Source organism: Lepus europaeus, chromosome 7 (assembly GCF_033115175.1).
Source record: "Lepus europaeus isolate LE1 chromosome 7, mLepTim1.pri, whole genome shotgun sequence".
Taxonomy (NCBI): domain Eukaryota; kingdom Metazoa; phylum Chordata; class Mammalia; order Lagomorpha; family Leporidae; genus Lepus; species Lepus europaeus.
This window is the reverse complement of record NC_084833.1, coordinates 105614515-105718746: the sequence shown is the minus strand read 5'-3', so window position 1 is coordinate 105718746 and position 104232 is coordinate 105614515. Positions and strand designations below refer to the sequence as shown.

Genomic DNA, 104232 nt, shown 5'->3' with positions numbered 1-104232 from the left:
AATACCGGCCCCTCCCGCTGCGTCGCCCCAGACCTAATCGTCCCCCAGAGGGCTTCTCCCTCAAGCACACCCTTTTGTGTGGAACCCCACTCCACAGCACTCCCTCAACCCTGCCGGGGGAGCCACTTCTGCTGCGTGGTGCCAGGGCCGGGCAGTGGGTCTGGTACACAGCAGGTGCCCATCAGTGCCGAGGGATGGGAGGTGTGCCGGAGGCCCCACGCTGGCCGCACGGCCTCCCCGCCCCGCCACGACTGGGCACATCTTTCCCGCCAGGGCCCTGCAGGGTGGACTCCGCCTCGGCAGAGGGCATCGCAGACCCCTCTGCAGCCCCGGAAGCTGGGCTGTCTGCCATGGGAAGACTACACTTCCCAGCGATCCCAGGGAACAGCGAAAACCCTCTGGCTTTGACAGCCGCCGCCACAAGTCTTTCCGCCTCCCCAGCCTGCCTGGGAGCTGGGAGCTGGATTAAGGTGGCCTGAGCAGCCGACGCAGCCGCAGGAGCCCGGAGCCCCTGCCCCTTGCCACGCTGCCCACCCCGCCAGAAGGACCAGGAGCGCAGCGGCCACCAAGCTGCCATGCCCACCCCTCCCAGCACCCGGAGAGGCCCGAGCCCGCTGCCGGGGCTGGCCGCCGCCATCCAGATGTAGCCTGGCTCTGGATCCCCTTCTCTCGTGCTCTGCGGATTTCTCCTGCCTGCTCTCGGTGCCTGGACCCGAGGACTGGCTGAGGGGCCTACAGGCTCTGGAGTCCTGATGCCTCCAAGCCCCCTCTCCTGAGAAGCCACCAACACCACCCAGGCTTGGGGACAAGCAACAGGGACGGACGTGGGCCCACCATGGCCCCAGCCCTGCCCTGGCTCCTGCTGTGGATGGGCTCGGGCATGCTGCCTGCCCACGGCACCCAGCACGGCATCCGGCTGCCCCTGCGCAGCGGCCTGGGGGGCGCCCCGCTGGGGCTGCGGCTGCCCCGGGAGACCGAGGAGGACCCAGAGGAACCGGGCCGCAGGGGTAACTTTGTGGAGATGGTGGACAACCTGAGGGGCAAGTCGGGCCAGGGCTACTATGTGGAGATGACTGTGGGCAGCCCCCCGCAGACGGTAAGGAGACCGGGGAGGGGAGGCAGGATGGGAAGACAGCAGCCTGTCCCCCTTTGCAAACGGGATCCTGTCGCCGGAAGTCGCCCCCAAAGCTCCCCTTTCCTGCCCTCCTTCCCCTGCCAGGCTCCCCAGCCGCCCTTCAGTGCTCTCCCCTAACCCCTGGGCAGGGATCTGGGGAGCCTGACCCGCGTGGCGGGAGGGTCCAGGTCGCGGGGGTGCTGTGGCAGGTGTCAGCCCCTCCTGGCGCTGTCCCAGCCTGAGTTTCCCTAATTCCACCTCTCGGGATGTTTGCCACCCAGCCCTCTGCCTTCCTCTGGGGTTCATCGTTCCTTGAGCACCAAGCAATCTGGGCACCATTTGGATCAGTCCCTTCCTTTCACTGAGCTGCCACAGGGGCAGCACAGCTCGGTCCCCTGACCATGCAACCCAGTGGCCCCCAGACAGGCTCTTGCCTTGCTTTGGTCCCTCTCCCCACTTCTTTCTGCTCCTCCCCTCCCCCTTGTTTTCTGCACTTCAGCCCTTCCCCCACCCAACACCTCCCAGCACCGCTGGAGGACGAAGTGTAGGAAGGGAGCCGGAGCCCCCTTCTAGGAGTGGGAGCCCCTCCCGGGGGAGGGGCTCGGCAGCAGCGGGGAGCTCACTGCCCGCTCTCCTGGCCTTCCTGGCCGTCTCCAAGGTACCTCCAAGGTGGCTGGTGGAGGGTGTGCCCTCTGCGCCCTGCGGGTGGCCGTGGGCATGAGGGCTGGAGCTGCTCTCTGTGTGGGGTGCTTGGCTGCCCTCTGCGTGCGTCTGTCTGCTCTGTGGGTGAACGTGGGCAAAGGCGGCTGTGTGGCTCTGTCCATGCTGCTGTGTGTCACCTTGAATCTGATCCTGCACATCTCTGTGAGTCACCCGGGATCTGTGTCCCTGTCCCAGAAGCCTGTCCACGGGTCAGTCTGGAAAGGTGGGGGAGCATTTGGAGGAGAGAGCCCCTCTCCCCCAAACTCGGATGACTGGATTTGGGGGAACCATAACCCTCACCTCCCAATCACCTGACAGAAACCCACCTTCCCAGGGCCGAGTCACTCAGGCTGACCTCCTGGGGTCTCCCCCATTCTCCCGTCCTCTTTCCTGTGCACCACAGCTTCTCCAGGAGTGGTCTCGGATGTGTGTGTGGAGCTCAGGACCAAGCCTGAATCAGGCGCTGAGCAGCCTGAGCTGAGGGCTGGGCAGGTACCGTCAGGGAGTGGGGACCAGCAGAGGCCTGAGGGCTGCTCTTGCTTGTGCTTCACAAACTGCACAGACCTGTGGCAGGGCCCCGGGGCAAGGCTGTGCCACCAACTAGGGCTGCAGGGTCTGGTGGACCAGGAATCCCAGCCCTGCCACCCACAGTGTTCCCTTTGTCCAGCTTGTGGCCCTGGGGCAAATTACATAAAGGGGGGGGGGGCTACTGCCTTGTCTCCAGCAGGAGTGAAATGAGATCTCCTTTCAAGGGAACTGTGAGAGTTAAAAGAGTTGTGAAAGCACCCACTTAACTGGCCTACAAATCTGAAGTCACTCTCCTTATCTTGCAATGAGGCCTATACACTGGGTGTCCTGCCTCCCTCACCCCCACCCCCCACCCCAGACCCGTGGTTTGCAGGATAGACTGCACTTCCTGACCCCTGGGGTCACTTGGGAGAGGAATTACTCCCGCACTTGTCAGCTCCTTTCTAGAAGGTTCACATAGCCCATGGAGCTCCTCTGTGGAGTGCCCAGTGGCCCCAGCCCCAGCCCCTGCCAGCGTCCACTCTGCGGTGACTTGGATTCTGGCCCCAGCAGTCTGTGAGAAGGGCACCCTTTCTCCCTGCCTGGCGGCTGAGTACCCAGTGAAAACATGGTGGCAGAAGGCTTGGAGCAAGTAAAAGTGGAATTTAGGGAGCGCTTTCTATGCTTGGGATCTGATCCACAAAGAGACAGAAGACACATTTCCTGTCCACTCAGACCTAGTGCAAGTCATCCGCAGGATGACAGCCAGTGATAGCCCCAGACCTGTGCGGAAGAAGCCTGTTCAAAGTGTAATTTCTCCGCTCCTAACCTAGACCTGGGGGGGCCACAGTGAGTGTGGGAATGAGTTGTTTGTGTCGGGGCTTCTGCGTGTCTGTCCGGGAGAAGAAAGCCAGTGCAGTCAGCACTACAGGTCTGTGCTGACACCAGGGAAGTTTGGGTAAAGAAGAGCCAAATTGCCAAGGGCCTTAAATGTCAAGCTATAAGGTTTGGACTCTGGTCTGCAGCTAAGAGGGGAAACTGAGTCCCTTTGTACAGGGTGGTGACATAGATAGTGATCTTCCAGGAAGAGACATCTGAATTTAAGAAAGAATGAGGCTGAGAGCTGTTTGCAGCAGGAGGCTCTGGCACAATGGTCCAGTTGTGAGGCGCAATGACAAGAATGGCAGGAGGCTGAGATGAGATGGAGGGAGGCGGCCAGGCAGAGGAGCAGGGCTTGGGACCCTGGTGTGAAGGCTGGAACAGAAGCATCCAAGGCGGCCTTGAGATTCTGATCTACGGTGGATCGGAGGACAAGACCGTTGCTGGGAAGAGGAAAGTTGGTGGAGGGGTGGGCTAACGGGCCTGCATACAGATATATACTTGTATGTATTATTGCAGCATAAAGTTTCTTCTTATGCATCCTACAGGCATTGTTTTGTTCTTTACAGAATTTCTGCCATATCAGGTCTTTATTACTCACAATTTTGAGCAGAAGAAACAAGGTCAAAAGGTTAAGCAGTTGGCCAGGAGGCAGGCCAGCAAGCTGAGACCTTGTCTCGCCCTGGGTCTTCCCACTATGCTGTTGTCTTGGGGAAGAAGGGGGTAGACTATCAGGAGCATCTCTTCCATTCCCCGTAGCGTCTCCCTTACTGCCCCCTTACTATATCTTATATTGTTTTTGTGTTGGCTGCCGACATAACATTCCCAGCTTAAGGATAATGCCTTCTTAAATTAATTTAGAAGTGTCTTGTTTCTCTTTGTAATCTACTGTGTGACAATGCGAGGCTGAAGATACGCCCCTGAAGCATGTTGAGTGAGTGAGTGAAAAAGTGGCCAGACGTCTAAACAGAACTGGTGATGGCCCAGTGTAAATGTGGACCTGGAGCTCTGGGAGAAAGTCTTCGTTTCTTTCTTTCCACTTAAATGAGAGGATGCCATCTCATTATGATGGTGTGAGCACCACCGAGCAAACACAGGGGAGTAATTGGTTCAGAGGGAAATGTGATGAAGTTAAGTCAGTTTAGGAAACACTATGTTGAGCACCTGTGTGCAGGAGAGGACACAACAATGGCATGGGCGAAGCCCTTGGAGAGCTTACAGTTTGGTGTGAGACCAGAGCTATAAACACCTAAATATCATGCAAGGCCAAATGCATGTTGTTCAAGTTCAAACAGAAGAACAGGGGTCTTGGAAGCACACAGAGAAAGGCAGAGGATGACAGAAGGTTTGCTAGGCAAGTAGTTAACGTGGCCTTGAAAGACGAGAAAGCTTCGCACTACGAACAGGAGCAGGAGAAGCTGGAAGTCCTGGTAAGGCCGCTGTGGGGCCGAGTGGAGTCTGGGTTCTATGCTCGATGGGCAGCGAGATGATGTGGTTCAGCGTGCAGGAGGACTTGGACAGACTAGCACATGAGACGAGGATCTGCCAGGGTACAAGGGCCTGAAGCAGGGTGGTGGCCATGAGGGTGGGAAATGGAAAACATCCTCTGAGCACGGGCATTCACATCTGGTCCAACCATCTGTCCTCTGCGCCCAGCGAGGTATGGGGGCTGAGAGAGGAGGAGGTAGAGAAGTAGCTTCCTTTTCCTTAACCTCTCTGACTTTGGTTTGTGTCAGGAATTAGAACAAAAGGAGCCAGCTTTGAAAGCACAGTGTAGCTGACTGAATGCCACTTTTGTTTTTCTGCTTTAGTGATGCAGGATAGGTATTAGCATAGCTATTTGGGAAGTTAAGAAACTGAGGCTCAGAGATATTCAGTGGTTTTCCCACAGCTACTCAGCGAGGAAGAGCACAGCTGGGGTCCAAATCCAGGTCCTTGGAGTCTTGAGTCCAGATCATGGACGCGGGGCTGCCGGTACACCATCCCCGCGGCATATCCAGCAGCCAGCTGATGAGGGGATCTGCGAACCAGCAGAGGAGTTGAGACTGCACAGGTGGACTTAGGAGTCACCTGCAGGGAAGCAACTGCAGAAGCCAAGTTAGCATGCAGACTTGCTCTTTGAGAGGATGGAGAGAGAAAGAGCAAAGACTTAGGGAAAGGATATTGGGTGTAGACAAAGGAGCCAGAGAAAATGACCAGAGAAGTTATAAGCTCCAAGGGTTCAGGGACTCAGAACCAAAAACAGCCCAGTGTTTCTGTTTCTCTCTCTCTCTTCCTCCCTCTCTTTCCCCCAGAATGGTCTCCAACTGTGCTTTTCGGGGTGCTATAAAGGGACCTCAAGGGAAGGGAGACAGTTAGGAGGAGGACAGGCGGGCAAGACTCCAGAGCTCCCTATCACCAAGGCACCCCTCCTCACCTGCCAAAATATCCCAACCCCGCCCTGCAGAGTAACTCTATTTTACTTTTTTTTTTTTTTTAAGAATTTATTTATTTATTTGAGAGGTAGAGTTACAAAGAGAGGGAGAAACAGAGAGAAAGGTCTTCCATCAGCTGGTTCACTCCCCAAATAGCCACAACGGCCAGAGCTGGGCCTATCCAAAGCTAAGAGCTTCTTCTGGGTTTCCCACATGGGTAGAGGGGCCCAAGCACTTGGGCCATCTTCCACTGCTTGCCCAGGCTGTGGCAGAGAGCTGGATTGGAGGTGGAACAGCCAGGACATGAACCGGCGCGCATATGGGATGCTGGCACTGCAGGCGGAGGCTTAGCCTACGATGCCTCAGTGCCAATCCCATCTGCTTTTATTACTATACATTGGACTTCTGGGCTATATTTTATTTTTCATAAAGAGCTTTTGTACTTAAAAAGGGGGGGGGTGTAAAAACTGCTGAACTTAAAAAAAAAAAAAAAGCTACCCTCCAAATTAGACAAAGAAGGCAAGACTCCAACTCCCATACTGCACACCCCGTCCCTGCCATCACAGCTGGGTTTCCTGGGCTGGGCTTCAGGCTGCCCATGGGCCTTTGCAAAAAGTCCTCAGGTTGTCATGCACGTTTGTGTCTCCATAAAGGACAGTGTAGCTGGGAGTGGGGCGCGTTGAGAAAGACAGTTGCCCTCTCACAGTAGAAGGTCTGGAGCCCGTTTTGGGCATCTCCAATAAAGAGCTAAGCAGACAATTCTGGCTGGAAGTCCAGGAAGAGAAGCCTCTCCTAGGGAAGCCTCCATCCCTGAGAACTAACTTCTGTCTCGGCTGGGAGCCATCTCTCCTGGGCACCCGGGCAGTGCAGAGTTCTGGGAAGGAGCCAGGCTGCTTTCCTGGTTCTAGAGCTGCCCTGGGATTCTGGGACTGGCGAGCGCTCATGGGGACTCGGCTGCTGGGGCAGGCTGGCTCCTAAGAGAGCATGATGAGTGGGCGGTCCTGGGGAGACCACAGTCAGCTCCTAGGGGGAAGCTGTAACTCCTAGGTCCTTTCTCTCCCGGACTCTGAAAATGTGAGCTCCAAGCCAGCCCGTCCTCTTTCACCAGATCCCTGAGCTAGCTACTGTCACCTGGGCCTCTCTGCTGTCCAGCATAATCCCACTGTAGCAGGCTGGATGTCTTGCTTAGCTTCTCAGGGCCACGAACACCACACTTCTTCCTTCCCAGTGCCGGGGGAGATTTTGCTAAGTAGCACAAGCAGCAAGCTCGCCAATGGCTGGATGACCTGAGCACAGCCTACGCACCATGGGGGGAAAGTGGGCTTAGGGCAGAGATCAGACCAGGAGAAGCCACCAGCACCGTCACCTGGGGTGGGACAAGGTTAGGCGCCAGGGGGATTTGCAGGTAGCTCATAGCTGCTGGTAGAGAAGAGGGTGCTGCTGAGATGAGAGCCAGCACGGGGCGGGGGACGGGGGGCGGGGGGGAGCAAAACCTCTCCCTCAAATGGGACAGCTCTGCCCTTTCTCTTGTTGTACGCTGGGATCCCACACAAGACAGGGAATTTGTTTGCTGCTTAAAGAAAGCTTGACAATAGAGTTGGCTCCATTCTGTAGGAACACACACGCCCGCTTTCCACTATTCCCGACTATTTGAAGGGGAGGCAACGGTAAATGTTAGCTGGGCTGGCTTCGAGGCTGGGGAGCGCAGCAGCCGCCTGTCCCCAGAGGGAAGAGTGTACTAGACAGGGCTGCTTCAGGGTGACCCAGCCAGCTTAGGATGCCTTTAGGAAAAACAGCTGGGGGTGTGGTGAGTGGCGCCAGGGAGCCTGCTGGTCCCAGGTACCAACTGCCAGCTCTAGCCGATTTGTTTCAGGTGGAGGAACCTGGCCAGGACCCAGTCACTGGACTCAGTCCGAGGCAGGAGCTGTGTGCTTTCTTGGCCGTCAGCCACTCCCGGTTGCTGACTTCAGGCTGCTCGTGTCCTTCCTTGCCCCTTCTCTGGGCTCCAGGCAGGTTCAGCCTGGGAATCTCCTCTTAGGAGAGCAGAGGAAGCTGACTCACAGAGGCTATGGGGCCAAGGAGCCCTGGGGTCACCACCGTGGTGCTAAGAACCCACGGACACTGGTTCAGCCAGTGTGTGTGGGTATGGCGAGCACCTGTTGTCATGGACACTGTGCTCAGTGGCTGTGCACAGGGCCAGCCTGAAAAATCACCCCCTCAAGGACCCTGGGGCTGAGAAGTAATAGCTGACATCTATAGGATTGGAGAGAGCGACTGCAGAACTGACGCAATTACTGTCAGTTAAAAAAAAATAGTAGTTGTTACCAAGCACCTACTCAAGGCTAGATAATAATTAGGTAATAAGGACACAAAGGTGCTTCCTAGCCTGTGGTGCTCATGCTCCATGGACAAACAGACATTAAGGAAATAATTAGAAGTGTGGTGGGTAGGAGACAAAGAAGCACAGGTGCAATTAAGGACCTATGAAAGGAGGAACCTAGGCTTGGCTGGGGCATTAGGGCTAGAGTTGGAGAGGAAGGATGTTCCAGCTGTGACCGGCAAGTGACACAGAAGGCACACGGGGACTGTTTCAGGCATAGGTGCACAGGGGAGGCCAGCATGCTACTGGGAAACTTCTGCATAAAAGTATAGGCATAGAGAGCTTTTCCCTCATTAACTCTGAGGCCCACACAGTAGAAGTAGAAAGAACTGGAGTTAATGTCCCTGCCCCAAAGGCTTGCAAAAGTGCTAAGACCCTGGGGCAGGCTAGAGATCATTTAGAATTGGAGACAGCATCCGTCTTTCCCAGCCAATGGACAGATGGCTTATAAATGTTCTTTTCATCCAGAAAAATCTGAGCTATCCCTGACTGTTGGTGAGAGCTGAGGTTAAGACAGGTAGCATTTGGGGAACAAACTGCTCTCCCTAAACCTGTCACCCAGACCAGTTGCTGAGCATGGAGTGACCCAGGTTTCCCTGAGGGGCTTGTTAGCCCGTACAAAGCTGCCTTACCTCAGAGGGCCCCAAGGGTACATGTGTTTGTTAAGTGATTGGAGATGACCTATCCCTGACCCAGGCTGTAGCCCCATGAGCGTCTTACCCCTGGGTCTACCTGGACTCAAGGAAGTCAGATGGCTCCAGGATCTCGGGCGGCCAGAATATACGCCTCTTGCATCAAGCTGGGAGGCCAGGGGCCTGAGCCTGAGCCTGAGCCAAACACCTGCCGTTTGGGACTCACGAAGGCGTCCTCCCTCACCTCTACCTAAGGAACAGAGTAGATTCGCTCCTTCACCTTCTGTCCTTTAACCATCCATTCATTCAAGAAATACTTATTGCTAGGCACCATGATACTCACTGGGGGACATACTGGAATTTTTAAAAATCGGATACCAGGGGAGGCGAGGGTCAGGGTGAAGTCAGGGTGGCAAGTTCTACAGAAACATTTGAATAGGAAGAGAATATGGCCTGTGCTTTCCCCCTAGGAGGCCCTTGTGGGCTCAGCCTGAAGGTTGAGCAGAGAATGAGCAAAGCATCCGGTGAGCAGAAGGCAGTCCAGGCAGAGTGAGCGACTGCTGGCCCAGCCTTGGAAGGGCCTATGGCTGGTGCACAGAGGGCTTAGGGGACTCGAAGACAAATGTAGGTTGCATATGTAGGCTGAATTGGACCCTGACCATCCACACAGGAGGTGTGGAGGTAATATGGCCAAATTTCTAATTTGGAAAAGATCGCTCCAGACCCAGTGTGGAAAACAGCTGGGAGAGGCCCACGGTGGGTGGTGGGCGTGCCAGTGGAGCAGCTACTGTGACATTCCAGATGGTGATAGCTCCGGCCAGGGGAAGTGAGGAAGATGGCAACAAATGAATGCATTCAAGAGCTTTGAAGGAGGTTTAGCTGGGCAGGACATGGTGATGTATTGGGGGAGAGGTGAAGGAAAGGAAGATGTAGGGACGTCTGTGAGGTTGCTGACTTACAGAACAGATGGATGGTGACGCCATCCATTGAGGAGGGAGCAGGACCAAGAAGCCCAGCTCTGGACCTCCTGGGTCTGTGGGTTCTGTACAGCAGCTCAGTACACGCATCTGGAGCTCAAAGCGGGACAGAAGGGGTAGCCCGAGTAGCTTGGGGGTCATGGGAAGCTAGGCAAGATGCCTGGGGAGAGAGGGCAGCGTGGGAGAAGAGGCCAAAGCCCACGCCTTGAGAAGCAAGCCTACAGAGGAGATGGGGACGACAGACCTGAGAGGTCAGGTCTGACGAGGGCTGATCTGAAAACTCGATAGGGTGACATGAAATCCTGGGTAGCTGTAGTAAGGGCTGTTTGATAGTGGAAGGATAGAGGCAAAACCCAGTTTCAGAATGGGTTGAGGCATGAGTGGGAGGTGACGAAAGGAAGACAGCTTGGCTGGGAACCTGGGTTGTGACGGGAGGAGTAGGGAGGGGAGCTGGAGGCGGGTGTGAGATTAAGGAAGCTTCTTGGTGTGTGTGTGTGTGCGTGTGTTTTCATGAAGAGATTCAAGCATCTGCAAATGCCTGTAGGAAGAATCCAGATTTAGTGGTGTTGGGGGCTGGGGACATGATGGTTGGCTCCACCAGAGGGAAAAGGGATCATTAATAGGGCTGGGGCCTGAGCCAGGAGGAGGGACAGCCTGGGGATGGGGTTAGCTGCAGGCAGGCCATCAGAACGATTGGTTGTGGGGGATGAAGAGCATCCCATCCCGTGGCCCCATTCTGTGAAGTGAGGGGTGCACTGTCCTCCCTTTGCCTTCTGCCTCATCTTTCCCTCTAACAGCTGTCCCCTTACAGGAGCGGCAGCCGAGTGGCGGTAGCTTTAGAAGGCCTCCTCCAAGCGAGAGGGAAGGACTGGCCCAGCGGTCACTTTTCTCAGACAGGGCCACACTGCTGAGGGCCAGCACACAGACATTTGCTTGGAGAGAATCCCAACTGTTTATTTTGGCTTTCTTTAGCTTCAGTAGTAGGGGCCTAACCTCCTAAAATGGGGACAGACCGGGTGTGATTCTTTCCTGGCCTTGGCCCTCTTTGGGAAGGAGAGATCTTCCTCAGCAGGAATAAGGCTGGCAATGGAAGGGCAGCAGGAGCACCGGGGGTCTCGTGGCTGGGGAGGCAGCAGTCTGCACCAGCCCTGCTGGAGAGGGGACAGGTGCAGAGGCTCCAGATAAAAGCTGCCTCCCAGTGCTGGCTGGGACACACAGATCAGATGGGCCTGCTCTTGCACAGCCTGTAGGAACCATTTGGGGAGGGGCCCTCTTTCTTCAGGGTCCAAGAGCAGCGAGCTGAGTTCTGTGAGGTGGGGAGAGGGGGCAGGAGGAGTGGGTGAAGAGCCTGTTTAATCATTAATCTGGCTGATTGAAATCTGAACTGCTGGGCCTCTGGCTCCATTGATTTTCTCTGAAAGCACAGCATCTGGGCTGGTGGCTGCCCAGAGACCGGGGAGAGGGAGAGAGAGAAAGGTAGGGGCAGAGGGGGCAGGGAGGGATATGAAAACTAGGCCAGAAGTGGGGGGCTGGGAAGGAGGAGGGGGTCTGCAGGCTGGGGAGACAGTGAAGTCAGGACAGGGAGGCCAGGAAGTTTAAGCACCCTTGGGGCAGGCGCAGTCAGCATAGCCACAGAGGACCAGGGAGAGCAGGAGGGAGCGGGGAGGGGGCAGCAGAGAGAAGGCAGGTGAAGCCCAGCTGCACAGTGACCTGCTCAAGGTGACAAGGTCAGAGCCTGCAGCAGAACAGGCCAGCTGACTTCTGTGCACCGAGAAGACAGGATGTGGAGAGGGAGGCCTCTGAGGTCGGTGATGGACAGGCGAGGAGGCACAATCCACAGACAGCCGCTTCCCTGAGGTCAGCGGCCTGCCTTCTTTCTGCTGGTGAGAACACAGCAGACACTCGAAGCAGGGACTGGTCTGCCCGGACAGGCCAGGCCATCGTCTGAGAAGGGAGGGTGGAGACGGGAGGAGGGAGGCAGAAAAGAGGCTGGAGAAGCAGCCTCCCAGCAAGACACCGAGGAGACACCTGTTCGTATTCACCGAGCCAAAACCAGAGCCATGACAAGACAGGTTTTCACCAGGACATCACAGGGCTCCTGGCTCCCCACTATTTGCAACAGAGGGACTCACGGGTCCCTGTAACTCTGAGACAGAAGGGGAGCCTGTCTGTGGAGTCACGTTCCGTCCTGGTGGGTAGGGTCGGAAACACACACGTGGGCACCAATGTGCCACTGTGGTACCCACGGCTCCCTTTGCCACTGCCAGCTCCTGGAATAGTTCTGCGCTGTGCTGGAAAGGCACGCGCCAGGCTGCTTCCTGGGAAGACCAGGAAAAAAAGGGAAGTGGCAAGAGCTCTGAAGATACAGGCAGTCAGGCCACGGAGGGAACAGACGGTATACACACACTTGTGTGTCCGATGACAAGGAAACGTGCTGCTACAGACAAAAGCAGATGCAAAGTCTGAGGCCATGTTGAAGGCGCCACTGGACCCTAGGTTCGGTCGGTGCTGGTGGAGCAAGTGGGTGCCAGCCTGGCCAGTCCTGCATCATGGAAGCTTCCCCCTGGACACTGTAATGGGGAAAGGCACCCTAACTAAGGGCGCTGAGTCTGGAGTCTCCTGTCTGTAATGGCTTTTCTCCCCCCTTTCTCTGACAGCTCAACATCCTGGTGGACACAGGCAGCAGCAACTTTGCAGTAGGGGCTGCCCCGCACCCTTTCCTGCATCGCTACTACCAGAGGCAGCTGTGAGTCCTGGGGGAGGGTCAGGGGAGGGCTGCAGGGACAAAGACAAGATCCCCAGTTCCTTTCTTCCTGCTGGACAGGAGAAGGGAAAGGAAGCCACTGAGAGCAGAGTGAAGGGTGAAGAGGGGGCGCTTCAGCAACTATAGCATGGGAGAGTGCAGTTGAGGGACAGCAGCCCACAGCTCCCAGAGCCATCGCAGGGGGCCCTCAGGTCTTGACCACACCAGCTAAGGCTAGGCTGAATGAGCCCCAGCGATGGCTCCCTTTGTGGTGTTCTCACGAGGGGCTGCTCCACTCTAATACAGCTCAAGGACTTGAAGCAAAGAGCTTCCCCAAACCCACTGGGACATTATCAGGGCCTGGGAGCTCAAAGATCTCTGCGTGCCTTGCAGGTGCCACCAGCTTACTGGTGGGAGGGTTGAAGTGGGGTTTTTGTGGGAAGAGAGGCATTGAGAGCTGATCTGGATGTCCCCAGGGCATAGAAGCAGGAAGAGGAAGTGGTGACAGCAAAGCTAACGCCTGACTCATCTGTGTGAAGATCCGTGTGTGCGTGAGGAGAGGCTCACCTCCCACCCTTGGATTCCTAAGCAGGGCAGCACCCACCTTCCCTATCTTCCCTTGAACATCTCTATCTAAAAGAGTCAAGGAGACAGGTTAGAGCAGGATCCACAAAGGCACTTCACGCCAACCCCATCCCTGCCGCCCACCACCCAGCAGCCCACAGTGAGGGTGTCACACATTGGCGAGCATGTTTCACACAAGCGGTGTGTGACACTTGCCTGCTCTGCTGAGACACCTGTGCAAATCCCATCTTCAGAGCTGCTTGTGGAGGTTCCACACTCACCCTGCCTGGCACTCCACCACTCAGATGGTACCACTGGAGCCCAAGGCAGCAGGAGAGTCCATGTCAATGGCTCCTTTTCTCTGGGAGCCTGATGGAGCTGGGGGGAGGGGAGGGTAGGGGCGGGGAGGACGAGATACCCACTAGCTATCCTTGCAGCAGCAGTGGGCACAATACACAAAGGCTAGGCTTGTTCTCCATAGGGCCTGAGCTCAAGATCTAGGAATATGAGCTATGGAGACAGGACAGCAAGCCCCAGCAATAGCTCCCCTCTTCTGTTTGTCACTCTCCAATCCGTTCTGGGTGACGGGCCTAGGGACGTTCTGTAGAGCAGCCTGACAGCAGATGGTAGGATGCCCCAGAAATGAAGTAGGAGTGACGATAAATTCATATACCAGTTGTTGGGGTTATGCACCCACAGATCTCTGCCTCCTTCCCGCAGGTCCAGCACATACCGGGACCTCCGGAAGGGCGTGTATGTGCCCTACACCCAGGGCAAGTGGGAGGGAGAACTGGGCACTGACCTGGTAAGCATCCCTCATGGCCCCAATGTCACCGTGCGTGCCAACATCGCTGCCATCACGGAATCAGACAAGTTCTTCATCAATGGCTCCAACTGGGAGGGTATCCTGGGGCTGGCCTACGCTGAGATTGCCAGGGTGAGAGAACAAGGCCTGGGCCTACACAGTCTGCACAGTGTTCACTGCATGCGGCAGAGTGGGGGGGGGGAGTTGACTAAAGGAGGGAAACAGATCAGTTTAAAGGATTATTTGATGGAGGAAATGGTAGCAGTCTGAATTTCAGCCCAGCAGAGGACAGAACTGTAGTGAGAGGAGTTGTGATATGCAGAGAATTAGGCTGTGGGTTTTATTTTTAATAAGATTTAATAAGATTTTTAATAAGAGCAGACCCTTGGGGTGGGCATTATGGTATAGAGTTGAGCCACCAGTTGGGACACTGATGTCCCATATTGGAGTGCCTGGGATCCTCTACTTCTTCGTCTTACTTTTTTTTTTTTTTTTAAGATTTATTTATTTATTTGAAAGTCTGCATTACATAGAGAGGAGAGGCAGAGAGAGAGAGAGAGGTCTTCCATCCACTGGTTTACTCCTCAATTGGCTGCAGCGGCCGGAGCTGTGCCAATCTGAAGCCAGGAGTCAGGAGCTTCCTCTGGGTCTTCCACGCAGGTGCAGGGGCTCAAGGACCTGGACCATCTTCTACTGCTTTCCCAGACCATAGCAGAGAGCTGGATCGGAAGTGGAGCGGCCAGAACTCAAACTGGCACCCATATGAGATGCCAGCACTGCAGGCGGTGGCTTTACCCACTACACCAGAGCGCTGGCCCCTCCTCTACTTCTGATCTAGCTTCCTATTAATGCACCTGGGAAGCAGCAGATGAAGGCCCATGTACTTGGGTCCCTGCCACCCATGTGGGAGACCTTGATTGAGTTCCAGGCTCCTAGCTTCAGCTTGGTTCAGCTCTAGCTGTTGCAGGCATTTTGGGAAGTAAACCAGTAGGCAGATGATATCTTTCTCTTTCAAATAATTATTTTTTTAAAAATTAATCTTATAAAAAGAGAGGACCCCATAAATCTGAAACAGGCTAGGCATACGGGGATCAAAGATGCTATGGTAGAGCACTGTGGGTCCTTCAGTGTTTTCCTGATTGCCTTGCCAGTATCTTTTGCTAACCCTCTCTCTGCCAATTCTCAGCACCTCAAGAGTCTTTCCCAGACAACATCCCCCAAGTTCTTGCTTTTGCCTTCCAGTGTAGGCAGGAAGCTGGCCTCTGTCCGGGGGGGCCTCCAAGTGAGAATTTACTCTGTCTCTTTCTGCCGCAGCCTGACGACTCCCTGGAGCCCTTCTTCGACTCCCTGGTAAAGCAGACCCATGTTCCCAACCTCTTCTCCTTGCAGCTCTGTGGCGCTGGCTTCCCCCTCAACCAGTCTGAGGTGCTGGCCTCGGTTGGAGGAAGCATGGTGAGTAGGTCCCCAGACAGGGGAAGTCCTGGCACTGGCAGACACAAATGTGCCGTCTGCCCCTCTCCCTCAAAGCCACATCACTGTCATGGTTCCATGACTTAGAACAGAAAAACTTTTTACTCTCCACCCGCCTCTCCTTCTCCATTCTTTTCTTCCTTGCATTATTCCAAATTTGAGGTGCCAATGGTAAACTTGGAAAGGATTGGAAATGTTTAGTACATTCCAAAGGAAACGAAAATAAGACCTATCAAAATCAGAGTTTTCAGTGTGATGGTCAGAATACAGATATAAGGAAGTCAATGGTGAATGACTCACCAACCAGCAGAGAAAATAAAACTTAACAGCAGCAGCAAGTAATCACTCATTCAACATTTATTTTGCCAATTTGGATTTAAATAACCTTATACCATGGGGTGCGTAATCTCAAACAACTGAAAATCCTAGAAAGTCTCTTCCTCTGAACACATTTAAAAAACTGCAAGCCAGGTCTGAGCGTGACTTGACTAAAGCAGGAAGACTGAAAAGGTGATCCAGTCTCCCAGCAACTTGCTCTCCTCCTGTGCTGGGATACGGGTACCTCTTTTTCTCCTAGATCATTGGGGGAATCGACCACTCGCTGTACACGGGCAGCCTCTGGTACACTCCCATCCGGCGGGAATGGTATTACGAGGTAATCATTGTGCGGGTGGAGATCAATGGACAAGATCTGAAAATGGACTGTAAGGAGGTAAGAAAAGCAAGGGGGCCAGGGGAGGTGAGGGGAGAGGGGCACAGTGGGAGGGAAGACCCTGTGAGGCTGGGAGGATGAGGCAGCAGCATAGGACCTGTGAGGAGTCAGGGGTTGTGTGGAGCCCAGGACAACTACATAACAGGACCTGGGGTTTGGGGCAAGGACTGGCAAAGCACTTGCACAGAGGCCACAGGACGTATGGTCTAGAAATGAAAAAACATGGAACTGGTTCTAACGTCCAGACCCTCGTCACTTCCTTGCTTCAAGACCTTGGTCCGGCTGTTTGCAACACTGTGCTATGATGATATGACGTAGAGATGGCGTTGCAGTCAGAAAGACCTGGAGCTGACTGTAGCCTGCCACTTAGTAGCTGTGTGCCCTAAGGCACCTTACTATTGTTTCAGTCTCATCTGCAAAGCAGAGTAACAAACACTTTCTCAAAGACTGACCAACATCAGACAAAAGGGATAGAGTTAAGTCTATGATTAACCATACCCAACCATTGGCGTCTTCCCTCCTTAGATTCTCATGTATGTTCAATTAAAACAGGCATAAAAGTATTACAAAAAGTTAAAAGCATTTTAAAAGGTTTTTTTTTTTTTTTTAGATTTTTTTTTTTTTTTTTTGGCCAGGCAGAGTTAGACAGTGAGAGAGAGAGAGAGAGAGACAATGAGAGACAGAGAGAAAGGTATTCCTTCTGTTTGTTCACCCCCCAAATGGCCGCTACAGCCGGCACACTGCGCCAATCCGAAGGCAGGAGCCAGGTGCTTCCTCCTGGTCTCCCATGCAGGTGCAGGGCCCAAGCACTTGGGCCATCCTACACTGCCTTCCTGGGCCACAGCAGAGAGCTGGACTGGAAGAGGAGCAACCGGAACAGAATCCGGTGCCCTGACTGGGACTAGAACCCGGGGTGCTGGCGCCGCAGGCAGAGGATTAGCCCAGTGAGCCACGGCGCCGGCCTACAAGTATTTTTACAAGTATTTTTACTTTCAAGATTTGGAGAGTGTCTGCCCAGCCAAGATATTAAGAATTCCCTTCTGAGTGCCTCCTATTTGCTGCTCACAATTCTAAGACCTTTAAACGTGGTATATTCTTTAATCCTTATGATAACCCTTTGAGGTAGGCATTAGCTTCATTTCAGAGGTGAGAAAACTGAGGCACAGGGTTAAGTAACTTGCCCAAGGAACCAAGCTTATCAAGTGGCAAAGCCAGGATGCCAAGCCAGGCACGACCCAGGCAGTCAGACCCAGGCCTCTAACCCAGGCCTCTGCCTCTGCCCAGAGCCTGCTGGTGGAAACTCATGACTCTCTTAACCCCTCCTCCCTCTTAGTACAACTACGACAAAAGCATCGTGGACAGTGGCACTACCAACCTTCGTTTGCCCAAGAAAGTGTTTGAAGCTGCAGTGAAGTCGATCAAGGCAGCCTCCTCGGTCAGTGGACCAGGGACGGGGTACAAGAGATGACGCAGTGCCAGAGGAAGTAGGAAGGGTCACAGCGCTCAGCAAGCCGCGATGTCTGCAGCTAGGTCCTTCCACTTAGCGCTCCGAAATGTGTTCTCCCTTGTGGGTCTGTTTCCTCATCACACAATTCCCCCCTGCTACAACTGAATTGGCCTCCATTTCCTGCTCTCTGCCTCTGTTCTCCTTGGGTCACAGTTCACCTTTCCCTACTTGGCTATAGCCCCGGAAAAGCAAGCGTGAGACCCAGTTAGTGTTACCTGGTGACGGGAGAGGTGAGATGGTGAAAGAGACTCACTTCTCATTATTCCCTACTTGGCAACACAGACGGAGAAGTTTCCGGACGGTTTCTGGCTAGGGGAGCAGCTGGTGTGCTGGCAAGCAGGCACTACCCCTTGGAACATTTTCCCAGTCATCTCACTCTACCTCATGGGTGAGGTCACCAATCAGTCCTTCCGCATCACCATCCTTCCACAGGTATGTTTCCCCTAGCCTGAGGCCGTGGGAACCAGGGACAAGACAAAGCACATGCTGGGATATAGTGAACAAACACAGTTTCCCAGGGCTTAGAAGACAAACAGATGAGCATCCAGTGGTAAAGGGGTCTTTGACAACCCAACTCTTTATAGAGTTCAGGGATGACGCGGGGAAGAGCTACCTAGGGGCAGAGATAGTTGGAAGGCAGAGATGGGGTACGGGATGGAGTGAGGAAGACACACTCTCACCCTTTCATCACTCACCCCAGCAATACCTGCGGCCAGTGGAAGATGTGGCCACGTCGCAAGATGACTGCTACAAGTTCGCCATCTCACAGTCATCGACCGGCACTGTCATGGGAGCTGTCATCATGGAGGGCTTCTACGTTGTCTTTGATCGGGCCCGAAAACGGATTGGCTTTGCTGTCAGTGCTTGCCATGGTGAGAATGCCAGGGATGGGGATGGGGTCAGTCTACCCGTGTTCTCCCTGTAAACCTGGGCCTGTTTACTTTAGGAGATATTAACAGTTACCTCAAGCCACAATTAACATATTGTGCAAGTGCTAGTGTCAGTGTCTGCCATGGTGGCCCTTGTCCGGATTGGTAACCTCTGCTGGAAACCCCGAGCAAACAGCTGCCCGGGCACCTTGGGAAGCCCTACTGGCTGCCATATGGTGAGGCTGAATGCTCCTCAAGAAAGGTGGCAGGGTTTGCAGTATTTACAGCAGCAAGTAAGTCTACCAGATGTATGGATCTGGCTTTTTGGTCAGCTCAGAACTATAGGGAAGGGGTGTTGCTCCCAGTGCCCTGGGGAGGGAAAAAGGCCTCCACCTAGCACAGGTTTCCAAACTGCCTGTAACTATCTCCAAGAAAGAGAGTCAACAGGGGCTGATGCTGGGATCTCGTGTAAGGAAGGGTTTTTGTTGTAAAACCCAAACTGCTCTATGACAATGAGCTGCCCGTTCACATCTGTCCTCTCCCCAGTGCACGACGAGTTCAGGACAGCAGCAGTAGAAGGCCCTTTTGTCACCCCGGACATGGAAGACTGTGGCTACAACATTCCACAGACAGATGAGTCCACTCTTATGACCATAGCCTATGTCATGGCTGCCATCTGCGCCCTCTTCATGCTGCCACTCTGCCTCATGGTGTGTCAGTGGCGCTGTCTCCGCTGCCTGCGCCATCAGCACGACGACTTTGCTGACGACATCTCCCTGCTGAAGTGACGAGCAGTATGGGCGGTAGAGAGATTCCCCTGGACCACATCTGGGTGGTTCACTTTGGTCACAAGGAGGAGACACAGATGGCATCTGTGGCCAGAGCACCTCAGGACCCTCATCTGCCCACCAAATGCCTCTGCCGTGACAGAAAAGAAGGAAAGCTGGCAAGGTGGGTTACAGGATTGCACCTGTGGGAGACAGGAAAGGGAAGAAAGAAGCATCCTGGTGGCGGGAATACTCTTGGTCACCCCACAGTTGAGTTGGAAAATTCTGCTGCTTGAAACTTCAGCCCTGAACCTTTGCCCACCACCTTTAGATTTTCCAACCCACAGTATTCTCCTTTGGCAGTTCCAGAAGTACTGGTATCACACCCAGGTCACACTAGTGTGTCCCTATGGTACCCTGGCAGAGAAAGAGCCACGTTGATTTTCCTGCTGGCAAAGTCAGCAGGACAGGATGCAAAGTTTGCGATTTGCTTTAGAGATAGGGACTGTATAAACAAGCCTAACATTGATGCAAAAACTGTCTCTTGAATTAAACAAAAAAATTATTAGATTGAAGATGTGTACACTTGAGGGTGATCTGAAAGAAGAGGAGAGGGAGTGCAGACATGGAACAGCTTGGATCAAAGCTAGAAAAGACAGAAACACAACCACATGTCAGTCCCAGTTTTAGACCTCATCTCCAAGATAGAATCCCATCTCGTAAGGTGGGTGTCGCTTTCCAGTGTTTTCTGTGGTTGCAGTCTGACTAAATGCAAGAAAGGAAGAAGGGCTTATCTGGCCAAAGAGCTCTTTTTGGCTCTCTTAAGAGAAAAGTGCCCACTAAGAAATTCTGCTTAACAAATGAATTTCTACCTTATTAATCTCACTTGTCTTTGCCTGAACGCTTCATTTCAGACGACAGGTAGTGCTGAAAAATCCCAATCCCCTAGGTCTCAGGTGCCCTACCGGAGAGAAGTTGGAATACAGCAGGGCTGGGCTCTGTCTTCCTGGTCACAAGTTCACTCCTTCCCCCAAAGCCCTATTCCTTGGGAGCTTTGCAGTTAAGGTGCTAAAAGGCAGAGATAGGAGACCTCTCCTACCTAACCCTTGAAAGCAAAATCCTGGAGATTCACCCAACAGGTATAGAGTTGATGCCCCATACCTCTGCCTGAATTTCTCCCTGTTCAGCTGTAAGTGTAAGGTCTTTACAGAATACAGAGTGGTTTTGTTACTTTCTTGCCCTCTCTAATGGTCCCTCCATTTATTTGGCTATGGCTTCATATACTGGCTAGTATTATCCCAAGAATGTCAGCAATGCAGGGTGTTCTGGCTCTAACATCCTTGCCAACAGTATCAAGGCTGCATGGAGAAAGGATGGCAGCCCCTGGGCTTCCCCATTTCCTTCACCAAAAGGGTTCCTTGATGGAGGCCACCCTTTCCCTCTACGTTCTCTCTGCTCCCCACTCCTAGTAATATGGGGGTACCCAGGCTGGTTCTTGGGCTAGGTAGTGGGGACCAAGTTCCTTTCCTCCCCATCAGTTCCAACAGACTATGACACCAATGTTCGTGGGAAGAACCAAATTTTGCTGGTATACCCACTGCATCCTATTCCTATTTGGTCATCACACTGCTGCCAGGTATGGGACCTACAAAGTGTGGAATCATCAGATGAGGGAGAGGGAAATACAAGGAGGGCCTCTGGGGTTCCTGGCCTCAGCCACAAGCCATAAACCAATAAAACAAGAATACTGAGTCACAGTTTCTTATCTGGGTTCTCTTCATTCCCACTGCACGTGGTGCTGCCTTGACTGACTGGAAACACTCTGTAACTACAAAGATTGACAGCAGCCTGGAGACTGTCCATTTCTAGCTCAGACTTTACTGTGTAAATAAACTTCCAGAATTGCTACCGTGAAAAGAAAATACCACATCCTGCTTTATAATATCTAACCTTGTTGGGGGAAAACTGGCTTTTTTCCAGCTCTTTTCAAGGCATAAAACTCAACCCCTTTGTTCCTTAAGTCCTACTGTCTATTTTTTTAAAAGAAAACTTGCACTTATTTTCTTCTTTACCCTGAAACTGAATTCTAAGTGTAACCACAACCAAAAAAATCTTAATAGCATCTTGCTCATAAAACATATGCACTACATATTTTTATTTTCTAATTCTTCTGTGAAATGACTGTCCCATCTCTACCCATTGGGTTTGGGGCCCTTCCCTTTGATATTCATGGCTTTTACCATCGCAGGCTAGTGAACACAGCAAGAGGGGAGAACAGGGGTGGCCAAAACTTAAGTGCTGCTTTTTGATTGATCCTGAACAAGAAAAAGAGCTACAAGGAGGCTCAAGCTCCCACACACTGCTCTCCAAAACACTTAGCCTCCTGCTAGAGTTGATTTTCCAGGGGTTTTTACTGGGAAGCAGTTAAGGCCCCTATTTATCCCCACCTTTTCACTCTACTCCTTTGACTTCAAAGATTTTTGGAAAAGAAGCAATATTCTTTACAACCACTTCCATTTTCTAAATTTTCAAAGGATATTAGAATATACTGCAGGAGTTCCACCACTACAAAGTTGAGAGAACAGAAAATCTTACAAGATAAAAAATGAGTCCCCTAAATGAAAAGAGCAAAGGAACTGGTCTTCTATTTTGCCCATTCCTGGTTATGACAGCTACCAACCTGGGAACAGTAATATTTCATTAACCAAAGAAAGCGGGTCACCTGACCTCTAAAGAATGGAATACTCAGGCCATTGCAATCACCTGACAAGATGGTAAACATGAGCAAGTAAGACAAAAGGAAGAATTCACCCCGGAGCTAAAAGGCAAGGATGGAAGACAAAGCAGGAAAACAGCAACAAAAATAGGAGATAATTCAGTTAGATCTGAAACTAGCTGCTCCTCCCCTGGTATGTACTGTTAGTAGTGGTAAGCACGTCCAGGTCCCCAAATGGAACAAATTCAGTTGCTGGTAATGTACTGATATCCTTCCCCTGAAGCCAACTGTTTGCTTGGTTTCTGTCTTTATTAGCATTTAGTTTTTACTTGTTTAATTCCAAAAGAGAAGGGAGCTAAAGCAACTTCCTGTAGAAGTGAAGATGGAAGGACAGAAGAAGATGCAAAGCTCTGACAGAGTCCTAGCTTTCCCAGTTAGAAAACCTAAACACAGAGTGCTCGATAGGCAGAGGTGGAAAAATGTTCTAGTCCCAGGTAACTGTCCCCAGAACAAATGAGTCACAAACTTGAAATTCAACCTCCCTCCTTCCTATCACTTTGGTCTCCATTTCCCCTAGGACAGCAAACACATCCCCTATAGCTTTCTTGCTTCAAAAATTAAACCCTAGCATCCCAATGTCATTCCACAAACAATTTCGCACAGACATCTCCTCACCCTAGTGCCTGTCTGGAGCTTACCCAAGGTCACCAAACCACGTGGTTATGAGCCAATTGCCTTACCCTTTGGGAGGGAGGGAGGTTAGGAGACCACAGGTGAATGTGAACAGATGGGGACTTCACAAAGTTGGCTGGTCAGAGCTTGATTAGATGCCCCGCCAGTGGCAGCAAGAGATGGCTAGGCCCAGGAAAAGCACGTAAGTTGTCTTAATTTCTATCCAGAAGGTCAGTGGACAAAAACATGTTGCTGGAGGCATGGGGGAAATGGGACCTGTTGTGTTGTTATTCTTGGACTGTGAATTTTGCTGATGTCAAACAGAATATTCTGTAAACCTAAGGTCTACATATAAATAATGAGTTAACACAGTAAAATATTCAATGAAAAGTCAAACTATTAGGGTTACATTTTTGCCCTCAATGAGTGCATCATTTTAACTATTGGGAGTAGAGTGGCTGGAACACTGAGGGTTCCAGGAGCTTTTAATAAGCAAGGCATCTGGTTGGACAGCAGGTGAGCACCAGGCTTCAAATCTGCATACATAAGCCTTAAGAAAATAGACTAGAGGCTGACACAAACCAAAGCAGGATGGCCTTAGAGCAACAGCAGCTTCCCAGATGGTTTTTATACTGTATTTGAAAACAGTCCTAGGTAGGGATATCGTAATTTCAAGGCCAAACTAAACATCTTCCCTACAATCTGCATCCTCTGAAAGAATTTCAAGATGAGGGGGAAGACCGTTTCTGCATAATATACATACTTTCATTTACGAACATTGGAATACAGACTTTCTATACACACATTACCTACATAATAAAAATGTACATGGCATGAGTATATGTCACTGTATAAATATAGAGTTTTAGAAATCTTGAACCCGCGCTTCCTGTTCACATCAATTTCTCCTCTTCTTTCTCCCCAGTCAGTTCCATCATTTCAGAGTTGGACAAAAGGGACAAGTGTCATTTGTGTTGGTCTGGGCCCAAAATTTGATACACTGGAAAGAAAGAAAGACACACCTCAGGTTTATCAGGGAAAACAAAGGGAAGGAAGGAAAGTGTGGTTAAGGTTCAACAAGGTCCAAATCAGAAACGTTCTTACTATGGGGGGCTGGGAGGGCTATTTCAATGGCTGTTACCCCGAAAAGAATCCTCAAAGTATGTGAATTTGTCCTTTTTACAAGGAACATTAACAATCAGCTAAGAAGAGTGTTCATGCAGCTGCTCTCTCATGTAACTAACATGACTTCTCCCCACTTATTATCCAGTTAGCCTGAGAGGTGCTTCCATCTCCTAATGCCTGTCACCCTCAAATATTATTCAGGACTTTTTCTTACCATGAATTCGGATGTAAATCCATGTCTACTTCTTGGAAAAACAAACTCAACAAAACAAAATAGTTAAGAAGGAATCATCAGTGCTGCTAAGAGATGTAACTCTCCCTGGCAACACAATCCAAGAAAAAGAATGACTTATCAGTCTGTGAAGATAATCTCAGAGAGGCAGGCCTTCCAGCTATCCTGTTAAGGGAGTTACTAACATATTCAGGTTCCCTATTCCATTCCTTTCATGTAAGCAAAGTCTCTTGGCAACACTATCTTTTTTAAAAAAAATGATTAGATATGTAGGATTACCTTTTATTGTCAATTTTTCAAGAAAGAGACTATTGGTGCTCTAGTATAATTGCTTATCCAGGAAGGGTATGGGGTAAAAAGAAGCTGGGAGATCCCAGCTGCAGTATTCTGAATTCTGCTGATGTTTAAGCCATAATTTGTAGAAACATCTGATGATCAGACATCATGATGAGCATGAACACAGCAAAATGTTCAAGAAAAATTCTCTCAGCTATTGGAAGAGACACAGTAGAAAATGAGGATGTATGTAGCACCCACCTCTTTGTGCAGCACATGAGTGCATGCCATTGGGTGCAGCTCACTGGGCTGGACAAGTTTCTGGCACATCAGACACAGCTTACAGGTGGCTGGTGCCTGCAGAACAGAGGCAGGATCACAAGGTAAGGAAACTCTGGGCCTCCTTGCCTTTCATGCCCACAATTCCATCTACTATTTCCAGGACAGGCCACGGGGCAGAAAAGATTTTACACCAAAAGAAATGAGTCCAAGTATAGATCCCTTCCTAAAGTACTGGCCTGTTGCCAGAATGGCTAAAAACAAGCAAGCTGACAAAATAACGCTTTCTTCCTGCACTCCACTGTAAACCCACTCCCTCCTCACCCCCAACTTTGGCATACTCCAGGTGTTCCAAGAAAAGGAGTCTTACATGTGAAGACCTTCCCGGATATGAAACTTGGGCAGAAGGCAAGAACATTGGGGTACTGATTTGGGCCAGTGGAGCAGGGTACAAGGCCCGGATCCGACCAAGTGGCTGTGGGTAGAAACATTGTCAGAGTAAAGGAAGAGTCTGTGTAACACAGCATACGACAAAAAGAAATCATTTACTTTCCACTCCAACAAAGGAAGAAAGCAGACTAAATAACCCTGCTGCAATGCTTCTTCCCACCCCAAATTTTTCTGAGACCTGCCTCTCCCCCCACACCTCAGTAGGCCGAAGTTCTTCCCTAAGAAACTTCCCTTACCTGAGTACTCGCTGCCACCCGCTCGTGTTCTGCCAGCCGTGCAGCCACCAGCTGGATCAGTTCCTCCATGGTCAGGCCTGCCATGGTGGTACGTGCCGTCTTGATCTGCTGGAGAATATTGGTCATCTGGGCCCTAAGAAAGAAAAATGTTGAGACAGAGTCTATTCTGTACCCATGAAACCTATCCTACTTTAACTCATAAACATTTTTCTAATAAAGATATTTTGATCAATCCTTAAAGACACTTACTTATTGCACTGTGGAAACCGAGTCAGCAGCTTTTCCAGGATCTTCTCCAGTTTGTCTACTGGTTGGGGCCGGGGAGATTCAGTAGAAGCCTTAACACCGCCCAAGCCTGGGGGAGGCGGGATGGAGGCGGCAGGGGGCATGTGTGGACCGTGGGGGCTGACAAGGGAACCCAATCCAGGGCTATTTCTCCCATGGGAGCCAGGAAGGGGTGGGGAAGGCTGGTTGGGCTGGGAAAGGGCAGGGTTCATGATTGGGAAAGACAAGGAACGGGGATCTGCACTGGGCATAACCATGGGCATTGTGACCTGCCCAAGGGAGAAGGGCATCCGAGGAGCCAGAGAGGGGTTGGGCTGAAACACCTGAAGCATGAAGTCTGTCTGCAGAAGGGAAGAGGCAGAGGACAAGAGAAAAAGAAAGTTTAGGAGGAGCAGGTGTGTGCTGCAGTGGTTAAGATGCTACTTGGAACGTGCAAATTCCATACTGGAGCGCCTGGATTTGAGATCTAACTTTGCTCCCAACTCCAATTTCTTGCTAACGTACACCGTGGGAGGCAGCAAGCAATAGCTCAAGTGATTGGCCATATACAAAAGGAATCCGTACTGAGTTCCCAGCTTCTGGCTTCTGCCTGTCCCTGCCCAGAATATTGTAGGCATTTGGGTAATGAACAAGCAGATGGGTGATCTCTGTCTAGCTTTCAAGTAAGCAAGTTTAAGAAACTAGAGTAGAAATCAATGAGCAACTCTAGTACGGGAAAGGGATTATTCCATTATCTTCATAAAAAGAACAAGTAGAAGACTCTGGCTCTACCACTAACATAGACCAGTGGAATTCCCCAAGCCAGTTCTCTTACCTCTGATGGGGGTGGAGGCAAAGTGGGAGTAGGGATTTGAGGAAGGCTGCTCAGTTTGGCTCCATTCCTCACTAGCTGAATATGACTATTAAACTGGTCCTGGGCAGAAAAGAAAAAAAGAAAAGAAAGGATTATCCTTTATTGCTGAGCTAGTGAGCCTCTCTAGAGAGTACCATCCATCATCAAGGAAAAAAGAGAAGGGGGCAGGGCAGGCCCAACAGCAATGCAAAAAATAAATAAATAAATAAATAAAAATAAAAAAGCTACCATCTCCCCTTCACCAGAAGTGTTTAAACGCAAACTAACACTGACCAAATGGTCACCCATTACTACACATACCCGAACATTCTTTTTCATTATCCTAACTCCATTCAGTCTTGTCTCCCACTCCTGTTTGGAACGAACTGTCTCCAGGGTTGGAGGAGTTGACCTTTCAAGAAACCAACAGAAATTTACAGAATTAAAAGAGGCCCAATTCCTACTTCTCTGAGATACCAAAACAGTAGTTAGCTTATGAACTTCTAAGAACAGGTAGAAGCAGGTGCAGAAGCCCAAGATTCTAAGTCATCCGCCTCCCTTTAACCATATCATATTTTTAAGATTTATTTATGTATTTGAAAGTCAGAGTTACAGAGAGAGAGAAGGAGAGGTAGAGAGAGAGAGGTCTTCCATCCGCTGTTTCACTCCCCAACTAGCCATTCTTCTGGTCTCCTACGTGGGTGCAGGGGTCCAAGGACTTGGGCCATCTTCTATTGTTTTCCCAGGCCATAGCAGAGAGCTGGATCAGAAGTGGAGCAGCCAGGACTCAAACTGGTGCCCATATGGGACGCCAGCACTGCAGGCAGCGGCTTTACTCACTATGCCACAATGCCGACCCTTTAATTACATCATCTTTAAAGGCAGTTATTCAAGAAAGAGGACCAACCACAGAGAGAGATTTTGTCTGCCTGAAAATGCCACAGAAGTCTTCCAAATTCTGACAGAAAAAAGAAAAATGACTACCTAAGAAACAAACCTCCATGACTGTGGCTATGCTTTGACAGCTCAACATGTTGTTTATTAATGGAAATAATAGAATAAAGGTGCAAACCTATAAAACTGTAGAAGGGAAGTTAAAGAGTGAGGAAAAGTTTCTAACATGGGGAGAGAAATCACTGAGCAATTACTACACACAAATATACCCTTAGAGTTCCTGAAGAAAGAATGACTATCATAGCCAGCACCGCAGCTCACTAGGCTAATCCTCTGCCTGTGGCGCCGGCACCCCGGGTTCTAGTCCCGATTGGGGCACCGTATTCTGTCCCAGTTGCTCCTCTTCCAGTCCAGCTCTCTGCTGTGGCCCGGGAAGGCAGTGGAGGATGGCCCAAGTGCTTGGGCTCCTGGCTTCGGATCGGCACAGTGCGCCGGCCGTAGCGTTTTGGGGGGTGAACCTTTCTCTGTCTCTCTAGCTCTGCCTGTCAAAAAAAAAAAAAAAAAAAAAAAAGATTTGGTGGTCTAAGGGTTCAAAAGCCTAAAACACATATGCAGACTTCAGGACCACTAACACCTTGGAATGGAAAGGTACGAGGGCCGGTGTTGTGGCAGTCATGCAGGGAGAGGCTTAGAATGGAAGCAGGGAGAGTCGTTAGGAAGCTAGCACAGGAATCCAGGTAAGAGATAACAGTAGCCCTGAGTGTGGTAGAAAGGTGATAAGAAGCAGACTTTGGGTGGATTTTGAAGAGACAGCAGGACCTGCTGATAAAGGATTGAGGGACAAAGACTGGGAAAATAATGAAATAAAAAACCCTCACAAATTCTTGGATGAGCAACTATTAAATGATGGAGAGATGGGGAAGGCTAGAAGAGGAACAAGTTTGGAAGGAAAATATTAAGAATTCTGTAGCGTGGGGCAAGCAACGTGGCATAGTGGGTAAAGCTGCCGCCTGAAGTGCTGGCATCCCATATGGACACCAATTTGAGTCCTGGCTGCTCCACTTCCGATCCAGCTCTCTGCTACTGTGCCTGGGAAAGCAGCAGAGGATGGCCTAAGCACTTGTGCCCAAGAATCCACATGGGAAACCTAGAAGAAGCCCCTGGCTCCTGGCTTCAGATTGGCCCAGCTCTGGCCATTGTGGCCATTTGGGGAATGAACCAGTGGACAGAAGATTTTCTCTCTCTGTCTCTCTCTCTCCCTCTGTATAACTCTGCCTTTCAAATAAACAAATAAATCTTAAAAAAAAAAAAAAAATTCTGTAGTATGTAGCTGGCCCTATGGTGCAGTGGGTTAAGCTGCCACTTGCATCCCCTATCAGAATGCCAGTCTGAGTACCAGCTCTTCCACTTCTGATCCAGCCTCCTACTAAGTCACCTGGGAAGGCAGAGAATGATGTCCCAAGTACTTGAGCCTTTGCCACCCATGTGGGAAACAAGGATGGAGTTTCTTGTTCCTGGCTTTGGTCTGGCCCAGACTCAGCTGTTGTGGCCATTTGTGGAGTGAACCAGTGGATGGAAGATCAATCTTTCTATTTCTGTCTCTCCCTGTCTCTATCACTTTGCCTTTCAAATAACTAAATAATCTTAAAAAAAAAAAAAAAAAGATGGGAAGGTACTCACTTGAGGTAAGTAAGATGCAGCTCTGCCTCCTTTTCTGCTTCTTCTAGTTTCAATACCAGCAATTCTTTCCGGCTCTCTAGTGATAAGATCTAAGGGAACCACACACACACACAAATACTTTATTAATTTCACATATACAAAGCTATCTCTACATAGTTAACACAAATGCTTACTGGCTTTTCTTTACACCTAAAGTATATACCATCTGGAAGCCCAAGATGAAAGCTTTCAAGACATCAGCTCTTCTTACCTCTGCCTTCCAGGCCCGCTCTGTCTCTTCCATAATGTTCCGATTTATTTCACCATCCTGATTCTTGAGTCTATCCAGTTCCATTTCCCACACCTCTCTGTAAAAAGAAACCAACTTGGTCTGCCAGGTCTGTTACAAGAAGTCTTTAAGTATTAACTATAAAGTGGTCTACAATTACACAAAGGCCCTACATATGGAAGCACAAACGTTCACATCTCCACTTGCTAAAACAAGGTTACCTACAGCAGGAAAAAAAGTGTATCTTAAAAAGAAATAAAACCCTCACTGAAGGCAGAACGCTCATCTTTGTTGCTCATTATGGCATTTCTCTGATTTCCCACCTGTCTTCTAGTATGTGCACTGAAGAAGGCAGAAACAAAGTCTATTTAATATTCATCTCTAATTCAGTATTTACCAATTCACTACCAAACAGGTACTGGCTTATGCGTTTCAGATTTTCTTAGCTATAGTAAACATTCTTCAAAAGGAAAAAATGCTTTCTCCATGCCCAGGACTTCTCATTTTCACTGATTTCCTCTCTTCTTACACACTCCCATCCCCTTCTCTGTAGTGCAGTATTCACACTTCACATTCAAGGTTGGAGTGATCAACTATCCCAGTATGCCTAGTACTAAGGGATTTTTCATAGGATGTGGGACTTTCTTTTTTTTTTTTTTTTCTTTTTTCTTTTTTTTGACAGGCAGAGTGGACAGTGAGAGAGAGAGACAGAGAGAAAGGTCTTCCTTTTGCCGTTGGTTCACCTCCCAATGGCCACTGCGGCCAGCGCGCTGCGGCCGGCACATCGTGCTGATCCGAAGCCAGGAGCCAGGTGCTTCTCCTGGTCTCCCATGCGGGTGCAGGGCCCAAGCACTTGGGCCACCCTCCACTGCCTTCCCGGGCCACAGCAGAGAGCTGGACTGGAAGAGGAGCAACCGGGACAGAATCTGGCACCCCGACTGGGACTAGAACCCAGTGTGCCAGCACCGCAGGTGGAAGATTAGCCTAGTGAGCCGTGGCGCCGGCCAGATGTGGGACTTTCTGTGACTGGGACAGGTGATTACCCTACTCAGAACTGAAGAGGCCATTAAGGAATACAGCCAGCCAACAAAAGTCCTTATATTAGTCTTGACTATAGTAAGTTTTATAGCTAAAAGCATAGGTTACCTAGATCAGTGGGCAGAAGGGCATAAAAATGTTTATTTTCACTGAATTTTTAAAAAGGTAAAAATAGGGGCTAGCACTGTAACAGTGGATTAAAGCCCTGGCCTGCAGTGCCGGCATTCCATATGAGCGCTGGTTCAAGTCCCAGCTGCTCTACTTCTGATATAGCCCTCTGCTACGGTCTGGGAAAGCAGCAGAAGATGGCCCAAGTCCTTGGGCCCCTGCACCTGCATGGGAGACCCAGAAAATGCTCCTGGCTCCTGGTTTTGGATCAGCACAGCTCTGGCCAATGCACCCATTGGGGAGTGAACCAGCGGATGGACGACCTCTCTCTCTCTGGCTCTACCTCTCTCTGTAACTCCTTCAGATAAATAAAATAAATCTTTTAAAAAAGGTAAAAATAGGAATAATAGCTTGAAAAGGAGTACATCCTAAGAAAAATGTTCTCTTCTTTCTTCAGTGAGAAAGTTTTATTCCCCTTCTGCTCGTTCAGTACCCTTACAAACATGAAAAAGCGTAATTCACCTACCAGAAGTTTCTGAGGCCCCTTCTACTCTCAAACTCTTGCTTTTGACCCAATTTCTGAACATCTCGCTCTCTATTTCATAGATACAGGGGTGTTTTGTGTTACACAAATATTCATTCATTCATTCAGACACATTCATTCATTCATTGTCATAAGTCTGCCCACAACTGACAAGATCTATTTAGCTAATAGAAATGAGTAGCTGGGCATTTTCTTTCGCTCTCCATATATTCTCCTCCCCAAATTAACTTCCTGTCAGAGGAAAAATTCTCTAACAGTTCTTTAGAAAAAGGTTTAAATGTGGGGTCAGCACTGTAGTGCAACAGGTTAAACCCCAGCCTGTAGCTCATCCCAGATGAGCACCTATTCGAGTCCCAGCTGCTCCACTTCTAATCCAGCTCCTTGCTAATGTACCTGGGAAAGCAACAGAGGATGGCTCAAGTGCTTGGGTCCCTGCACCCACATAGGAGACCTGAAGGAAGCTCCTGGCTCCTGGCTTTGGATTGGCTCAACTCTGGCTGTTGCAGCCATTTGGGGAGTAAACCAGCAGATGGAAGACTTCTATCTCTATCTCTACCAATCTATGTAACTCTTTCAAATAAATAAATCTTTTTTTTTTAAAGTGTCAATGTAGCTGTGTTTTCCTGCTATGACACATAATCCTGAGGTTTCAAAATACATCAGTCAGGATCCTCTTACCACAATATGTGAAACACGTTGGTGAGTCCATCAATGATCCATCTATTTACTCCTTGACAATGGGATAATTGTAGGAAAAAATGAGAGTTGTCTTCTGTGATTGAAGTTATGCTTGAAGATGATAAATGTCCACTAACACTCCTAACTTTCAGAAAACACATTGGTCAACTAGAAAGATGTACTTACATTAGAAAAACCCTACCTGTATCTATCCCTACCACTGAAACCTTTTCTCTAAAAATTTCCAACCAGGGGCCAGAGCTGTAGTGTAGAAGGTTAAGCCTCCGCCTGCAGTACTGGCATCCCATATGGGCACTGGTTCAAATCCCAGCTGCTCCACTTCCAATCTTTCTCCCTGCTAATGCATCTGGGAAAGCAGCAGAAGTCCTTGGACCACTGCACCCATGTGGGAGACCCGGAAGAAGCTCCTGCCTCCTGGCTTTGGATGGGCTCAGCTCTGGCTATTGAGGCCATTTGGGGAGTAAACCAGGTAATGGAAGACCTCTTTCTCTCTCTCTCTGCCTCTCTGTCACTCTGCCTTTCAAATAAATAAATAAATCTTAAAAAAAAAAAGAGAAAGATTTATTTATTTAAAAGTCAGAGTGACATAAGAAAAGGAAAGACAGACAGAGAGAGAGAGAGAGAGAGAGAGAATCTTCCATCTGCTGGTTCACTCCCCAAAGCCCTGCAAACAGCCATGGCTGGGCCAGACAGAAATCAGGAATTCTGTTCAAGTCTCCCTGGCGCGTGGTCAGAACTAAAGGACTTCATCTGCTGTCTCCCAGGTACATTAGCAGGAGGCTGATCAGAAGCAGAGGCAGAACTCTGTCCCAGGCGCTCTGATATACGATGTGAGCATCCCAAGCAGTGGTTTGACCTGCTGTGCCACAATACCAGCCTTAGCAATTACCACTTAAGAACAAATACATCTTTCCACATAATCAAACAACACCATAATAAACTCAAAACATTTAACAGATACAATATTATTACAACATATAATACATATTCAAATTTCCCCAATTATTCCAAAAATGTCCTGCGCTATTTTTCATTAATCCAAGATTAAACCAAAGATCATGCTTTGTACCTGATGGTCATGTTTCCTCCTTAACTTTTATAACTATCTGCCTTTCTAGATGCATTCATGCCACCACTATCATAGTATCAGTATGTACTTTGTCATTATCTTTCTCTCCTAATAAACAATCAGCTCCAGGGCCAGTGCTGTGGCGTAGTGGGTAAAGCCACTGCCTGTGGTGCCGGCATCCTATATGGATGCTGGTTCAAGTCCTGGCTGCTCCATTTCTGACCCAGCTCTCTGCTGTGGCCTGGCGGGACAGTGGAGGATGGGCCAAGTCCGTGGGCCCCTGTACCTGCGTAGGAGACCTGGAAGAAGCTCCTGGCTCCTGGCTTTGGATCAGCTCAGCTCCAGCTGTTGCAGCCACTTGGGGAGTGAACCAGAGGATAGAAGACCTCTCTTTCTCTCTGCCTCTCTGTAACTGTCTTGCAAATAAATAAATAAATCTTTAAATAAATAAATAAAATAATTAGCTCCTTGAGGACGTTTTATTCTCCAGGCCCACAACACCTGGCTCATAGGACTCAATAAATGTTGGCTGAGTGAATGAAACAAAGAGCTATGAACAAGAAATCTGACAGTTATGGACCAAATCGTGTACCCCTAAATTCACATGTGGAAGCTCTAACTTCCACTGTAGATGGGGATAGGGCCTTGAAGGAGGCAAATAAAGTTAAATGTGATCATAAGGATAGGGCCCTAATCCAACAGGACCAATGTCCTACAGGAAGAAGAGACATCAGTATTATATGGACACAGAGAAGGCCATTGTGAGAGCAGTCACGCGCAAGTCAGGAAGAAGGGCCTCACCAAAAAGAAAAGCTACATGCAGCTTCCAGAACTAGGAGAAAACAAATTTCTGTTGTTAGTCTGTGGTACTCTGTTGTGGCAGTCCCAGGTGTTTAATACAATGATCAAATCTCTGCCCACAGTTCCTGTGGATGATGGGACACTAAGGTAAACCTACATGACTGCTACAACAGACTCAAAGAACACCTATTCTTCCTGCTTCTTGAAAAATGAACCCTACATTTAACAGAAAAAATGACAAAACATTTCCAATGCTTATGATATACATTAAAAAAAAAAAAAAAACAGGGCAGGCATTTGGCCTAGCAGTTAAGACACCTGGCATTCCACATCGAAGGGCCTGGGATTGACACTGGCTCCAATTCCTGATTCTAGATTCCTGCTAATGCAAACTGGAAGGCAGAGGTGATGGTGACAGCTAAAGTGGTTTGATCCCTTCCATCCTCACTGGAGACCTTGATGAGCTCCTGGGTGCCAGCTCTGGCCAGACTCTGTTCTGGCTGCTGCAGGCATTTGGGGAGAGAACCAACAGGTAATTTCTCTCTCTCTCTCTGTTCCCCTGTGTGTGTGTGTGTGCATGTGTACACGCGTGCATGCCTGCCTGCCTGCCTTTCAAATGAATAAATTTTTAAAAACCAAACTGGATCGTCAAGACCTTGTGAAGCACAGCAAACCTGCTAGTGAAAATCAGTATTGGTAGCTATTTAATCAGACAGACAGGAACATTCAAAGAACATGTTTCACAGGGCCTTGAATAAAATTAGACTCATTTCCCTAACTGCTGCTCCTTAAGCTATCTGCTGCAGGGCTGGCACTGTGGCGCAGCAGGTTAACGTCCTGGCCTGAAGTGCCGGCATTCCATTTAGGCGCCAGTTCAAGACCGGGCTACTCCACTTCTGATCCAGCTCTCTGCTATGGCCTGGGAAAGCAGTGGAAGATGGCCCAAGTCCTTGGGCTCCTGCACCCGTGTGGGAGACCCGGAAGAAGCTCATGGCTCCTGACTGGCTCAGCTCTGGCCGTCGTGGCCAATTGGGGAGTGAACCAGCGGATGGAAGACTTTTCTCTCTCTCTCTCTCTGCCTCTCCTCTCTCTGTGTAACTCTTTCAAATAAATAAAATAAATAAATCTAAAAAAAAAAAAAAGATATCTGCCGCTAAGCTGGTATCTGTATGCCATGCCTCACCTTCCCCACACAGACTATGAAGTTGATGGCAGGGGGCTATGTTGCTGTGGGGCAGTAGCACTTGTCCTAATGGTGATCAATGACTGGGATAGTGTTCTGCTCTGAGAACACTCTTCGTAAGTGCTGAAAATTCACCATTATGGACAACTGACCCATCTTCTAATCACTAGTGTCACTAATTCTCATCAGAACAAGTGACTGGTCCTTAGGCTCTCTCCCACACATTCCTTCCCGTGTTGAAATTCCACAATTAATATTTTCAGACATGGAAAATGATTCAGTAAATGAGCTTGTTACTTTTCACTTAGCATCCTAACACATTAGCAAAAGTCAGTATTTTCCTGATAATTAAAAATTCATTTTAGTAGAATTTAAATAAAATGACCACAATATTCATAGCACTTTGGTTTCCAAACAGCTCATGTTAAGAAACTTGGAAAATTGAGAATCTAACAAATTCTATTCCTATCCTGCTCTTTTTTTTAAAGATTTATTATTTATTTTATTTGAAAGGCAAAGTTACAAAGAGAAAGGGATCCCTAAGAGAAAGATCTTTCATCTGCTGGTTCACTCCCCAAATGGCCCCAACAGCCAGGGCTATGCCAGGCCAAAGCCACGAGTCAGGAGCTTCTTCTAGGTTTCCCACATAGGTTCAGGGGTCCAAGTACTTGGGCTACCTTCCAAAATGTTAATGGAGTTAATGGAGTTCATTGCTTGAACGTCTTAAAAAAATTGTCATAAAGCAATTGAAACAGGTGTTAGATGCATATCAAAATCTTGATCATACTTGGGACTCAACAATTAACTGTTATCATTTCAAGGTAGTAATAAATCTGAAATTATTTCACGAAATCTAACATGGGGTACTGAGGAAGCTAAAGTCATTGGACAGTTTTCACTGGGGGATTTGTTTTCAAATAAAAATTAGACCACCAGAAAAGAACCTGAAAGCACAAATGGGACTGGCACCTTATGTGTACACACACACACATGCAGAGGTTTTATTCTTAACATCATTTACCTTCTGCCCTTCTCACAAAGCTTTTCAATTTCAGCTTTCAGATCCTGCTCCTTCTGCAAAAACTCCTTCTTTTCTTTCTCTATCTTCTTCTTTGTTTCTTCTCGCTTTATTGTCACATCCTGAATCGCCTTTAGTATTTCCTGAATCCCACACAATCATAGACACAAACAAAAGAGGCATTAAGTTAGTTCTTCTATCTATAGATTACTTTGAGCTATCACAAATTCATATACTGACTTTAGTGAATTCAAACTGAATTGAAAGAATCGGTTGATGAGTAGCTCTAAAAGCCAGACCTAAGGAGAAAAGTTACAGTAACATAGATTTCAACTCAACAGGAGAAAGAATTTCTAATAATCACAACTGTTTAAAAAAGGAATACACTGCCTTGAGAGGCAGAAAGTTCTCCCTTACAGGTGTTGAAACACAGGCTGAATGAACACCTGTCAAGAATGCTGAGAAAAGCATCCCTGTACCAGGTGGGAGCTTGTTACAGTCAACAAAGATGTTCTTGTTTTGTTTTGTTACAGTTCTACTACATTGTGTGTAGTGGATTTTCCTTCATTTGTATTCTTACAACTTAACAATAAATATGTGTGTGTGTACATATATAAAAAATAAGTCAAACAGGGACAGGAATTTGGCCTTGTGATTAAGCTGTCAGTTAAGATGTTTGCATCCCATATCGGAGTACCCAGGTTTGAGTCGCATCTCAGCTCCCAGTTCCAGTTCCCTGTTAATATACACCTGGGAGGCAGTAGTGATGGCTCAAGGAGTTGGGTTCCAGCCACCTATGTGGGAGACCTGGGTTGATTCCAGCTCTTGGCTATTGTCTGACCAAGCCCCAGGCACTGCAGGCACTTGGACTGCATGAGCAGATAGCAGATTTCTGTCTGTCTTTCAAATAAGTAAGTAAATACTTAAAAAAAAAAAAAAAGTTAAGGATAATGTTGTGGCATAGTGGGTAAAGCTGCCACTTGGGATCCCAGTATCCCATATGGGCAGTGGTTCATGTCCTGGCTATTCCACTTCCAATCCAGCTCCCTGCTAATGGTCTGGAGAGGCAACAGAAGACGGCTCAGGTGTCTGGGCCCCAGCCACCCACATAGGAGACCTGAATTGAGTTCTGAGCTCCTGGCTTTGGCATGGCCCAGCACTGGCCATTGCAGCCATCTGAGGAGTGAACCAGGGGATGGAAAAATCAATCTCTCCCTCTCTGTCTGTACCTTTCTCTGTAAATCTTTCAAAAATAAATGTCTTTTTTAAAAAATTTAAAAATTAAAAAAAAATTTAAGTTAAATAACACAAAGTTTATAAAATTAAGTTACCCTTGATTTCATAAAACTTCCATCCATAAAGTAATCAATGTCTTAAATGCATTGTGCTATACTTTCATGTCTTTCTCATAAAAACACATGTATTAGGGAGTCTTCAGAGTGCTCACTGAAAGTACATGTAGTTTTTTAAAAGATTTATTTTTATTTATTTGAAAGGCAGAGTTAGAGAGAGAGAGAGAGAGAGCGAGCGAGCGCTTCTATCTCCTGGTTCACTCCCCAGATGACCACAACTGCTGGGGCTGGACCTGGCCAAAACAAGCACCTGGAACTCCACCTGAGTCTCCCATGTGGGTAGCAGGGGCCCAAGGACTTGGGTCATCTTCCACTACTTTCCCAGGTACATAGGAAAGTTAAGCCGCTGAGGCTTGAATCGGCACCCATATGGGATACCAGTGGCATTACAGGCAGCAGCTTAACCCACTGTGCCGCAACGCTGGCCCTGAAAAACACATATTATGAAAAAATAATGTATAGGTTTCAAATTTTTGTACCAAAATAAACTTGTCTTTTCATCTCTTTTTCCAAGGGTACTTTTTGAAGTACCCTTGAATACTTAGGTAAATCTGACTTATTACTTTGTATTTCATTTCTCAAAAATATTAGAACATCTTCTGTACATTATTTGCATCATGCTTTTCGTATATTTCTGATTTGCTTTTTCTCTTCTGTGAATTTGTTTATAACTGTGATTAGCAAAGTAATACATGCCCACCCCAAGATGTCCACAATCTAAGCTCGGGAATTTGTAAATAAGTTACTCTCCGTGACAAAAGGGACTTTGGAGATGTTATTAGGAGAAAAGCACAAGATGGGGAGATTATCCTGGGTTATCTAGTGAGGGCCAATCTAATCACATGAATCCTTAAAGGTAGAGGATTATTTCCAGTTGAGTTCAGAGCAAGATGTGATTAGCAAAGAAGTCAGACAGGTAACAGTGCTGCTGGTTTTGAAGATGAAGGAAGGGGACCACAAGTCAAGGAGTGCAGATGACCTCTAAAGCAAGGGTGGGGAACTTTTTTTCTGCCAAGGGTCACTTGGATACTTACAGCACCATTCATTGGCCAGACAAGGTTATCAACTTAAAAATTAGCCTGGTAGGGGCTGGCGCTGTGGCTTAGAGGGTGAAGCTACCACCTGCAGTGCCAGAATACCATATTGGTGCTGGTTTGAGTCCCAGCTGCTACACCTCTGGTCCAGCTCTCTGCTATGGCCTGAGAAAGCAGTGGAAGTTGGCCAAGTCCTTGGGACCCTGCACTTGTGTGGGGGACCCAGAAGATGCTCCAGGCTCCTGGCTTCAGATCAACCCAGTTCCAGCCATTACGGCCATTTTGGGAGTGAACCAGCCAATGGACGACCTCTCTCTTTCTCTATCTCTGCCTCTCTTAACTCTTCCTTTCAAATAAATAAATAAATCTTTAAAACAGAATTAGCCTGTTAGGAGCCAGCATTGAGGTGCAGGTTAAGCTACTGCTTGCATCACCAATATCCCATATGAATGTATTAGTTCAAGTCCCAGTTGCTCCATTTCCAATTCAACTCCCTCCCTTGGGAAGGCAGCAGAAGATGGCCCTGCCACCTACATAGGAGTCTAGGATGGAGTTCCTGGCTCCTGCCTTTGGCCTGGCCCAGGCCCATGCCATCTGTGGCCACTTAGGGAGTAAACCAGTGGACAGAAGATCTCTTTCACTCTCTCTCTCATTCTCTCTAACTCTGCCTTTCAAATAAATATAGATCTTTAAAAAAAAAAAAAATTAGCCTGCTGCAGATTTATCGAATTTCAAGCCCCACCTGCAATGGCCTTGGCAGGGCCAGTCCAAACGATCCTGTGGGACTTATCTCCAGGCCCATAGCCTGGATATTTGCCATCTCTGCTCTTGAAGTTGGAGAAGCAAAGAAGCATGCTCTTGCACAGAATCCCAGAAGAGAATGCAGCCTTACCAATGCCGAGATTTTAGCAGTGACAGTCACACTGGGTTTTTGACCAACTGAACGCAAAACAATAATTGTTTAAACCACTAAATTCATCATAAATTCAACACCATATCTGATTTTTCCCTGGACTGACTTTATATAATTAGTAAGAATCCTTAGAATCTCATAAATATTAAAATTTTATCAGATGTGCTACAAATATTTTCTCCCAATCTAACAATCTTTAGACTTTACATCATTTGTCATACTGGAAAATTTTAATTATATGAAATTAAAGTGATTAATCTTTTTCTTTATGGCTTCTGGGTTTTTCTGCCTTGCTTAGAGTAATCTCTTACAATTTGAAGCTCTATAAATATTCTCCTAAATTTTCTAATTTAAAATTTCTCCCTAATTTTTAATCTATCTGGAACTATATTTTTAATATAAAAAAGGCAAGATGGGGCCAACACTGTGGCATGGCAGGTAAATCTGCCGCCTGCAGTGCTGGCATCCATGTGGGCGCCGGTTCAAGTCCCAGCTGCTCCACTTCAGATCCAGCTCTCTGCTATGGCCTGGGAAAGCAGTAGAGGATGGCCCAAGTACCTGGGCCCCTGTACCCACAATGAGACCCAAAAGAAGCTCCTGGTTACTGGCTTTGGATTGGCATACCTCCAGCTATTACAGCCAATCAGGGATCGAACCATTGGATGGAAGACCCTTCTCCCCCCGCCCCCACCTTTCCTTCTCTCTCTGTGTAACCCAGACTTTCAAATAAATAAATAAATCTTGGGGCCGGTGCTGTGGTATAGTGGGTAAAGCCATCGCCTGCAGTGCTGGCATCCCATATGAGCACCAGTTCAAGTCCTGGCTGCTCCACTTCCGATCCAGCTCTCTGCTATGGCCTGGGAAAGCAGAGGATGGCCCATGTCCTTGGGCCCTGCACCCACATGGGAGACTCAGAAGAAGCTCCTGGCTCCTGGCTTCGGATTGGTGCAGCTCCAGCTGTTGCAGCCAACTGAGGAGTGAATCAGCAGATGGAAGACCTCTCCCTCTCTCTCTGCCTCTCCTTCTCTCTCTGTGTAACTCTTTCAAATAAATCTATAAATCTCTAAAAAAAAAAGGGGGGGGGCAGGAATAGCCATTTGGCATGGCCCAAATGTTAATGACCCAAAAGTTAGAAACCACATGGGATACCCACATCCTACGGGGGAGTACCGGGTTTGAATTCCAGCTTCCTGCTAAGGGACACCCTGGAAAGCAGCAGGTGATAGCTCAAGTGGGTGAGTCCCTGCCACCCGTGTGGCAGATGGTTATCATATGATTTAGAACAAAGAGAACCTTTGAAGCTATCTTGTCTAAACTCTTACTCCTATTTTAGTTCAGAGAGAAAAGGCTTATTTATTTAATATACTTAGTTGACAAAATTATCTACATGGAAAAAACTTTATTAGACTTGTACCATACACACACACACACACACACTTTCTCTGAAAGGCAGGCAGGCAAGCAGGCAGACAAGAGGTCTTCCATCTGTTTGTTCACTCCTCAGATGCCTGCAATAGTCGAGAATGATCCAGATGAAGCCAGGAGCCAGGAGCCTGGATCTCCCATCCAGGTGACAGGGAACCAAGTGCTTGAACCATCATCTGCTTCTCCCCAGGGTATACATTTATAGGAAGCTGGAATCAGAAGAGGAGCCAGAAGCCAACCCAGGCCCTCCAATATGGGACGCAGGCATCACAAGCAGCATCTCATCCAACAATTTCAATATAAGCAAAATACCTGATGATTCTTCATTTCTTCCTCTCTCCTCTGCTGGAGCTGCTTTAATTGCACCTGGAGCTGATTCTCCACTTGCCTCTGCTTGTCTAGGACCTCCTGATAACGCTCCTTCAAGAGGGTTCTCTCTGTCATCATTTTATCCTAATGGGAACAACACAAGAGAAGTTTACTTCCTAATTTAATCACAAGAACTATTCACCAGGGTCAGGCACTGTGGTGCCATGGGTTAAACCACCACTTATGACTCCGGCATCCCACATGAAGTGCCAGTTCGAGTCTCAGTTCTTCCACTTCTGATCCAGCTTCCTGATAATGCGCCTGGGAAGGCAGAGGATGATAGCCCAAGTGCTGGGGTTCCTGCCACCCATGTGAGAGACCCAAAGATCCTGACTCCTGGCTTTGGTCTGGCCTAGCCCTGGCTGTTGTGGGCATTAGAGGAGTAAACCAGTAAATAGAAGATCTCTCTCATTCTCTCTTCATTTTATCTTCCAAATAAATAAACAAACCTTTAAAAAGAAAAAATAAAAAAAGGAAGGAAGGAAACATGCACCAAGTGCCAGTCCAAAGGCATTGTGCAGTTCTCGGGCTGCACTGTCTAACCCTGGAGCTACCGGCCATATGTGGTTATCCAACTTTGAAGTATGATAAAACAGAAAAATCTAGGCCCTCATGCCTAGCTACATCTTAAGTTCTTAAAGGCTACATGTGACTAGTAGTTAGTGGTTAGCATACCAAACAGCAGAGACACAGAGCCATTTCCAAGGGAGCCATTTCCAAAGTTCTGGCAACTCCTATCATACAACATTACTCTAAGGCTTTGTTGACAACTTATAGATCAAGTCAAATCTAAATATCACCTGTTTGTTTATTTTATTATAAATACAACCACACCCATAGTTTCTGGGTTGTTTTCACACTACAGTGGAAAAGTGGAATAGCTACAACAGAGGCCAAATAGTTCACAAAGCCTAAAATATGCATTATCAGATCCTTGATCGAAAATGTTTGCCAACTCTTGCTCCAGGGGTTATAAAGGAGGTATTTTATCATCAAAAAGAATGTGCAAAAACAAAGAAGAGAGTATCCACTGAAAATGCATCCAAGAACAGGATACCTTACTGGTCATTAGCACTAAAAACAGATTCACCAAAGAAGTCTATGGAATCCTGTATTCCAACAGAACAAATCAGCAAATTCTCATAAAATCTAGAGATTAGAAGTGAGGCTTGGGTCCAGCGTTGTGGTGTAGCAGGTAAAGCCACCACCTGCAGCGCCAGCATCTCATATGGGCGCCAGTTCAAGTCCCGGTTGCTCCTCTTCTGATCCAGCTCTCTCTGCTTATAGCCTGGGAAAGCAGTGGAAGATGGCCCAAGTGTGTGGGCCCCTGCATCTTCATGGGAGACCCAGAAGAAGCTCCTGGTTCCTGGCTTCAGATCAGCACAGCTCCAGCCGTTGCAGCCAACTGGGAGTGAACCAGCGGATAGAAGACCTCTCTCTCTCTCTGTCTCTCCATCTCTCTCTGTGTAACTCTGACTTTCAAATAAAATAAATAATTTTTTTTTTTTGACAGGCAGAGTGGACAGTGAGAGAGAGAGAGACAGAGAGAAAGGTCTTCCTTTGCCATTGGTTCACTCTCCAATGGCCACCGCGGCTGACGCACCGCGCTGATCCGATGGCAGAAGCCAGGTGCTTCTCCTGGTCTCCCATGGGGTGCAGGGCCCAAGCACTTGGGCCATCCTCCACTGCACTCCTGGGCCATAGCAGAGAGTTGGCCTGGAAAAGGGGCAACCGGGACAGAATCTGGCACCCCGACCGGAACTAGAACTCGGTGTGCCGGCGCCACTAGGCGGAGGATTAGCCTATTGAGCCCCGGCGCCGGCCCAAAATAAATCTTTAAAAATAAAAAAGTGAGGCTTCTGAGGATCACAGTTCAGCTCTGTCTCCCTCTTATCAGCTCCTGCTGTTGTGGCTATTTGAGGAGTGAACCAACAGATGGAAGCTTGTTATCTCTCTGCCTCTGCCTCTGCCTCTGCCTCTCTGTAACTCTGCCTTTCAAATAAATAAATAAATCTTTTTTTAAAAAAAGAAATTTACTTATTTGAAAGGCAGAGTTAGAGAGAGGGAGACAGGCAGAGAGAGACATCTTCCATCCACTGGTTCACTCCCCAAATGGCTACAATGGCCGGGGTTGGGCCATGCCAAAGAAAGGAATGGGAACCAGGAGCTTCTTCTGCGTCTCCCATGTGGGTGAAGGGGTCCAAGATTTTGGGCCATCATCTGCGGCTTTCCCAGGCCACAGCAGAGAGCTGGATCAGAAGTGGAGCAGCTGGGACTCAAAGCGGTGCCTATACGGGATGCTACCACTGCAGGCAGAGGCTTTACCCGCTCTGCCACAACACTGGGCGCAAGCATCACATCTTTGCAGAGAGCCTGAATCTGAGATTTATGGACAGCCCTCAGGTGATCTTCAAACTCTGATATGGGTGTGTGTGAAGAATGTGTATAGTGTGGGTTTTTTTTTTTTTTTTTCTGAGATAAGAATTTCTAAGAAGGTTCTGAAAAATAAATCTTAATCTAAGGCAAGTAAAGGTGAAGAACCAAATAGATGAAAGAATTTCTTTTCCTTCCCTTTGCTTCCTCATGATACATTCCTCACCTTCTTGCATCTTTAGATCATACACAGAATAAGGAAAAAGCATTAGTATCAGGGAACGAAGTCTTGGGTACATTCTATTTTACTGGTACATACAAATATGCAACTTAACAGCAAACAGTAAATTACTTGATCCAATTCATCTCATCTTAACAAGCCGAATGGTTGTTATACACTGTTACTTTGTCTCATCAGTGGCTAGATGGTTCCTAAGACCAGGAGTAACAATTTCAAATGCAGGGCCAGCACCACGGCTCAATAGGCTAATCCTCTGCCTTGCGGCGCCGGCACACCAGGTTCTAGTCCCAGTCGGGGTGCCGGATTCTGTCCCAGTTGCCCCTCTTCCAGGCCAGCTCTGTTTTATGGCCTGGGAGTGCAGTGGAGGATGGCCCAAGTGCTTGGGCCCTGCACCCCATGGGAGACCAGGAGAAGCACCTGGCTCCTGCCTACAGATCAGCGTGGTGCGCTGGCCGCAGCACACCGGCCACGGCCACCATTGGAGGGTGAACCAATGGCAAAAGGAAGACCTTTCTCTCTGTCTCTCTCACTGTCCACTCTGCCTGTCAAAAAAATAAATAAACAATTTCAAATGCAGGTAAAGGGAAATTTCCATATATGCATGAAAACAGAAAATAATCAGGAGCCAGGTTCTTACACTGCTACCAGTTTAACACCTGCCTTGTTTCACAGGCTTTTTAAAAAGCACTTGGGGTCAGCGCTGTGGCATACCAGGTAAGGCTGCCACACCTGCAGTGCCGGCATCCCTTATGGGCGCTAGTTCAAGTCCTGGCTACTCCACTTCCAATCCAACTCTCTGCTATGGCCTGGGGAAGAACTGAAAGATGGCCCGAGTCCTTGAGGAAGCTCCTAGCTTTGGATTGGCCCAGTTCCGGCTGTTGCAGCCATCTGGGGAATGAACCAGCAGATGGAAGACCTCTCTCTCTCTGCCTCTGCCTCTCCATAACTTTGCCTTTCAAATAAATATATATATATATATTTTTTTTTAAAAAATCACTTGGACCTCACAATTACCCAAAACATTTTAGCCAAACAAAAAAATCCTGGGCCCCTTTTCAGCCCAGTGGCTCACTGGATTTGCAGCCCTGTTTCAGAACAAGGGAAAGCTTATTTACGCCTTTGTAGGGGACCCCTTCAAACATCATGTACTTCCCTGAACCCAAGCTTACAACTGTGAGGACAGAATAAAGACCGCGTAACATGGTTACAGTCAGCACTCAAGGAAATGTGCTTTCCTCCCACTTCCCTGAAGTTCTTTTCTACCCTCATTTCCACCAAGCCCTTCTCTACTAGGGCTTTCTTCTCTGGGACCTTTCTACTTGTCTGCTACAAGTAACTCTCCAGCTAAAAACTTCTACTGGTTTCATCTGCCTAATATACTCCAATAACTTACATCTTTACACCTGCCCCTCGCTTTCTTCATCTTGTACCAGATATCCACTTTCTTATCTGGTTATAAGCAATGCTCCTGTTCATATTGCTCTGCCTTCAATTAACATACCTTACCCCAAAGATCTGATCCTAGGTATCTTTCCCAACATTGGCCTTCCTCTTAAAAAAATACACATTTAGGAAAACAGACATAGGCCACTAAATAATGATAAAGATATCAATACAACAAGAGGAAATAACAAGTATAAATATATATGTTCCCAATACTGGACTACCCAATTGTGTGAAGCAAGTATTACCTCTCAATGGAGAGACAGACTGTAATATGATAATAGTCAGGGCCTCAACGTCCCACTTACATGAAGAGACAGATCATCCAGACAAAAAAATCAACAAAGAAATATCAGAGGGAAATTGGACCTAACAGACGTTTATAGAGCATTTCAACCAACAGCTGTAGCATACGAATTCTTAACAGCACATGGAACATTACCAGGAGACCACAAGCCACAAAACAAATCCTAGCAAATTTTTAAGAAGTGCAATTGTAACATGTACTTTCTCTGACAGCAAAGGGAATAAAATTATTTCTTGAAAGAAACGCAAATGAAAACACAATATACCAAAACCTACAGGATACAGCAAAATCAGTACTAAGAAGGAAGTTTATAGCAGTAATAGCACTGTGGCACAGCATTTTAAGCCGTCGCCTGCGTTGCTAGCAGCCTGTATCAGAGCAGGAGTTCAATCCCCTGTTGCCCCACTTCTGATTCAGCTCCCTACTGATGTTCCTGGGAAAGCAGCAGAAGATGGCCCAAATACTTGGGCCTCTGCCACCCATATGAGAGACCCAGATGAAGTTTCTGGCTACCACTCAGCCTGGCCCAGTCCAAACTGTTGTGGCTATTTGGGGAGTGAACCAGCAGATGGAAGATCTCTTTCTCTGTCTCTCCCTCTCTCTCTCTATCATTCTGCCTTTCAGATAAATATAAATATATATATATATATATTTTTTTTTTTTGGACAGGTAGAGTTAGACAGTGAGAGAGAGGGACAGAGAGAAAGGTCTTCCTTCCATTGGTTCAGCCCGCAAATGGCTGCTACAGCCGGCGCTGCGCCGATCCAAAGCTAGGAGACAGGTGCTTCCTCCTGGTCTCCCATGTGGGTGCAGGGGACCAAGCACTTGGGCCATCCTCCACTGCCTTCCTGGGCCACAGCAGAGAGCTGGACTGGAAGAGGAGCAACCAGGACTAGAACCCGGCACCCATATGGGATGCCGGCGCCGCCACAGGCGGAGGATTAACCAAGTGAGCCATGGCGCCGGCCTCAGATAAATATTTTAAAATATATATGCATAAAAAATTTTCAGATAAAAAAACCTAACAACGCAACCTAGGAACTAGATAGAAAAGCAAGAAGGTGGCAAACCAAAACTTTATAAAAAGAAATAACAAAGAGCAGAAATAAACAAAATAGAGACTTAAAAAACAATACAAAAGCGGGCTCAGCATCGTGATATAGCAGGTAAAAGCTGCAGCCTGCAACGCTGGCATCCCATATGGGCAGTTTGTGTCCTGGCTGTTCCACTTCCAATACAGCTCCCTGCTAATGTGCTAACGCACCTAAAGCAGCAGAAGATGGCCCAAATATTTAGGCCCTTACCACCCACTTGGGAGACCCAGTGAAGCTCCTGGTTTCAGCCTGGCCCAGCCCTAGACATTGCAGCCATCTGGGGGGCAAACCAGCAGATGGAAGACCTGTCTCTCCCTCTTTAACTCTTTCAAATAAATATATAAATAAATGTGTGTGTGTGTGTGTGTATAAAACAACAATACAAAAAACAATAAAGGGCCCAGCTTGTGAAATAGTGAGTTAAGCTGCCACTTGTGATACCAGCATCCCATATCGGTGTGCTGCTTACAGTCCTGGCTGCTCTACTTTCAATTGAGCTTCCTGCTAATGTACCTCCAAAGACAGTAAAAGATGGCACAACTGCTGGGATCCCTGCCATCATGTGGGGAACTTCAGATGGAGTTCCTGCTGCGGCCACTTAGGGAGTGAACCAGTCAAGATCGCTCTCTCTCAGCTTCTCTGTCGCTCTGTCTTTCAAATAAATAAAGATATCTGTCACACTGCTGCTCAGACTTTCAAACAAATAATGCTTTTAAAAATTATTTTAAAAATCAACAAAATAGGGGCCGGCAATGTGGCACAGTTGGTTTAGCTGCCACCTGCAATACCAGCATCCCCTACAGGCACTTGTTCAAGTCCTTGATGCTCCACTTTGAATCCAGCTCTCTGCTAATGGTCCCAGAAAAGCAGCAGAGGATGGCCCAAGTCTTGGGCCTCTGCAGCCCTGGAAGAGACCTAGAAGAAGCTCCAGGCTTCAGCCTGGCCTAGCCCCAGCTGTTGCGGCCATTTGGGAACCGAACCAGAAGATGGAAGATCTCTCTACCTCACTCAGTCTCTCCTTCTCTCTCTCTGCTTTTCAAATAAATAAAATAAATCTTAAAATAAAAATCAACGAAATAAAGATGAATTTTGAAAAAGATAAGCTGGCAAACCGTTAAGCTATACTAATGAAGAAAAAAAGATTCTAGCCAAATAAAATCTAAGATGAAAAGGGAGATATTACAACCGATGTGACAGAAATACAAAGGATCATTAGAGACTATTATGAACACCTATATACCAGCAAATTAGAAAACCTGGAAGAAATAGATATTTTGGGTCATATATAACTTACCAAAATTGAGTCATGAAAATATAGAAAACCTAAACAGGTCACAGTAACAAGATTAAGTCACTAATTTAAAAAAACCTCCCCCCCCAAAAAAAACCAAAAAACCGAGATTAGATCGCTTCACTGATGAATTCTACCAAACCTTGAAAGAATTAATGTGGGGGAGGGGGGTGCCGGTGCTGTGGCATAGCAAGTGAGGCTGCTGCCTGCAGTGCCGGCATCCCATATGGGCACTGGTTTGAGTCCCAGCTGCTCCACTTCTGATCCAGCTCTCTGCTGTGGCCTAGGATAGCAGTAGAAGATGGTTCAAGTCCTTGGGTCCTTGCACCCGCATGGAGATGCAGAAGAAGCTCTTGGCTCCTGGCTTCAGATCGGTGCAGCTCCAGCCAATGTGGACAATTGGGGAGTGAACCAGTGGATGGAAGACCTCTCTCTCTCTCTCTGCCTCGCCTCTCTCTGTGTAACTCTTTCAAATAAAAATAAATAAATCTTTAAAAAAATAAACAAAAATAAATAAAAATGGACAAATGGGGCCAGGGTTGTGACACAGTAGGTTAAGCCTCCACCTACAGCACCGGCATCCCCTATGAAGGCTGACTTGAGTCCTGGTTGCTCCACTTCTTTTTTTTTTAATATTTTTTTGGACAGGCGGAGTTAGACAGTGAGAGAGAGAGAGAGAGAGAAAGGCCTTCCTTCTGTTGGTTCACCCCTCAAATGGCTGTTAATGGCCTGGGAAAGCAGTAGAAGATGGCCCAAGTGCTTGGGCCTGTGCACCCATGTGGGAAACCTGGCAGAAGCTCCTGGCTTCTGGCTTCGGATCGGCCCAGCACCAGCCATTGTGACCATTTGGGGATTCTATGTCTCCCTCTCTCTAACTCTGCCTTTCAAATAAATAAATCTTTAAAAAAGAGAGAGAGATAAATTTTTGAGAAGATAAGTATGTTTGCCCAGATTTAAACCTTATACAATGCATACATTATATACGTGCATTGAATACCCTATGGCACTCTCTAAATATGTATGTGGGTATTTCAAAAGGTTGATGGAAAAAAATGGAATTAAAAGATGCAAAAGACTTTGAAATCCATGCAGTTTCTTCATAATTCATATTTTCATGAAGTTTACAGTGATCTCTCATAAATACAATTCCAAAATTTTCCTAGACTAAAATATCCTTAATTTTTAATTCTATTTTCCATGAGCTTTGTGAAGTACTTTTACACATCCAAAGGAGTTGTGGTCAGTAGGCTGGAGACACCTGCACTCACATGTTCACTGCAGCACTATTCACAACAGTCAAGGCACGGACTCAACCTAGGTGTCCAGGAAAAGAAATGTGGTATACAGACACAATGGATTATTATTCAGCCATGAAAGAGAATGGAATTTTGTGGTCTGCAGCAATACGGTTGGAACTGAAAGACATGAAGACAGCCACAGAAAGACAGATATCACATGTTCTCACTTCTATGTGGAAGCTAAAAGTTGGTCTTAAAGAAGTATAGAAGAGTAGTTCTGAGTGTAGAAAAGGTGTGGAGGAACAGGGGATAGAGAGGACAGTTAACAGGGGTACAGCTGGATAGGACATTCTACGGCACATTAGAGTAACTGCGTTGGCAACAACAAACTGAAGTTTTCAAAATAGCTGGTAGAAGATTCTGAGAAATGATAAATGTCAGAGGTGATACATATGCCAATTGCCCTGATCCAATCAATGCATATAACGTGTTATACTATACCCAATAAACACACTGAAATCTCATAATATATGGGGGCTGGCATTTTGTTGCAGCGGGTAAAGCCGTCACCTGTGACATCAGCATCCCATATGAGCACCAGTTCAAGGACCACCTGCTTCAGTTCCACTCCAGCTCCCCACTAACGTGCCTGGGAAAGCAGCAGCAGAAGGCCCAAGCACTTGGAACTGCCCCTGAACCCATGTGGAAGATCTGAATGAAGCTTCTGGCTCCTAGCTTCGGCTTGGCCCAGCCCTAGCCATTGTGGCCAATTCAGAAGCGGACCAGTGGATAGACGACTTCTCACTCTCTGCCTCTGCATCTCCCTCTCTGTATGACTACCTTTCAAATAAAAAAGAAACTAACAACACATGAATGAAAATGGAAAGACACAAGTCAGCAACACGTAAGGAAAGTATTTGATGGGGCTTGACTGAAAACTCACCACCATAACAGACTGCCAAAATAAGTCAACGCACACTTTCAAGAAACAGGATCTAGAATGAAAAAGACTGAGAACTGGCGCCGTGGCTCACTTGGCTAATCCTCTGCCTGCGGTGCTGGCACCTCGGGTTCTAGTCCCAGCCGGGGTGCCAGGTACTAGTCACAATTGCTCCTCTTCCAGTCCAGCTCTCTGCTGTGGCCCGGGAGGGCAGTGGAGGGTGGCCCAAGTGCTTGGGCCCTGCACCCCATGGGAGACCGGGAGGAAGTACCCGGCTCCTGGCTTTGGATCGGCGCAGTGCCAGTCGTAGTGGCCATTATGGGAGTGAATCAACAGAAGACCTTTCTCTCTCTTTATAACTCTCTCTCTGTCTCTCTCACTGTCTAACTCTGCCTGTCAAAAAATAAAAAAATAAATTAAAAAAAAGAGACTGAGAAACCCACTGTATTATGAACTAATCATACTGTATCTGGGCTATTACATTTGGTTCTCAGGATCACTTTTTAAAAGAAAGACTTCCAAAATGAAGCATGCCTAGGTAAAAGCAAGAAGATGATGACAAAAGACTGAAAAAGTATACTTACAAAATAAGAATGCTAAAAACATGTAGGGACATTTTGCCTGGAGAGGTCTGGACTTGAGGAATAGAGGGGGAGTAGCACTACGGAGCAGTGGCTTAAAGCTCCAGCCTGCAGCACCAGCATCCCATACGGATGCCCATTGAAGTCTCAGGTGCTCCAATTACAATCCAGCTCTCTGCTATGGCCTGGGAAAGCAGCAGAAGATGCCCAAGGGCTTGGGCCCCTGTACCTAAATGGGAAACCCGGAAAAAGCTCCTGATTCCTGGCTTTAGATCAGCTCAGCTTTGGCCATTGCGGCCATTTGGGGAGTGAACCAACAGAAGAAAGACATCTCTTTCTCTGACTCTGCCTCTCTATGTAATTTCATCTTTCAAATAAATAAAATAAATATTTTAAAAAAAAAGGAGTATGAGGAAGAAGCATAAAAAAATCTTCAAATATACATAGGACTAATAAGAAGAGAGATTAGATTTACTCCAGAAATCCTGAGAGAGAATTGTATTAAGAGCTTACATGGGGCCAGCGTTGTGGCACAGCAGGTTAAACTGTAGCCTGCCAATGCCGGCATCCCTTATGAGCAACAATTCGAGTCCTGGCAGCTCCACTTTTTGATCCGGCTCCCGCTAATATGCCTGGGGAAGCAATGGAAGATAACCCAAGTGCTTGGGCCCCTGACACCCATTAGGCAGACACAGATGGAGTTCCAGACTCCTGCCTTCAGCCTGGACCAGCTCTGACCACCACAGCCATTTGGGTAGTGAATCGGTAGATGGAAGATCTCTTTCTCTTTGTAATTCTGCCTTTCAAATATATAGATATATCTTAAAAAGAAAAAAAGAGTTTACAAAGGTTCCATTCTCACCTCAAAATGAGAACTAAAATGCAATAGGTAGAAAGCTTCCCATGTCTGAAGTGATCAAGTAGAAGTTAGCTGTCAGGAATTTTATAAAGAGGATTCCTCCATCTTTTCCAATTGAGATGACATGGCTCTATATCTGCTTTAATGGTTTCCTTTAACAACAATGACAGCTTGAATGCTTACCAGATTCTTTTCAATATCTTGATCTGTGTTTACCTCTGAATCAGCTGTCTTAAAGTCAGTCTGTAAAGGAAGAAACAATCGTATTTAGAACTGCTCCGAGACATTTTAAGAAAGGTACTTATTCTAGGATTCCACCTAGAAATCTGCCACAGGCAACTAAGAAACAAATGTTTTGTGCTTTCCCCCATTAGCTCATAGCAAGAAAAACAATGTAGCTCTGGCAAACGGACACCAGCATCCACATGACAATAATCATTTGTCCCAGGAAACAAGCTGAACAAGGCTCAGCAGCTGACTGAAAGTCTCCACTCTGAGATGACAAATTTGCCCCTACAACCTATCGTGCCCGTACTTCCTCCTACGACAAAGCACACCAGTCACTAGAAGGCAGGATACACTGTACTTCGTAAGATGTAGGTCAGAGAATTAACAAGGATTCCTCCTGCAAGGACAAAGATGGGAAATATGAATGCTCGTGACCTGTGCTCGTCAGTTCCTCAAAGAGATCACACGTAGGTCATACAATTCCCACTGGCCGTAAGATTCGACACGGGCATTGGCTTGTTTACTGAGCACCAGAATAACTCACTGCACGGCACCGTGTGAAAACAGTATGACGGCTGCTAGCCAAGAATCCTGAGACAGTGTAGTTTACCAAATACGAAGGGAGGTCTCCTACCCTCAAACCACCCCCCCGATTCCATTTGAATAGTAGAAACTTGATACTTGACCTGTACAGCAATGTTCTGAGAAAGCTTCAAGGAAGAGCTATCCTGATCATCATCCTGATCCACTCTGACTCCTTCAACCCCATTTGCTGGAGGCACCACAGGTCGGAAATCCAAGCCTGTGTCCCTGCTCCCTTCCTTTTGGATGGAGGCTTGTGGGGACTTCTCTTCAGAGCCATTCTCGGAGGCAGGCTGCTTTGTACGGCACCCTGCCTTATGAGATCGAGTGACTGGACGGAGGCTCTCCTGGAGGCTCGTGTCCCCCTCCTCGCCTGCCGTGCTGGCCAAGTCCTTCATATCAGACTGAGACCCACTGCCAGAAAGACAAATGGCTGTGGCTATCAAGTTTTCTCCTACAACTTCCTGGTGCGCTGCTGGAGTGTCACCTGCTGATGAACCAGGATTCTGCTCTGGGTGTTCCAAATGGACATTTCTGCTATTCTCCTTGGTTAGCGTTTGGCTACTTACACTCGACAGAGGCGAGTTCTTCTGCTTCTGTGCAGGATCTTTGGGGCTATCAAAAACATAAAATAAAAAGTTTCTCTCTTCACTCAGTCTTTCAGAGGATTTGGTATATAAAACTATCAACAAACCATTAGAAAAACAAAACTAGGCTAAATAAATCCTCCCCATTAACAGAATGAAAAAAAACTTGATTTTCAACCAATGATTTCTACCCATCTGTAAGCAGTAAGGCTAGGCGGCAAAGAACCTGGGTTCTGGAGACAGTCTACTGTAAACACACAAACAGGAATGACTCTGAAGATCCAAAAAGAGGTTGAGGGACAATACGAACGTAGAGGCAACAACCTAACGCTAGTTAGACTATTCAGTTGCATGCACGATTTTACACATATTTTAGTACATGAGACAATAACCTAGAAATACTGATTCTACTCCTATGTTTCACAAAACACACTTTGACTCAACCTCATTACACGTGTCTTTGACCAGAATCACTTTTAGCTTCTTCAACCGTTTTCCAGAGCACAGTCTGCTCACTTCGTGTCTGGATGCAGACAGTCCAGCCCTCCTGTGCAGGTGGCAGGATCACAGCTACTAGAGCTGCCACTTGCTGCCTCACAGGGTGCCATTAGCAGGAAGCTGGGTTTGACAGGAGAGCCAGGACTGAGATACTGGGACATGGGTATCCCAGTCAGCGGCTCACCTGCTGGGTCAAACACTCTGTAAGGTACTGCTTTTTAAAGAGATCTTTAAAACTGATTTATGACGACATGAACTTTCCTAATGGTTAGTCTTAAGCCCAGACATTAAACCTATGTGAAATTCCTTTGCCATCTCCCCCTTTTAACTGACTTTTTCAACTGACCCTCTCTTACATCACAAACTAGCATTTGCTGCAGTGCCTGATGATATCTAGCTCTAGTTAGCTTCCCGCTAATGCAGACTCTGGGAGGCAGTGGTGATGGCCCAAGTAGCTGGGTTCCTGCCACCCAAATGAGACCTGGATTGAGTTCCCAGCTCCCGGCTTCAGCCCCTGGCTTTGATACCTGGCTGAAGATATGCATGCATGTGGGGAGTGGACAAGGAGTAGAAGTGCTCTTTCTATAGCTAACTCTTAAACAGTAAATAAATGTAACAATAAAAAGCTTGTAGAATTAAAGGACATTTATTTTGATGTAAAAAATTTTGAAATCCACGTATTTTTCAAAATATGCATTTTCCATTAACTTTTTTAAGATTCCTTGTATAGTCAACTTGTTTCAGTATTATATATAACAATGTATTATCCACATGTAGTAACATGCAGAGTTGGGTAATCACAATTCCTGCCCTTAAGAGTATAGATGGGAGGTAAAATGTACACATAAAGTAGCAGGCTATATTAACAAAGACATCTACGTAGATACATACACATATGTGTCTGTGTTTATGCATGCATACTACACATGTAACCACATGTTTTTATGTATATGACACATAAACACACAGTTAAAAGAGCATACAGAGTTCAGCACTGTGGCACAGTGCATAAGGCTGCCGCCTGCAGTGTCAATATCCCATATGGATGCCAGTTCTAGTCCTGGCTGCCCCTCTTCCAGACAGCTCTCTGCTATGGCCTGGGAAAGCAGCAGAAGATGGCCCAAGTGCTTGGGCCCCTGCACCCGTGTGGGAGACCCGGAAGAAGCTCCTGGTTCCTGGCTTCAGATTGGCCCAGCTCCAGCTGTTGTGGCCATCTGGGGAGTGAACCAGCAGATGGAAGATCTGCCTCTGCCTCTCTGTAACTCTGCCTTTCAAATAAATAAATCTTAAAAAAAAAAAAAACATATACATGGAGGATGGGGAAAATATTTGCATTTAGGATGTCTGACGCCCTGTATTCTAATCATTCAGCAGTTAGCAAGCCTGTGAGTGGCAGGTGCTGTGCTGGATTCCAGAAACATAGAGACAGATCAGATGATCCCTACCTCATAAAAACCTTCAGCTAGTGCAGCGTCATTAGAGCTACAGAGGAGACCCCACCTCCTCGGCGCTTCACCCAAACCAGGCTTCAAGAACTACACATTTACCTTAGGCCATCTGGCAGACCTGCTTCTGATTTGGAAGCACACAAACTAGAGGAGGATTCTGGAGGATCGGGGGCATTGGCCACGACACCAGCGACCTCGGGCGCCGCCATCACGCTCTGCGTATTGGGAAACAAAGGAGAGTTTTCAAGAGGTGAAAACAAATATATCTTCCCTCCCCCAGCCCCGAATCTGCAAGCAAGAGTGAAAGAAACACCAGGCAAAAGTTGGGCTGCAGAAGAAAACACTCTAGTATCCTCCAGCGGGGTATTGAGAGCCACTGCACGCAGGAGGCGCAGCATCAAGCCTCCGGCGTCACCATCATCCAAACGTCTATGCAAGCCTTTCCCTTGCATCCTGGCCGAAACGCACTCGTCTAAAATACAGTCTGCGAATCTCCCACTGACCTCGCCCACTACCACGTCTAAAAGATGTGATCTTTCTGGCCTGGTATCAACAGTCCCTTAGGTTTTTAAATCACCCGATGGCAGTTCCATCTCCGTTCATGTTTTCTGCAGGTGTGTGTGTGTGAGAACAAGGAGTGCAATCCCGGGCGATCCCAGTGCCTAGCTGCCTGGGTCCGTGTGTTCCTCCCAGAGGGGAAAGTCTTAGCCAGGAAACAAAACACCATCTTCAGTCGCTACAGCAGTGCAACAAAGTATGAGACCTGGGCTACCCTAGCACCGAAACAGAAGCTGAGCAACACGGCAACAGAAGTAAGGCAACCTGCCGGTGCTGTTTTTTTTTGTTTTTTTTTTTTTGTTTTTTTTTTTTTTTTAATCTAAAGGTCATCCTTTGCGCTGCAGCACAAACTCATGGCCTTCCACAGGGAGGAAAACATCTCTTGGGAGGCAGACGGGCGAAGTACTGTCAGTTTCCATTCCAACAGCACCGCCGGCGGACCCCCGACCACGGACGAGCGCGCAGGGCAGCTATGGCGACAGCGCCGTGTCAACACTTCAGCCACAGTCCAGACGCCCGCTGTGTCTCAGTTTCCCTCCTGCTACAAAACGGGCCCCGGATCGCCATGACTGCTTCCTCAAGTGCACACATCCTGACCCCAGGAGTGCGCAGGGTCGGGGGGGGGGGTCCCCGGAGTGGGGCACCGGGGCACACACGCCAAGTCCGCGGCTCCGGGAGCACGGACGCGGGGCCCAGGGGCTCCCGCACCGGCGAGGCGGCGGCGCGGCCCCGGGGGAGGACGGCGCCCGGACGGGGAGCGGACAATGGGGGGAAGCAGCCCCGGCGGTCCCAGCCAGCCTCCACAGGCACCGCGCGGCCGGCCGCAGCCCCCGACACCTCCCCGCCTCGGGCCCCCACCCCACGGCCAGCCCCGTCCCATTCCAGGCCGAGGACCCCCGGCTCCGTCCTCACGGCACCCTCCACGCCCCCCACCCCGGTGCCGGACCCCCGCCCGCGTCCCGGCCTCGCCGCCCCCTCCCGCGCGCGCCCGCCCCGCACACACCTCCCGCGCCGCGCCCCCCGGGAGAAAAGCAGGGGGGGAGGGACGGGACGCACCTGAGCGGGCGGAGCGGGGGAGGGGGCGGCCGAGCACGGGGGGAGGGGTCGAGCGCCGGCCCGCGCGCGACACCTCCCACTTCCGGCGGCGCGAGCGGAGGGGGCGAGGCTCAGGCCGCGAAAGGAGAGGCCGCCGGAGCGCCGCGCCGCCCCCGACGGCGCCCTCTGGCGGCGAGAGCCGGCACCGCCCGGGGCGCGGGGATGCTGCGCTAAGACCCCAGAGGTACGCGTGGTCTCGCCCGAGGCGCTGAGAGCACGGGAGATGCGGGCGCCAAGAGAGCAGGCGGCCCGTGGTGGAGGCAGCAGCCGCTGCGGGGAAGTTATAGGGACAGTCGGGGCCATGGCATCAGAGGGAGCGGAGCCATGAGGTGTTTTTTAAAGATCGGAACCGAGATGCCCTCTCCAGTGGACGCCGTGCAAAAGAAGCCGCCTCTGGAGATGCCCCCGAGGACTCGGGGCGCGGGAGCCCCGGGAGCCGCCCACCCCGCCCGGCCTGCACCCGCGGAGGCCGCGGCGGGAGCCGGCCCGAGCGCCGGGGGCGCGGGCCCGGGGTCGCGGGCGGGCCCGCGGCACCGGCCGCGGATTGGCTGCGGCGCCGGGCGGAAGTGATGCGGCTGTCACCGACTCCTCCGGCTCCCGGGAAGCCGCGAGTTTCCGCGGGGAGGCGGCGGCAGCAGCTGCGGCCGGGCAGGCGGGTGAGTTGGGCAGCAGTGGGGCCCGCACCGTGGCGGTCGGCGGGGCAGAGGCCGGGGGAGGCCAGGGGCCCGGGCCCCGGGGTCTCCGGTTCCCAGGCGGGGAGGGAGGGGTCGTCGGGGCCGGGGGATCCGGCCCCCGGAGCAAGGTGTGACCGCGAGGAGGACCGTGGCTTGGGAGCAGACTCCTGACCCCGGGGCCGCCCGCTGTCTCCTCCGCCGGCCCTGGCCGCCGGGGGCTGGGAAGGCAGGCCTGTGGTGGAGGGAGGCTCGGCTCGGCTTTCGGAAGGGACTGGGAGTTCTTTATCCAGAGGCCCGGCTGGGCCCCCGGCACACAGGAAGGGCTCGAGTTTCCCCTTCTTCCGGAAATGTGCCGTGGGATGCGGTGGGGCGCTCGCCGGCTGTCCGGCCCGGCTTCTGCAGAAGGGGTGGGGGACCCCCGAGCAGCTCGGCACCGTGGAGGCTGCCCGGGGGTGGGAGAGGGGCTCTGATCTGAGAGGGGCTATGCCCGAGAACCTAAGGAGCAGCGCGATGCGGGGTGGAGAGTTTTGGAGGGAAATGTTAGGTGTACTTCTCCCTGCCCAGGGAGCCGCCGGTACAGGGCCCTTTTTCTTTGAGTGGGATCCGTTTGGGTGTGTGTGAAGACCGAACCCTGCCCAGGGCGGACTTGTAGCCAGAGCTAGCCACCCATGGGCCACACGCGTGCCACCTGTGTTCCCCACGCCTGCGTGCCCGTTCTAATTCGGCCTGTGTGTGTGTGTGTGTGTGTGTCTTGGAGCGCTCCTAAGACGAATCCCTGGTTCTTTTGAACCCGGCAATGGGAGCCCAGGTTTGGAGCCTCACTTGCGAACCGGCTGCTGAGCTGGGTTCCGGTCTTTTCTCCCAGTGCCCGCTTGCCCCATGCATCTGTTTAGTTTCATTGCCTCTCTCTGGCTTTTCCCTGCCCACCCTCCTCCTGCCCACTCTTACATCCCCTGGCGTCCCTGGGAGATGCACAGTCAGGACGGTAGGCGACAGCTGGACTTCCGGGAAGCTTGGCGGCTGTGGTTAAGTCCTCGGCCAATGAACAGATGAACAGGACAGCAAGTAGAACCTCTGGGTTTGGTGCTGCCTCCACCTTCCCGCACCAGTGCTGTCCCAGTCTGCGACCTGTGTGAGATCCTTGGAAGTGCTCCCTGATGGTCATTAGCCAGCGTCCTTGGTCGCTGCTCCTGAAGTTCGTGGCCAGCCTCTGCTTTTGAAGTTCAGGGGCGCGCCACTGAGTTTGGTGGGACCCTCTCTGTTCTTGGGGCCCGCAGGTCTGCAGCCTGTGCTGAGTCAGCACTACTCACAAGGCGAGCGATGCCTGGTCTGCATTGGCACAACATGAGTGTGCCGTGGTCAGCCAGCCCAGGAGCTCAACCTCACCCAGAGTGCAGGTAGGGAGGGGGCCCCGGGGTGGGGAGTCAGCCCTGAGGGCAGCTGGGGGAAGACCCATGACCCCTGTAAATGAGGCACGGGGTCTCTTCTAGAGAACTGTCATGATGGCACCCCTGGTTTTGGGGGTGACCCGTGCTCTGAGGTCAGGAGTGCCGTCTCCGCAGGGGGAAGAGCAGCCTGGTGCCTGCTCAGCTGGTGTAGGGGTGTGGGAGGGCACCCGCGGGGGTTAGCCCGGGGCCTAGCTCCCCAGGGGCTTAGCCCTATAGAGGGAACAGAAAGGGAGGACCAGCTGATGAATAATTTAAAAGGCACAGAGTGGAGGTTTCCAGGGGCGCACATTGGCACTGAGCGCCTCTCTCGGATCCTGTAGCCCAGCTCCCCTACGTCTTTCCTGTCCTTTCTCTTTGTCTGCAGCCTGCCGCTCTGATGCCGAAGGGGAGGCGGGGAGTGCCACACTTGGATGCCCGCCTGGGCTTGCCCACCTGCCTCTGGCTGGAGTTCGCCGGGCTCTTCTTACTGGTCCCCTGGGTCATGGGCCTGGCAGGGGCAGGTGGGCCTGAGGCCCAGCATCCACAGGGGCTAAGCTGGGCTGTGCACCTGCACAGCCGGGCCGATGAGAGGGAGGAGAAGACCCTGGAACAGCGGGCAGACGCTCTGGCGCAGGCGGCAGGCCTGGTGAATACCGGACGCATCGGGGAGCTCCATGGGCACTACCTCTTTGTCCAGCCCGCCGGGCACAGGCAGACCATGGAGGTGGAGGCCATCCGGCAGCGGGCAGAGGCTGCGCTGGCCGGCCACGAAGATGTGCGCTGGCACTCAGAGCAGAGGCTGCTAAAGCGGACCAAGCGCAGTGTCCACTTCAACGACCCCAAGTACCCCCAGCAGTGGCACCTGGTGAGTCCGGCCCCACGGTTCCCAGGGGAAAGTTTTTTCTGGGCTACTTCTCTGAAGGCGGGGCTTCCGGCTGTGTCCCTGTCCCATTGCCCCCACCGCTCCCCTGGAGGAGCGCATCTGCAGGCGTGGCTGCTGGGGTTCGCCCTCAGCCCCTGCCGTCCCTGTACACCCGGCCCTCGTGTACACGAGCTCCATGATCGCAGATTCAACCCACCGCAGATAGAAGATTTTTGGGGGAAGAATCGTGTCTGTACTGAACGCATACAGGGGTCTTCGGAAGTTTGTAGAAAATGTGCATCTTGAAAACGGCGTGGATTTCCAAATTCTTTATAGCAAGATGAACTTTTTAAAAAAAGATTTATTTAAAAGGCACATAGAGAGAAAGAAGTCTTCCATCCCTTTGTTCACTCCCCAAATTGTTGCAGCGCCTAGAGGCTGAAGCCAGGAGCCAGGAGCTCCATCCAGGTTTCCCGCATTGTGGCAGGGGCCCAGGTGTTTGGACCATCTTTCCCTGCTGTCCCAGAGAACTTGATGGGAAGCAGAGCAGCTGGGACTTAAACTGGCACTCTGATATGGGATGCCGGTCTCTGAAACAGCAGCTTAACCTGTTATGCCACAACACCAGCCCCTAGACATCGCTGGATTTTTTTTTTTAAGATCTATTTAGGCCGGCGCCGCAGTAGCTCAATTGGCTAATTCTCCGCCTGCGGCGCCGGCACACCAGGTTCTAGTCCCGGTCAGGGCGCCGGATTCTGTCCCGGTTGCCCCTCTTCCAGGCCAGCTCTCTGCTGTGGCCCAGGAGGGCAGTGGAGGATGGCCCAAGTGCTTGGGCCCTGCACCCGCATGGAAGACCAGGAGAAGCACCTGGCTCCTGGCTTCGAATCAGCACGGTGCGCCGACCATAGCGCGCTGGCCGGGGAAGCCACTGGGGGGTGAACCAACGGAAAAGGGAGACCTTTCTGTCTCTCTCTCTCTCTCACTGTCCACTCTGCCTGTCAAAAAAAAAAAAAAAAAATCTATTTAAGGTATTTGAAAGACAGAGTGACAGAGAGAGGGAGAGACAGAAAGAAAAAAATTTTCTGTCTGCTGGCTCACTCCCCAAATGGCCGCAATGGTCAGGACTGGGCCAGGCCAAAGCCAAGAGCATGAACTCCCTTGGGGTCTCCCACAGGAGTGGCAGAAGACCTGAGCACTTGGACCATCTTCTGCTGCTTTCCCAGGCACATCAATAAAAGATGGAGCAGAAGCAAAGCAGACAGGATTCAAACAGGTGCCCCAATACGGGATGCCAGCATCAGTGCCCATAGCACTGGGCCCTAAACACACCTTTTAATGCCACTTTTCATAAACTTTCCAAAAGGATCCTGGCACAGGCAGTTTTTCCTTGTCATCATTTCCTAAGCAATGCAGTTTACAACGGTCATTTACCCTGTCCCAGAAGGGTGTGTTAGAAGACTATAAATGGATTCTATGGAAATAGGTGGCCATTTGTGTGAGGGGTTTGTGTGCCCACAGGGAGCAAGGCAGCTCTAGAAACCTGAGCGCTGTGGCCAAGCCGCCAGGCCCATGTTCCCTCTGCAGGTGCCTTGGGCAAGCCATTCCTGCCTTCTGCTAAGCCTGTCTCAGTTTCTCCATCTGTAAAAGGGGATTGCAATGTCCCTACCTCATAGAGTCACGGTTAGGATCAGTGAGCTTACACGCCCTTCTCTTAGTGATAACGAGTGACGTCAGTGGCACGATGATTCTGCTGTGCAGCCTTTTGGCCTAGCCACCCTTGCAGCCTGAGGCAACCATGGGGACCAAGGCGATGGCAAAGCTCCCCCACACCCCTCTTTGTCCCCATCCAGACCCGTGGGCCTGCAAGCTCTGTCTGCCTCTTTGGTGGAGAGCGGGGGGGGGGGCGCTGCCAGCTGTAATTCTGCCTCTCTCTGGGTCACCTGTGTGTCGCTGCACTCCCGCCTTGCCATCTCTACAGAATAACCGGCGGAGCCCCGGCAGGGACATCAACGTGACGGGTGTGTGGGAACGCAATGTAACCGGGCGAGGAGTGACAGTCGTGGTGGTGGATGACGGAGTGGAGCACACCGTCCAGGACATTGCGCCCAACTACGTAAGTGCCCCGGAGCAGCTGGCCCCACCCACATCCTACTTCCTGCCTGGCCACACTCGGCTGGGGTGGGGGGAGGGCTAGACTCTCCTCTCCCCCAGCCAGCATTCGCAGCAGGTGGCTCCCAGGCTAAGAGGTCCTTCCTGCTTCCTGTTGCTCCTCCCTGGGGAATGAGGAGTGGCCCCTGCCAGCAGCTTCCCTCCTGGCAGAAGTTCTGAGTACCTGCCTTCGCTCTAAACCTCGGCTGTTGGCAGCCCTAACTGATTTATTTATTTATTTGAATCTGAGAGTTATACAAAGAGAAGGAGAATCAGAGAGAGAGAGAGGTCTTCCATCCACTGGTTCACTCCCCAAATGGCCGCAATAACCAGAGCTGAGCCGATCCAAAGCCAGGAGCCAGGAGTGTCTTCCAGGTCTCCGACATGGGTGCAGGGGCCCAAGGACTTGGGCCATCTTCCACTGCTTTCCCAGGCCATGGCAGAGAGCTGGATTGGAAGTGGAGCAGCCGGGACTTGAACCGGCGCCCACATAGGATGCCAGCACTGCAAGCGGTGGCTTTACCCACTACGCCACAGCACCGGTCCCCTAATTCGCTTCCATCTGGGATTCCCAAGCCCTGAGGCCATCTCCTGGGCACATTCCTATTACAGGCAAGAGAGAAGCTGCTGTGGCACTTCTGTGTTTCCCCTCTGCATTCTGTGACTTTGTCTTATGGCCCATGTGGTTTGCAGAGACGGGGGCCCACTGCCCCAGCTTGGAATCCCCGACTCCCACTTCCTGTTTCTCCCTGAGCTCCAGGACCTAACCCCCTAGGACCAGTGAGTGACCCTATGTCACCCCTCCCCAATATTTCAGAGCCCAGAGGGTAGCTACGACCTCAACTCCAATGACCCTGACCCGATGCCCCACCCAGACGTGGAGAATGGCAACCACCATGGCACACGGTGTGCGGGAGAGATCGCTGCGGTGCCCAACAACAGCTTCTGTGCGGTGGGCGTGGCGTACGGCAGCCGCATAGCAGGTGACTCGCACTTCTTCCTGAAACGCCTCCTTCCCACCCTTGACACACACACTAGAGCAAAGTGCAGCTTATGCCAGACATCACGGATCGCAGGACAGGGCGGGTCATTGATTGGCTTCAGTGCAGGGGTGTTTCCAACAGGCCCTGGTGTGTAAGGCAAACAAACATGGAATTGCTGGTGATGTGGGCCGGAAGCCCCGTGCCCCACAGCTCCCCTTTTCTGATCATGGTTATGTCACAGCTCCTTGCACTTGGCTCTGCTATGCTTGCATTGCCCTTATCCACAAGCTGCTTCCTTAGGGATTCTTCATGCCCCAGCTCTGCAGCCTTCAGTCCTGCTGTCATTGTTGCCCTCCGTTCTTCAACAGAGCTGAGCAACCCCGCCCACCTCCTCCCCACCGCCCCATCTGCCCCTGAGATGCATCTGTGTCCCTTTGCATCCCAGCCCTTGTCCGTTGGGGCGCAGGTCGGGGCGCAGGTCCGGGAATGAATGGAGTCGCCCTCTCCGTGTTTCCTAGTAAGCGCTTAGGAACCCTTCAGGCCAAATCGGCTGACTGTATTTCTCTTACACTCCAGCAGAGGGCAGTGTCCCCCTGAAAATGAGACTACAGAGGGCTCTAGCAACCTCCAGGGTCCAAGACTGTGAAAACGCTCCATTTGGCCCTACACAGTCACAGGGATGTGACCCGACCCGTTTTAGAGGACGAAATCTGGCATTCACGGGAGGAGGTGTGGTAATGGTGCCATTTATGGAGCTCCTTTTGTGTGTCAAGGACAGCACTAGATGTTTTAGATGTGATCATGGGTGGAGATAAGGGGAATCCTGCCTTAGGCTAGCCTGTGACTCTCCACTAGACCTCATGATCATTAAAGCACAAGTTCCAGTGTTTGTGAGGTTAAGAAGTATTTGCAGACAAGTTATGCACGTACGTGGCATAACAATTCAAGAAGTAGAGGAGCCCACTGGGAAGTCGGCCTCCCACATGTGGCTTCACCACCCTGTCCCCCTGTGGCCTGCTGCTTGTGGACCAGCGTCACTGAGGGACTGCGGTGACCCTCGTGCCTAGGTATCCGGGTGCTGGACGGACCGCTCACAGACAGCATGGAGGCGGTGGCATTCAACAAGCACTACCAGATCAATGACATCTACAGCTGCAGGTGAGGGGCACCAGGCTGGCTGGGGCAGGTCCCAGCAGGGGTCTCCTGGTTGGGTTCAGTTCATCCATTGTCCTCATTGCTCCACATCCCCAAGCTTCAGCCCCTGGCACCCCAGTAGTCAGGTTGTCACATGGGAGGAAGTGGGCTTTCCTCTCCAACCACAGGGGGCCGAATGTGCAGCGCCAGCCCCCACTGCCTGAACGCGTGCGCCTGCGGCTTGGGGTACAGCTGTGCTGGGCTGGATACGGCGGCAGGGATGGCCCCTGTTCCTGTACCGCCCTTAAACCCATGACATTGTTCCCAAGGTACACTTCCGTTTAGAGAAAGAATAGCGAGCTCCCCAGCTCAGGAACCAAGAACGCATCAAAATTGAACACGTCCTCGTCAAGCCTGGCGGTAGACGCCCAGAGCAGGGGAGGCGGGACCCTGGTCCTCTGCCCCGCTCTGCGCCGTCTCCTGGTCCCCGAGACATGGGAAATGACTTCTCGGGCAGGATGGGGCAGTCCTAACTGGGGACCTTTCCAAGGAAAACCATGGCCTTTTCCACTCTGGAGAAGGGCTGGCCCCTTGAATGCCTTGTCTTAAAATCATGGAGCCCTGAACTGGAGCCCTTGGGAGAAGAGGAAGAGCTCCAGGGGCAGGCGAGCTGAGACTGGGAGGCTCTGGGTGCACGGCTCCGCCTGGCTCTGGCCTCATCACTGGGCCTTTCTCTACAGCTGGGGACCAGACGACGATGGGAAGACAGTCGACGGCCCCCACCAACTTGGAAAGGTAGGTGGGGGCCGGCGAAGGCTCTCGGAGCCCGGGGCACCCTCCCCGGTCAGCACCACCACAGCTACTACAAGCTGGACTCGCTCCCCTGGCCGCAGTGCAGGATGCACGCCTCCCGGCCCTACTGCTTCCTTTCGGGAAGACTACACCTGACCTGGGGCCATGGGGCAGGGGCGCCGGTTCTCGGAGAGAGAGATGGGGCAGCTTTGCGGCTATTTCCCTTGGAGCTTGTGCTTGGCGCCCTTGCCACTCATCTGATAAGTGAATGCATCCATGAGATGTTCAGCTCCCTCTCCACTTGTGTCTGCCTTTAAGTCTCCCTCCCCCACGCCCAGAGCCCTTCCGGCCTTTTGTCACTCGCTTTCCGTTGGGGGAGGAGAGGGTGACTGGCCTGGTAATAGCAGCCTCTCCTGAGCCGCTCGGCTGAGAGCCTGACTCTTGCTCCCCAGGCTGCCTTGCAACATGGAGTGATGGCTGGTCGCCAGGGCTTTGGGAGCATCTTTGTGGTAGCCAGCGGCAACGGGGGCCAGCACAACGACAATTGCAACTACGACGGCTACGCCAACTCCATCTACACCGTCACCATAGGTAGGGCCTGGGGTTCGGGGCCGTGGGAGGGCTGTGTGTGTCCTGTTCAGCTCCAGTCTCTCTGCACATGTGAGCGTGATCGTCTCAGGCTGAGATGGAACTAGCCCAGCTCCCTGGGGTCCCGCCCACCTGCCTCCATCCCGCCTGCAACTGGCTAGGCCTCGGCTCTGGCCTCTCTGCCATGGGCCACACACCTGCCCGAAGCCTCCCGTGATTCCCATTCGCCTAAATCCAGTGCCCTGTGCTTACCTGTGCCCCCAGTCCCAGCATTCGCCACCCAGCTCTGCACTTCCTGCCTGCCCTTGGGCTGCCTGACCGTCTGTTTCCTCCTGTGGCCTTTGCATCTGGCCCTGGTGCCTGGTGCAGTGCGTGACTCCCAGGGGATGCTTGCTGAAAGAAGAGGCCTAGCAGTCAGGAGCCCCTGGGTGGACCTGGAGGCTGTCTCAGGCACAGGGTACCTTCTGCCGCGTGAGGCTGCCAGTTCAGATGAGGGCCGAGGGCACGCCGGGGCACTTGAGCCACACGGATCCTTTTTATTAAACTCAAGCCAGCCCCCAAGTGACCATGACGCCCCCAGGCCCTCCACGGGCCAGCTCCTGCCCGCACTCCCACTTGCCCTCCTCCCTGCCAGGTGCGGTGGACGAGGAGGGGCGGATGCCCTTCTACGCAGAGGAGTGTGCCTCCATGCTGGCGGTCACCTTCAGCGGAGGGGACAAGATGCTGCGCAGCATTGTGAGTCCTCCCGGCCCCTCCCGTCTCGGGACTTTCCTCTCCCCGCCCCTTCAGCTGTCTCTAACATGCTTTATGACACGTTGGGTATCGCATCTTCGAATGTCTTCCTTTGGTAGAACTTGGACTCTGGCTAAGCTGTGGGCTTAAAAAGATCATTCCGCTACTCTTGGGTCCTTACGTAAATACTCTGAATTCCATCCTGTGCATCCTCAGGAGTAGAGCCAGCAGCTGTCTCTGTGGGGTGGGCAGGACAAGGAGTTAGAGGAACTTCTCATGTCAGCTGAGAGGACCTTTTCCATGCAGCTATAATTGGAGCCATGGCAAGCAGACTGGAGCAGGGGAGGGCGGTCTCCAGCCTCTGGCACCCATCTGAAGAGCTCTGGGCCCCAGCCGGGTTTGACTCCCTCCCAGCAGGTTTAAGCCAGGTCTCCCAGAGCTCCTATGGGGCTAAGCAATTCCAGACAAGAGCTGGGCTCCAGCCAGCGGGTGTCAGATTTCTCCAGTGGCTGGGCTGGGAGGTCTCTCTTGAGACCACTGGGAATTCGGCTGCTTTGTCTTCCTGCTGGGTTAAGAAGTTTGTTTTCCAAAACATGGAATTTTGTTGTGCCAATGAGTGACTTGCAGTGAACACAGTGTCCTGAGGCCCCAGCCAGTTGACCCCTACTCCCTACCCTCCTGAAACACACTGAAGTGAACAGGCAGGGGAGGCTTTGCTCTGCAGGCTGGGGTCTGTGAGCCTGAGGCCGGGCTGCATTAGGAAGGGCAGGGACCCCTGTGCCCCTCACCCCCAGCAGAACTCCGAGAGCCCAGCTCACCCCTGCCCAGGCAGGGGCCTAAGGAGGTGCCATAACAGAGCTGTCACTCTTGATCCGTGGCACCTGGCTTTTCTCCTTCAAAGTCAGCTCAGATCCTCACCCCCACCCCCACCCCCTTCCATCTGAAGCATAATCTGTCCAGAAATAAAAAGAGAGTTTGTTTAGCCAAGTTCCCATCCTTGGAATGTTCTGGCCCCAGAAAGCTCCTGCTGCCAGTTTCTGTGCACTGACCAGGGCAGTGGGCGGAGCTGTCCTTCTGAGGGCAGGGGCTGGGGGCTTCCCTGGGCTTCTCTGGGACTGGGCAGAGCTCCTGCCACCGTGGGTGAATGCGTGGGCTTCACAGCTACACACTCGCCTGTCGCCATGAGGCTGTGTCCTCAACAGGAAACAAGCAGTCTGCTCCCCAGCTTGGCACAGGCTTCTCCCTCTCATTGCCACTGCAGCTTGGAAAGTGCTTTTCCCTTTCCTTGTGGCAGCGCGTGGGGTCTGGGAGAAGCTACAAGTCTGGGCAGCAGCTCTGACAGCCGGAAGGGAAGTAATGAGTACAATGGAGAAGGGGCGGCTCTTGGCAGAAGTCAGCATCCTGGAGTCTGACCCAAAAAAGAATTCTGCAAGAAAGAAATTCTCTGGTCTTAGCAGTGGCACCGCGTGCCAAGGATCTGGGTGCCACCGCAGGGAGCGCATTTAGACAGGGACCTCCTCTGCTGGGAGGCTCCGTGGCTGTCGAAGCATGAAAAGAACTTGGTGCTGGACAGACACCCGGCCCCAACCCCCTATCCCGCCCCCAGCTCAGGAGCACAGGTAGACCAGGGGGCTCATGAAAACCAACCTGAGGCGCCCAGCCCAGAGCAAAGAGGCAGCTTATCCCATTCAGGGCTGTGGAGCCGGGCAGGCAGGCCACGGAGCTGAACCTGGGGGTATGCAAGGACACAGCCCCCTCCCTGGGAACACACTGCCTGGGTTTGCCCCTGTCGCTCAGCTGCCAAGTTGCATTTCCTTGCCTGGTGTCGTCACTGTTGTCCCAGCTCCAGCTGGGGCCCAGTAGCTCCCCTGGCTTGGCTTGGTTTTGGGGTTGCAGGGTTGGGTAGAGAAGTTGAGGTTGGGAGCACAGATAGTAGAGGATCGGAAAACTCAGCTGTGCCGAAGGCCTCTCGCAGGTCTCCATCCCCCTCTGCCCCTTCGTTTTGGTATCGGTGCCTCCGTCTTCAGAGGTTCTCTTAGGAGGCCAGAGGGTCGAAGGCCTCTTTGGTCCTGCCCTGCTAGTAGGCCACCCTCTGTTCAGAGGCCATTCTAACAGAAGAAGGCCCAGCCTGACGGCCTTGTTCTGAGGACCTGACCTGCACCACCCGCTCCATGCCACCCTGGAACTAACCACTGCCCACTCCCCAGGTGACCACTGACTGGGACCTTCAGAAGGGCACTGGCTGCACCGAGGGCCACACGGGGACCTCGGCTGCGGCGCCCCTGGCAGCCGGCATGATAGCCTTAATGCTGCAGGTGCGGCCTTGCCTCACGTGGCGGGACGTCCAGCACATCATCGTCTTCACAGCCACCCAGGTGGGACACCGGCAGCAGACCCCAGAGTCCAGGTAGCAGGGGGTTCAGGTGGTCCATGTCCCAAATGCGGGGCACCTGCTCCCTTTCAGAGCTGCATGTGTGAAGGGCAGGGATCCCACAGAGACCCCAAGCCCAAGCTCACTTGACCTAAACTCTGCGGTGGCCGTTTTGCTGGCAGCAGAGAGCTCTGGCCAGGTGCCTGCACTCGAGCTGATGCCTCCTGACCACCCTCTAGAGGCCAGCCCTGGCTGGTGACATCATGGGACTTTGACCCGTTGTCCTAGCTTTCCTCGGGGAATCCATTCCCCGTAGCCTCAGTGGGAGAATCTGGGCTGGGTCTTCAGCTGGGTGAGCGGGAAAAGGAGAGTGAGGTTGAATTCCCACTGGTGAGGCCTGAGACTAACAAGGACCTCTGTCCTTTCAGTATGAAGATCGCCATGCAGACTGGGTCACCAACGAGGCGGGCTTCAGCCACAGCCACCAGCATGGTTTCGGCCTGCTCAATGCCTGGAGACTTGTTAACGCAGCCAAGGTGAGCGGGGACAGCAGGCAGGGTCCCTGTGTGGAGTAACTGAGGGAGGGGGCCAGATGCTTGGAACACTGCCTGGCACACCAGCAGTGCTTAATAAATGTATTCGTGTCGTTGATTCGACCCCATTTACCCTCATCCCCGCTGACCTACAACTGGCAAAGCAGGCTCAGTGCTGCCAGTGAAGCTTCCATACTAGGGGCAGAGAGTGAGCGGGGACAGCTAGGACAGGTGGTGCACCGTGGGGCAGGTGCTCTGTCGCAGGCCACCAACAGGAGCCTTGGGATGGAGAGGAAGTGATGAGGGCAGGAGACGCCAATAGAGACGTGGCTGGAGGAGCGCCCGTGGTTATGACCCTCCCTTTCCTCTCCTAGGTCTGGACCTCTGTCCCCTACTTAGCTTCCTACGTCAGCCCTGTGATAAAGGAAAACAAGGCCATCCCGCAGACACCCAGTGCCCTGGAGGTCCTGTGGAATGGTACGTCCGCAGCATGAGGGGGTTAATCCACAGTCCGGCTCGGGGTGGGAAGAGGGAAAGTTAAACTCGCCCTCCCTGCCGCCTTCCACCCCTTCCTGGAGGAGCTGAGCTCCGGCCAAACCTGTGCAGTTTGCTTTGACCATTTTAGGACATGTTGCTGCTTCTGAGTTGGCTGGCCCCCGGCTGCTAAACAAGACCTTTCTCCCGAGTCACTAGTAGCAGGAGGAGCTGCTGAGCAACCAGCTAGCGAGGCAGCGGGAGGAGTGGGTTTGGGACCCTTGGAGACGGGCAACAGCTGAAAGCCCTCCTGCCACTTCCATGCCAAGGTCTGGCCAGGCAACTCCACCCGGCCCGGCGGTCTCTGGAGAGTAAAGGAACCCCTTCCTTTGGTTCTCAGGCTTCTCTAGTGTGGGGTGGGGCAGAGCAGTGCACAGCGTTCCTGTCCTCTGTGTCCACCCCGCCTCCACGGCACCCTGGGTCGCCAGGACTGTCTGCAGGGGCGAGAAGTAGATCTTGTGCTCAGCGAGGTGGGAGCTCCTTCCAGGGAACAGGGAAGCTGGCTGGGATGCCATGCTGTGCCAGGGGCCTCTGCACGCTTCCCAGAAATCTCCCTACCGCTGCCTCCTCTGCCTCCTTAGGGGATTTTTTTTTTTTCTTTTACCCATGAGAAGTTTTGACAAGCAGAATCATTCACTACTTTTTATGAAGGTTGAAGCATGTCATGCATGGTGTCCAAACCAGAGCTCTGTCCTCACTCGTCCTGCCCTCCTGGGGAGTGACCGGACCGGAGCCGTGGCGGGAGGAGCGATGGCCAGAGGCAGGGACTGAGAGAGGAGGGCAACTTCCTCCTGGGGAGGTTTGCAGAGAAGAGTTGGCTTGTCCTTCTCCCTCAGGGCACCCAGCCCTTGCCTGGGTGCCCTCTACGTGGAAGGAGCCCTACGGGCCCAGTCCCTGTGTTTGCCCTAAAAGGAAGGCTGGCTTGGAAAGGGCATAAAGCAGCAGCCAAGGCAGAGAAGGTCAGTCACATTCTAGAATGCGGTTCAGTCGGAACCCCTGTACTCATGTGCCACGGAGGTAAAATGCCTTTCAACTTTGACCTCTCACACAGGCTGTTTCCTGTTGACTTTGAGCCCTTGGGTTCTTCCCGGCTTTGTCATCCTCTGCTTCCCAGTACCCAGGGGCCGTTGCCCCAGGATGTCTGGCGAACCTCCCTAGCTGTTGAGGCATCTGGCACCTGCTGTGTGTCAGAAGGAAGCAAGAGGAAGAAGGACCAGCTGTCCTGCACAGACGAGAGCAATGGGGCCAGGGCAGGGGGCAGGCTGGTAAGATCAGGGGAAGAGTCCTGGAGCTTGGCTGGCGGAGCCCCTCGTCTCCCTAGGGAGCAGCAAGCAGGACGGCTCCTAATTTCAAAGGCCCTCTGTCCTCTGCCCTGTTACCACCTTTCCCCATGAGCAGACGGGACAAAAGGTATAAGCTTATGGGCTCACCTGCAGAGGGACGGCAGTAAGCCCAGTCAGTAGCGCTGAGCACCTGGGTCCCAGACTGGAAGCCTTGTCCCCTCCAGCTAAGACCTGGAGCTCCAGCGTCTGGGGCTGCAAAGTGAGCTTCCCAGAGGGCAGCGAGGCTGAGCATCCCCATGATAGAAGAGGAGGTGACACCCTCGAAGACTGCAGGGCCGCAGCGTCTGCGCAGGGGACTTTCTGCCCTCTTGGGAGTGTTCCCTGTCTGTGCCACTCAGTCAGGGGGTGCTGGCATTTCAGCCTACTGGACATTGTTTTCTAAGATTTATTTATTTTTTTGAAAGGCGGAGTGCTAGGGTTGAGGGGTGGAGAAAGAGAGATATCTTCCATTCGCTGGTTTACTCCCCAAATGCTCGTAACGGCCAGGGTTAGGCTTGGCCGAAGCTAGGATCTAAAAATTCCATCTGGGTCTCCCACATGGGTGGCAGGAACCCGAGCACTTGAGCCATTACTGCTGTCTCCTAAGGTGCCCATCAGCAGGAAGCTGGGTTGGAAGCGGAGCAGCCAGACTCGAACTGGCACTCTGACACCGGATGCAGGTGTCCCAAGCAGTGGCTAATCCACTGTACCACGGTGCCCACCCAACTGCTACTGGACGTTTACAACATGGCTAGTGTTTGGGGCCGGCGCTGTGGCAGAGTGGGTAAAACGGTCACCTGCAGTGCTGGCATCCCATATGGGGGCTGGTTCAAGTCCCGGCTGCTCCACTTCCGATCCAGCTCTGCTATGGCCTGGGAAAGCAGTGGAAGATGGCCCAATACCTTGGGCCCCTGCACCCACGTGGGAGACTTGGAGGAAGCTCCTGGCTCCTGGCTTCGGATTGGCATAGCGCTGGCCGTTGCAGCAAACTGGCCAGCATGGATGGAAGACCTCCCTCTCTGTCTCTCCTTCTCTCTGTGTAACTCTGACTTTCAAATAAATAAATAAATCTTTAAAAAATAAATAAATAAATAGAATAAGGCTAGTGTGAGCTTACCCATAAGGAGTTTAAATCTAAACACCCACATTGGCCAGTGGCTGCCATGCAGAGCAGCAACCTGAAGACAGGTTTGTGCTTCTCCACACCAACAGGAGCTGTGGGGAAACAAGCGTGGGCCACTTGGTGCCTGTGGCTCCGACTCTGGGTCTGGAGTCTCTGCCAGGGGGTGGGAGGGCGTCACGCACAAGGGAGTGTGTGTGCGCAGATTCCCGAGCGCCCACTCGCACCTGCCTTTTCGTCCTTACGTGCAGTTGGCGTGAACTCACCTCTGCCTGCACAGTGAGGCCTGTTCTTCACCGCTCCGTGGCTGCCCCTTCAACCCACTCCCTCCCTGCCTGCTGATTCCTCCTTCTGCCTGCCAATGAAATCTCTGGCAGCCTCCAGCCGGCAGCCTTGCCAAATGTACGAGCTGTAAAGCAGCAGCTCGTTGTTGCCAGGGCCGAGCGCCTGCCTCCCTCGCTGTGCCCTTCTCCTGGGGCTGGCTTGGGGTTCATCACTCTTACCCTTCTTGTTCCTCTGCCCCTGAAGAGGCCTGTCTGCAGCTCGCTCCTCGCCAGGCTTCTGGGACCTCCTTTGTCCACAGCACTCTGCTGGCTTCTCTCCCCAACATGCTGCTTTTCTTTGAGCAGCTCCCAAGCTTCACTCCGGACTTTGTGCCCTCCCCTAACATTTGCCCCCTCAGCAGTGCCGCTGTGTTGATGACTTCAGTTCCCATCTCACCACAGATGCTTCCTTGCTCTACACCCTTGTTCTTTTGTCATCATGGTTGTTGTTAAGATTTATTTATTATGGCCGGCGCCGTAGCTTAACAGGCTAATCCTCCACCTTGCGGTGCCGGCACACCAGGTTCTAGTCCCGGTTGGGCGCCGGATTCTATCCCGGTTGCCCCTCTTCCAGGCCAGCTCTCTGCTATGGCCCGGGAAGGCAGCGGAGGATGGCCCAAGGCTTTGGGCCCTGCACCCGCATGGGAGACCAGGGGAAGTACCTGGCTCCTGGCTTCGGATCAGCGTGATGCACTGGCCGCAGCAGCCATTGGAGGGTGAACCAATGGCAAAAAGGAAGACCTTTCTCTCTGTCTCTCTCTCTCACTGTCCACTCTGCCTGTCAAAAATTTAAAAAATAAATAAAGAAAAAAAAAAGTTACTGAGATGGAGGGAGAGGAGAGAGGGAGAGAAAATGAATGAATATCTTCTATCTGCTCATTCACTCCCCAGATGGCCACAACAGCCAGGGCTGAGCCAGGTCAAAGCCAAGAGCCCAGAGTTTCCTCTGAGTCTCCCATGTGGGTGCAGAGGCCCAGCACTTGGGCCATTCTCTGCTACTTTCCCAGATGCATTAGCAGGGAGCTGGATCGGAAGTGGAGCAGCCAGGTCTCTAACTGGTGCCCATATGGGACACCAGCTTTGCAGGCAGCAGCTTAACCTACGCCACAGTGCCAGCTCCTACACTCCTATTCTGATCCTGCACCAGTGAGAAGATTGTCATGGTGTCTACAGATTAAGGTCAGATTAAGGTCAAACACAGCCCTGGCATCTTTGGGGACTGAGAGTTGAAAAAGACCCCAATGTAACCAGAGGCCAAACAGTAAGTTGAGGATCGTCACATCAGCTAAGACCTCAGTGTTTTTAAGGTGCCCAGCTCTGCCCTAAGTATTAGTTTACCGAATACTAGCCGAAATAATTCTGGGGCTCTCTCAAGCATTGCCACGCACATCGCCATCCACATCAGTGTGGAAATGGATGCAGCGTGCCACTCTCTACATGGCTAGCAGAGACAAGCGCTTCTTGTTTTATTTATTTGAGAGCAGAAAGAGAGCTCCCATTCACTGGTTCACTCCCTAAATGCCCACAATGGCCAGGACGGGGCTGGGCTGAAGTCAGGAGCCAGGAACTCATAGTCCAGGTCTCCCCTGGGAGTGGCAGGAGCTCGATTATTGGAGCCATCACTGCCACCCCCCAGAGTCTGCACTGGCAGGAAGCTGGAGTCAGGAGTTGGAGCCAGGGCTTGAGCCTATATATTCCTTTATTTATTTATTTTTTAAGATTTCTCTATTTGAAAGACAGAGTTACAGAGGGCCAGAGGCAGAGACAGAAAGGTCTTCCATCTGCTGGTTCACTCCCCAGATGGCTGCGACGGCCGGAGCTGGGCTGATCTGTAGCCAGGAGCCAGGAGCTTCTTCTGGGTCTCCCATGTGGGTGCAGGGGCCCAAGCCTGTGGGCCGTCTCCCACTGCTTTCCTAGGCCATAGCAGAGAGCTGGAGCAGAGCTGGAGCAGCGTACTGGAGATGTGTGGTTAGAGCTGGGAAATGAACCCCTGCCTCTATCTCTGCTCTTTCCCCAAACCTCACCAAAGAAAGAAGGAATAAAAACGATATGAGCACAAGGACAAAGAATGAGAAAGGAGGCCGTGGCAATCAGATTTCATTGCATTTTTGGAAGGTGGGAAAGGAATAGAAATGTGAGCAGGGCCGAGAAAACTGCAGACTGAGTACCTGCCGGAGGCGGCGCAGACACAGCCCGCCCCCCCCCCCCTCCCTGGGCCGCTCAGAAGATGGGGGTGAGGTGGGCGGCCATGTCAGGGCCCCTACTGGGCAGGGAGGGAGGCACCAGCTGGACTGAAGCTGGGAGTTCCTCCCCGCCAGCCAGCCGCTGGTATCCCAAAGCCCCAGCGGCCAGGAGGTTGGAAGAGCCCTCTCCAGAGAAATGGATCCCCTCCCCGGCAGACGACAGTGCCATGCTCCATGGGGCTGCTTTTGAAGATAACAGAAAACACTGACCACGTAGGGGAAAGCCCTCCAAGATTCTTGTGGGGGAATGAGAAAGTCATTTTCAATCAGTAAGACCACACCCAGCCTGACTATTAGCCGCATGGGAAGGTAGAATGAGGTCGCTTTCAGACCTGCAAGGTCGTCCTCAGGCTCCATTTGTCTGGAAACTACTAGAAGATGTGCTGCTCTGTAGTGAAAGGAAAAAAAGTAGAAGAGGTAGGAAGAGGGTCCGACATTGTGGTGCAGCAGGTTAAGACCTCCTACTCTGTCTACATCACTGATGTCCCGTATCAGAGTGCCAGCTGGGAGCCCAGCTGCTCCTCTTCAATCCAGCGCCCTGCTCATGCACCTGGGAAAGCAGCAGAAGATGGCCCATGTGTTTGGGCCCCTGCACCCATGTGGGAAACCTGGGTGGGGCTTTGACCTGGCCCAGTTCTGGATGTTGGGGCCTTTTAGGGAGTGAACCAGTGGATGGAAGATGTCCCTTTCTCTCTCTAGCTCTCGCGCTCACTCAGCCTTTCAAAGAAATAAATCTTAGGGGGAAAAAAAAAAGGAAGAAGGGAAGAACAGAACAGAGGTGGGGGTAAGAACCCCAGGTCGGATGTGAAGAAAGGTCCCAGTGCAGGAGCTGCACAGCAAATGGGACTGGGATGGAAGGCTCTAGAGGGTCTCTCCAAGAGCAGGTGGCATTAGGGAAACCCTGACCTCTTCACTTAAAGGGAAAAAGCTATGTGAAGAAGTTAATATGGTTTATGGGAAGAATTAGTGATAGGAGCATGACACTGAAATAAACCAAAAACCAGGGAGATGATGAAACCTTCGAGGGGAGAGCAGCAGACTGTTCAGGAAGTAAAGTAGTGCTGCGTGCTGCTTGGCTGAATTCAGTGTAACGTGGGTCAGGTCCCCGCGAGGTGAGCCAAGCGCAGACCTGTCTGGACGCTGATGTGGTGTTGGGAGGCCGTGGTGCCGGCAGGCCGGGAGCTGTGAGCACGTTGTGCCGAATCCTCATCTGCCACAGTTGGAAGCTGATGAGTGACGTCTCAAATTGATAACCCCCAAAATAGCTGTCCTGGTGGGTCCCTGAAGAAAGCAACTAAAAGCAATAGAGGCCGGCGCCGTGGCTCAACAGGCTAATCCTCCGCCTTGCGGCGCTGGCACACCGGGTTCTAGTCCCGGTCGAGGCACCGGATTCTGTCCCGGTTGCCCCTCTTCCAGGCCAGTTCTCTGCTGTGGCCTGGGAGTGCAGTGGAGGATGGCCAAGTGCTTGGGCCCTGCACCCGCATGGGAGACCAGGAGGAAGCACCTGGCTCCTGCCTTCGGATCAGCGCGGTGCGTTGGCCGCAGCGCGCCTACCACGGCGGCCATTGGAGGGTGAACCAACGGCAAAGGAAGACCTTTCTCTGTCTCTCAGTCTCTCTCACTGTCCACTCTGCCTGTTTAAAAAAAAAAAAAAAAAAAAGGCAATAGAAAGTGTTTGCTTCCAGAGTGGATCACAGACAGGAGGGGCTGAGGAGGGAATGGTCCTGTTTCCTGATGAGCACACGGCTTTGTTTAAAGCCACACAAACAACACTGTCCTGATAGAAGATGCCAAAGGTGACTGGGAGAGTATCCACAGTGGGCACAGACCGCTTCCTCGAGGTCTGCCCAGGAGGGATGAGAAATAGCTAATACTTCCAGACTATTTTAAGCATTTTACATATATCAGCTGAGTTAATCCTAGCAACTCCATGAATTGGGTACCGTTACTATATTTTACAAAAAAGGAAATTATTTCAACTCTCACAGCTGATAAATGGCAGAGCTGAGATTTTAATCCAGGCTGGATGGCTCCGGAGGCAGGGTAAGGAAGTGAGGAGTTGCATTTGTCTTCCAGTTGTGATAGGAGAGTTGTAAGCAAGAAGGCAGATCCTTCGGTTGATCTGGCGTTTGGCTTTTGCCCAACATTGCTGTGAAAGGACAAGACAGTGCTGGAGAGGGAGCCGCGAGGCCTTCGCTGGTCAGGAACAGAGGCTGGGGAGGCAGCCAGAGGGAGGGTGTTTTCAGAAAGAGGGAGACAGGTGGAACTGAGCACAGAACACAAGCACATGTGCGAGGCAACTTCAGAATATCCATGGGGAATGGGAGTGAAATATGTTTATGTTGGTGCAAAAACTCTTTGAAATCCACACAATTGTGCCATATTGCAATTATCCACGAACTTTTTGAAGATCTCTTGCACGGATGGATTTCAGACATTTTTGCACTAACCTTTAAAATTTACTTACCTGAAAGGCAAAGATACAAAGAGATAAATAGAGATCTCCCACATACCGGTTTATTCCTCCTAATGCCTTTGTAACAGCTCCAGGCCAAAGCCAGGAGCCAGGAACCCGATCCTGGTCCCCCATGTGGGAGGCCGGGACCCACTGCCTACCAGGTTACCCGTCAGCAGGAGGCTGGAACGGAGAACAGAGCTGGGACTTGAATCTAGGCACGGCAACATGGTGTACAGGCATTCGAAACTATGACGTCACTGCCACACCAAACACCTGCCCCCAGAAAAATCTTTAGTTCCGTTTTCCCAGGAACTTTTTGGAGTCCCCTCATACATACAGAGCTCTTCATGGACATTCACCAGCATGTCAGCAGGAATTGTTGAGTATTTTCTTGTTTTTACTTCTGCTCATCTACTTTTCTCACGTATCTTCAATCTGCATCACGTGTATAATAAGACCCACCATGGAAGTTTCTAAACACCCATAAGTAACGGAGCCCCAGCTCCGGCTGTGGTCACAGATATGAGTGGCTGACATAGGATGGAGAAAGGATTTTGAAGTCGAGGTAAAGAAGTGTGCAGTTAGAACACTGGGTAGGTGGGCCTCCACAATGCTGGTATTGCGGTGGAGAAGGGGAGGTGGCCTGGCCTCTCCAGTGACTGTGGTGAGGGAGAGCACAGAGGTCGGGAAGGACAGGAAGCGGTGTCATAGCCTGTGAGCCTTCCTCCAGGCCCCATCATCCGCAGGTGCACCAGCTCACCCCTAGAGTGATCCGGCCTCTGCCAACTGTTTCTTTCCTTCCCAGGGCACTGTGTTTTTAACTGTGTGCTGGCTCGTTGATCTATCCTAGCTCTCGTTTGCCTATTTAAAGTTTGTAAAGCGCTTCCTTTGCTGTGTCCTCTTCCTCCTGCCTCTGAGTGCCTCTCTGAGGTCTTTCGTCTATAAAGTGAAGGTAGTGCTCTCTGCTGTGTGTATTAAATTAATGGAAGAATAAAAAAAAAAGGGTGTTGTAGAAAGATTTATTTCTCAGGGCCAGCGCTGTGGCTTAACAGGTTAATCCTCCGCCTTGCGGCGCTGGCACCCCAGGTTCTAGTCCCTGTTGGGGCACTGGGTGCTAGTCCCGGTTGCCCCTCTTCCAGGCCAGTTCTCTGCTGTGGCCTGGGAGTGCAGTGGAGGATGGCCCAAGTGCTTGGGCCCTGCACCCGCATGGGAGACCAGGAGAAGCACCTGGCTCCTGGCTTCGGATCAGCGAGACCCGCCGGCTGCAGCAGCCATTGGAGAGTGAACCAACGGCAAAAAGGAAGACCTTTCTCTCTGTCTCTCTCTCTCACTATCCACTCTGCCTGTCAAAAAAAAGATTTATTTCTCAGGATGGGGATTTGGTGCAGCGGTTAAGTACCACTTGGGACACCCACATCCCATATCCAGGTGCCTGGTTTCGAGTTCTGGTGTGCACCCTGGAGGGCGGCAGGTGATGACTCAGAGTAGTTAGGTCTCTGCCCGCCCACACACACCCGCGTGGGAGGTTCAGACTGAGTTCTGAGCTCCTGGCTTTGGCCTGACCCAGCCTCAGCTGTTGTGGGCATTTGGGGAGAGAACCAGTAAATGGAAGACATCTCTCTCCAACTCTGCATTTCAAATAAAATGAAAATAAGTTAAAAAAAATTTTTTTTCAAAAAAATTTATTTCTCATTGCAACCTAATTTCTTAATAGTCCCCAGGTGAGTCTTCCACTTCATCAGTTTTGTGTTCAATTTTTTCATTTTGAGATACGGATTCACAGGAGGTTGCAAAGAAAAGTCCAGAAGTCCCACGCACCTCTCTCCTGACGTTAACGTCTTAGGAATTGTAGTGCCATATGGAAACTAAGGAATTGGCATTGGTGCGATCCATAGAGCTCGTTCTGTTTTCAGCAGTTCTGTATACACTGCACGCTTGTGTCTGTGTGTGCAGCTGTAAGCGAGTTTCCCACAAGCGCAGTCTTGCGTAACCTCCAGCCACAGGACTCCTGTGTCAGCCCTTCGTGCCCACACCCATTCCTTCCTCTGCCCTGACTCCTGGCAGGTACCGCTGAGCTCCCGTTTGCTACACCATGTCAGTCCCTGAGCGTTGCCAAGGTGGAGCCATGTGGCATGTGTCCTTTTGAGACTTGGCTTCTTTTTTTTTTTTTTTTTTAGATTTATTTATTTATTTGAAAGAGTTACACAGAGAGAGGAGAAGCAGAGAGAGATCTTCCATCCAATGGTTCACTTCTCAATTGGCCGCAACAGCTGGAGCTTCGCTGATCTGAAGCCAGGAGCCAGGAGCTTCTTCCTGGTCTCCTGCGTGGTGCAGGAACCCAAGGACTTGGATCATCCTCTACTGCTTTCCCAGGCCATAGCAGAGAGCTGGATCGGAAGTGGAGCAGCTGGGACTAGAACTGGTGCTCATATGGGATGTGGTGCTTTAGGCCAGGGCGTTAACCCGCTGCGCCACAGCGCCGGCCCCGGCTTATTTCACTTGGCATAATTTCCTTAAAGATTATCCACTTCAGTAGGTTTTTTAGATTAATTTTGTATTGTCTCCCATGCAAGTCTCATCTCTATCTTTGCACATGCCCTTCCCCCTTCTAGAATACCCTCTGCCAACCCTCTGTACCAGTCTGTTCATTGCCGGCTGCAGTGGGTGGCTCACCACTCTGTGCCTACACCTGTCTCTCTAGGTCTTTTCCTGCATCAGCCATGAACCTTGTTTCAAACCACGTTTCACTTGCGGGTAGAAGGCAGGGACCATGCCCGGCTTCCATTTCTGTCCCCAGCATCTAGGGCAGTGTCTGAAGCATAATTGTTGGGATGAATGAGTGAGTGAGGTCACTCTGTTAGGTTCTCATGTCTTGGCTCCATGTCATCTTCCCAACTCCACCCTCAAGTTGAGAGCAGCATCTGCATTCCATCTCCTAGCCATCCCCGGGGCCCACTGAGATCCCACATAGGTGTTTGCCGGCAGCTTCGGGAGCAGGTGCCTTTGTGCACGTTGGGGTGAGGTGTGGGCTGGTTTCCCAGCTGCCCAGCCTGACTTCCCACAGTCAGCAGGACGGACCTGGAGATGTCGGGGCTGAAGACGCTGGAGCACGTGGCGGTCACAGTCTCCATCACCCACCCACGTCGCGGCAGCCTGGAACTGAAACTGTTTTGCCCCAGTGGCATGATGTCCCTCATTGGCGCGCCACGCAGCATGGACTCGTACGTATCCGATCGCCCACAGCCCTCAGCCCTCTGTCCGAGGAGCACCTTTGTAGGTGGTCACCGGCCCAGCCCTGAGCCGCCGTGCCCTGGCTGTCTTCGGCGGCCACCCATCACCTGCTTCCCTGCGGTGTGTGCGGTGTGTGCGGTGTGCACGTGCGCACTCGACCTGCGTCTCCTCTCACCTGTGTAAGAGCTGCAGACTCTGTCACCTCCGCTTACAAAGGCGGGAGTGAGTCACAGAGCCAGGAAGTGCCCGAGAGTCAGGGTGAGCTAGGTCTGGGGGCCTCCCGAGCCCACAGTCTTCCCTACACCACGTGGACACAGGCCCCTGGTTCCCAGGGACAGCGCCTGAGGACCCTCGTGGCCCCCTCCCAGCGGCCCACAGTGCTTTTCCACGTCTGGCGGATGGGCATGTGCTGTTTCCAGGAGCAGGGGCAGCACCGCCCGCATTTCCTGCTTTGCTCCTTCCCCAGGGATCCCGGTGGCTTCAGTGACTGGACCTTCTCTACTGTGAGATGCTGGGGGGAGCGGGCCAGAGGGGTCTACAGGCTCGTGGTGAGGGATGTAGGTGAGTGCCCTGTGCCCCCCCATCATCACACAGCCCCTCTGCACCTCACAGTCCCCACACCTCACTTCCCCTTCCACGTGGAAGGCACAGGGATGCCCTGGCCAGGAGGGTAGGCACCCCCTGCAGACAACGGGCACTGGTATCTTAGACTGTGCATTGATACCACTCTCGTCTTCTTTGGAGAAGTGACTGATCCATTCTTCCTCAGGATAGCAACAAAAATTCCTTGTTGAACCACATTTCAAGTCCTTTCACATATAACCATCCTTCGGCGAGCCCTGGTAGGCAGGTAAGGGCAGGACTGATTGTCGCCGTTCTTTTTGAGAAACTGAAGCCCAGAGGTTTGCAGTGACTTGGTGTAAAGTCCCCGTGTCCATGACACTGCAGCCTCAGGGACCACTGACCACCTGCAGTTCAGTGAGGAGCCCAGCCTCCCCGCTTCAGTCGAGTTAGGGATTCGCGAGACGGGTGGTTCTCAAACCTGTCTTTAATTTAGCAGAAAGACCTTTTTTCCCCAAGCAGAATTCTAGCTGAACCCGAAATCCGGGAGATAAAGACAAATTCCTCTGCCTCCGAGTACAGCCTGTGGCCCTCCCCTTCCCGTCCCGGGGCCTCCTGGGAGGCAGCCTGCAGAAGCCGGGGTGAGCGGGCCACGCAGCTGCTGCAGCAGGCTGTGCAGGCTGAGTGCCTTGGGGTGGGGGTGCGGCGGGCTCTGCTGTGTGTCACGGCCCACAGAGGGCATGGCTCACGCACTGCCCCGCTTGCCGCCCCAGGAGATGAGTCACTCCACGTCGGCGTTCTCCAGCAGTGGCAGCTGACCCTATATGGCTCTGTGTGGAGTCCGGTAGACATCAGGGACAGACAAAGGTGCGTCCAGCTACATGCGTCAGGAGAAGGCAGCTCGTGGGGGATGGGCAGGAGGACCCCAGCTGTGCTCCCTGGGCCGGGAAGCCGCCCTATACCCCTGCCCTCCTTGCTGTGGGGTGGGAGTGTGGGTGGAAGGTGGTATGGGAAGCACCGTGTAGGGCATCCTGGTCCCTTCCTGCCACACAGGCTGTTGGAAAGTGCCATGAGTGGGAAGTACCTGCACGATGGCTTCAGCTTGCCCTGCCCCCCCGGGCTGAACATCCCTGAGGAGGACGGTTACACCATCACCCCTAACACCCTCAAGGTATGCAGATAGACGCCCTGTGCTGGGAACCTGCTCCTCGGGTGACCAGGGTCCCTCTAGTTGCCGTCTCGGGCCATCCTCACATGGGGAGTGGGCAGGGATGGCCTGGGGTGGGGGCTTTCCGAGGTCAACACGGTAGGCTGAGAGGCTATGGGCTTTGGGAAGCAGCCCCTGAGCCGGGTGCTTGACTTTGCCCAGACGCTGGTGCTGGTGGGCTGCTTCACCATCTTCTGGACCATCTACTACATGCTGGAAGTGTACCTGAGCCAGAGGAGTGTGGCTGCCAGCTCAGCCTGTGGGCGTGGACCCTGCCACTGGCCCCACCGGAGCCGAAAAGCCAAGGAGGAAGGGACAGAGCTGGAGTCAGTGCCGCTGTGCCACAGCAAGGATCTCGGCGGCGTGGAGACAGAGAGCGGGGGCCCCCCCGCCGGCCCTGGCCTCCTCGTCCCCGACCCGCTGGTCCAGAGCAGCAAGAGTGCCCCGGACTGCCCCCCGGACCTGCCACAGCGAAGGGAGGAGCAGATCTGCTGACCTCGGAGCCTGGCAGGCTCCCTGTGGGACAGGCTCTTCCCCAACGGAGGAGCCGAGAAGCCTGCTCCTGCCTGCCGGGGCTCTGGGAGAGAGGCCTCCGCGGCTTCCTCCGGCTACGCTCAGGGACGGGGGGGACCTTCCTAAGGTGCCACTGGCAGAGGACTGGAGCCAGAGAGTGGTCTGGCACGCGCCGCAGGTCTCCTCCAGCTCAGCAGGAGCTGCTGGCGGGACGGTCTCGGACAAGGCGTTGGTGCCCCATTGGGCAGGCCTCCATCCCCGGGTGAGAAGGTGCCTGCCATGGCCAGGAGAGCATCTCAGCAGAGGCATCTCTGGGGTCACTCAGAAAGGGGGTGGGGGACAAGGGGAGATGGGGCAGAGCACCGGATGGACACGCCCCCTGCCTCCCTTCCCGATCAGAAGCCAGCCTAGAACACGGCCTGCCTCCCACCCCGGTACCCCTCCCCTGCATCTTTCCGAAGGATTGGTACGAGGCTTCCGCCCCGGGTTGGGGGGGGGGGCTGGGACTCAGCTTCCCAGGCCTGTGACGCTGCCTCTGGGAAGTCGAAGTACAGAGGAGCAGGTGCCACTCCGGGCCATGACCACCCTGTCTTCCTCTGCAGCCGCTCAGGGAAATGGCCCTCCCCTGGGGCCAGCTGTCCCCTCACGGGCTGGGCCTCTTCCTCCCACTGTTGGCCTCGCCCTTCTTCTGAGCTAAACGGTGGATCTGAATTTTCTTTTTTAAATGCTTGAGTTTTGGCTTACTCTTTTCACAGCAACATTTTGTTGAATTTTTTTCCGCCCAGCTTTTCCAAAATAAAAACCTTCCAAACCACCCTGCCCCTCCCTGTCTCTCCTGACTCCTTCCCCCCCCCTCACCCCCCCATACCACATGCACAGTTCACGCCTGCTGCCAGGTTGCCCCCTTTCCCTTCAGTCCCCGAGACTCCCTCTCCTGTTCCGTGACCTGGTTCCTGGGGAGGACTCGGATCCCCCTGAACCCTGGGGCCTGAGGGGTCTTTGGAGCACACTGGCCCGGAGCAGCACAAACCCAGATGCCCACCTACTCCCTGCTCAGACTTCCTGGTGCCGTGGGGCGGTGACTGGGGCAAATCAAACTGCCAGCCAGGCCTGAGAAAAGAGGCATGTATATATTTGTTTCCTTGTTGAATTTCGACCCCAAAAGTATTCCAGGAACAGATGGGGGAGGCCGGGCTGTCTCCTCCAGTAGGCTTTGCTGCCAAGGACAGTGGGCTCGCCCCACCGCAGGGCTGCCCCAGCCCACTTCCCCTGCCAGGCCCAGGGTGGGGAGAGGCGGCAGAGGCAGGGGCAGCCGGGAGGAGGGGCCGGCACAGCAGCGGTGCTTTGGCGCAGGGCATCGAGCCGAGGCGGGGGCGGTGAGGGGAGCTGCCCGTGTGCAGTCACCTTTGTCCAGTGACAGCCTCGAAGCTTGGCCAAGGCTGAGAAACGGTACAGGTGTGGGTGAGGCGGGCTAAGCGGGACAGCTGCGGCCAGGGGGCCGGGGAGGGGCAGGGCTCCGGGCTGGCCACGCCCCTCTAGCTGATGATCTGCCGAGGTCGTCCGTAGCCTGTCATGCCCGCCTGCGAGGCCCCTCTGTTGCTGCCCATCTGAAGGCCGATGACATGCTTGCCCTCCTGCAGCTGGCTCTCTGTGAACTCCCGCTTGTGCTCCTGCGCTTTCCTAGAAGAGAGGACCCAGGAGAAAGACTGGGCAGGACCTCACGTTTCCCCTGCCCGCTGACCCCTCTGTGACTCCCTGCCCGATCCCATTCCCTTGAGTCTCTCTTCCCGCAGGGGCTAGGGAGGCAGGGAAGACAGCAGGGCAGAAAGGGGAGAGTCCAGAAGACTGAGGGCCCCGTTCTCCCCTCACCCCTGCCTGGCTCTGCTCCCCCAACCATTCCCACCAGCTGGCTCAGCCAAGGTGCCCCCCACCCCAGCCCCACAGGCAGAGCTCCAAGCCTGGAGTGGTGGCCGCATACTTCATAAACCAGTTGGGATCTCCACGGTAGTGCCCATCATTCTTGGTCACTGCCAGGCTGCCCAAAGCCATCAGGGTCCTCTGCACTGCAGCCATGTCTTTGCCTGAGAGCAGACGGAGGGGACAGAAGACAAACTCAGGACAGTGTAAACAGGCGTCCAAGCCAGGGGCAAGCATCCCCAAATCAAGAGGCTCCAGTAGATCCCACAGTAGGTCCTGCAAGCACAGTGTGGGGTCCCCTGTGAGGCCCAGGTCAGCAGGCCTTGGCTTGGGGCATCTGTGCCTCTCCCCACGCCCCCTTTCTCCTCTGTACCTTCAAAGAGGTCAACAGTCTGGAACATGTCAGTCTTGGTGACCCCGTAGTCCTCAGCTGCCTTCAGGAACTGAGCCACCTGCTCCATCTGCTTGAAGACCATGGAGGGTGGGTTCTCGGGCACCTTGACTGGCTTGGAGCTCTCTGGGTACAGGCTGTTCACCAGCTTGCTGAGGATCTGCCAGGCAGAGGTGACAGCTTGGACTCGGCTCGGGGGGCCTGCCCCACAACTCAGGATGCGACAACCCCAGCCTCCCTTCCCAGGGTGCCACTCACCACGCCGTTCTTCAGCCAGACCTGGAAGCCCAGGCGCCCACGGTCCGGGCGGCCCACGTCAGGGCCGCACTGCACGATGATCCACTCCACCAGCCGCTCCTCCAGCTCCTCGTCGTACTTCTTCTCAATTTTGGATTGCACCTCGCGGCTCATGCCATAGGAAGGACCCTTGTTGGCCATGCTGGGGAAAGCTAAAGCCGGGCCGGGGAGGAAGAAGGGAGCGGCTCAGAGGATCGGCCAACAGTTCTCCTCCACTTGTGCCAGGCAGGGGTTCCCAGCCATCCTGGGTTTATCATAGCACCACCCCTCTGCGCCAGGCTTGGCCCCTCAGTCCAGAGGCCTCTCCGAATGTGAACACAGGAGATAGATCTTTGGACGGCTGGAGCAGGCGTAAGATCGTAAAGGTGCAGACAGGGAAGAGTTTGAGCTTTGAAGGCGACACGGTTGCTGCTGTGACAGCACGAAAGCAGCCATAGACAACATGTAGACAAATGAGTGCAGCTGTGTTCCAATAAAACTTTATTGACAAAAACAGCTGGCTGGATTTGGCCCATGGGCCTCAGCTGGACAAATACTAGTGTGCAGCATTCTTTGCTAAGACCAGCCACAGAGGCCCTGGACAGCCGCGCGGAGGCCACGCTGTCCCCCAGATAAAGCCAGGAGATGTCTCGTCTCGTCCAACAGGAGTGAGGTGGTCTTAGCGCCGCTGCCTAAGGAACCGTTAGCTCCGACTCTCACTGCATCCTCCATCCCAGAAGCTGCAACTCAAAACCACAGCTCCAGGCCAGGCCAGCTCGGTCTCTGGCCTGCGGCTGCAGAGGCGCCAGCTCACTCACCCCTGGCAAGGTCTGGGGAGCCACCAAAGCCCCAGGGCCCTTGGCAAAGAAGCTGCCTTGCGTCAGGGCCCAGACGGGACCAAACTGGTCCATGCCCTCGTGCCCTCCGCCTCTCCCCACAGTGGTAGATTGAGTAACCGGTAGTCCAAGTCTTCTGGGCACGTGCCAGAGCCAAGAACCTGCCTGCCAGAGCCTGGGAAGCCAAGCCCTGCCCTGTCCGGTGGCTGCCGCCCCAAGGGCCAGGGCCTGGCAGTACTCAGGATAGCTCCACTCGGGGAGTGAAGGCTGCGGGCGCATGGGCAGGCACACAGGTCCCTGGGCAGATGTGGCCACAGCTGGTCAGGCAGACTGGGGTGGCGTACCTTCTGCCCAGTGCTTGAAGAGCTTTCCAAAAGACTACCAAAGGGGGCCAGACCCTCTCCTGGCCTCAGAGAAGTCTGAGGATGGAGGCAGCCAGGGCACCCCCCACCTCCCCCCATGAGACCTGAGACCCCACCCCCACCCCGCGGGGAGCAGAGTGAGCATCACCACATCCCACTGGTGACCGGCCAGCACACTGTGCCTTCTGGCCCTGTCTCTCCCTGGCGCTGGCGCCTTTCTGAGCTGAGTTCCCCAGCTGGGGAGTGGGGTAGCCCACTCTGAGGGCCGTGAGATGGAGGCAGTGGGACGACTCCTCCAGGCCGCCCAGGACAGTCTCCTGGTAGCGACCGAGGGGTAACGTTTAGCAAGTGTCCTTCCCCGTTCCTGTGTCCAGCCCCTCTCAAAATCATTCCCTGAGCTGACAACAAAGACGGGGCCAAACAACTCCAGGCAGAGTCCTCTCTTGAGCCTGTCGGGCCGCACCACTCCACTTCCAGCCAGGGATGCCAGAGGAGAGAACAGCCAAGCCCCACCCCCACTTCCACCCAAAGACCGCTGGGCCAAGAGCCACGGTCAAAATCCACAAGTCAGTTGGGAGCAGATGATTTCAGCCAAGGCTCCCTCCTCACCTCCACCTGGGCTCATCTCAGCCTTCATGCTGCCATCCCAGACTGGCACCCAGCACCCTCCATCTCCTGCCCTGCTGGGACCCAGGCCCTCCCCCGACACTGCCCCCCACCCCACCCTTCACCCTGTCTGCTGAGACGAGTCTTGCGAGCCTCCCAGGAAATCCCTTGGAATTGCTGCTCCCTGCTGCCAGCCCAGGCACAGGACAGCACTGTGTGAGGCTGGGCTTGGACTCTGCTGCCCTGGGGCTTCCCAGGGGTCCACGGGTGAGGGCAGGGATCAGAGAAAGCAAAATCCAAGCGCACCTCCTCCCGGGAGCCCAGGCACAACAGCAGAACAGGGTCTCTCTAGCACAGAGCGCGCAGCTCTGTGAGGGACAGAGGCAGCAGCCCGCTGCCCAAAGGCGGCCCATGCTGTTAGCCTGTGAATTACAGCCAGTGCGACAGGGATCACAAAGACCCTTGGGAGCGGCCAGGAGCCCAGACCTTCCCAGCCCCTCCCTCCAGAGCTGCACCTTCTGGGCAGAGCTCACCTTCGCCCCTCTGGCCACGGTGGGGTTCCCTCCCACCGGGATCAGGGAAGAAGCACAGGGGCTCCACTGTGCAGGGCTGCTGTCCAGCACTGCGGCCCGACACCCCCTCACCTCCTCCTGCATCCTCCTGGAGGGACAGCAGCCAGCAGAGCCTCGGCCTGACTCACCTGTGGCCAAGACGGGAAGCCCCGTTTCCCACCCCAACCATGCCCCAGCACCAGCCAAGTCACGCCAGGCCTTCCAAGGAGCTGGGTGGTCCAGTCTAGGTGAGGCCAGGACCCCTGGTCCCCTCCTCCCTGGCATGCATGTGGACACTACCCTGTCTGGCTGTGGAGGGTGGGCTTCCCAGCCCCTGGCTCTCTGCAGAGCCCCGCCTGCCATGTAGCCAGATGCTGCTGTGCGGGTTCCAGCCCCTCTTCCCTCCAGGCCCCAGACAAAGGCACTTACAGGGGCTCCTCGGATTCGCAGCAAGGAGTGAGGTGCGGCGTCTGGGCTGGGGCAGACAGGACGGGGCGCTGGCTGGGTGAGGGGTTTAAAGGGCCCCGCCGCAGTGATGTCAGCCTCCCCCGCTGGCGCGCCCCTGGGCCCCCCCTCCCTGCAGGAGGAAACCGGCTCGTCTCCCCACCCCCAGCCCCCCAGTGACTCCACTCAGGCTCCATATTTGGGGAAAGACACCAAGTTGCAGCAGTCTGCCGGGGGCTGCCCGAGACATTCTCTGCGTGCTTTGGAGATGGAGCCGGAGGGGCGGGGCTGCGTGGCTGCTGGGAGCCGGCCGGGAAAAGCCTTTTATGGGCAGGACCACGAAGGCCTTCCCTGCTGTTGGACTTGGGGCTGCTCCTTCTTCACTGTTCCCTGCCCCTGGGGTTCAGGGGAGGCAGAACTCAAGAGTCTGGTCAGAGAGAGGAAAGGAGCAGCGGCTAGGAGCTGGGGATCCCTGGGGCTTGTGGGGGGACAAAGCAGCCACCCTCTTTCTGGAGCCTTTAGCTCCGATCAGAGCCGGGAACCGTGTGTTCACTGAGGCCCTGCTCCAGGCCAGGCACTTTGCAAATGCTCGCTTAATTCTCAACTACACTGGGGGCTCAGTGTGCATCTCCCTGCCCCCGGCCATGGTGCGTGGGGAGTGGCAGGACCCGGGCTCCCCTGCCTGCTCACGCGGGCACTGGAGACAGACCCTCTCCCAGCTGTTCCCACCCCACCCCGACTGCAGAGCTGTCAGCTGGGTGGGCTTCAGTTACACACTTCAGTTAGCAGTGGAATCGGAGGGCTCAGCAGCCAGGTCAGCCCAGCCCCTACCCAGAAGGCAGAGGGTCTCCACGGCCTGACACTACCTGAGACACGGGTAGGAAGCTCAGGAAGTTGGGAGTCAGCCCTCCTTCCCTTCTGGAGCAGTTCCCACCTGTGCTGGAAAATAGGTCAGACCCCATCACCCCAGGGAGACCCACTCACATCCTGATTGTACCTGGGTTCAAGGGCTGCTGGGCTGCCCGCTGTGGCGGTGTCTCCCCACCTGAGGGCACCTGGCAGGCAGGCCCTGACATTCTCCACTGCACGCGTGCGCGCACACACACACACACACATCCAGCAGCACCCCAAACCCCAGCCAACCAATGCCAGAGAGAGAGGCAGCCAAGGCCACTTCAGAAGCTCCACCTGCCACCAGCCTGGCTCGCCCGGAGCTTAGCAGTGCAGAGCCATAGTGCCCCCCTGTGGCACCTTAAGGAAAGAGCAGGGAGCAGAGCCGGAGAGGATGAGAAAAGCCCACAGCCCCCACTCCCAGAACCCGGGACCTCTGGCTCTCTCCAATTCACCAGATTCCTGCCGCCCCCTCCCCAAATCTTGCCCTTCGTCGCGAGGCCTGCTGAATCTAATCAATCTTCCAGGGATATTTCAAAACTCCCTCCTCTGGGACCCTGCCCACTTTCCCTCATTTTCTTGCCTCCCCCCAGGCCCGCCAGGCCTCACCCCACCTCACACTCAAGGCAGCCTCACCCACACCAGAGAGGTTGGGGGGTAGAGGGGGACCAGCTTGCAGCCTGCCAAGCTAGGAGACATTCAGGTTGCCCGGGAAGCCAGATCCTCTCCGGCGGGTGGGGGGCCAGGCAGGCGGAGGCTGCTGCTCAGGGAATCCCAGGATGGTGCTGTTCCCGGTAAGGATAAGGAGGTTCTGTTCCCAGCACAGTGCCTGGTGCAGAGCAGACCCCAGGGGAACGCTGACTGCTCAGGGCAGAGAAGAAAATGCAGGGGAACCACGGAGCTGCAACCACAGCTTGGAGACAGAGGGAGGCCAGAAGAAAAGGGAACCACAGCCCCCTGCCCCACCCGTCATGCTCAACAGTCCCACCCAGCGCAGGAGAGCAAAGGAGGACCCAGGAACCGCACCTGCTTGTTTCTTTATTGAATGCACTCATTCATAGAAAACGGAAATGCAACCGTAGCCTGGACAGACACAAAATGGAGTTCTGAGCGAAGACCCAGCCTCAGCCCCTCTCCCCAGCCCAGGGAGGGCTCTAAGAACAAGGCTGGCAGAGAAACCCACCGCAGCCCAGAGCATAGGCCCCACGCAGTCTCCCCCATCGCTGGCATCTGCAACGGACGCGTAGGGCGGGGAAGCCAGCACGGCCATGGGGCCCGGGGCTGGGGGCAACTCCATGTAAACTCCAAGGCTTCATGTGTGCGCACATGTGTGACTAACAGAACTTGGCTCAAGACGGATGGAAACTCAGAAGCCAGCCCTGGTCCTGGAGTGGGGCTGAGGCCAGGGACGGAGAGGGAAGACCCCTTCTAAGCTAGGCACTGGGGCTCCCGGTGGAGGCAGGTGGGGCTTCGCATCAGCCCTCCTGTGCCTCGTGACATTCGTGACATTTGTGGGCAGTGTCAATGGCACTGAAAGGTCCCCAGCTGGGGCTTGGCAGGACTGGAGGAGGGGAAGGGGTGTCACTTTTCCCATTAATCCTAATCCTGGGGACGGAATCAGTCTGGCAGGGGGGCGACAGGATGAGGAGGTGACCTCGGAATCACCCCCCCCCCCAAATCAGAAGAATTTCAAAACGGGCAGGCTCTTCTCACTGAAAAAGCCAGCCCTGGGCACAGACCAGCGGAAAGAGGATCTTGCTCTGGGCCCCCTGCAGGCCTTAGCACCAAACGCCTGGCACCAGCGGGCCAGACCCCCAAATCCTCCACTCTCACCCATCCTGGCTGCGGGGTGGGCAGTCATGGCAGCCACGTGGAGCCCAAGCAGAACGGGGGCCCTGGTGCAGGACAGAAAATTGGGCCCCACACTGGGGCCCCGGAGCAGGGGCGTGGAAGGAGGAAGTGGTTTGGTTCCCAGGCTGCGCGGGAGGGCAGGACTGCAGGATGCGAGGCGTGAAATGGGGGGACCGACGCCTTCCCTCCTTCCTCAGGACAGCCCACGGAAGGCGGCCATGGGGGGCCCCAACACTGAGAGTGAAGTAGCAATTTGGCCCCCATGTGTAGGGTTTCAGGGGAGGGGCAGACCTCCTTCCCAGCAGAGGGCAGCTGCAAGGTTCAATGACACCCATGACTGTCCCAGGCCAGGCCAGGCCTGGCCTAGACCTCGCTGTCCCGCTGCCACCCAGCCCTGGGCAATAGGGCTGGGACTCACACCCCTGGCACTACAGAGGTGCCCAGCAGGTGACACTGGGGCTCAGAGCCCCACCAGGTGAAGCGGAGGGCTGGGCTCCTGCTAGAAGACGTAGATCTTGTCCCTCTGGACGGTATCCAGGTCGTCGTCCAGTGTCAGTAACACCTGGTGGGTGGGGGTGGGGGACACCGGGTCAGCGCTAAGCTGCCCCACCCCCACCCCCGGGCAGGTTGGAATCCACCTACCAGGAAGGACCCAAACATGGCGATGGAGGAGAGGAAGTGCCAGATGTCGTGGTCATCGAAGAAGTCGAGGAGGATGCAGTCCCGGTTGTGCTCCCTCGACTCTGCCGGAGTTTTCTGGGGAGAAGTCGGGCCACTGCACACTGCTCCGGCACTGGCCGGGCCAGCCCCTCTGGCCGGCTCACGGCAGGGCACCCCGTTCCCAGCCCCTCCGGCCGGCTCACGGCGGGGCACCCCGTTCCCAGCCCCTCCGGCCGGCTCACGGCGGGGCACCCCGTTCCCAGCCCCTCCGCCCGGCTCACGGCGGGGCACCCCGTTCCCAGCCCCTCCGCCCGGCTCACGGCGGGGCACCCCGTTCCCAGCCCCTCCGCCCGGCTCACGGCGGGGCACCCCGTTCCCAGCCCCTCCGCCCGGCTCACGGCGGGGCACCCCGTTCCCAGCCCCTCCACCCGGCTCACGGCGGGGCACCCCGTTCCCAGCCCCGGCTTTGGTTACACCATTCTCCCCAGGCGGGCTGCCTTCTCCTCCCTCCTGATCCTCTGCACTTTCTCCGAGAGCAGGGGTGGCGACTACGGGAGAGGCCTGGGGGGAGAGGCCCTGACCTGGGTTCTGCCTCTGCTCCCCTCGGTCCTCGGCTTCACTGTTTGCTCCAAAGCGCTACTGCCACGTCACACCCTGGTCAAGGACACCAGTGGCCCCTGCTCGGCCCCGACCATCCACCATGGGCCTGGGGGCTGTCGGTGCCGCGCTGAGGACCACACAGGATCAGCCCAGACCTGCCCTGCCCTTCAGGAGCTCGGAGCCTTCACGTGGCCCCCAGAAGGGGACACTCACTCATCTCCGAGTTCGCCTGTCGCCACTCAGGTCACAGCAGCTCTGGGACTTTATGACCAAGAGCAAGGGCCCCTCCTCCAGGAAGCCTTCCAGGAACCCCTACCTCAGAGCTCTCGCCAGCCTCTGTCCTGTCCATTGCCCCTGCCCCACCTCGCTTGTGCCCTTAGTTCATGTCTCACACGGTAAATAACAAGACGCGAGCTCACAGGCTTGCTTTCTCTTGAACTAAGCTGACTGGCTCAAAAGCAGAGACCAGTTCTGGTCACGGAATCAAAGCCAGCCACACAGTGGGTGCCCTGTGAGGCACAGGACAGAATGACACAGCTGGTCAGCAGAGGGCTGGCACTTGCACCCCAGTCCCTAAACTGTCCCTTCTCCCCCACTGGTCATCACACACAGTCAGGACAACTCAGCCTGAGCGTCTTAGGTTTGCCTCTCTGAGCTTCTGCTGCCCCGTAAGTACAACGCGGCCATCTTAGTAAGGAAAGGGCACAGGGCACGATGAACGTGCAGAGGAGCTTGGGAGAGAGCAGCCTGGACAGCACTGGCCCATGGCGGGTGTCCCCAGGACGACACTCACAAGCCTGAGGGCGGCCACTCACCTGCCAGGTGCTGAGGCCCTGGAAGAAGAAGAAGAGGGCGAAGCCCCAGACCACCGACGTGCACACGATGCAGAGCAGGGGGATGAGCTTGATCCGCTCGCCGCTGCGGAGCTGCCAGGCCAGGGGAGCAGCGGGAGTGAGCACCAGGTCCCGCCTGCCTGCTCCCTGCCCCTCCTGTACCCAGGCTCCTGGCGCACGCCTGGGCTGGCAGGACTCGGCCTTTAGGGAGCCCTGCATTCCTAGCACCTCCCGAGGCCGCGGGGCTCGCTCTGGCCCCACGCTGGCAGCATGCCGTCCTCACTCCAAGGTCCACCCTGGCTGGGTTTCATGTACCCAGAATCCTGTGCTGGCCAAGAATTCTGGCCAAAGGGCTCTCCTGCAGGGGGGACTCCTGTCACATCAGATGGCACCGGGCCCTCAGAGGCCCAGGGCCACCAGACTCAGTGAGCCCCACCTCCTCTTAGCCCCTCTGCAACAACCTGAAATGCTAACAGGGAAGGGGCTCTGAGGATGCACCCGGCTCCCAGGGGACACAAGCAAGAGGCTTCCGTCCCACCCCACCCAGGCCTCACTGGCACCGACAGATGGACAGAAAAATGCTCACTCTCTCACGGTGCTGCCCCGGGCAGTCCAGGCCCTCCGCCCTCACTCACCTTCATAATAATGTAGAAGGCAAAGTAAAGCAGCAGGTTGCAGATGCCGATGGCCAGCAAGTAGGAGGCGAAATCATTGGGGCGCATGATGAGCCCGTAGGCAGCCCTGGCCGAGGGAGGAGGGGCTGCTGAGGCAGGGGGGCACCGGAGCCAGCAAGGGCCTCCCACCGACCCCCACCATGCGAGACTGGGGTTCAGAGGCCCATAGAAGATTCTAGAAGCCCAGGTGCCAACATCTCGCTGCTCAGCCCCTACTGTTTACACCCAATGTTTAAAGCTGTCCGTGCACTCGAGGCAGCCAGTGGCTGGCTGGGCCTCCCGTGGTTCCCCCAGCCAGGCTACAGCAGGCAGTGGCCACACTCACAGGGACCAGTTGATGATGTTGCCCATGACCAGCAGCACCATGCGGTCCTGCGGAAGCAGAGACACGGGGACTGAGCCGGAGGGGCACACAGACAGGGAGCCCACAGAAAGAAGGGCCGTGCCAGCTGGCCCCGCCCCTGCCCTGGGCTCCCAGCTACAGCTCCCTCCCCCAGAGGAGGGAAGATTAGCGGGTGGGCTGGGGAGCCGGGCAGGTACCACATAGAGGGGCCAGCTGCACTGCCGGATGCAGTCCGTGTAGAGCACATGCAGGATGCGACGCAGGATCCCCGAGTCTGTGAGGAGAAGGGCGTGGCGCTGAGAGGGTGGGCGCCCTTCTTTGCCAGACCCCTCAGCTGGATCTGCAGAGGCCGCGCAAGGCTGTCTCCAGGTCCTCACTCGCTGCTCCCTCCAGGGCCCCTCTGAGAGAGGACACGACCCCGAGTCCCGCAGGCGCCAGGTCCCGAGGCCACAGAGCCTGCATTCAGAGCCATGCCGCCCGGGCTATGCCCTCACCCAGCTTCCAGCGGCCCATGTAATAGAGCTGTGTGCTGAGCAACAGCGTGGCGGTGATGTGGATGATGGAGAAGACGATCCAGAAGGCCGTGTTCCCTTTGCCGAACACCTGTTGGGAGGCCATTGGGGGCAGGGCTGAGAAGCTGCCCAGTTGCCCGTGGCTCCCACAGCCCGCCCTTCCTGGGGCTCACTGCTGGGTCAGGCTGAGACTCTTGGTGGGCTGGGCCAGCAAGGCACCTCAGGGAAGGAGCGGGGAGCTCTCCTGCAGGAGGGGGCTGGGGTGCAGGCCCACAGGTGCACGAACACACGGGCACCTTTCCTATAGGCTGGGCAGAGCGGGTCAAGCCCTCACCACGCCCAGCACAGAGAAGAAGATGACGATGGCCAAGCAGGCGTAGGCGCTGTAGGCGCTGGCGTTGATGTCCGGGTGCCGCTTCTGGTAGAGCTTCAGCATGCAAAGGCCGGCGATCATGTACATGAACGACGTGTCTGGGTCAGGGGACGCGGGGGTGAGTGACAGAAGCAAGGCTCGGCAGAAAACTCGCAGGCCGGCAAACAGAGGAGCGGAGAACCCCAGACCATGGTGGGCTGGCACTCGAACTCCAGTCCCTAACCATCCCTGCCACCCCACTGGTTGTCACCCAGAGTCTCATGTCTCCTGATGACAACTTAGCCCGAGGGTCTTCGTGTGCGAGCGGCCTGGGACCAGGGGCGGTTTCGCAGTGGCCTCTGGTACTTGCACAGTACTTTGCTCAGTACTTGCACGGGCCCTTTTCTAAGTGCTGGCTACAGAGGGCACACTGGCAACCTGGCCTGGGAGTTTCCAACAGGGCTGAGCCTTAGGGAGTCCCGCGGGTGACCTGGGGCTGGTGGCAGACTCAGCTGGGTTCCTGTTCTAGGTTGAGCCCGAGTAGAGAGAGGCCTCACTTACCGAACTGGAAATTGGTATAGTTGGGGCAGACATGATAGCAAGCACTAAGCAGCCCCTCCATCATCAGGGCTGTGCCCATGGCATAGAACAGGCCAAAGTGTTTCGGGATCCCACATTCCTGTTGGGGGGAAGAGGGAGGGCAAGGAGAAGGTGAGGTGGGCAGGGAGGGAGCGACACCAAGAGGGAGCCCAGAGAGGAGTGGAGGGGGGAAGCAGGTGGCATGTGTGAGTCGGTGTGACAGGGCAGTGGGCCCAACAGCGCTGGGCCAGGGAGGGCAGGGCCGGACACAGCCACGCCTGGCAGGAAGCATGCGCGGAGGCCGAGGCCCAAGGCTCGCGGCCGGCAGGTGCTCGCTCACCAGGGCGTACAGGTCGTTGCGCAGCAGGGCCCGGTTGTGGTTGATCTCCCGCTGCAGGATGATGAGCAGGAACAGCAGCCCCAGCAGGATATACCCCAGGTTGCTAAGGATGTTGTTGAAGGCGCTAGAAGGGGCAGTGCCACATGCTGGCCTCAGCCTCGGCTCCAGCCAAGGTAGCCGATCCCAAAGCCCCTGCCCCAGCCTGGGTCACCGCTGGCCTGGAGAACCTCCTCCTCCTCCCCGGGCATGCTCCCCACCTGAGGTTGCCCAGCGGGTGGGCACACAGGAAGTTGTAGTAGCAGATGTCCTGGTTCCCTGTGACATTCACCACCTGCACGAATGGGGAGTGAAACTGCAGCCCATGCCCCGCCTCCCTGCCCCCCAGTGAGAGCACATGCTACCACGGCCGGCCGTGCATAAGCCGGGTACCCCAGGCACCGGCTGCTTTTGAGAAGTGGGACGCCCGGCAATACAGTGCTCTCTGCCCAGAGGCAGTGCCGAGGCTCAGGTGCACAGAAAAGGGAAGGGAAACTAGCGCAAAGGCACAGCGCTTTGGTTTCACGATGCCCACAACTACCGGGGACAGGGCTGCCATTTGGGCTTATCTTGTCCCCACTTTGCAGATGAAGAAACTGCTGCTCAGGGAGGTGAAGAGATTTGCCTAGGGACAGGCCACAAGTAAAGTGGAGCTGGGGCTTGAACCCAGGACCTCACAGTGACTACCAGTGCTGGTTCCAGAGCCCCAGGGCCCTCCCTGTCCCTGACCGTGGCCTTGGTGAGCCAGCCCTAGCCCCTCACCGTCTGGTAGGTGATCACCAGCTGTACCACGGGCAGGGCATAGAAGACTGCAATGGTGGCGATGTTCCTGCAAAGGGCGAGGCAGGCGGTGAGGCGGGCGGGGAGCAGCGGCCACTCCTGCCAGGGACCAGCCGCCGCCCCCACCAGGGACCACATGCCGGGCCCGCTTACCAGAAGTAGATCTGGTACTTTTTCCGCAGGACGCGCTTGTCCTTCCGCGCCAGGTCGGCCACGTAGAGGTATTGCTGGAGAGACGCTGCAGTGAGCCCCATGGTCCCACCATCCAGGAGAAACCCTCCCTAGCCAGGCCCAAATTCAAGGCAGGCAGGGTCCTAGCCCCCCTCCCCCACCCGCGTGGCTCGTCAACCCCAGAGCATTCGCTGCAGCACAAGACGCTGGCGATCGATCGGATGACTTTCCTCTGGAATCGACCCTGCCCTGCCATGCTCTTGCCTCCTGCTGCCCCAAGAGACCACGCGGGCGGGAGATCCGCTGGGCCCATACAGGAGGCCCCTGGCCGGCCAGGCGCACACACCTTGGTGCGGATGACATTCTTGTCTGACTCGATGTCGGTCAAGGTGTCATAGTCATCCTCTTCCACGGAGCTCGTGGAGTCCAGTCGTGGCCGGGTGGCCCCGGGATCAAACGAGTGGTCTGGGGAGGGCAGGGAGGGAGGGGTTGTGCTGGCAGAAGCGAAGCCGCAGGTGTGTCCCCCCCATCAGAGGCAGCTGTCACAATTACTAGGCAGTCGGGAAAAGGCATACTGTGGGCTGGGGCTCAGAGCTGAGGTGGGAGCAGAGGGGGGCTCAGGCACTAGGAGAGCCACCAGGTGCTCCCAAGTCCTAGAGGGGCACAAGGGTGGGCGCTGCAGAGGCCACCACACAGTGCTCCGGTCTGCCCCTGCGGGCTCCCCTGGCTGAGCTCGGGCTCGCCAGGCCGGGCACTTAGCACACTCCGGGCCCCAGACACTGGACTCAGCGAGTCATGCTGATTAGAAGGTGCCAAGCCCCGTGGGTTCTGAGGAGACACGGTCTTGGCCCCTGCTGGCTTATAGGCCCAGAAGGGCTGGGGCGACAGGCCTCCCTCACTCTGTGTTTGCCTCTCGCCTTCAGAGGCTCCTTCCCGTGGCCATGCCTGATCAACGACCCCAGTGGCCAGGAAGCCAAGGAGCCGGCAGAGCACAGCCACCGAGAACACGTGGCCTGGGGCTGGCAGAGACCAGTACCCGCCTCCCTCAGAAGACACGAGAGCTGGCCATCGCTGTCATTAGACGGGGAAGCCATGCACAGAGCAGCTTTCCAGCCCCGGAGCCGGCGGGCTCCCATCAACCGCCCCGGCAGGAGCTGATTGGCAGAGCGGCCCCGCCCCCTCCCCACATCTACCCATGGCAATGCACAGCTGCCGCATCTGGCCAGAGGGGAGGCGTCGCTTGAACTGGTCGAGCCCTTCAAAGGAAAGGGAAAGTTACCGGGGAACTGGGACCAAGGGTGAAAGAAGAGGGCAGAGGGGGACAAGAAAACAGCACCTGGCAGAGGAGGCACCTGCCCACTGCAACGCTCACCCAGCCACCACCGGCCCTGCACCACACAGCCCCGCGCTGCTGGCCCACTCACCCTGGTAACCATAGGAGAGGTCGCCCGTGCCGCTGCTGTCCACCAGCCCGTCCGTGGAGCCCGAGCCGCTCTCTGCAGGGAACAGCATGGGTGAGGCAGGTAGGAGAGCTCTCAGGGACAGGGATGACCGGCGGCCAGGGCACAGCTCTCAGGGGGCCGGCTGCCACTGGACGACCTCGGAGGTGGCAGCCACGGCAGCCCAGGCTGGGAGTGGGCAAGCACAGCCTCGGGCTTTGACACATACCAAAGGAGCCATAGTTGTAACCCTCATATGGGGAGCCGCCAGGAAAGGAGTCAGCCAGGACCCGAGGGTGACCTGTGGCAAAAACAAACAAACAAACAAAAAAAGATCCTCTTAGCCCTGGAAACAGAGAGGCCAGGAACCATGGGAGAGAAGGGAAAGCAGAACCCAGGGAAGACAGCCACAGGGCCCCTCCCTACCCCCCCGCAGCAAAGATAACGCATCTGCCCACCCCGCTCTCTCCTCCCTAAAGAGACAGCAAGGCCAAGGCACTGAGGTGTGACCAGCAGCAAGGACAGAGACATGAGGCCAGCCCCCGGGCTTCACCCCCGCCACACCCCACCCCCCCCCCCGGCCTGCAGCTCCTCTGCCCCCGGCACCTGGAGCTTACCAAGGAGAGAGGCTGAGAGAGAAGGTCCCAAGCAGGAGGGAGGACAGAAAGAGAGGGTGCAGTGGAGGCAAAGGAGAGAGAACAGGAAGTTAATAACCCCAGAGACTGAGAGCTGCGCGCCCTATGCCTGAGGCGGGCAGGCAGTGTGCCCAGAGCCAGACATGCAATCTGGGGACAGCGCCAGCTGCAGGACAGTGTCCCAGCCCCCCTCCACCTGCAGACTGGGACTCCCCACAGGAATGCCCAGAAGCCCCCAGCCCAGGGGAACGACCCACCACTTTCTCTTCCAAACGCTAAGCCAACTCTGCCCTCCCCGCCCAGGGCCCCTGCAGGTACCGCTTTCAGGGCAGGCTCGGTCTACAGTCACCAGCAGGGTCTTCTTCCTCTGCCTGCGGGGACAGCATCCAGAAGCTGCCCAGATGGGCCAGGAGGAGGCCTTCCCTGCAGCCTCTCCTCCCTGTTCTCACCCCTCTGGCCCTGACCCCCACTGGGGGCGATGTGGGCCATCCCTACTTTAAGAGATTGAGGGGGCACTGCCTTCCAGAGGGAGGCCCAAGAACCACACCCGCTAACGGGGCCTCACCTTCCTACAGCCAGCAGGTGGTGGACAACACTCTGCAGCTGCGCAGGTCCTGCCAGGCCACCTTTCCCACATGGGCTGCCCAACTCCCCCCAGACCAGGGCACCGCCCGGCAACTGCACTTTACCTCCAGTTCTCCCAACAGGCCAGCAGGACGGTCAGCAGGTAGAAGGAGAGGAATATGCCCAGGCAAAAGAGCATGCCACCCACGTAGGCCTCGGCTGTGGGGCGGGAAGGAGGCAGGGGAACAGCTCTCGTCCAGACCTCCAGACACAGCCCACTGTGGCACCCACGGGCCTCCGTGACCTGGCATCTCTGCCCAACCCGGTGTCTCACCTCTTCTCCCCTCCAGTGTAACAACCCAGCCAGTGTGCACACTGGCAGTTGCCCAAGCGTGCCAAACTTGGACACGATCCTATCTGCTCATGTCCTTCCCTGTGCATTCTAGAATCTTCTCTTTCTCCTTCTTGAAAATTCCTCTTGACTTCATCTTCAAACGTCTCCTCCATCCTGACTCCCCCTGCTCTGTGCCCATCTCAGCCCTCAGCACCCTGCAGAGCAACAGCCTCTAGCCCCTCTGCACAGGAGCTCCCCAAGGACTGAGCCCAGGCCCAGTAGGAGGTGCTCAACAAATATTTGTAGAATAAGTAACCCATACAGGAGAGGCAGCTGCTCTTCTCTCCTATCGCAATCCTTATTTTTATCTCATACTTTCCAGTTTATAAAAGGCCCTGTTTAATCATTCAGTAAATATTTATCGAGCACTGGCTAGGGGCCCAGGACTTTTCTGCTAATACCGTGCTACATCTCACAACTTGGGCTAATGGGACAGCTTTTATTGCCTCCAGTAAAGAAACAGGGCAACAGAGGCACAGCGGCATGACGCTGCTGGTGAGTGGTGGAGGGTGAACCACAACTCAGCTCTCCCCTCTCCAGGCCTGGGCTCCGCCTACACTGCACTGCACAGCACTCGGCCCCAGCCCTCCCCACCACGGGTCCCTCATTCCCCAGCTCCCCAGTCAGCAGCTCGAGTCCGCATCACCCTTCCTGTCAGAAGGGAGGAGCCATAAGGACTTGTCCTCCCCACCCAGCTGCCCACACTCACACGTCACTGCTTGAGACACCAGCACCGACAGGGTTTTCTGGCGGTGCCCTTGATCGACCGGTTCATCTGGAAGCAAGACATCAAACAAGCAAAGAAGTGGTAGCCTGCAGCTTCGTTAGAGGCGGTGGGACCGAGCCCTTGGAGAGTCGGGTGGAAACCCATGTCCTACCAGGTCCACCCATCAGCCACCCGGGACCTCCCTAGAAGCCACCAAGCCCTGCCCATTCCTCCCAGGCCCAGGGCACAAAATGTACCTTCTACAAAGGGGTAGAAAGGCAAGGAACCCCCACAGGCCTGGTCTTCAGTCTTCACCACCACTACCACGTAAAAGCTGTTGCTGGGGAAGTCTTTGCGCTGCAGGATGCGACCGTCACCATCACCATCATCCTTGTCACCACCACCACCATCCGCGCCTCCTCCCTTTTCTGAACACTTTCTTTGGGCCGGACACTGCGCTAAATTCTTTTTTTTTTTTTTTTTTTTTTTGAGTTTGCAGAGCTAGATTTATTGAACACGCTGCAAGTAAGCAGCCCGGCAGGCAGGACAGCCAGAAGCTGGGCCGCTGGCACAGGCTGCCGCGGGAGCCGCGAGCAGGACAGCCAGCGGCTGTGCGCTGCTCCACGCCTCATTCTCACTGAATCCTCAGAAGCACCCTTCATCTCTCCTCCCTGCCAGACAGGCTCAGCGACGGTAGCTCAGGGCCACTTTCCACTAAGTATAAGAGTCAGGATTATTTGGCCCCAGAGCCCAAACCCTCGATCCACACTGCAGCTAGGTGAGAAACACGTGCACGCGCCACACGGGTTGCGCTATTCCAGGCTCCGTATCAGGCAGGAGAAAGCGTGGAGGGGCCACATGTCCTGCTGGGTCCCTGACTTGCTGCTGGAGTGGAATGCATGGGCTCCCCCTCCCTGTCCCCAGAACAGGGCTGGGCCTTGCCAATGGCAGCTTCCCACCCAGGCTATGGCCTGGCGCTCTTTCCCTCTCCTCACTCGTGTTACAACAAATGAAGGAGATACAACAGCAAGAATGGGAACTCTGCCTCCTCTTCTCCCTGCGGCTGATTGGGACTGCAGTTCAAGCCTACGTGTAGCAGGGGACCCACGGACACAGGGACTGAAGGACCAGGACTCAGTCGTGTGTAGGAACGGGGAGGAGGCAAAGGAGGGCCAGGCGCACGTCCTACCTGCACAGTGATGGCGGCCTTCTTAGTCATCGTCTGGTACATTCCGATGAAGGCTACGTTGTTGTCCAGGTCATAGACGGGGCACTACAGAGGGAGGAAGGGGAAGGCAGATGTTAGGGGACCTGGGCCCTGCCAGCAGCTGGAGGACAGCAACAGGGCAGGCAACTTACCAGGACATCCTGGATGGAGATGACCGAGCAGGGGAAGGCCTTGTTGGAGGTCACCTTGACGATCACCGAGTCTACTCCCTCAGGGAACTCGTACTTGAAGTACTGAGGGCACAGGAGGGCCAGGGAGAGACCCACCTCGCTGACAACGCAGTCTCCCGCGAGCAAGGCCCCAGAGTCCTCTCTGGTTGGGCAAGCAGCCCCATCTGCTGTACACCATTCCCCTGAACCTCAGATGGGCACTTAGGACAGTGGCCAAGACACAGCAGAAGAGACGGCAGCCAGATCCCACGGGTCAGAGTCCCTCGTGGAGAGTACCACCACCGTGAAAGCCCCAGCGAAGGCCACTGGCCACCCCACTTCTCGCGTTCCAGCGCCCCCACTAGGCCCCCATTCGTTTTCCCCTTAAGGCACAGCAGACAGCAGGGAGGTTTTACCTGGGGCTGCGCTGCGGTGGTATTGAAGCTGAACTGCTCCCCGGTCCTGCGGGGCAGAGAAGAGCCCACGTGGTCACTCCCAGGGCCTGCGGGACAGCCAGGCCCCGGATCCTCCCTCTCTACCTCGGGCAGACCTGAGCACAAAGTTGTCCATCCGGATGACCCGGAGCTGATACGTGGTGTTGACTGGTGACAGGGTGGAGACGTCCACATAGAAGAACTGGACCTCAGACTCATTCTTGGTGGGGGGCTGGCACAGCGTCCGTTCTACCTTTTGGTAGAGGTACTTGCGCTGATACCTGGGGCCCAAAGCCGGGAGTCAGGGCGTGACCAGAGTCCCGGTCAGCCTGCCCCTCTAGAGGAGTGAGACCCCAGGGCCCCCATCTGGCCTCGACCTCCCTAGCCCAGGTCCACAAAGGGATGAGGTGGCCGCATGCCCTTGACCGGCCTCCTGGCTCAGGGAGCTCCTAGGGGAGGCTCCAGGCGAGGCCCAGCCAGGCTGCCCTGCCCTGGACCCACGTCCTACTCACAGCCCTCGCAGGATCAGGGGCACCTGGAAGGACACCACAGCCTCCTTCTGGCGGACCACAAACAGCAAGGGCGCATCCTTCTGCTTGTTCAGGACGTTCACGGACACGCGCACGCCCTCAGTCTGCAAACGACACGCAAACACCCCTCACTCCAGCCTCGGCCGCCTGACACACACTCCCGGACAGCGAGCCCGGCCCTCCCCCACGCCACTCTGGTCTGGTTGGGAAGCCGGAGCAACCCTCGGCCGTCGAGGAATGGGTGAAGAGGAGATGTGTACGGAGGGGGCCAGCTCCTGGACAACAGGTGTGTACCAGATGGCAGGACCCAAGCCCCAGGAATCCAACAGAGACCTCGGGAGCCTGCTTGGGACACCCCTTTCCTACCAAGTGCATGGGATGCACAGGTTCTTACACTCAGGTATGTACACACACACACACACACAGGAAAACAAGAAGCGCTCCCCAGCCTTCTTTGTGACCCAGGAAATCGCAGGAAGCTCCGGTTCCACCACTACAACTAATGAGGGGAGGGCCGGGGCAGCAGGTGAATCTCTGCCCAGGACGAGTGTGGCGAGGTCCCTCCACATCCCTGGGTCTCAGTCCCCCTCCTATAAAATAACACTGTTCTAAACAAAACTAAGTACACCTAGGCTGCCGCTCGGGGCCTGAGCCCACATACGGGAAACAAGAAAGGACTCAAGCAGAAAGATCCAACTTCAGAAAACCAAACTCTGCCCCATCCTGGGGAATAATAGTAATAAAAAGATTCCCCATTCTCAACTGCACCGCTCCGCTCCTAGAATCACACAGGCAGCCTACAGGGACTCGCCCAGCCTCAGCTCGGCCTGAGGTCCAGACTTCCCAGACCTAGCAACCTGGGAACGCCCTGCTGGGCAGCAAAGGGAAGAGCAGTGGGAGTGAGGTGGCTTCTTCACAGTGGCCGAGCTCCCCTTCTGCCATCCGCTGTGCACTTGGCCTTATCTCCGCCACCCTCCACTCTCAAGGCCAGCCGACTTGCTGGCTGGAAAGTCCTGCACCCATCTCCCGGGGGAAGGCCGAGCTGGAACTTGCTTGGGCAGAGCCTTTTCCATCTGGGACATCCCCCCGCAGCCAGCCACACCAGAGCAGCCAGGCCTGCTCACACCACAACCCAACCCGCGGAAGGGAGGTGGTCCACAAGATGGGAAGGCGACAACTTCAAAAGCCATCCGGGCGGAGGAGCACCGGTGGCCAGGGAGGGGGGACTAGTTTGGAGGCTGCCTCGTGGTTCCCAGCGGGGTGGCTGGTCCATGAGGCCTCCCAAGAGTGCAAGGAGGGTGGCAGAACCGCCCGGCACCCCCCGGCCAGCCTCAGCCCTCACCCGGTTGCGGGTCACAGTGTGGTTGAAGGTGTAGATGTTGACCAGCTCGCTGTTGACCTCGTCCACGTAGGTGTGCTCAAACTCGGCGTCCTTCTGCGACACGTTCTTGGGCCCCAGGGCCCCCAGATGGCTCTCGACCGAGGCCACCAAGAGCGCCAAGAAGGCCAAGCCCAGAGCGAACATGGCCCCGGCAGGGCGGCTGTGGCGGCGGCTGTGGCGGCGGCGGCGACAGGCGACAGGACACCTCCGGGACGGGTGGCGGCTGCGGCCGCAGCTTCCAGCATCTCACCAGGACCAGAACTTTAACCCCGGTCCGAGATTAGGAAACGTCCCCTCCCAGGAGCCGCGGAGACGCTCCTAGGGGCCCCGGAGGGGAGGGGGCGGCGGGGTGGGGTGGGGAAGGGGAGCTACGGGAAGGGGTCCCAGGTCACGAGGGGCTGAGCAACTCCCCGAGACCCTGCAGCCCCCGGCCAGGGCCGGGAGAACCGGGGGCGCTGGTTGCCGGGAGCCCGGAGACGCCGGGAAAGGGGAGGGGAAGCAGCCGGCGAGGGCGGCCGCGAGGGAGGAGAGTCGGGAGGGTGAGGGGAGCGATAGGTCGTAGCGACTGGACGCCGGGTTGGCCAGCGAGTTTTCTGGGACGTGGGCCCTTTAAGGGCGGGCGGACGCGGCGGCCCGGGCGCTGGGAACTCGGGCAAGTGCGCCGCACCGCCGGGCGGTAAACAGCGGAGCCGCCGACCCGCCCACTGTGACGTCAGGGGAAACTGACACGGATTTAAAGGGCCAGGTCCCGGATTTGTCCTTAAAGTGGCCGCAGCCCTCCAGCGGAAAGGGAAAGTTGCCCCCCACCCCCCCAACACACCATGGCGGTCTCCAGCTCCTATTGGCTGCCACCTCTGGAGGTTACCGTTGGAATAGATGCATGTTTACATGAAGGATGTCCAAGTGTTGTGTTCTCATTGAGAAATTCTTCGCTCATAGAGATCTCCCCATCCTTACTGCTATTTCCACTACTATCTTCCCCTCCATTCGCACCCCTGCCTCCCCCCCCCCACACACACACCCCTCCCTCTCTCCTGGGATCTTAAAAACTGTAGAACTCAAGGCACTGGGAGACAGGACTGAGGGGAAAACAGAGGTGGAAATGCAG

General features: G+C 53.6%; 5 protein-coding genes across 14 annotated transcripts; 2 read left to right on the top strand and 3 right to left on the bottom strand.

Moving 5' to 3' along the window:
- The first annotated feature begins 406 nt into the window (after positions 1 to 406).
- Positions 407 to 22754, top strand: BACE1 (beta-secretase 1). Of its 2 annotated transcripts, none has more exons than XM_062197093.1 (9): positions 407 to 1096; positions 12263 to 12351; positions 13633 to 13717; positions 15032 to 15169; positions 15765 to 15899; positions 17233 to 17334; positions 17689 to 17838; positions 18107 to 18278; positions 18822 to 22754. In XM_062197093.1, the coding sequence occupies exons 1-9, from the start codon at positions 836 to 838 to the stop codon at positions 19061 to 19063; spliced, it is 1374 nt and encodes a 457-aa protein (XP_062053077.1). In that variant the 5' UTR covers positions 407 to 835; the 3' UTR covers positions 19064 to 22754. The 2 variants fall into 2 exon arrangements, with proteins under 2 accessions (XP_062053077.1, XP_062053076.1); XM_062197092.1 differs by having other exon boundaries at positions 408 to 1096; positions 13633 to 13849.
- A 62-nt stretch (positions 22755 to 22816) lies between these two features.
- On the bottom strand, positions 22817 to 55911 carry RNF214 (ring finger protein 214). 5 transcript variants are annotated; one of them, XM_062197087.1, is made up of 15 exons: positions 55865 to 55911; positions 54350 to 54465; positions 51822 to 52332; positions 51091 to 51150; positions 40484 to 40624; positions 35451 to 35590; positions 28970 to 29066; positions 28720 to 28808; positions 26467 to 26557; positions 26128 to 26226; positions 25278 to 25654; positions 25029 to 25161; positions 24713 to 24817; positions 24325 to 24420; positions 22817 to 23430 (listed from the first exon to the last, which is right to left on the bottom strand). In XM_062197087.1, exons 2-15 carry the CDS (start codon positions 54457 to 54459, stop codon positions 23365 to 23367), a joined length of 2115 nt encoding a protein of 704 aa, XP_062053071.1. In that variant the 5' UTR covers positions 54460 to 54465; positions 55865 to 55911; the 3' UTR covers positions 22817 to 23364. The 5 variants fall into 5 exon arrangements, with proteins under 5 accessions (XP_062053071.1, XP_062053074.1, XP_062053072.1 ...); XM_062197090.1 differs by having other exon boundaries at positions 52287 to 52332; XM_062197088.1 differs by lacking the exon at positions 24713 to 24817.
- A 580-nt stretch (positions 55912 to 56491) lies between these two features.
- Positions 56492 to 82470, top strand: PCSK7 (proprotein convertase subtilisin/kexin type 7). Of its 3 annotated transcripts, XM_062197084.1 has the most exons (17): positions 56492 to 56559; positions 57855 to 57974; positions 58390 to 58869; positions 60845 to 60979; positions 61832 to 61997; positions 63065 to 63155; positions 63872 to 63926; positions 64376 to 64514; positions 65146 to 65246; positions 67451 to 67618; positions 68043 to 68150; positions 68522 to 68624; positions 79212 to 79368; positions 79845 to 79939; positions 80713 to 80806; positions 80993 to 81110; positions 81309 to 82470. In XM_062197084.1, the coding sequence occupies exons 3-17, from the start codon at positions 58402 to 58404 to the stop codon at positions 81639 to 81641; spliced, it is 2331 nt and encodes a 776-aa protein (XP_062053068.1). In that variant the 5' UTR covers positions 56492 to 56559; positions 57855 to 57974; positions 58390 to 58401; the 3' UTR covers positions 81642 to 82470. The 3 variants fall into 3 exon arrangements, with proteins under 3 accessions (XP_062053068.1, XP_062053067.1, XP_062053069.1); XM_062197083.1 differs by having other exon boundaries at positions 80713 to 81110; XM_062197085.1 differs by lacking the exons at positions 79845 to 79939; positions 80713 to 80806.
- A 300-nt stretch (positions 82471 to 82770) lies between these two features.
- Positions 82771 to 87136, bottom strand: TAGLN (transgelin). Its single transcript, XM_062197086.1, has 5 exons — positions 87028 to 87136; positions 84226 to 84416; positions 83950 to 84127; positions 83638 to 83740; positions 82771 to 83339 (listed from the first exon to the last, which is right to left on the bottom strand). Exons 2-5 carry the CDS (start codon positions 84403 to 84405, stop codon positions 83195 to 83197), a joined length of 606 nt encoding a protein of 201 aa, XP_062053070.1. The 5' UTR covers positions 84406 to 84416; positions 87028 to 87136; the 3' UTR covers positions 82771 to 83194.
- Positions 87137 to 88951: 1815 nt separating this feature from the next.
- SIDT2 (SID1 transmembrane family member 2) lies at positions 88952 to 103762 on the bottom strand. 3 transcript variants are annotated; one of them, XM_062197080.1, is made up of 27 exons: positions 103086 to 103762; positions 101726 to 101847; positions 101330 to 101494; positions 101196 to 101241; positions 100762 to 100863; positions 100592 to 100675; positions 99660 to 99759; positions 99406 to 99471; positions 98428 to 98521; positions 98057 to 98109; positions 97333 to 97404; positions 97089 to 97160; positions 96858 to 96920; positions 96011 to 96129; positions 95647 to 95720; positions 95476 to 95542; positions 94935 to 95008; positions 94678 to 94801; positions 94320 to 94437; positions 93741 to 93877; positions 93389 to 93497; positions 93092 to 93168; positions 92877 to 92923; positions 92513 to 92618; positions 91860 to 91970; positions 90427 to 90540; positions 88952 to 90346 (listed from the first exon to the last, which is right to left on the bottom strand). In XM_062197080.1, the coding sequence occupies exons 1-27, from the start codon at positions 103266 to 103268 to the stop codon at positions 90284 to 90286; spliced, it is 2562 nt and encodes an 853-aa protein (XP_062053064.1). In that variant the 5' UTR covers positions 103269 to 103762; the 3' UTR covers positions 88952 to 90283. The 3 variants fall into 3 exon arrangements, with proteins under 3 accessions (XP_062053064.1, XP_062053066.1, XP_062053065.1); XM_062197082.1 differs by having other exon boundaries at positions 101749 to 101847; positions 103086 to 103176; XM_062197081.1 differs by lacking the exon at positions 96858 to 96920 and having other exon boundaries at positions 103086 to 103761.
- Between the last annotated feature and the right edge of the window lie 470 nt (positions 103763 to 104232).

Coding starts and splice junctions, on each gene's coding strand:
- SIDT2 (XM_062197080.1), bottom strand. CDS start 103,268: ATGTTCGCTCTGGGCTTGGCCTTCTTGGCGCTCTTGGTGGCCTCGGTC. Junction 93,169..93,388: donor CATGGGCCGCTGGAAGCTGG/GTGAGGGCATAG, acceptor TTCTCCTCACAG/ACTCGGGGATCCTGCGTCGC. Junction 91,971..92,512: donor CCTTCTACATTATTATGAAG/GTGAGTGAGGGC, acceptor CTGGCCTGGCAG/CTCCGCAGCGGCGAGCGGAT.
- BACE1 (XM_062197092.1), top strand. CDS start 836: ATGGCCCCAGCCCTGCCCTGGCTCCTGCTGTGGATGGGCTCGGGCATG. Junction 1,097..12,262: donor TGGGCAGCCCCCCGCAGACG/GTAAGGAGACCG, acceptor TTTCTCTGACAG/CTCAACATCCTGGTGGACAC. Junction 15,170..15,764: donor CCTCGGTTGGAGGAAGCATG/GTGAGTAGGTCC, acceptor TTTTTCTCCTAG/ATCATTGGGGGAATCGACCA.
- RNF214 (XM_062197087.1), bottom strand. CDS start 54,459: ATGGCGGCGCCCGAGGTCGCTGGTGTCGTGGCCAATGCCCCCGATCCT. Junction 52,333..54,349: donor GGTCTGCCAGATGGCCTAAG/GTAAATGTGTAG, acceptor TGTTTTTGATAG/CCCCAAAGATCCTGCACAGA. Junction 28,809..28,969: donor AGCGGGCCTGGAAGGCAGAG/GTAAGAAGAGCT, acceptor TGGTTCCCTTAG/ATCTTATCACTAGAGAGCCG.
- PCSK7 (XM_062197083.1), top strand. CDS start 58,402: ATGCCGAAGGGGAGGCGGGGAGTGCCACACTTGGATGCCCGCCTGGGC. Junction 58,870..60,844: donor ACCCCCAGCAGTGGCACCTG/GTGAGTCCGGCC, acceptor CCATCTCTACAG/AATAACCGGCGGAGCCCCGG. Junction 79,940..80,712: donor GCTCGTGGTGAGGGATGTAG/GTGAGTGCCCTG, acceptor TTGCCGCCCCAG/GAGATGAGTCACTCCACGTC.
- TAGLN (XM_062197086.1), bottom strand. CDS start 84,405: ATGGCCAACAAGGGTCCTTCCTATGGCATGAGCCGCGAGGTGCAATCC. Junction 84,128..84,225: donor TCTGGCTGAAGAACGGCGTG/GTGAGTGGCACC, acceptor TCTGCCTGGCAG/ATCCTCAGCAAGCTGGTGAA. Junction 83,340..83,637: donor GATCCCAACTGGTTTATGAA/GTATGCGGCCAC, acceptor CCTCTCTTCTAG/GAAAGCGCAGGAGCACAAGC.